This window comes from Geotrypetes seraphini, chromosome 1 (genome assembly GCF_902459505.1).
Source record: "Geotrypetes seraphini chromosome 1, aGeoSer1.1, whole genome shotgun sequence".
Taxonomy (NCBI): domain Eukaryota; kingdom Metazoa; phylum Chordata; class Amphibia; order Gymnophiona; family Dermophiidae; genus Geotrypetes; species Geotrypetes seraphini.
The window spans coordinates 240,731,865-240,876,043 of record NC_047084.1 but is presented as its reverse complement, the minus strand read 5'-3'; the positions used below and the strand labels follow the sequence as shown (position 1 = coordinate 240,876,043).

Here is a 144,179-nt window from a genome sequence, read left to right as displayed (position 1 = left end):
CCATCAGTACAATGGCCTGATATGAATCAACTTTATAAAAAATACAGCCAAGCATCATGCGACCTGAACAACTGTCCTACTTATCTGATAGCAAATGCCTCTCCCAAATTTAGAGCTTACCTCATGCAATGGGTACAAACCACGCTCACGGAAGGTCAATTCCCACTGGATCTAGGTGAGATCATAATCACCCCTATTTTGAAAGACCATAAAGGCCCAATAGATATTCCCTCCAACTACAGATCTATTGCCTCAATACCAATATACGTTAAACTAATAGAAGGGCTAGTTGCACAATACCTCACAAACTATCTGGATGACAACCTACTTCACCCTTCACAATCAGGATTCAGAACCAACCATAGCACGGAGACACTACTAGTAACTCTCCTAGACACAGCCCAACAGCTCCTTAGCAAAGGCAGAAGGATGTTGATAATTCAACTTGATCTCTCTGCTGCATTTGACTTGGTAGACCACTCCATACTACTACAGATATTAGAAGCCAAAGGGATCTCAGGCAGAGTATACACCTGGTTCCAAGGATTACTTAAATCAAGATCATGCAGAGTAAAGACAAACGATATTAAATCAGACCCCTGGTCAAACCCCTGTGGAGTACCACAAGGGTCACCACTGTCGCCAATGCTCTTCAACCTCTTTATAGCCTCCCTTGGATCCACTCTAGATAACCTAGACATAACATCATTCAGCTACGCAGACGACATCACCATTCTCATCCCCTACGAATCACCAACCCCCACTTCAACAGAAAAACTGAAAAAAACACTAGAAGCAGTGGAAAAATGGATGACTGACCACAAATTGAAGCTGAACTCGGACAAAACAAAATTTCTACTGCTTGAAAAGGACAAAACCCCATGCATTACAGAATTAGAAATAAACGCCACCAAATACCCTATACAGTCCACTCTTAAACTCCTAGGAGTGATGATAGATAGATGCTATACTATGCAGATCCAAATCAACAAGACCACACAGAAAGCCTTTTTAATCATGCGCACTCTGCGAAAAATAAGAAAATTCTTTGACAAAGAGCAATATAGGCTCATAGTCCAATCCCTAGTCCTAGGTCTAGTGGACTATTGCAACATCCTCTTCCTACCATGTCTCGCAAACATGATAAAACAATTACAGACTGTACAAAACACAACCCTCAGATTGATCTATTCACTAAGCAAATATGACAACATCACCACTGCATATCTTGGCTCTCACTGGATACCTATACAAGCGAGAATTCAATTCAAACTGTACTGTCTATTATTCAAAGTAATAAATGGCACTGCCCCCACATATCTAAACAATCGCCTAAACTGGAACAATATAACTAGACAAAGGAGGACACAGACCCCATTTACCTACCCCCCCCCATTCAAAGGTACTCAGCGCAAGAAGATATATGACAACCTGCTAGCGACGCAAGCAGCAAAACTTGACCACCACATCTCCAATTTGCTGACTACAACGATTGACTTCAAATCATTTCGAAAAGAAATAAAAACCCTGCTATTCAAAAAAATTTTCTAGATACCAAAACACTTTCCCTTATTCTTCTCCCCCTCGTAAATTCCCCCTCAAAGCCTCCTCCACTCTTGTAATTTTCCCTTCATAAACTCAATTATGTAAACAGCACCCTAAACTATAATTTTCCTGGAAATATCCAGTTACCTTCTTTTGTAATCCGCCTTGAACTGCAAGGTACCGGCGGAATAGAAGTCACTAATGTAATGTAATGTAATGTTCAGTCCATCACTTTACAGACCCCTCCCACATCCAACAGGGCTTGTTCTAGGTGTTTTGGACTTGGACGAAAAGTTGGACAAAAATGTGGTATAAAGATAGACGATTTTCGAAACAAAAAAAATTTTGGATGTATTTTTTGAAAATGTATCCTAGGCTGTTTTTTACTTTGGACGACTTGCGACTTAGACGAAAACGGACTTAGACGTCCCTTTCGATTATGCCCCTCCACGTGTATTATAGGTATATAATAGGCTGCATAGTATTTAGGACCTGATTCTATAGGAGAGATCTTATATTAGGCCCCTAGATCAGTGAGCATAGCCAATCTAGGTACCTAACTTAATTATTCAATTAAAATAGCAATGAAATAGTGACTAAAAACAAATTAGATTGTAGGCAACTAATTTGGTAGGTGCCTACAACTTCCAGGTAGATGATAGAATCAGGTGCCTACCAGAAACTAGGCGTGGTTAGTGGTGGATCTTGCGCATGTTTTATGTCTAGGCACCTAAATTGGACTTTGGTGCCAGTATTTAGGCCAAGAAAATCCTGGCTTAAATACAGGGTGTCTAAGGTTTTGGTGGTACTAGGTTTAATTCTGTAAATGGTGCCTAACTCAAGATTGACAATCACTCTGCGCTGCATTGCTTGGCACTTAATTTTTAGGTGCTGTTTATAGAGGACATGTCCGGGCGTCCGGATGGTTTTTCAAAACCCAGCACTTTGTCTGGGTTTTGAAAAGCTTCCTCTTCAGATCATGTCAGGAGGGGGCATCCGCGCATGCGTGAAATGCACAGCAGCGATGGCTTGACACGCCCATGTTTTGGCTTCTGCAGCCTACCTCGGGAGACTTCCTTGAAAAGGGTTTCTTATGATATGCTACACTCTATATAGTAGTGAATTGATCTTTTTCAAGATATGTGCTGTTCTACTTAGTAGTGGAATGTCAAAGCAAGGCTCCTGAGGCAGGCCATGGAGGCCAAAACACGTGCGTATCGAGCCATCACACTCTTAGGCAGAGTTTCGAAATAAAGATTGCATATCAGGAACTTTTGAACATCTCCACTGTTGTTTTGTTCACCTGCAAGTAAATTTCAGACTTAATATGGTACTAATATTTTTTTCCAAAACATTTTATAAGATCTTAACTGAGTTTTTATGGAAGAATAATCTGCCAACACTGGCTTTGCTTAAGGATGCAAAATCTCAGGGTTGTATCAGATTTCTGGATGTTTATAAATTTTTGTCAGGCTTTCCTGCTTCAGCAGTGGGCAATATAGTTTTATTCTATGGAAACAAATGAGGAAGTCCATAATTGCTTTGCAATCAAGCGTAGTTTATTTAAGCCCTTATTGATCCAGCACTCAGACAAGGATGACACTACCTAGCTATGTTGGAAAGTTTACCACTATACACTCAACACATGCTGCACTGAAAGTTTTGAATTCAAAATTATTCCCATTGGAGATCGATTTCAAATTGTCTTGTAGCACAAACTCCTTTTTAAGATAGACAACCGCCCCAAAAAACAAAAACAAACACAAAAAACATAACTATATACTGGCTGCAGTGGCAAAAAAGATACTGTACATACGAGAGGGTGCTGTAAAGTTCTCAGTCCAACTGAGAAGAGAATGACAAGGAAATGGTTCAATCAACGATCCAAAACAATTTTAAAACATAATTTTGTTTCTGCAACTTGGCACGTAACGAAATAAGATAACACTCTTTTCAGCTACAGTGACAAAATAATGCATTGAATGTAGGAAGTTGGTTGCTAGCTATTTATTCAATCTAATCCCAGGTGCCAGCATAATTTACACTGTCCTGTAAATTACATATATAAACACCCCATCTATATCCTGCTCATGGTCCTCCCCTTGCAAATGCATGTTATATAAGTTAAGCAGGTATTTGCAGAATACAGTACAGTACAGTACTCCCCACAAAATTCACAGGTTCTAGGAGCATCCACAAATTTAAAAAAAAACACATGCAAATGCAGTTTAGGAGCGGATTGGAGGTGGGATAGGGCTGCAGGGGTGGCAGGCAGTTTGGCTGTGCAGAAGGTTGATGGGGGGGGGTGGAAATGAGGAGGAATTGGCTGTGCAGAAGGCTGATTGTCTGATGGGAGGAGAGGAGGAGGAATCAGCTCTGCAGAAAGCTGATTGGCTGATGGGGGAAAGGAGGAGGAATCGGCTATGCAGAAGGCTGATTGGCTGATGGGGGGGGGGGAGAGGCAGAGGAATCGACTATGCAGAAGGCTGATTGGCTGACCGGGGGGGGGGGGAGGGAGGCAGAGGAATCAGCTGTGCAGAAGGCTGATTGGCTGACCAGGGGGGAGAGGAGGAGGAATCGGCTGTGCAGAAAGCTGATTGGCTGATGGGGGGGGGGGGGGAAGGAGGAGGAATTGGCTGCGCAGAAGGCTGATTGGAATTGACAACTGTGCAGAATGCTGATTTGTGAACTCAGTCATTCCCTGTATTTTCTGACCGGAAGATGAAGTCAGAAAATACCACGAATGACAGAGTCCGTGATTCGCGAACCATGAATTTGCAGAGTTCTACTGTATATTTATTTATTTAAAAACTTATACCCTGCTTAAAACCTAAATGGTTCACAAAATACATACACAATTATAAAACAATACTAATAAGCAGAAAACTCTTTCAACAAAAAACCATTTTGTCGCGTTAGGATTAAAACTTATATTGATAATCTGCATTGTAACTATGGCAAATTGTAACCTGTAAACCCTATATTATGTACATTGGTATTAGATCCCTAGTAGGTGTCGAGTTAGGATAAAAACTTGTATTGATAAAACTTGTACCGAAACTATGGTAAATTGTAACCCATTAACTGTATATTATGTATGTTAACTTGTAACCCGTTCTGAGCTTGCTGGGGAGAATGGGATAGAAAACAAATTAACCTCCCCCCAACATCCCCAGGGATCAAAGTTTTGCGCTGCTCCAACAGTCATGGAGTTCTATGAGCGTCGGATCAGCACAGAGCACTAAGCACAAGGGTTGGTGCTAAAACCTCTTGTACCGTTTTGTAAAAAGGGAGGGGGAGGGGGTAAATAAATACCTCCCCTTTTACAAAACTGTAGCATGGTTTTTAGTTCAAAAACAAAACAAAAAAAAAGGGACCAAAAAACAAAATGTAAAATACCTTTAAACCAAGAAGGTGCTCAGATCCAATACATGGAAAGAAAATCTCCAAATCGGGGACAAACCCCTGTAGGGACTTTCAGAGAGTCTATCATTGCATCATCCCCAATCGGTAGAAAGGTGTTTTGATTTTGTTTAAATCAATGTGTCGTTTACAGTGTCTTTTAAAGTGTCCAATTCTTTAATAAAGCTGTTATCTTCTGAAATAATAAACTGTGAACGTTTTGGTTAAAAAACTTAACTTAAGGTGATTAGGAAGAAGACTTGGTACAGCGTGTACTGGCGGGTTCTAATGCATTTCGCCGGTAGGCTTCTTCAGAGAACCCCCTCGCGCTGGTTGTAACCTCAAGTTCGAATCCTGCCTGGTGAAAGAAGATAGAGAAACACCATTTACAATGTGAAACCATGAAGATCTTCTAACAAACTCACAACACTGTCGGCGGAATACCTTTCTCTTCACCCGTGATTACTTCACTTCCTTTGACAGCTGGTCCCCCGGTATTTCTACTCTTCCTGAGTTTCAATCATCAATGCAGAAACGCCCACCATTCCACTTCCCGGTTTAATCTTGTAGGGACCACAGTCTTCGGAAAGACTTGAGTTTTTGGTGTCCATCGCACGTATAGCTCTAGGAAAAAATTACTTTCAGTTTGATACCGAGTTTTTTTTGCAGGTAAAAGGCACGGCCATGGGGGCCACCATGGCCCCTTCAGTAGCATGCTTATATATGAGCGATTTTGAGGAGCAATTCATTTATACCTCCAATTTCCAATCAGACATTTATATATGGAAGTGTTTCATCGATGATATTTTTTTAGTTTGGACCAACACAGAGGATTGTTTTCAGGCGTTCTTGCAATGGCTGAATGACTGTGACCCTAATTTACAGTTCACAGTGACCACATCTTATACACAGATCCCATTTTTTGGACAGTGAGATCCATCTCATTCAGGGTCACTTCGAGTCAATGACATATCGTAAAGACAGAAAAAACCTTCTATGCTTTGACAGTTATCATCCTTGTCACCTTGAAAATCTGACTGTGGGCCAGTTTTTGAGGCTGCGACGTTTGTGTAGCACAGTGGAGGAATATAAATTGCGATCCAAAGAAATGTGGCAATGTTTTGCAGAGAGGGAGTACCCGCCTGGAGTGATCAAAAAAGCTTATAAAAGAGCTTTGTATGCCCAATGAGTTCATCTTTAGGTCAGTACGGTTGCCTCTGTTGAGACTCGAATGGTATGTCCAATTCTTTAATAAAGCTGTTATCTTCTGAAATAATAAACTGTGAACATTTTGGTTAAAACACTTAACTTAAGGTGATTAGGAAGAAGACTCAGTACAGCGTGTATTGGCGGGTTCTAACACGTTTCGCCGGTATAGCAAATTGCATGGACAGGAGATCATGTACACCACAGTTCTTCAACCGCCGGTCGGCGGACTGGTGCCGGTCCGCAGAAAATTCCTGCTGGTCTGCGCAGGACCGGCGAGATGGCCGCCGTTAAATTTCCTGCCCTGGTGATGTTCCTCCCAGCCTCGGGCGATCAAGACAGGCTGCCGACGTCGGCCATTCCCTCTGTGAGTCTCGCCTATGCGGAAACAGGAAGTTGAAACAAAATAGGCGGGACTCAGCGAGGGAATGCCCGACATCGGCAGCCTGTCTTGATCGCTGCCCCTGCCGAGTCGCCGAAGAGGGCCGCGGGGAAAGTGCAGGCAGAGAGGAGATGGTCAGCGTGCGCAGGGAGGTCAGCATGTCGATTGGGGCCATCAGCAGCGTTTGTGCTGAGAGTCTGCCCACGTGCAGGATGCGGCGGGTAGGGGCCTCCGGCTCGTCTTGGGCGGCAGGGCCTGCGGTGCAAAGCTGTTTTTGCCGGCTTGGAGGGGGTCACGAATGTGCAGGGAGCCTTCAACAGTGGCTGTCTCCTCTCCTAGCAGCTCTGTACTTACCAGGGCAGTGATTCACTTTGGCAACTTCCCCTTTCCTCAGAGGTGGCAACGGACCCAAGGCTGCCTAAGTAAATCACTGCTGCAGGCAAATACTGAGAGCTGCTGGAAGGAGAGGAAGCCACTGTTGGAGGCTGGGAAGCTGCTGGATAAAGGGAGAGCTACTACTGGACCTGGAGGGAGGTAGAAGGAGAGATGCTACTGGGAGGGGAGGAGGGAAAGGGATAGGAAGAGAGTTAATGTTGGATAGGGGGAAGGAGGGAAGGGAGAAGGGAAAAAGGAAAGAAACAGCTGGCAGGGAGATTACAGGAGGGGAAGGGGGTCAGGGTGGAAGGGAGATCAGATGAGGGAAAGAGGAGAGACAGAGGAATGAGAAAGTAGAGAGAGATTGATGCTGGAAAGGGGGTCAGCAGAGAAATGAGAGAGGGATAAAGATGCTAGATCTGGTGTAGGAGAGATAAAAATGAAGAAAGCAGTGAAGCTGGAATGAATGATGTAAAAAGGAGAGAGGAGGCACAGGCTGGATGGAAAGGGGAGAGGGGCATAGAAAGAAGTCAGATACATATGGAAGGGGGAGAGGCCAGACAGTGGATGGAAGGGGCAGACACTGGAAGGAAGAGTGGAAAGAAGATGAAAGCAGAGACCACAAAAGGTAGAAAAAAATCATTTTATTTCTATTTTGTCATTACAATATATCAGATTTGAAATATATATCCTGCTAGAGACATAACTGGGGACTGCAAAGCCTAACACTATTCCTATCATGTGTGACTGCAGTATTCTGTTAACATGATATTTCTGTGTAGCATTCTGTAATAATTTGGCTTGTTCAGTTTTCTTGATAGTAGAGGGGATATATGTGAAGGGGAGGGGAGACAGGGGTTTTGTTGGTCCTTGCTCTGAATATTTATATTTATAAAATGACAATTGTACAGAATATTGTTTCTTTTTATACTTTAATAAAATACGTTCAATATAAAATCATAACTGAGGCTTGTGCAGATGGGTTCAGATGGTTTGTGGGGACTGAGCTTGCGGAGATGGGGCGAAAATGTGTTTTTTTAATTTCGGTCTTAGTAGTTTGCCAGTCCACAAAATAATTCTTTTATTTCTGCCGGTCCACGGGTGTAAAAAGGTTGAAGAACACTGATGCACACAACCCCTTGAGTATCACAGTCTGTGTGCTGCTTTAAAATGTGTGTTTTAGATAAATGGGGGGTGGGGGGGTGGTGTAACTTGACATGTCTCCACCGCGTAAGAGCATATGCTACACCGGCCACATTTAAAATGACCACTGGGAGACACTGGGGGACTAGAATCCCTACTCAGAAATTGCGAAGAAGTTATCCATTCTCGCAGGTTCTTCCCCCTGGAGTAAGCGAATATTGGAAATTGCTCAAACCCTTCATGTACCTGCAAAATGTGCCAATGGGACTTGATAATTTTTTTAATTTCTAAGGCCTTGTAAGAATATGGTAACGTGCATATTGGCGGGTTCTAACACGTTTCGCCGGTATAGCAAATTGCATGGACAGGAGATCATGTACACCACAGTTCTTCAGAACCAAAATGTTCACAGTTTATTATTTCAGAAGATAACAGCTTTATTAAAGAATTGGACACTAAAGGACACTGTAAACGACACATTGATTTAAACAAAATCAAAACACCTTTCTACCGATTGCGGATGGTGCAATGATAGACTCTCTGAAAGTCCCAACAGGGGTTTGTCCCCGGTTTGGAGATTTTCTTTCCATGTATTAGATCTGAGCACCTTCTTGGTTTAAAGGTATTTTACATTTTGTTTTTTGGTCCCTTTTTTTTGTTTTGTTTTTGATCTAAGCCTTTTTGGGGCATTTGTGTTTGCATTTTCACCCAGTTGTTTATATTGGGCATAGTTTTTAGTGTCATCTATGGCGGTAACAGCCCCGATGTTCGTATGAGCATTGGAGCTGTTACCACCGCGGCCGGCGCTAAAAACCGCACTATGATTTTGTAAAAGGGGTTGGGGTAAGTGAGTACATACTAGTATGCTATACATTTACCTGTGTAACATGTATGCCAATGTTAGTGCCTAGGTTATAGCATAGCCCTATTAATGCTATAATGTAAGTTTTAGTAGATTTTTTTTCTTTTTAGGGGGGAGGAATAAAAGTCAAATCTGTGCAGGATTTATATTGAACTAGAAAATAAATGAAAAGTTTTGAAAGGTTGAAACATATATTAAAGCTCATCCACTCATCAGCAGTACTAGTGACGTGACATTTGTGAGTATTGCCATAAAGCACAGAGCAGCACTTGGAGCCATAACTCAGTTAGTAATGGAATTTTTCTAGCATTATAAAGCCAAATTTAAGTTTTGGGAAACAGTGGTGGGGTGGATCCAAGGTTCAGAAAGGTTGCTTTTCCAAGTTAAGCTCAAAGATTTGAAACATTGCCATAGGAAAAAAATGACAAGAAACCCCTCACCCATTTTACATTCCACGATGACCTTAACCTTCCAAATAGATTTGAATCACAGAGAGCGGTTAATGTGGCTGGTTTTAAAAAAAAGGTTTGGATAAGTTCTTGGAGGAACCTCCTCACATCAGATCCCTATAGGGCCTTATAAATGTCATGAAAAGTATAAAAACCTACCTCTTTGCCCAACATATCAGTTAGGTTATATGTCCTGGATGCTAAATCTGTCAGTTATATCTGTCATGTTTTCCAAACCCAGTTAACTTCTATGGAACATTGTACTATCATAGATTCCACACACTGTGCATCCTGATTTGTAAAGTCATGACACTATGCACTGCTGTATGCTAACCCTATGTACTATTACTGAAACCCTATAAGTGTTAACTGTATCCCTATATAATGTAATACTGCGAATGCTACTTGTAACCCGTTCTGAGCTCTTTGTGGAGGATGGGATATAAATGTAAATAAATTATAAGGAACACCTAGGTTAAACAGGATCAACATATTTTTAATGCACATACTTCTAGTCATATTGGATTATGAAGCACAAATGGTCAGAGGTATGCATTGAGAAGAAGATATGCATTCTACTTTTGCATTAAATTTAATGTGCACCAGTACCTATTACACTCAGCATGATTCTACTGCAACAACAAAACTGAAAGTATATAGTGCTGGTATATTGCAGCTCCCAGAAATCTACAGAATCCTATCCAAGGTTGCTACAATCCGTAATCAGCACCACTTCAGTCTGTCTGTCTTCTTCGAACAAGGTGCTGATACTGTATCCACTGAGAATACTGTATATATTGAAAGAGTTGCCCACTGTTAACAAACCTGACAATCATTTATGATACTTGAAGGATTGATATTTTCATTTTCTGCATTAATAAAAATAGATAAGTGTTGTACAGTATATTAATATAACAAATATTTGGGCGCTATAAAGTTGCAGCAATAATTACATATTTTGAGTGTTTAGCAGAGCTCATGGAGGAATATGCAATTATAATTAACTTCCTTCAGGTCTCTAATGCAATGTCACAACCTTCCTCTTATGGGAATTATGCCAAGGTATCCAACCAACTAATGCTTACTGCAAGAATTATATCACATGCTCTAGTAACAAAGCAGAGCATTGTACAATTAAAATAAAGAAAATTCTCTTGGGAACTAGATGTGAAAATAGACAAGAAGGAACATGAGGTTAAACACTATCAGTTGACTTAAGCTGTAATATTTTGTCTGAAAATATGTATTTTACAACTTATTAAAGAACAAGAGATAGAGATTTCAAAGATGGAGAAAGGGAACTCACTAATGAGTTTAGATATATTAAGTTTATCTGCAAACATTCTGCAGAGGCTATGTGCTGTCCATAATGATCCACTCTGATGTACCAGCAAGAATCAGGCAGTGTCATTTTTCAAGATGGTGGCACCAGAGGAAGCAAATAGGCATCCATCCTGTTTCTTAAGGTGGATAAGAGACGGGACAAGAATTTTCCTGTTTCTTAAGTGGGATGGGGATGGGGCAGGAATTTTCCAGGATATACTAAATTACCACGGAGATCTTTTGGAGTGGTCAGAAAGGGGGTATCAGAGTCTATTGGGTCATCAAGGAGATGGGGGGGGGGAGCTTACTGTCCTTTTATAATGAAAAGGGGCATTTGAGATTATGTGTTGCACTCCAAATCAAGATGACCCTTTCCTCCCATGCTGGAATATTTAAGGATTCAGCACTAAAAAGGAATTTTAAAAACTGCCAATTTTTTTTAGGCATATCAAAAGCAGAAAATCTGTGAGGGAATCCATGGGACTGTTGGATGATCAAAGAGTAAAAGATTCACCCAGGAAGGATAAGGACATATCTGAGCGACTGAATTAATTATTTGCTTCGGTCTTCACAGAAGAAGATGTAAGAAATTTTCCAGAACTGGAAATGATTTTCAAGGTTGATGGGGTGGAGAAATTGAAAGAAATTTTGGTGAACCTGGAAGATGTACTAAGCCAAACTGACAAGTTAGAGTGATAAATCACCTGGACTAGATGGTATACATTCCAGGGTACTGAAAGAACTCAAATATGAAATTTCTTGTCTGTTGTTAGTGATTTGTAAACTGTCCCTAAAATCATCTATAGTACCTGAAGATTGGAAGTTACGATTTTTTCAAAGGGTTCCAAGGGAGATCCAGGGAATTACAGACTGGTAAGCCTGACTTCAATGCTGGACAAAATGGTAGAAACAATTATAAAAAATTAAATTGTGAAACATGTAGACAAACATGATTTAATGAGACAGAGTTAGCATGGGTTCAGTCGAGGGTGAGGGTTTTGCCTCACCAATTTGTTTGACTTCTTTGAAGGTGTGAATAAATATGTGGATACAGGTGAGCCAGTTGATGTAGGTTATCTAGATTTCCAGAAAGCTTTTGATAAAGTTCCTTGTGAGAGGCTTCTGAGAAAATTAAAGAGTCATGGGATAGGAGGCAATGTTCAATTATGGATTAAGAATTGATTATCAGACAGAAAACAAAGGGTAGGGTTAAATGGCCATTTTCTCAATGGAGGAGGGTAAATAGTGGTATGCCGCAGGGATCTGTACTAGAACCGGTGCTATTTAATTTATTTATAAATGATAGAAAAATTGGAACTACGAATGTGGTGATAAAATTTTCAAATGACACTAAACTGTTCAAAGTTGTTAAAATGCATGAGGACTGTGAAAAACATAAGAACATAGTTCAGACCAATAGTCCATCAAGCCCAGTAACCTGTTATCACGGTTGTCAATCCAGGTCACTAGAACCTGGCCAAAACCCAGGGAGTAGCAATATTCCATGCTACCGATCCAGGGCAAAATAAAGTCACTGCACTCATCAATACACTCAGTAAACTTATTTTTTGTTTAGAACTCTGCTCAGAGACATGAAGGCTGATTACTCGGCCTCACCTACCAATCATTGCAGTGTTCAGAAAAAATTTTTGATTTGAAGTTCTTATTAATAATGCGCTAGCCAGAAGGCTATGCTGAAAATATAAATGTTCTCATGAATTCTATAAATTATACAAAATGACTTAACTTTAAATAGTGACTGGTTCCGACGTGCACGTTTCGTTGCTGCGTCAGGGAACCGACAATACAGCTAGGTTTAAAGCTGGTAGTGAAGTCACTGAAAGCAAGAAATAAATACTGTAAATAACAATTCTTTAAAATAAATGCAAGTTATAAAATACTATAGCTCTATCTTATGGCTATTAACTGGAAGAGCACACTCACCATGAAATTACAAAGCTAGGTCTCTCAAGAAAATGTTTCTTCTTAGATGTCTCAAACAGGGCAAGCAAAGTACAGACGCTATTTAAAGATAATGCAGAGCCGGTGAGACTGCCACGTCAGAACGCTGAACGTAACTGTCCCGGCCTGCTAAGGACTATTGCATCATTAAGCTCACTAAACTATAGAACCAAGTGCTACACTCATTCTCAACAGATAACTGCTATTCGCTAGTGAAATTAAACTGAAAAAATGAATAAAACAAAAAAGAAACTAAAATACAAACTATGCTGTGAATGCCCTACCTTGATAGAAGACATGTACTGAATCATTATTATCACACAAAAGATCACAGAAAAGCTCTCCACTCGACTTCACTATTCAACCCCTGAGGGGACAGGGTGCCCAAGGTGTAGATCCATTTCTGCTCTAAGGCATACAATTTCGCTTTCATGTCACCTCCCCTGGGTAACATGGGGGCATCTAAAATTGAAAATCGCAGGGAGGACACAGGATGTTTATTCTGAAGCCAATGTGGTGTGAGAGGGGCTTCTGCAACTTCTTTAACTATCCTGCTCACATGTTCCCCAATATGTACACAAATTTTTCTGACAGTATGCCCTACATATAACATCTGGCAGGGACATTGGATGATATATACCACATTTTTCGTGTTACAGTCGGTAAGTTTTAAAGATCTACGCTTGATTACCCATTCAGGAAGTTGTAAGTCTTCTAACTTAACACTATACTGACATATAGAACACGCGGAGCATGGTGAATGAATTCCTCTCTCATTCTGTCTAACTGCCTCAGAGCGATAAAGGGCTTTAATAAGGTGTTGTTTCAGATTCCACGTTCGCGAGTAAGCAAATTTTGGAAAGGTGTTGAAACATTCATGATATTGTAGAATGCTCCAATGCTGTTGTATAATATGTTTTATCTGAAATGCATGCTGAGAATATGGCAGAACACATACTGTTTCAGCTTCATTGGGCTTCGTAGCTGGGGACAACGACACTTCTCTATTGGACCAATATGCTCTTTTGTAAGCTTTCTTAATAACGGAGGTGGGATACCCCCTTTCTTTGAACCGCTCCTTCATTTCTTCAGCTTTGTGCTCAAATTCAGTCCTAGATGAGCATAATCTTCTTAATCTTAGAAACTGACCCGTAGGGATATTTCTACGTAGATGCCTCGGATGATGGCCTTGTTGACCCTCACATCAAAGCCTTTGAACAGTTAGTTGAACGAGACCTTGCCATTCTAGAAACTCAACCTATTTTGATTAGAAACAATTTAACATTAGCACAGAGAACAGCATTATGTAATTTGATGTCAGATAAAAATATAGTAATTAGATCTGCAGACAAAGGTGGAGGTATAGTGGTTATGGACGCCAGCGCGTATACACGAGAAGCATGGCGACAGTTGTCAGATGTTGCATATTACCAACCTATTGATCATGACCCTTTAGAAGAGTTACAAGAAATTATCTCCTTTTTATTAGTACAAGCTTTAGAATCAGGGATTCTTACTGAAGGTGAATATAAATTTCTTATATGTCATCATCCAATTACACCTGTCATTTATTTCGTGCCAAAAATTCATAAATCTTTGATAGACCCACCGGGGCGCCCTATAGTAGCGGGCATAGGCTCCATTTTAGAACCACTATCTGAATTTTTGGACCTTCAACTCAAAGATCAAGTTCCTTTAAGTGCTTCCTATGTCAAAGACACGGCCTCCATGATAAATGTTTTGAACACCTATCAAGATATTCCAGATCATGCAATTTTAATTACTCTTGATATTGCTGCCCTGTACACGAATATCTCACAAGAAGCAGCTGTTTTGATCATACAGCAATACTTGAGTCTTCAAGAATTATCTACTAAGCGGATTGACTTTTTAGTTACCATAGCGCGACTAGCACTGAGGAAAAATTATTTTGAATTTGATGGACATTTTTTCTTTCAAATCTGTGACACTGCCATGGGAGCAAAGATGGCACCCACTATAGCATGCCTTTACGTGGCAGCATTTGAAGACCAATACCTATATCCTTCCCAGTATTTTTCAAAGTTCCTATTATGGAAGAGATATATAGATGATGTATTCGCTGTTTGGGTAGGCACAAACATTGAATTAGAGAACTTTCTAGAGTGGCTGAACCAACAAGACTCCACGTTGCAATTCACTGCTCAATCCAATATTCATTCCCTGCCATTTCTTGATATGAGTATCTCTATTGTAAATGGGAAATTCAGCACTTCCGTCTATAGGAAACCAACAGACCGCAATAACCTTCTTAGATATGATAGCCATCATCTGAGGCATCTACATAGAAATATCCCTACGGGTCAGTTTCTAAGATTAAGAAGATTATGCTCATCTAGGACTGAATTTGAGCACAAAGCTGAAGAAATGAAGGAGCGATTCAAAGAAAGGGGGTATCCCACCTCCGTTATTAAGAAAGCTTACAAAAGAGCATATTGGTCCAATAGAGAAGTGTTGTTGTCCCCAGCTGCGAAGCCCAATGAAGCTGAAACAGTATGTGTTCTGCCATATTCTCAGCATGCATTTCAGATAAAACATATTATACAACAGCATTGGAGCATTCTACAATATCATGAATGTTTCAACACCTTTCCAAAATTTGCTTACTCGCGAACGTGGAATCTGAAACAACACCTTACTAAAGCCCTTTATCGCTCTGAGGCAGTTAGACAGAATGAGAGAGGAATTCATTCACCATGCTCCGCGTGTTCTATATGTCAGTATAGTGTTAAGTTAGAAGACTTACAACTTCCTGAATGGGTAATCAAGCGTAGATCTTTAAAACTTACCGACTGTAACACGAAAAATGTGGTATATATCATCCAATGTCCCTGCCAGATGTTATATGTAGGGCATACTGTCAGAAAAATTTGTGTACATATTGGGGAACATGTGAGCAGGATAGTTAAAGAAGTTGCAGAAGCCCCTCTCACACCACATTGGCTTCAGAATAAACATCCTGTGTCCTCCCTGTGATTTTCAATTTTAGATGCCCCCATGTTACCCAGGGGAGGTGACATGAAAGCGAAATTGTATACCTTAGAGCAGAAATGGATCTACACCTTGGGCACCCTGTCCCCTCAGGGGTTGAATAGTGAAGTCGAGTGGAGAGCTTTTCTGTGATCTTTTGTGTGATAATACTGATTCAGTACATGTCTTCTATCAAGGTAGGGCATTCACAGCATAGTTTGTATTTTAGTTTCTTTTTTGTTTTATTCATTTTTTCAGTTTAATTTCACTAGCGAATAGCAGTTATCTGTTGAGAATGAGTGTAGCACTTGGTTCTATAGTTTAGTGAGCTTAATGATGCAATAGTCCTTAGCAGGCCGGGACAGTTACGTTCAGCGTTCTGACGTGGCAGTCTCACCGGCTCTGCATTATCTTTAAATAGCGTCTGTACTTTGCTTGCCCTGTTTGAGACATCTAAGAAGAAACATTTTCTTGAGAGACCTAGCTTTGTAATTTCATGGTGAGTGTGCTCTTCCAGTTAATAGCCATAAGATAGAGCTATAGTATTTTATAACTTGCATTTATTTTAAAGAATTGTTATTTACAGTATTTATTTCTTGCTTTCAGTGACTTCACTACCAGCTTTAAACCTAGCTGTATTGTCGGTTCCCTGACGCAGCAACGAAACGTGCACGTCGGAACCAGTCACTATTTAAAGTTAAGTCATTTTGTATAATTTATAGAATTCATGAGAACATTTATATTTTCAGCATAGCCTTCTGGCTAGCGCATTATTAATAAGAACTTCAAATCAAAATTTTTTTCTGAACACTGCAATGATTGGTAGGTGAGGCCGAGTAATCAGTCTTCATGTCTCTGAGCAGAGTTCTAAACAAAAAATAAGTTTACTGAGTGTATTGATGAGTGCGGTGACTTTATTTTGTTCTATTAATCTCTTTAGTCACTCGACAGTAACCTTGACTTGAAAGAGTTACCCCTGTATATATTTTTTGACCGATCCAGGGCAAGCAGTGGCTTCCCCTGTGTCTTTCTCAATAGCAGACTATTGACTTTTCCTCCCAGGAAATTGTCCAAACCTTTCTTAATTTCTCTGTTCCATCCTCGTGAATTTTGTCTCTGTCCCTGTCCTTCCCCATTCCTGTAAGCTCTGCCTTAATCACACAAGTCTCAAACACATGATTTTAAAGTGTTTGAGGCTTGTGCAGAAGAGGACAGAGCTTGCAGGAATGGGATTTTTGACCATTTTAATGCAGCAGTAAAAATGGCCTGAGCATACAGGAAAGAAACTTGTAAGGGTGCATTGAGGCCACCTTTTATAGTAGTTTTATACCAGTATCTACTGTCTTTCTACTCTAATAGTGGGTATGTTGCATGCTTAGGATTAAGGATCTTCAAAGCAATGCTGACTCATATAAACGAGGGTACTGAAGGAACGTATGGAAGTTCTGGTGGCTCTTGACCTTTTCAATGCTTCTCTAGAGTCAGAAGTACTACCAGAGTACTGCAGAAGGGTGGATGTGTCCTTGGCAAGTAAATGAATGGAAATGCCTTTAAAACAGAAAATAGTGAAGTTTCTGGAATCCAATGGAGTACAGGACCTGAGGCAACATGGTATCACTAGAGGCAGGTCTTGTCAGACAAATCTGATAATTTGTTTTGACTGGGTGTCCAGAGAGTTGGATACAGGGATGGACTGGGTTAGGAATTGGTTGAGTGGAAGGCGACAGAGGGTAATGGTAAATGGGGCTCACTCTGAAGAATGGAATGTTACCAGTGGTGTGCTGCAAGATTCAGTTCTTGGACCTGTTCTTTTCAACAGTTTTGTAAGTGATATTGTTGAAGGGCTGTCTGCAATAGGGTAGTGTGGAGAACATGAGGAAGGATCTAGTGAGCCTTGATAAATGATCTGCAGTTTGGCAGCTAAAATTTAATGCTAAGAAATGCCCAGCTCAATAAGTGCTCTTTGAAAATTTGCGAGCTTAAATTAAAGGAATCGCTGGGAAAACTCACCGAGTCTTCGAAGAAGCAGAGTGCTCACCCCACTGTGGCTCCAGCAGACCCCTCCGCCATATCGCAAGGGGCAGGAGAACCACGCAGCACACTTCAAAAGGTGCCAAAGTTAATTATGGGGCAACCGGAGTCAGTGCAGTTACCACTGGCACTGCCATGCTTGATGCTGACGTCGGCATCGATGACCAGCACTGGATCAGGGAGCCGCAACCAGGGCTCACAAAATAAATAATGTCGTCAGTGGGTCACAGTTCCTAAAGTTCACTGAGCTGGCCATAGGCCGTGGCCAGGGCCAGATTTTCCTATAGGCTAACTAGGCTTCAGCCTAGGGCCTCAAGATCCGTGTCACATTTTTTATAAAGGTTAGTACCAATAACAACATGTTTCATTTAACATATTGATATATATCACAGTAATGATGTATTTTATTATCTCTCATGTAATTTACAAACTTAAAAATGGGAGGTGAAAGGGCCTCATAAGTGGAATAGCCTAGGGCCTCTCTTCATCTAAATCCGGCCCTGGCCGTGGCCAGACTTACTTTGGTAGGCCAAAGGATCACAATCCTGGAGTTGAATCACACTCACTCAGTCATTTACTTAATTACTTGTCAAGGAATCAAGCTGAGACCAGAGTGCAATTGATAATTGGAACTTTCAATCGAGCTTGATTGAAGAATTAATGCAGAACCAGAGGAAGGCTACTAAAATGGTATGTGGTCTTCATCATAAGGTGTACGGGGACAGACTTAAAGATCTCAATCTATATAGTTTGGAGGAAAGGTGGGAGTGGGGAGATATGATAGAGATGTTTAAATACCTACATAATTAGCCGAGTCTCTTTCATTTGAAAGGAAACTCTGCAATGAGAGGGCATAGGATGAAGTTAAGAGATGATAGGCTCTGGACTAATCTAAGGAAATATTTTTTACAGAAAGGATGGTAGATGCACGGAGCAGTCTCCCAGAAGAGATGGTGGAGACAGAGACTGTGTCTGAATCAAAATGGCCTGGGATAGGCACGTGGGATCTCTCAGAGAGAGAAATAGATAATGGTTACTGCGAATGGGCAGACCAGATGGGCCATTTGGGCTTTAGCTGCCATCATGTTTCTATGTTTCTACAACTTCTTCTGGTATAAAAATTTAATCTGGTCCAAAATAGGGAGATGGTACAGTCCTTCCATACATTCACACGCTGTCCTCTCCTGGTAATCATTTCTGAAAAATAAAGTCTTTATCTCTATTTTGTGATGAACCTACTAGGCTCCCTCTTTCTCCTCTCTGGTGTCTGCTCTGTTGCAAACGTTTCTTTAGATTTTCTCCCCACAAGCACTTCAGGAGTTTCCCTCTGTACTAGGCTTTGGCAGGAAAATCAGGATAACCAAAAACCTTGATTTCCTCCTCAATCCTAGAACTCTGGCAGGAGGTCAGGTAAACCAAAAGTCTTGAATTCACTCCTTCCTTCTCTTTTATACCTTCTCTTTTATACCCCTTCCCACTCACAAAAAGGAGCCTCAAACTCTGCCCACTGCTCTTTCACTATCCACACACTCACACAACTCTGTGACTTCCTGAAAAATCCCACACCCTCCACTCTGTAACAGAGGCATTTTTCAGGGGGGGGGGTCACATATACTTTGCAGGAAAGGCGGGAGTAGGAGATATGATTGAGATGTTTAAATACCTAAGTGGCATAAATGCACATAAGGCAAAATTGGGGACAGACTTAGAGACCTTAATGTGTATACTCTGGAGGAAAGATGGGAGAGAGGGGATCTAATAGAGATGTTTAATTATCTCTGTGGCATTAATGCACAGGAGGGGAAACTTTTTCAAATGAAGGAAAACTCTGGAAGAAGCCATAGGATGAAGTTTAGAGGTGATAGGCTCAGGAGTACTCTAAGGAAATAATTATTTACAGAAAGGGTGGTAGATGTGTGGAATAGTCTCCCAATGGAGGTGGTGGAGATGAAGACTGTATCTGAATTCAAGATAGCATAGGATAGGCATGTGGGATCTCTTAAGGAGAGGAGGAGATAGCAGATGCTATAGATGGGCAGACTGGATGGGCCTTTATCTGCTGTCATGTTTCTGTTTCTAAGTCTCTTTCAGTGGAAAGGAAATTCTGGAATGAGGGGGCATAGGATGAAGTTGAAAGGAGATAGACTCAGAAGTAACCTCAGAAAATACTTTTTCACAGAAAGAGTGATAAATGCATGTAACGGCTTCCTGGTGGAGGTAAAGACTATATCTGAATTCACGAAAGCTTGGAAAAAGTACATTGGATTTCTAAGTGAAAGGAAATGATAGTAGATGTCATGGATAGGCAGACTAGATAGGTCATATGTTCTTTATCTGTCTTCATTTTTTCTATGTTGCTATGTTTCTATTATCCCTCTCATGGTGCCTTGGTTACTTCCTGTCAATGTTGGTGCCACTATTCCCCTCTTTTAGCACTTTGGGATTTTCATCCCAATGTTCTTCCCAGTGCCTGGGGGCATTCATGCTTTTTGAGCTATTTTACCATTCTCTTGGCACCTTGGGGGTCTTCCTTCCAAAGCTGGCACAGCTTTTCCCTTCTTATGATGCCTTTGTTTCTTTATTCTACTGTTTTGTAAATTTGTTTTTTTATTTATTCACAATTTGCTATACCGCTTTAGCTAGTAATGCAGAACTAATCTAATCTAGTCTTCGATTTATATACCAGGTCATCTTCCAACAGAGCTTGACTCGGTTTACAAGTAATTAAAGACCAGCCAAAAAACGAACAAGAGCATAAGAGAAAACAAGTGTTATAGAGCAATCAATCTGTTGAATCTATAGGTAAACTGTTCAAGTATTGTATAAATAATAAAGTTTTTAGGACTTTACGAAATTGTTGTAACTGACCTATCAATCTGACATTGTCAGGAAGCCCATTCCGCATTTCTATCAGTTTATAAGTGAAAGATTGACTGAGTTTCTTGGCCGATTTAATTCCTTTGAAGGAAGGGAGCAGTAGTTTATATCTCTGCGTATTCCTTGAATTGCAAGATCTAAGCGTATTCCAGTATAAAGGGACCAAAGGGCCAAATTATTCCATAGAGAAGCTTAATAATAAGGCAGATGCATTTAAACTGGATTCTAAAATGGATTGGGAGCCAAAGAAGCTATCTCAACAAAGGAGAGACATGATTGTACTTTTTCTTCCCTTTGACACGCAGCTCCTGATTAGTAAGGCCCGACTTTAGTACAGGAAGAGGCGGTCAGAGCATACCGCGAGTGATTTCCTTCACTCGTTGGTGCTTCGACTGCCCTCTCCTGCCTCTCCAGCTGCCCTCTCCTGCCTCTCCAGCTGCCCTCTCCTATCTCCCCTTCACGGTCGGAAAATACTGCAAATGACTGGGACCGCAAACCGCAGACCGCAAATTTGCGGGGAACAATGTATGACAATAGTCAATCTATATTAATAAGAAAGTGTGAATTAATAAATATAAAAACTGGAATCGATAAATGGCTTAACTGAACGGAGCTGGCTCTTGGTCTTCTTGCCATTAGTCATGCCCTTTGCTTCTCTTTTAGTGCTGTGGGGTCTTCATGCCAGTCTTAATGTTTTTGTAGTGTTGTTACCACCCTAGTTGATGACAAATAATTTGGGATTCAAAATTAATCTGAATGAGTGATTAATCCAAAAGTGAATGAACTAACCCCCTCTTTTATAAAGGTGCACTAAGCTTTATAGCGCGCACTATACATGCGCTAAATGCTAACGCTTGCATGTTATCCTATGGACACATTAGCAGTTAGCGCACACGTTGATTTAGCGCACACTAAAACGCTTAGCGCGCCTTTGTAAAAGAGGGCCTAAATGTTTTCTGTGCACATCCCTTCAGGAAGTAATTTAAAACGATTTGTCTTGGCCTTTACCATATTTACATAGTCTGGGTTCAAAACCTGTGCTACTTCTTGTGACCCTGGACAAGTCATTTATTTCTCCACTGCCCCAGGTACATTAGATAGATTGAGAGTCCGCCATGACAGATAGGGAAAATGCTTGAAGTACCTGTATGTAAACCACTTTGAATATGATTGTAAAACTACAAAAAGGTGGTATACATGTCCCAATCTCTTTCCCCTTCCCTTATAGGAATTTCATATCTACTTGGACTGATTCAGCAAACTCAACCTTTTGAAAAGTTAGTCTGTTGTTCTCAGTAGAAGCTTCTTTCTCCTCCAGACTGCGGCTGTATCCCCTACTATGGTTTCTCACATATTTGTACTGTGGTCCCTTTAAAAGTTTGACAGATGCTCCTTCAGTCACTAATGGTCTCCTGCTGATGTTCTAGTCAGTTGGAAGAAGCCTTTGAGCACACTGTAGGGTGGAATCCTTCTCAAAGCTAGATTAGCTTTGAAAATAGAAAAACTAAAGGGGCCTCGATTCTTTTATTTGTTTGATAAAGTCTGCAAATGTGGTAAGGAGTTGCAGCAATCCTGAAACCAACAAGAAACAGAATCAAACATCCGTAGGAAGCAAGCCTTATCTGCCTCCTGTAGTGTCATCTTTGCAATAGAGCCATTACCTTGGACACAGTTGGAGACTGAAACTGGAAAAAAATATCTGCCCACACTGAATTGAAGTGGTTATTGCTGTCGTAGAGGCTAATGCAAACTGAGAAAAATAGTATATTACTGTTACAGTACAAGTTTAGTGGCATAAATGGTGCACCACTCTATTATTTCTGTAAAACTTAATACAGTGCCTCTGAGTACCAAACGCTTTGAAGGTTTAAAATGAATTCTGGTATTAAAAAAAGCATGCATTTGATGTCCTTGTGCTATTTTGCAAAATGTGCATCCAGATTAAGATCCATTGTAGCGATCTATAGTGTGCATCTTGCTTGCCTCGATAAAAAGCAGCCAACATTGGGAGGTGGTAGGGAGGATGGGGTGCTTGAGTGTGGCTCCTGAATGGTCATGTAGGATAGATCTGCAGGTACATTAATCTTAATAACATAACATTTTGAAGTCTCAGATAGATATTATTAGGTATAAAAAGACATAAGTAAAAGAAGAATAAAACCAAGGCCACTCTTGCTATGAATTCTGGCACAAAATGTGTAAACCAGATCCTTCGTCACCTTGAAAACTGGTAGTAAGCAAAAATGTCCTAATGACCTGGAGTAGCCTGGGCAGTGTAGTGTCTCAAGCCCTTATCCCACTTTAACTACAGTACTATACTTATGATAAAATATGTGAGTCTTCCAAACCCTACTCCAATCCCACAGTGACTGTCCGTTATTAGCCAGTTAGTATCTATGCAGTTAACCAAATCTTTTTTTTTTTTCATTTTATTTTTATTACGATTTCTTCATATAATACAATAATTAGAAATCAGAAAGAATATCAGAAATTAACTTTGCTTACACATGGGAGTGGTTAGAGCTATAGCCTCAGCACCCTGAGGTTGTGGGTTCAAATCTCTCGCTACTCCTTGTGACCCTGGGCAAGTCACTTAATCCCCACATTGTCCCAGGTACACTAGATAGAGTTTGAGCCCACCGGGACAGATAGGGAGATATAATAAAGTACCCACTCTTTTTTCATTTGTTTTGGAATTGTATTTAATCTAATTTTTTTAGCCCCCCCCTCTCAATTGCATTTTTACGTGATAATTGTTTTTAATGTTCTGTTTGTTGGATTTTTTTATTTTTTCCATTTTTAATTTTTGTAAATCGCATTGGATTTGGATATTGCGATCATATCAAATATTTTAAATAAACTTGAAACTTGAAAACTGAATGTAAACCACTTAGGATATAAGTGGTATATGAATAAAAAATAAATAAGAAAAACTACAAAATTCAAGCCCACATCATGGGGAGGAGGAGATTTTCCTCTGCTGCAGAAAATAACCATATACCCATTTAAATCCAATGGAAGAATTTATAATTAGACTTTCCTTAACTTTAACTCTCACTCCCTCTTTTGCTAAGGTGCGCTAACCGATTAGCATGGGCTCCCTTCTGGCCGGATCGTGTGGTGGGGGGTGGGGTGGAGATCGGCGGGCCAGGAGGGCTTGGGCTCCCTCCTTGCCAGATCATGTGGTGGGGGGAGGGGGGAGATAGGCGTGCCAGGAGGGCTTGGACTCCCTCCTGCCCTGATGTTGTCGGGGGAGGGAGGGGGTTTGGGACGTGGGTCAGGAGGGCTTGGGCTCCCTCCTGCCCCGATGTCGTCAGGGGGGGTTGGGGATCGCGGGGCAAGAGGGCTTGGGCTCCCTCTTGCCCTGATGTCATCAAGAGGGGGAGGGGGTGGTAGATTCTGTAACCAGTGTTGTTTTTGACAGACACTGGTTACAGAATCCAACTTTTAGGCGAAGGACTGGCTCCTTCTTCGCCTAAAAGCTCTTGTTTTGGACGTTTGGGGCTTAGGCTTTTTTTAGGTTGATTATATGGTGTAAGTTTAGACGTAGTGGTGGTCTGGGCATTTAATCAGCTGAACGTAGAGGCAGGCCATTATAAAAAAAAAAGCCCTCCTTTTGGATGTTTTTTTGATAATGGACATTTTCCCTACTTCTACTTTCAACGTTTAAGGCCTTAGGCCAAAATGGGACTTAGACTTTTTTTTGATTATGCCCCTCTCATTATTTGGTCACTTTACATTTGTGCACATAGGTCCGAGGATGTTTCATGCTTGATTACCCTGTTGGGTGACTATGGCTCACAACTCCTATTACAGGTTTTCCTGATTTGAGAGTAGTGAAGGCTGAGGACCTGCACACAAACGTACACAAATTAATTTTGAATTTCAGCCCTCCCAGTGGCAATATATTTTGCAGAAAGTATTCGTCTATTTTTAAACAGATTTTTGTGAAGCATTCATGTCTGGCATTTGGTCACCATATTCAACAGTTTAAGAAAAGTGCTGCCCACATTTATTTACAACCTCCCCCCCCCCCTGTTTTACAAAGCTGCAGTAGTGGCTGCCATATGGCAAGTGCTCCAATGCCCATTATATCCCTATGGGCGTCAAAGCGGCTAACGCGGCTTTTTAAAAGGAGCCCAACTAGTGTCGGATGAAAAATATAATATAGATTTTACTTTAGATTGCACAATTTCAAAATAATGTAAGCAATGAAGAAGCTAGTGGCATATTCTCCACAGGAGTGAGTTTTCCTATGCGCGTGCCACTTCTGAAGGTCCTTTTAAAAATGTTTTAAATATGTTTTGAAAAATGTCTATATTGCTGTATTTTGCTCAAATAAATAAATAGCACAGATGGACATCACAGTAATCATGTATCTTTTTATTGGCTGTTTTTTTGGTGACACTGACTTTCGACTTATAGCCATCTCTATAAGACATGTGCTGTTTATTCATCCTAAATAATCTATCTGGATACTGGCATTGAATATTAGTGTTATTAAATATCAGCAAAGTAGGTCTCCAAACTTGCCTGGATAGTTATACTAGTACTAATGCTGAATACAGGCAGTATGTGGATAGAGCGTGAGCCCTCCAGGACAGATAGGGAAAAATACTTGAGTAACTGAAGGTAAACCACTTAGGCCATAAGTGGTATATCAATACTTAAAATATCTTCCTTTCCTATCTGTTTTCCCCTCCTGTCCCTTCCCCCACAGTCTACCATCTCACCTTATCCTCTCTCTTCTCCCCTCATGGTACAACATTATTCCCACTCCCTTTCTTCATGTTCTTCCCTTGTCCCACCCCATGATCGAGCATCTATTTCTCCCTCCCTCCTTCCCTCTCACCCGCCTGCAGGTCCAACATTTCTTCTTCTCGCCCCCTCTCATCTCCTGCTCCAACATAATTCTCTTTTTTTCAGACTGTCCTTCCATCCACTTTACTTCTGAATATTCAGCTCTGGTATCTGGGTGTGGATCAACGCTGAATATTCAGGTATAAGTTGAAATACCATGCCACGGTTGAAGTTTTAAAGCAATGCTGACCGCAGAGTATAAATATTGAGGCGGGGGTTTTCTTTAAATGCATGTGAGAAATAAAGAGAAATATTGATTGCTTGAGAAATAGGTAGAGCAGTGGTTCTTAAACTTGTCCTGGGAGATCCCCAGCCAGGTGGGTTTTCAAGATATCCCTACTGAATATGCATGAGGCAGATTTGCATATAATAGAAGTGACAGGCATTCAAATCTGCCTCTTGCATATTCATTAGGGATATCTTGAAAACCAAGCTGGCTGGGGTCCCCCAGGCCAAGTTTAAGAACCACTGAGATAGAGCATAGCAAGAATACCATAAATAAAAAATGGTTTGAATGCATTGATATAATATGCTAATCATGAACAGGAAAAAGCATTCAGTTCCTTATAATTATAGAAGTTATATTATCAGGTAAATTATAAGTCAATCAGAATTTAATAATCTAATTTCAATTTCAATTAACAAATAAATTGCCCTTCCCAGTTCTTCACTGACCTGTGGTATTAATTTGGATTTAATAATTTTTTAGTATGCATGGTAATAAGCAATACTACTCATAGGCCCTCATTTATTAACCCATGTTAATATTTTAACACACAGTGATGTGAGTTATATGCATAGGTATTCAATAGCCCAACTGAGAATAATGGGACTTGTATTAAACAACATGTGTTAACTTGCATTAATGCATATAAATGTGCATTAAGATATGTTAACAGGCTAATGCAAGTTAGTAAATTAGACTATTAGTGTGCTCATTAAAAAAGAACATGTTGGTTATATAAGTCACATTAAAAATGTCAAAACATTTGCTTTGATATTTCTAGTGGATAATGTGAATATTGGAAACGCTAATTCATCATAATAATAATATCATGATATGAAATCAATTATTTTCTTCAACCATCTTTGTATTTGTAGCAGGGCATCAAAGTCTCTCCCTATTTGTTATAATGGAGACATTTCTGGAATCTTTACTCGTGGTATGAACTATGCCTAAAATCAGAATATGGAGGATGGATCTGTCCTCTTGAATTTTACAGGGAAATACAAAAGGCCCCGTTTCTGGTTCTAAAGGAGGAGTTTGAAGACGTTTCCAGTATTGAAAGAGTGCTGAGGGAGTGTTGAGGCTGGTGAAGAAGCAGCAAGGAGTGTTGTCTGTTTTCATGACAAGCTAGGTTTAATTTGGCGCTCCTGCTCGGCGCTGAGCGGCTTCCTGACTGGCTCCCGTGAATTAACGCATTAGGCTTTTTTATTGCCAGCTGCGGTGATATTAGCTCCACTGCTCACAGGAATTCTATGAGAATCGGAGCTAATACCTCCACAGCCGGCGATAAAAAAAAGGCCTAACACAGCTCTGTAAAAGGGGGGCGGGGGAGTAGTTACTGTATGACACTGGAAAAGCAACCAGGAGATAAAGGAGCTAGGGCAGGGGTAGGGTACTCCGGTCCTCAAGAGCCCTATTCCAGTCGGGTTTTCAGGATTTCCCTAATGAATATGCATTGAAAACAGTGCATGCAAATAGATCTCAAGCATATTCATTGGGGAAATCCTGAAAACCCGACTGGAATACAGCTTTCGAGGACCAGAGTTCCCTACCCCTGAGCTAGGATCTGTGCTACTGGTCTGTAAAAATCCTGTTATATATGCTGGGGCCCAACAGAGGAAAAGATTTGGTATGATAAAAAAAAAAAGATTTTCAAAATACTGTGATTAAAGATTGTTGAGAAGAAAGTTAGAGCATTTGGAAAATTTTAATACTATTACTATTAGTTATTTCTATAGTGCTACCAGATGCACACAGCGCTGTACAGAGTCACAAAGAGTAAGAAAACAGTCCCTGCTTGAAAGAGCTTACAATCTAAACAGGCAAGACAGACAAACAGGATGTCATGGATATAGTTAAGGGGAAACGGTTAATCAGTGGGCTGGGTTGGAGGGCAGAGGAGTAGGGTTAAGGATTGAACGATATATCAAAAAGGTGGGTTTTCAATCTGCTTTTAAACAAGGGAAGGGAAGGGGCTTGACGTACAAACTCGGGTATTTTATTCCAGGCATAGGGGGAAGCTAGATGAAAGGAACAAAGTCTGGAATTGGCAGCGGAGGAGAAGGGTAACGTTAAGAGTGACTTATCTGAAGTACGGAGTTCTCTGGGAGGTGTATAATGAGAGAATGAATCTGTGCATTCTAAATTTTCCAAAGGATCTGGGGATTTTACCTCTTGATATGTTTAAGATACCTTATGGAAGTTCTACATATTTCTTTTGAAATGATTCCCCCTTTTTAATAAGGTATTTTACTTGAAGGTGTCTAAAAACGAATCCTCAGGATAGAAACATGATGTCAGATAAAGGCCAAATGGCCCATCTAGTCTGCCCATCTGCAGTAACCATTATCTCTTTCTCTTTCCGAGAGATCCCATGTACCTATCCCAGGCCCTTTTGAATTCAGACACAGTCCGTCTCCACCACCTCTTCTAGGAGACTGTTCCATGCATCTACCATCCTTAGATTATTCTGGAACCTATCACCTCTTAACTTCATCTTATGCCCTCTCATTGCAGAGTTTCCTTTCAAATTAGAGACTCGACTCATGCGCATTTACATGGTAGTTTCCTTTATTTTTGAACAATGTTTGAATAATGTAATGAAAATGTATTTCCATAATTGTAAGACTCTTTTTTATGGACAAAAAGTTTGGATTTTCTTGATACTAAAATAACACAAGCGTGAAAAGTTTTTTCTTGCTTATAGACAAGAGACTTTAAATTTGGGAGCTCATTTAGGTTGCTTTATCCTTGTAAATGTTTGGTATGTTTGGGTGGTTTAAGATATATTTCTTTATTCCTGAACAATTGAAACCTTTTATTGATCTTAAGAAGGTAGCTTGAGATTTGTGTATATTTGATTGGATATTAATTTACTGCTGGAGATTATGCTAAAGCCTTATTTGCTGTGCTAAATTTTTCCATTTTGGATTTCTTTATCCTAAATGTTCACTCCCTCTCACTATATTGTGGTCACAAAGAAATGTATATTGATACAAGATCCTTCATATATGTCATGTTAGGATAAAAACTTGTATTGCTAAATATTGTACTGTAACTGTGATAATTTTAACCTGTAAACTGTATATTACTTATGGGTATTAGATCCTTAGTATGTGTTGTATTAGGACAAAGGGCTCCTTTTACTAAGCTGCAATAGCGGTTTTAGCGTGCGCTGAATTGCCGCGCATGCTAGACCTTAACGCCAGCATTGAGCTGGCATTAGTTCTAGCCACGTAGCGTGGGTTTAGCGCGTGCTAAAATCCTGCGTGCGCTAAAAGCGCTATCACAACTTAGTAAAAGGAGCCCAAAATTTGTACCAGAATAAAATCAAATTTGCACTATAACTATGGCAAATTGTAACCTGTTAACTGTATATTATGTATGTTAACGTGTAACCCATCCTGAGCTATTTGGGGACAACAGGATAGAAAACAAATTAAATAAATAATAATGATTATTGGTAGTTTCAATTTCTTATTTGTTTTCTTCCACATTTCTGTAACAAGTGGATACTTGTGAATTGAATTTGAAACTTTGATAAATAAATTCTAAAAAAAGAGGATGTGCACTAGATTGAGTCTACCTGGATTTCAGCAAAACCCTTGACATGGTTCCTCATAGGAGGCTCATCAATAAACTTAGTGGGCTGAAGTTAGGACCCAAAGTGGTGATCTGGATTAGAAATTGGTTGACGAACAGACAAAAGAGAGTGGTGGTGAATGGAATTTACTTGGAGGAAAGAAAGGTGAGTAGTGGTGTGCCTCAGGGATTGGTATTATGGCTCATTCTGTTGTGACCAGTCAGGCTCCGTGCCTGCCTTGGTCCCAGGGAAGTGACATAGAAAAGGTGGAAGTAAAGTCAGAAAGCGAGCTTCACAGACTAAACCTCAGAGCCAGATAGAACAGCTTGGTGATTGATTGGACCCAGAATGGGAGGAGATGGAAACCCTCCCCAGTCATGGCCCTACTGTTAACCTACCTAGAAACAAAGGTTTTAAATCAAGTCCTGTTTCTAGGAAGTCAGGCATTCTCCCTAACAGCCACCGGGGGAGCCCAAGAGAGCCAAAGGCTAGAGAAAGCAGGTTAGGGTGTGGCTCCACTCCTGAAAAGTCTGCAGAGTGGACTAAGTTGTTGGAGAGGATAGGGCAGAGGAATAGCTTCCCAGATTAAGCCAGGGTAATCAGCCAGACCCTATGGAGGTAGAGGAGGCAGGTTCCTCTACTGCAGTTTCTGCTCCAGCTCAGGAGGAGCAAATGGAAATCCAAGAAATGCTGATTTCACCACATCTGTTTCAAGAGCCAGAACTGTTGGATATAGGTTTGGCTATCAGGCATTCCTGAAGGCACTGCTGTGAGTGTTTGTTTTTGAGCTGACTTATTGTGGGACATAATACTTTGTTTTTGAAAAGACTGTGTTTCATTTTTGACTGCAAATGTGCTGTGCTGTTTTGGGAAGTTTATTTTTGGTGCTTGGCTTTTGTTGACTGAACTGAGTTAAGGACATTGTATTTAAACCCCTTGCTTTTTGTGTTTGGACTTTGTGTGGGGGTTGGGCACTAAGTAGTGCCTAGAAGATAAAGTGTGTGTGTGTGTGTGTGTGTGTGTGGGGGGGGGTTCCTTCTGGCTTTTCACTTGAGAGCTCAAGCCAGGGTAGAGCTGAAGTTTGCCAATAACTATTTGGGGAGAAGTTTGCTGACATCCTGGGAGGGATTTTTTGGAAAGCAATTTAGGTAGCTTTAAAGCAAACTTGTGACAAACTAACATCCCGCTGTACTTACCAGCAGCTGGAGGCTTCTACACTATTGGCTGGAATAAAGGTTTGAAGCTGCACTTACCTATAATCTGCATTAGGCAGGCTAGGGAAAGAACTTTGCAAAAGAAACTGTGTATAAGAAAAGTAAAGGTTTGTTTTTTTTAACAGGAAAATCCTGAAAGCCTCACAGTTTTCCCTGGTGTTTATTTTGTTGATCTGGAATTTATTGAAGGGCTCAGGCCTAGTCTGACTATTAAAACCTTTGTAAGAGTTTTCTGGAAAACCAGGGTTTTGTGTTTTGCTTTATTGTATTTGAGTCCCTGCAGGGCTGACTCCATCTTGAGTAGCACTCCTTATCCAGTAGTTTTTCCTGTGACCACTGGGGGGGCTGTTGGCCGTTCTATGAGACCCCAGTGGTTACACTGTTTAACATATTTGTGACTTCTATTTCTGAAGGCTTAGAAGGAAAATTGTGTCTTTTTGCAGATGACATGAAGATTTGCAACAGAGTAGACATGCCAGAGGACACAGAAAACATGAGAAGAGATCTGTGAATGTTGGAAGAATGGTCTAATATCTGGCAGTTAAAACCTAATGCAAAGAAGTGTAGAGTAAAAATTCAAAGGAGCTGTATATGCTTGGGGTAAAGAGCTGATATGTATAGACAGGGAGAAGGATCTTGGCATGATAGAGTTTGAGGATCTCAAAGCAGTAAAACAATGTGACAAGATGGTGGTCATAGCCAGAACATAGCTGGGCTGCATAGAGAGAGGGATTGCCAGCAGAAAAGAGAAGTGTTGATGCCCCTGCAGAAGTTGTTGGTGAGGCCCTGTTTGGAATATTGTGTTCGGTTCTGGAGGCCATATCTTGCTAAGGATGTGAGACTTGAAGTGGTTCACAGGAAGGTAACAAAAATGACATTAGGATTGTGTTGAGAGACGTAAAAGAAGAGGCTTGAATACCTGAATATGTATACCCAAGAGCAGGGGTGGGCAATTCCAGTCCTTGAGGGCCGAAATCCAGTCAGGAGGGGGGCAGTGGAAGACATATTATATGAAAACTTAGCAAGTTAATCAAATAATTACTGGTTTGTTGCCTTGAGAATGAAGGGCAGACTGGATGGACCACGCAGGTCTTTATCTGCTGTCATTTACTTTGTTACTATGTATGCAGAGGTTTCACTGATTGGCATTGAGATGGGCAATTCACCTTGCAGCTCTGTTGCAGATTTCAGTCTCCTGGACTCTGTGTCAACAATAATGAGAAATATGCAAAGTCTCAAGCTAAAATATGCTGTCCTAACAGAAGACTTTACATTTGTTTGCTCCAATAAAAACAATGAAGTAACAGCAGAAGCTCTAAAGTAGCAGACATATGGACAAAAGATAAATGAGCGATTTAGTAAACTCTTTAGACAGAACTGAAAGTAATTCCATAGAGGACTTTTGGAAAAATATTATTGCAGTTAAAACACCATCAAACAAAAGTGAAACGGAAAATTTCTGAAGTTTATAGGAAGATCCTATAGAGCACATCGGAGAAGCAGAATGGCTAGTTAAATTCACAAGCTGTTCACTGCAACTAACGTGGATAGAATATATGGCCACATATACTCAAATAGCATCATGTAATAGAACAGAAGGACAATAAAAGAGGAGAATATGGAACCAAAGATCGGTGGATGCTGAACAAAGCCATCATGACCAGCTGTACAAAAAAAAAATAAAAAAAAAATCAAAGTCTCAGAATATCCTAGAAAGACTGAAAGAAAGCTTTCATTAGTAAAGATGTACACTGAGGAAAATCTTTCAATTTATTTATGGCAAAAATTGTCCCCTGTCCCCTGATTTTAATCGATATTTAGGGCTCCTTTTACTAAACTGCGCTAGCGGTTTTAGCATGCACTACATTGCGATGCACATTACATGCTAATGCCTCCATAGAGCTGGTGTTAGAATTTTCCAAGTAGCGCAGGGGGTTAGCGTGCGCTAATCTTCAGTGTGCGCTATAAACGCTAGCTTAGCTTAGTAAAAGGAGCCCTTAGTTAATTTCATAAACTCATGCTAATAAACATTTTGAACCTACAGTTTTTTAATGCTCTTTAGGAAGAACTCTGAGAGCGAACCTTTTTGTTTACTCTGCTCCGTTATTTTTTATGCATTTTTGGAATTTTCATCTGGGTTTTGTTTAGGATGCTGACTATGCCAATGGCTGTCTCTGGGGAAACCATTATCCCAGGACAAGCAGGCAGCATATTCCCACACATGGGTGACGTCACCGATTTGGCCCCGCAGCGGACAGCCTCGAAAGCAAACTTGCTTGAAGATCTCGATCTTTCGAGCACTGTACCGCGCATGCGTGTGTGCCTTCCCGCCCGAACTAGGGGGCGCATCTCCTGAGAGGATCCTCAGTTCGTTTTATTCCGCGGAGACAAGAAGACACGTTTTTCTTCGGCTCTCAGCAATTTTGCCTTCTCTTCACCGCGGCTGTTTCTTTTTTTTCAGAAAGTTTGATCGCTGTGCTTTTATTCTTATTTCTCCTTTTCAAACAAACAAACAAAAAAAATATATATATATATTTTTTCTTTTCTTTTCTAGTCCGGCCGGTGAGCCTTGGGCTTAGGCCCAATTGCTCCTTCCATTCGACACGGACTTTATTTTTTCTATGTCCCGGCCTCTCACCGGGTTTAAACATTGTTGCCAGTGCAATCGTGTGATTTCGGTCACCGATCCTCTCTGCCGCTGCCTACAGTGCTTGGGTTCAAAACATTCACCCGAAGATTGTCATCGGTGCTTCACTCTTACTCCATGAGCTTTTCGGCGTCGGTGCGCTCAGTTCCATCACCTTTTTGGAGACATGGAACAACCCTCGGAAACGACTTCGACCTCGGCGGCTGCCCCGGTCTCGAAGACTTCGACTCCGATGACCACGACTTCCACGGTCTCGAAGGCCTCGACCTTGTCTCCGGCCGGAGCTTCGGTCTCGAAGGCCTCGACCTTGCCGACTACGGTGCCCTCGAAGACAGTGACATCGGTAAAGTCTTCAGTGGGGGGTAAGTCTCCTGGTTCTTTTTCAGGTGCCGTACCCAAGAAGCCACCAGAGTCCTCTTCACGCCCATCTTCTAAGCGTACCTCCAAGATAAGGGAATACTCACCTTCGAGGTCGCCCTCTTCGGAGCGTACTGCTGCACCTACGAGATCAGAACCTTCTGTCTCGGTGCCGATGCTGGAGGACATGCTCAAATCCATCTTGACCACACAGATTTCCTCATTAGTGGCTCAATTGGTCCCATCCTCGACCTTGCCTTCGGTGGATCAGCCTGTCACCAAGCCAGAGCTTCCAGTGCCTCGAGGCCGATCCCGGACACCGAAGAGGATACCTTCTACTGATTCTTCTCCGGACTCCCCTCCTCCGAAGCATCGGTCGAAGCATTCGAGGCATCTTGCTTCCAAGCTTCGAAGGGAGTCCTCTGTCTTGGATACCGAGACTTCTCTGCCTCGTTCCTCGAAGTCGAAGCACGGATCTCGACACCACCGAGCATCGACACGAAGTCCTCGATCGAAGACTCCTCAGTCGAAGCCAACTCGTCGAGACACTTCAACTCAGACTTCGACTCATTCAGTGCCATGTACACCTGGTACTTCTCCATCCAGAAGCCTTGAGAAAACCTTGAGAAGCCTTACTCCATCACATAGTACAGCATCCTCTGTAACCTTACGTCTTGAATCAGAACCACTCTCCCCATATTCCAGAGAGGCTTCTCCTTCCTACTCAGCGCTTCCTAAATCTTGCAGCTTGTCTCCTGAAGAAGCATCTGATTCCAAATCCATTTCCTTTGCGAAATTTGTCTTTGATATGGGACAAGCTCTCAAACTGGATCTCCATTCTGATTCTAAGTATACTCCTGAATATCTAGCAGATATGGAGCTCCCTCATCCACCTAAAGAGTCCCTACGCTTACCAATGACTCCTGTACTCAAACAAACTTTTATTCGTAACATGGAGACTTCTTATTCCATCACTGCCATTCCATCTAAATTGGAATCCCGTTATCGAACTGTTCCTTGTAAAGGGTTTGAGAAGTCCCAACTTTCTCATCAATCCCTAGTAGTAGAATCATCTTTAAAGAAAGCTCATCCTTCCAAAATCTACGCTTCAGTTCCTCCAGGCAGAGAAGGTCGTACCATGGATAAATTCGGTCGCCGTCTATACCAGAACTACATTTTTACATCTTATTTCAACCATTTTCTAAAAATATTACCATCTTTTTACCCGGATATCTCCACCACTCGTCTTTCAGAATTCAAACTAATCCTCAAGACACTTGCTCAATTGAGACTCTTTATGTTACAAGCCTCCTATGATGCATTTGAATTATCTTCTCGAGTCTCTGCCTTTGCTGTAGCCATGCGTCGTTTGGCATGGCTCCGCATTGTATACATGTATCCCAATCTTCAAGATCGTTTGGCAAATCTACCTTGTCAGGGAAATGAATTGTTTGATGACTCTATTGAAGCAGCTACTAAGCGTCTCTCAGAACATGAACGCTCTTTTGCTTCCCTCATTCGACCAAAACCTAACTCTACACCAACTAGAGGTTTTAAACAGACTCCACGTCATTATCCTCAGAAAACGACTCCTGCTTTTTCCAGGCCTCCTCCTCATCGTCCTCCACAGCAACAGCACCAGCAAAAGTCTCAGCCTCCCGCTGCCACAAAACCAGCTCAGTCTTTTTGACAGTCTCAGCTTGAGCATTCAAATTTCTCTGTTTCCCAAATCTCCCCTTCCCATAGGGGGTCGCCTTTCCACTTTTTATCACCAGTGGGAGCTCATCACATCAGATCTCTGGGTGCTTACCATCCTATGAGAGGGATACTCTCTTCGGTTCCTTCAGGTACCTCCAGATCTCCATCCAAGAGAGTGTCCTTCCAATCAGTCGCATCTTCCCCTTCTCCTTCAAGAAGCTCAGGCTCTTCTTCGTCTGCGAGCTGTAGAGGAAATTCCTCTTGCCCAACGGAACTTGGGATTCTACTCCCGTTATTTCCTAGTTCCCAAGAAGATGGGGGATTTGCAACCTATCCTAGATCTCAGAGCTCTCAACAAATACCTAGTCAAATAGAAATTTCGAATGCTCACTCTGCCGATTTTGTATTCCTTAATGGATCAAGGAGATTGGATGTGTTCCCTCGATCTCAAAGAGGCGTATACTCATATCCCTATCCATCCTGCATTTCGCAAGTACCTCAGATTTCAAGTAGGAAACCTTCATCTGCAGTACCGGGTTCTCCCTTTCAGGTTGGCTTCTTCTCCCAGAGTATTCACAAAATGTCTGGTGGTAGTGGCTGCAGCTCTTCGCAACCAGGGTCTCCAAGTATTTCCATACCTCAACGACTGGCTCATCAAAGCTCCCTCTTTTTCAGGGGTTATTGCAGCGACCCAACAGACTATTCTGTTTCTTCAAGGTCTAGGATTTCACATAAACTTTCCAAAATCTCAGTTGACTCCCTCCCAGTCTTTCCAGTTCATAGGAGCAACTCTGGACACTATCAATCTGAGAGCATACCTTCCACAACCACGTCAGGATGCACTTCTTCAACTTTCTCATCAATTCTTCCACCTTCCATCCGTTCCGGCACGGAAAATGATGGTTCTGCTCGGTCACATGGCTTCTACAGTTCTCGTGACTCCTTTTGCCAGACTTCACTTTCGTATTCCTCAATGGACACTGGCATCACAATGGCAGCAGACTGTGGATCCACCGTCTCAACTGATTTCCATAACTCCTTCATTGCGGAAGTCTCTCCATTGGTGGATGCTTTCTTCGAATCTTTCCAGAGGCTTGCTGTTCCACAATCTTCCTCATCAGAAAGTTCTTACAACCGACTCATCCACGTACGCTTGGGGAGCTCATGTGGACGGTCTCCGTACTCAGGGTCTATGGACTTCAACAGTCCGTCTGTGTCATATCAATCTGTTGGAACTCAGAGCGATATTCTATGCTCTCAAAGCTTTTCAACATCTCCTTCACGACATGGTAATTCTTGTCCGTACAGACAACCAAGTAGCCATGTATTATGTCAACAAACAGGGAGAGACGGGCTCTCACTCCCTCTGTCAAGAAGCTCTGAAATTGTGGTATTGGGCAATCCTTCACAACATCTATCTCAGAGCTGTTTACATTCAGGGTCAACACAATTATTTGGCGGACAAATTGAGTCATCTTCTACAGCCTCACGAATGGACACTCAATTCTCCAACTCTTCGTCAAATATTTGCTCGTTGGGGAACTCCACAGATAGATTGTTTGCGTCACCTCTCAACTTCAAACTGCCTCAATTTTGCTCCTGCATTTACTCTCCTCAACGTCTCGAAGCGGATGCATTTCTACTGGAATGGAGGAATCAGTTCCTTTATGCCTTTCCTCCCTTTCCTCTGATTCTCAGGACTCTAGTCAAACTGAAGTCAGAACATGCCACCATGATTCTGATTGCTCCTCGGTGGCCCAGACAACCTTGGTTCTCCCTTCTACTTCAACTCAGCGTCAGGGAGCCTCTCCTTCTACCAATATTTCCTTCTCTACTCACGCAGAGTCACGGATCCTTGCTTCATCCCAATCTACAGTCTCTACACTTAACAGCTTGGTACCTTTCTGCTTGACAGACTTTCCTCAATTTTCTCAGTCTGTTCAAGATATATTGCTTGCTTCCAGGAAGCCATCAACTCGACATTGTTATGACCAAAAATGGACTAGATTTTCTGCTTGGTGTTCTACACATCAATTGCAACCGATATCGTCCTCCTTAGCATCTGTTCTAGACTACTTGCTTCACTTGTCACATTCTGGACTTCAAACTACATCTATTCGAGTCCACCTTAGTGCTATAGCTGCTTTTCATCAGTCTCTAGATGGAAAGCCTCTTTCTGCACACCCCATGGTCTCTAGCTTCATGAAAGGACTGCTTCATCTCCATCCACCGCTTAAACCACCTCCAGTGGTTTGGGACCTCAATGTTGTTTTGGCTCAACTGATGAAACCTCCTTTTGAACCACTTGACAAAGTTCACCTCAAGTATCTCACTTGGAAAGTTGTGTTCCTGATCACCCTCACATCTGCTCGACGAGTCAGTGAGTTACAAGCTTTGGTTGCGGATCTACCTTTCACAGTTTTGCACCATGACAAGGTGGTCCTCCGTACTCATCCTAAATTCTTACCTAAAGTTGTTTCAGAATTTCACATCAATCAGTCTATTCTACCTGTATTTTTTCCAAAGCCTCATTCTCATCCTGGAGAAGCGGCCCTTCATATCTTGGACTGTAGTTTCAAGTTTATTTAATTCTTGATATATCGCCTATTTAAATATTCTAAGCGATGTACATAATATCGTAAAACATAGAAACATTAATAAACATTTAAAAACAGTGAATTTCAATTTTCAATAATGACTAACAGGAAAGCGAGGGAAAGGGGGCAAAGTTACAATAAGGGTTTAAGAAAAAAGGGAAAAAACGAAAGGTTGGGTAATTTGTTACAAGGCACTCAAAGAGAAAATTAATTTTAACAAAGTAAATCCATTAGGGCTTTAAAGATCGTAGGCATCCCTAAACAAATAGGATTTTAAAAGTTTTTTAAAAGCTGAGGTGTCGTGTTCCATTCTGATGTACTGAGGGAGGGAGTTCCACGCTTGTGGACCTGCTACAGTAAAGATGTCTGCTCTCCGTGTTCCGATGATTTTTAGAGATGGGATAGTTAGTAAGTTTGATTCTGATGAACGTAAATGTGCCTTGGCTTTCTATCTCCAATGCACTCAACTTCACAGAACATCTCCTCTGATCCGAACAGATTGGGACGTCCTATCTCGAAGCGTACCATCTTCAACTGGATGGCTGCTTGCATCTCTTTCTGCTATGCTCAGGCTGATCTTCCTCTGCAAGGTCAAGTGACGGGCCACAAAGTTAGAGCTATGGCGGCATCTGTAGCTTTCCTCAGATCAACTCCTATTGATGAAATCTGCAAGGCTGCCACTTGGTCCTTGGTTCATACTTTCACCTCTCATTACTGTCTGGATACTTTATCCAGGAGGGATGGCCACTTTGGCCAATCTGTTTTGCAAAATCTTTTTTCGTAAATTGCCAACTTCCCTCCATCCCTTTTTACTTAGCTTGGAGGTCACCCATGTGTGGGAATATGCTGCCTGCTTGTCCTGGGATAAAGCACAGTTACTTACCATAACAGTTGTTATCCAGGGACAGCAGGCAGATATTCCCACAACCCTCCCACCTCCCCTGGTTGGCTTCTTGGCTAGGTATCTGAACTGAGGATCCTCTCAGGAGATGTGCCCCCTAGTTCGGGCGGGAAGGCACGCGCGCATGCGCGGTACAGTGCTCGAAAGATCGAGATCTTCAAGCAAGTTTGCTTTCGAGGCTGTCTGCTGCGGGGCTCCGTCGGTGATGTCACCCATGTGTGGGAATATCTGCCTGCTGTCCCTGGATAACAACTGTTACGGTAAGTAACTGTGTTTTCCAGTTTGATAGGAAATTGTGCAAACGCCAGGGCTCCTGTCCTGTTTTTTTCTTTGCTTGGTAGTTTCAATTTCATATTTGTTTTCTTCCACATTTCTGTAACAAGTGGATACTTGTGAATTGAATTTTAAAATTTGATAAATATATATATTTTAAGAGGATGTGCACTAAATGTAGTCTACCCAGATTTCAGCAAAGCCCTTGACATGGTTCCTCATGGGAGTCTCATCAATAATTTAGTGGGTTGAAGTCCTGGTTCCTCTACTATGTTTTATCCAGAGATGTTATACAAATACACCCCCGTTACCTACTTCTGAATTTATTTCTTTTGGTCTCCTTAACTGTAGATCCATTTGTTTGAAATCAGCACAGCTCTATGATCTTCTCAAAGGTAAATCAAATACTACTTTTTGCTTGACTGAAATCTGGCTCAAAGATGGCAAGGAATTTTAACTTTCTAAGGGTGTGCCTTCTGGGTTCCAATTCTTTCACAAAGCCTGTGCCTTTAGGAGGAGTAGGGGCGCTTTTCTGCTTCCTCTCTCAATGACAGCATTAGAACTTAATAATCCATTCCCCTATCCAGAAGTACTGCTAATTCATATGTCTGCTTCGATATAATTCCACATTCTCTTAGTTTATCACCCACCTGCTGGTATTAATCTATCACTTTGGGATTCACTATTACAGACAATATCTGATGCTGTTGTTTTTTTCCATAGCTTAGCCAGATAACAGAGAAAGGGTGTCCCAAAGTCCAACCAGAAACAACACCCACAAAGGTGAAACTGCCCTCAGAACTGGATTAAAACTTGTACTTTTACGTAAAATCCTTTTTTATTAAACGAAGAACACAGCAAAAACGCCACCAGCAGACAATCAGGTTTACAAGCAAACTCTGTGGAGGACTGTGTTCTGATGTCCTCCACGGTCACAAACGAGATTCCTCCCATCCCCTCAGAACGCCCCCCAAACTCCCCAACACCCCCCCCCATCTAACAGAGAGAACTACCATGCACAAACAGTGTAATAATATCAAGCAGGTAAAGCAGAGTACCATTTATTGCGTAAATTTCTGAACAAGACATATGACCTGACACTGACAGTGTTTCAACTATTCCCTGCCTCAAGGTTATTTGTATTCTTTAAAATAATGCATCCAAATGTAGAAAAATCCGATGTGGTGTGTCCACTCCTCATACTTGCATAAATCTCCTCGCTCTTGCATGAAACTCTCAAAATGGCGGATAACTGTTTCAGTGCCATAACTTAGTCATAATTTGAGATTTCAATATCCATGTGAACATGCCGGACATTTCCACTATTATTTCATTCTTAGACTTCATAATGGAATTAGGATTGGTTCAGCATGTTTCTGGGCCAATTCATGTCACAGGACATACGTGCACTTGATTTAGTTCTGTCAAGACTCACCTCTTTCTAATTTTTCTGCCCATCCTTTGGTTTAGATGGATCATTTCTTGCTTACGTTCTGTGTTAAATTTCCTTTGGATCCTATTTGCCCCTGAGCAATTGAAGGCCTTTGAAGATATAAAAAAGAATTGGAAGTTGATAATAACTAGAAGGACTGTAATTAAGAAGTAAGCCACAGCCTAGCTGTGCCTATTATACCTCTAATGATTTAAATTCTCTACTGATCTCGTTATTTTTCTTGAATGCCCTCCTTATAATCTGTTTGTGGTCTAAGAAAGGAAGAAGTTAACACTGTTACTACTATAACAGTTTGATAATGTATTTTTCTTTTTCTGTATCTCTGAAGCAAGTAGTAGCATGGGAATCGTGTCAATCCACCACAGCTATTTTTTGTCAAGTCCTAGGTAAAAGATCACCATCAGGACCCCTGAGGAAGGCAAAACATTGCCGAAACATGGCCCATATAGGGTCCTGTTCACACAGAATAACCCGTGTATAATAAACATATATGGTGTGAATATGGACACAAGTTTTTTATTAAATGATATTTTATAAATAAACATTTGCACTACAAATCTCCTGTATGTCCAGGATCATTTGTTCCACTGTCCTTGTTGTTGGTCTTACCAGAGTTGTTTTGGAAAATTGGGCCTTCTCTTCCTGTTTTGTTTTTGATGAAAAATTGACATACAATTAAGTGGTATTCTCTGAAAGGCATTTCCAAGCTGAGCACCATTTATAGAATGCGCTTAGTGCTGGGATTCCTATGCCTAACTTAAGCATGGATCTTCTCTAAAAGTGTGCATAAATCATTGGAATGCCCATGACCTGCCCATTTTCCTTCCATGGCCATGCTCCCTTTTTGGATCCACACACTAGAATTTACACATGCCTCTAGAATACGCCTAAAATGATGCATGCATAAATTCTAATTATTGTCAATTAAGTGCTGATAATTGATTTTACCACCCAATTATGAGCACTGATTGGCTCATAATTCAATTAAGTTACATGGCCCAAATTTGTGCACACAATTCAGAGCTCTGCATATAGAATCCAGGGGTAAGTGCCCATATTCATTCTTTATACTTTACTTGTAAACAGTTTATATTGAAGCCCTTGCACTGCATAAGCAGCATATCAAAAAGCACAACAGTTGTCAAACAGCTGTACTCCTGTATTAGGCAAGATTGACTGCGGTAAGACAATAAACCACAGCAGTTATCTGTGAGACATAATCCTGATGGGGCTCTCCGTTTCATCAAAGCCTTCTTCAGGAGATATAGTAGTGCTGCTATGTAACTCATTTCATGCTGTAGGCTGCTGCAAAATGCCTTGCTCTGTAAATGAGAAAGTGAAAGAATTATACACCCAATGTGGTAGCAACGACATGAGTGCAATGAGCTATGGAAAAGTAGCCCACTTCTGATGATAGTATGACAAGATGAATGAACAAGTAGATTGTTTTTATTCACTTACCCACAAATTACAACAGATGGTGAAAGTGGGCCCCATTCACGTCTATACACCTTTGGGCACGTTGGATCATGTTGGCTGATACTGCTTGCGCCTCTTCAACAGTGATGCTGCGGATAGTGTTCGTGACGTTTTCCTTGAGTTCATCCAGAGTATGTGGATTGTTGGCGTACACTTTCTGCTTTAAATTTTGCACATAGCCTTCCAAAACAAAAAGACAATCCAACGGATCTGCAGTAAAAAGTCAAACAACCAAAACAAGGAGAACAACTGCAGATACGATGTTCAAGGTATAAAAGTCTTACCTTTATTGAGAAAATACAATGTAGCATTCCAGGGAGAAGACCATCTTTCTGGTGCCGGTATTAGAGACAGGGTACTTTTCCGTGGCCCACTCTGTATAATCTACCAATTCAAGACAAACATACCATGTGCAGCACAAACACGAGTGCTTATTGTTTCTCGTTATTGTAAAAGTTTCAAAATGGAGATGGATTATAAACAAAATGCTGTCACAAATCCTCCAATGGCAAGGAGAATAACATACCTGGTCCAATCACAAGGGGACAACACAAAGTATAGTTTGAATTTGACACGTATTCATTGAAAACCTAACATAATGTCAAAAAAAGACTGATCATTGTTCATTTCATGGGCTCCTCAGACTTTAGCTAGTGTATCTACCACTGCCCATGTTGGAGTAATTTCAGTCTATGATCTCCACCTCATATACTATCAGGGATATGCTCAACAGCACAGCAAACAACTTAGTGCTTCAACTTAGTAAAATGAGAAACTAGAGGAGCTCCTGGATGCTCACGGACAATACAGGATCTATGTTCATCTATCCATATATGGTTTTCCCCACATACAGTTTGTTACATAAGCATTTCATTACATATACTATACATATACTATACAGTACATGCAACATACTATATCTCCCTTGCCCAGTAACCATGATAAAACAACTACAAACAATACAAAACACAGCCCTAAGACTCATCTATTCGCTGAAAAAATATGACCACATCACAGAAGCATACCATGTCTCACACTGGCTCCCAATACAAGCCAAAGTACACTTCAAATTCCACTGCCCACTATTTAAAGCTATAAACGAAGACAGCCCAACCTGCTGGAACAATCGACTAATTCAATCCACCTCAATCATACACAGGAGAACCCACACAATATTCACACACCCGCCAACCAAAAATGCCAAATGAAGAAAACTGTTTGACAACCTACTGGTCACTATAGCAGCGAAACTGGACAGACAGCTCACCAATCTGCTGATTTTGACCACAGACTACAAAACCTTCAAAAAAGAAACAAAAACCCTACTCTTCAAAAAATACATAAAACCAATATAAAACAACCAGACATGTCCCAAACTCCTCCTGCAATACTATCTACTCCTTAGCAAATTAGAAAAGGTTCAAACTATTCCTTAAGTACTTCTTATTATCTTAACAATATGTACTTCTTAATATCATAACAATTCTTGTGTAATTCGCCTTGAACCGCAAGGTAAAAGTGGAATAGAAATCGCTAATGTAATGTAATATACAATGTAATCTGTTTTGCAATATGTAGATGATTTCAACTTGTACTGTTTGCATTTGAAGGGGCTGACAAATTCTTCAGTTTCAACAGTCATAGCACATGTTTTACAATTACCACATTTCCTGTGACCACTTAACGACTGACTAGACTCATCTGGCATACTTGCTGACACAGATAATATTGCAGAACTCAATAGTCCTTTTAAATTTTGTGTCCTTGAAATAGTGATACAGATCCTTTCATCCTGAAAAACGGGATAAGTTCTCATAACATCCCAATTCCTTTTAATATTTTTGACCACTACGTCCAGGGCTGTGCTGGGTCTTCATTTCTACAAGATCTAGGGCTCCTTTTACGAAGGTGCGCTATGGTTTCTAGCGCACGCACAAAATTACCGCACGCTATAGCGCGTGGTAGCTGAAAGTCTACCGCCTCCTAAAAAGGAGGGAGTAGAGACTAGCGCGCTTGGGAATTTAACGTGCGCTATTCCGCGTGTCATGGCCCTAGCGCACCTTTGTAAAAGGAGCCCCTAGTGTTCAAAAGAAGCAATTCAAGTTGTTCTTGGCCCACTTATAGGCTGTCTTAAGAACCTTGTCAGAATAACCTCTTGTAGACAGATCTGCCAATAATATTTTTGACTACAATTTTAAATCAGAATCTTTAGTACAAATTCTTCTATAACTCCAACATAGTGTTCCTATCAATAGGTTTTTTTATACACCTCGGTATTGAATGAATGGTCACAAAAACTAATTTTAATATCCACAAAATTAATAACCTCCTTAGAAAATGTAAATTGAATGTGATATAACTTATCCACATACCCACCCATATCATAGATACATCATCATTGTGTGCCACAAAAATTTTTTTCTTGCAAAAGATTAATAATAATAATAATAATAATAACAACTTTATTCTTCTATACCGCCACAATCTTGCGACTTCTAGGCGGTTTACAATCAAGAGTGCTGGACATTCAGCGAAATACAATAAGTAGATATTCAGAGGAAATACAGAGATCAGAGACCTCAGGAGGCAATAGTATAGAAATACAATTTGCTGAGTGAAAATGTAATATGTACATTTAGTAGGTAATGTCCCTTAGGACCTGTTGGGGATAAATAGCAACGTAAAGTTACGATAAGATGAAGATAACAGATTATATTTATAACAGTGCTGTAAGTTCAGGTGGAATAGGGAGGTGGGAGGGAGAGGGAGAACTACTGAGAACTACTGTAGATCCAATGCATTTTATATTTGGACATGTATGAGTTACTTGGTTGTATATGGATGTTGTTTAAAAATACTATCTTGGAAGTCCAGACCAGATGAATTTCTACATATTAAAAAGGCAAAAAAAAAAATAAAGCAAATAACAGTGACCATGATTAAAAGATGATATGAAAGAGACTACAAGAACCAAAAGAGCATCTTTCAAAAAATAAAAAAGGGATCAAAATGAAAAAAAGAAATGAAGCAACATATGCACTAGCAAATTAGATATAAAGCATTGATAAAGAACGCTAAAGCAAATATATAGAGAAACTTGCCACCAAAGTAAAAACATTATGAGTAATAACTTTTTCAGGTACATCTTAATCAGAAAACCTATGAGGGAATATGTGGCACCATTAGATCATCAAGAAGCAAAAAAGGGCACTCGGGGAGGACACGGCCATAAACGAACAGACTGAATGAATTCTTTGCTTTGGATGGCTCTCCAGGCCCTCATGGACACACTGTGGGGTGAGGGCCAGCTGGTGATTGAATATGTGTCTCCTGTAGCAGAGGCACAGGAGCACCAGAGCCTTAGTCTCCCGGGAAGGGGGGGGGGGATATCTAGGCTCCATCTTAGGGACATTTTGCTGTCCTATCTTGTCCCTTCTTTATTTTGCCACTACCTACCTCTCTCTCTCTCTCTCACACTCTTTCCGCTCTTACACACCCACACTCTCTATCACACACTTTCTCTTTGTATCACACTCTCCTCTCTTGCTTTCTCTACGCTCACTACCTCCACTATGTCTCTTCTACTCTTCACTCCCACAAGGAAGTTTCTCCACGTGTAGCGCTATATATACACATTCAGCACATCATAAGAATGTGACGTGTTGATGTCATCGCTGACGTTCTCTATGCTGAGCAATATTGCAGACATTTTCTGTGGCATACTTTTGACATGCGTCGGTGTTTATCATCTAGATCAGGGGTGTTAAAGTCCCTCCTCGAGGTTCCGCAATCCAGTCGGGTTTTCAGGATTTATCCAATTAATATGCATGAGATCTATTAGCATACAGTGAAATCAGTGCATGCAAATAGATGTCATACATATTGATTGGGAAAATCCTGAAAACCCGACTGGATTGCGGCCCTCGAGGAGGGACTTTGACATCCCTGATCTAGATGCTGCTTTTCCAGACGTATATCTCACCGATTTTTGAAACATGCCATACATTTTTTGTGTTTTTTTGATTATACAGTAGCTGCTGACTTTTGAGTGACTTCCAGGAGATGTCTATTTCCATTCTTGGACATTATATCAAAAAATGCCCCTCCACGTTTCTCTCTCTCACACTCTATAGTGGGATTTTGATCATTCTTAAGTTTACCATCTTTATTACCTGTTCATCCTTTTACTAGCAAGTAAAGATATAAGCTGCATACTGGTAGCTCTAATATTTAATAAGAATTCGGTTAATCTGCTAGTTCTTTAAAAAAATGTTGGAAGATATTTCTTTGTGTAGTACCTGCCACTATGAGAAAAATGATCATTGTTATAAAGACAGATATCAGTGGCCCACAAAATCAAAACTCCCTTCATTATGAGTAAGAGCTTATTTTTTTCATAATGGCATCATATAATTACAGAGCATGTTCTATAATTAAACAGTATATTAAGTCAATCTAAAAAGAATAATTAACTCATAGAGCCTGATTCATCGAGTCCTCTCTTTTGTTATGAATCTATAGGCAAAGATCTTGGACCCTCTTGTACTTAGCCGTGGTAGAAGTTTCTACCATGGCCATAGGTGTTAAATGCTCCATCGCTGCTTTGAAGCTTATAGGAATTCTTTGAGCATCAGAGCATTTAGCGCTCTGGGCTGTGGTAGCAACCTCTATCTACTGTGGCTTATTAAATGAGGTGGGAGGTGATGAATCAGATCCTTAATGGACTTTTTATCCCAGCAAATGAATAATTAAAGGGTCTGTGAGAATGACTTTAAAAGAAATATGGAGAGATTATATGTTTTTAAGGTACAGTATACCAAAACTATCCTCCCCCCCTTTTTTTTTTTTTTTTTTTTACAAAAGCACACTAGTGTTTTTAGAACTGGCCATGGAGGTAACAGTGCCAATGCTCATAGAATTCCTATGAGCAACGGAGCTGTTACCACCGCAGCCAGTGCTAAAAACACTAGCGCACTTTTGTAAAACGGGGGGAGGGGTTATATATTTTTCTTAATAAGCTTGGGACTCGCTAGATAAATGAGATATCAGGAAAAAAGTATGGAAACAAATCTATATGAAAAAAAGGAAAAAAAAACACCTTAAACAATTTAATGAACAACATAATTGTGACAGAATTATATTATAGGAAAAGAGAGAGATCTGTAAAGATAGATTCAATAAATATAGATGTGATTAGGATTACCATAATTTTCTCTGGGAAACCTTGGGCACATGACCTCACCCTGCCCCGCCTAGTTCTGCCTCAGTCCCATTCAATTCTGCCTCCAGCTCTGCCCCATTCCACTCCAGCACTGCCCCCCACAAAGCCTCCTCTCGTCTTCCAGACGAGCTCCAGCTGTTTCTAGAGGGCTTGGAGCATGTATGGATGTGTGTGACATAATCCACATATACTCAGAGGCCCTCCAGATGCGGTTGGAGTTCATCAGGGCTTTCCAAAACCCAGACAGGGCTTTCCAAAACCCAGACAAATGAAAGGTTTTGGAAAGTCCGTCCAGGAGCCCGGCCAGTTATCTAAAAAGAGGACATCTCTGGGTTTTCCCAGATGTCTGGTAACCCTAGATGTGACTCCCCTGAAGAGTGCCTCTGCTTTAGAGCTTGAGGCACAGGATTCTTTGGGGAGTCACTAAGTATGTACATGTGTGGATAGAAGAACTATGTAGGAGGAGTTGGAGGCCCTAAACCAGAGTAGAAGAGGAGATAAGGATAAAAGGGAGAAGAGTAGGATCAGGGCTTTTGGTCATCCTGAGGGAGACTCCTGAATGTGCTGACAACTTGCAGAGGGAAAGTCTGTGTAGGGTTGTTAAAAGAGCAAACAACAATGTGTTTCAATTTGGTGGGAAGATACCATGGTCCCGGGCTGAAGAGCGATGGTGGGCCCTGGAATAGCTCACTGAGAGAATAAACTGAGACTTTGCCCTCCAGAGGGTATCAGGAGAGGACAGAGCAAGGATTGTGTGGAGAGCCATCTCAAGGGATAACTGTGAGAGTGAGAGACCCTGCTTAAAGCAGAGCCTGTGTGGAGTGTTTTAGCTTGGTGGGAAAGAAGAGAGGTCTTGAACTGAAGGAAGAGGGTGAGACCTGGAGTGGCTCATCACGTGTACAAAAGGAGTTGTATGAAGATTGGGGAACATAATGAAAGAGTTCTTTATTTTGACTTTGTCACACACAGCTTTGAAAACAGTTTCAGTATTCTGAGAAAGTGAACTGTAAATAGTTGTGAATTAAATCTGCAATGAAGTTTCAGTTATCAATTGCACCTTGGTCTTGGTTAGACAATGAAAAGAAAGGGGAATGTGTGGCGCAGTGGTTAAAGCTACAGCCTCAGCACCCACGCTGCTCCTTGTGACCCTGGGCAAGTCACCTAATCTCCCCTTTGCCCCTGGTACATTAGATAGATTGTGAGCCCACTGGGACAGATAGGTAAAATGCTTGTGTACCTGAATAAATTCATGTAAACCATTCTGAGCTCCCTGGGAGAGCAGTATAGAAAATTAAATAAATAAAATAAAGTGTGGACTGAGTGTGATAACTGAAAGCCCCTGGAAAAGTATCCTCTGGCCTACCAGATCATATCTGGCCCTGGTCTATACCAGCTTCAAACAGAACTTTCTCTTTTTATGAATCCTGGTCACTGGTCCCTGACCCAAAGAGCTAGCTGATGCCCATGTCTGAGTGTGAGTGAGACCAGGGTTGCACAGATATGGATATAGATACAGTATATAGAAGCAGAGATAGAGCCAGATAAATGTGCAGTAGAGAGCTCCTAAATTTTGTTTAGCAAAAACCTCCAGTGAGGTATGTAACCTTTTGACACAGAATGATACCGTAGATGAACAAACCTATTGGAGGGAAACTGAATAAATTGAGGGAAATTGAATAAATTGAGGGAAATTGAATAAATACCAAACCATTGGGATTAGTATTGTTTTTGGCTCCTGCTCCCCGGCCACTGTGCCACTATGGCAAAGGGACCAAGCTTGGGCTCTGTTCTTTCCAATTAAAAAATAACTAAGAAGTAGAAGGCCTCTGGCTATTCAAACCATTGCATATGGAAGGGGCAGAAGAGAAGCACATCTAATAAAACTGATGTATTTGCACACAGGGAAGCTGGAAAGGGAAACCAGATAAGTACCCTTCCTCCTAGGAAGGCAGGGGAGAAAGAGTAACAAGAGCAACCCTGAAAAGAAGTAGGTACCTAAAAACACTCCTAGGAGAAACTCAAAGACAGAGAGAACCCCAGTATATATACAATATCATATATTTAATACATTGCACCCCTTATGTATCATGTTACAGTTCTTTGTTGTTCATATCTGTCTTTGAATACCTTTTTTTTTTTTTTTAACTTTATATTTATTTCAACATTGTTTGTAAACCGCTTAGACTTAGGCCCTCTTTTACAAAGGTGCACTAAGCGTTTTAGCGCGGATTTAGTACCTGCTAAATCACTAACTGCTGACGCATCTATAGAATAACATGCACGCGTTAGCGTTTAGTTGCGTGTTAAGCACACACTAATATTTAGCGTGTGATAAAAAACTTAGTGCACCTTTGTAAAAGAGGGGGGCTAATGATAGGCAGCATATCAAATTAAAATAAACTTGAACTGTGCATCCGAAGGCTCATAAAACACTGCAACCTAGAAGAGAAATTCAGATCAGCTGGTTTCTAGAAGTGGGGTCCTGAGAAGGAAAAGCTATATAGGAATTTTAACCTCTACCCAGGCAGGGGGTTCAAAAGGAAATCTACTAAAGATTCACAGGTTTATGAACCTACATTCTTGCCACTATCTGTATAGAGGGATCCTTTAATTAAGGCGCACATACCAATTTAGCTTGCACTAACTGATTTAGCGAGCGCTACCCGATTTAGTGCACGCTAAAGATTAGCACGCGCTAAATGCTAAGGTGCCCATAGAATAATAATAATTAGTTTATTTTTGTATACCGCAATACCACGAGCAGTTCAGAGCGGTTTACAGAGGAAGAGACTGTACACAGACAGCGATGTTACAGAGCAAAAGTTTCTAGTTATATTGGTAAGCCGGGAGTAGCTAGGTCTATCCAGAAGTGTTTCAGAGTAGAGAGTTGCGCAGGGACAGAAATCGTCCCCATCAGGATCCTCTCCGTCCCCACCCATCCCCGCAAGGAATTACCTCCATTCCCGCCCGTCCCCATAAAGAGCAGCAATTACATCTGACAGGATCATCAATTCCACAGTTTCTTTTGCTGTTTCCCTTGTGGAATCTCTTTGGTGGAACCCTTTTTTTGTTTTCTGTTCAGGTAATTAACTTATAAACCCCCTCTTTTACTAAGGCTGATGTGTCCATTATATTATATGGACGAATCCTTCTTCCAAAGCCTTCCATCCCCGTGGGAGTCCCGTTGGCTAGAGGGGGATCCCCGTGGGAGTCCCGTAGGCCAGAAGGGGGTCCCTGTGGGAGTCCCGTGGGTTATGGGGGGGATTCCCGCGATCCCCATTCCCGTGCAGACCTCTATTTCAGAGAAGTTACAAGGCAGGAAGGAGTCAGAGGAATTTGTCAAAGAGATAGGTTTTAATTGATTTCCTGAAGGCTTGGTAGGAGGATGAGTTGGAAATGAGGGTGGTTAGACATTTATTCCATTTGCCTGCTTGAAATGACAGTGATCTATCAAGGAATCTCTTGTAGATACAGCCTTTCAGGGAGGGGAAGGCATTACGTGTGCAAGTGGTGCCTGGAAATTCAAAGTGATGCGAGAGGTAGATTGGGGATAAACCGGTTATGATTTTGAAGCAGATGCAGGTAAACTTGAAGATGACCCTTGCCTCCCTCGGCAGCCAGTGTAGTTTTCTGCCATACGGGCTTATATGATCGGATTTTTTGAGACCATAGATGAGACGGATGGCTGTATTCTGAATGATTCTGGGCACCTTAGCATTTAGCATGTGCTAATCTTTAGCACGTGTGCTAAATTGATTAGTGCGCCTTAGTAAAAGGACCCAAATGTGTACAGTGCTGCGTATGTCTGGTAGCGCTATAGAAATGATTAATAGTAAACCATTTAGTTCAGAACTGTATTTTTTGGCCTGGCCTAACTTATTGGATGAAAGGAGAGTGTTGAGTGGGTGAATTTAGTGTTCCTTCAGCTTCCGTTTTTACTGGTTTTAGCTCTCACTTCCCTATAAAATCTTAACTTTACTAAAAAAAAACAAAAAAAAACAACCCCAAACAAACTGCCCTGATGCTAACCAGGCTAACAAGAGTTACATAGATATAAGATATAGATACATAATTAGATTGATATGCACCTGTTAAACTAGGAAGGAATAGAAAAGCAAGTTCCATGCTAAGTCTTAACTTCAAGCAATGGTGAACAGTCTAGTCCATAAAGCTGATTTTCTGCTCTCTGCATTATGACAGCTTGATTATCACATGCAAAATCTAACTCCAGCAACTACTTTTCATCAAACAGCAAATATAAAGAAGAAATATGTAATTCTGCACTTAATTTCAGAAAGTTTGCTACCACTAGAAATTGTCAAGTTGAAGTTGAAATAAAATCATATTAATGTCTGCTGCAAGAAACTTAATCTCTACAACAGATAAATCATAATACCAGAAGGCGGAACAGTGATATTACTCTTCAAGCTTAAGTTCATTAGGATGCCTGGAAGTGCATATTAAAAAAAAAAAAAAAAAAAAAAAAAGCAGTGGCTGTTTTGATACATCTACAATTTCTATGAAACTGTACAGAAACTTTAAGTCAATCACTAGTTTTGAGTAGGTGTGCATAAGTATTTGTTCATTATCTACATAGTCTTATTACCAGATTTCATATACTGTATCTGTGGGCTGGCAAATCATTTTGGAACCTCCCTAGAGTGGAGACATAAGCAGACTGAAAATATGTGAAGCAATTTTGTGACGGGGTTGAAGTTATGTAGTACAAATTGCATTTACTAGAAATCATTCTGCCTTGCATTAGCAAAGGCTTTCTTTCAATTTGTCTTAACATACAGGCTATTTTGAATGGCCAGCTTAGTTGTATGATATGCCTGCTTACCCTGTTTCGATGAAAATAAGACCTATCCCGAAAATAAGCCCTAGCATGATTTTTAAAGATGCTCCTAATATAAGCCCTACCCCAAAAATAAGCCCTAGTTAAGATCAACCCCCAAAGCCCCCCCCTTGAATGTCCCCAACACTCCCTGACTCCATTCCTGCCTGATTTGCCAAAAAAAATCTGACTCGTTGATTCAGCAACCCCCACCTCGGTGAGACCTGACATACCTCCGCTCCAAGGCCTCCTAAAGCAGCAGTGATGGAAATGCTCTGAACGGGCTGCTTCACGGCCTTCCCCGCTGGAGCCTGCCCTCTGCCATATCACTGACCACTGCTGTTTTTGGAGGCCACAGAGCAGAGGTATGCCAGTTTCACAGTGAGAAGGTCTGTAGGTTTCTGCTATACTGGGGGATAGCAGGGAGAGATAGAAAGATGCTACACAAGGAGATGGGTGAGAAGGAAGGAAAGATTCTACACATGGGGGGAAGGAATGAGGAAAAATTGGGGGGTGGGTAGAGGAGAAGAAGGGAGAGATGATTGTTGTACATGAAAAAAATAAGACATCCCCCGAAAATAAGCCCTAATGCATTTTTGGACCCAAAATTAATATGACACTGTCTTATTTTGGGGAATTTGTCCACATGGATCATATAGTTAATTTCATGTTACAGAAGGCAAACTCTATATTTGTAATAGCTGTAGGCAGCTAATACAAAAGGAGTTAAATGTATGAGCTGTCTACTTATCTAAATACATGCCCCAAGAATGCCTCTTTTTAATTAACCATGTTCTCCACAAACAGTACTTCATAACATATTCACTTATAATTTTTACTTATTCATTGGTCTTCAGAAGTGCCAGATCTTTGTCACAAAATTTCCATTGATCGGGATGGTGTGGAGCTAAAGCAGAAGGGGGGGGGAGCTTTTTCTTGATACAGCCTTCGGGCGAAACATGTCGGAATGACAGGTCCTTTCCCGATAACTATTAACAAAGGGAAAACTCGGAAAATGCAGAAAAAAAGATAAGTTGAAAGATTATTTATTTACTCAAGTATAGAAGCACTAATGCACTTTATATAAAACATAACAGTCTGATGAGGAGGCTAGTGCCACATAGTATTTGGCCACTCAGACCAATTGGTTAATACTGACACTTCTGAAGATCAATGGATAAGTAAAAATTATAAGTGAATATGTTATGAAGTACTGTTTGTGGAGAACACGAGTGATAGCATAACAGTACAAAGGACTGTTGTACACTTTTCTTTTTAATTAACAGCATGTAAATTGTGCTGGATGATGTGGAACAAGTAGTTAGCATAGCTGAATTTAAAACAGGTTTGGACAGGTGTGTCCAAGATGGCAGCATGACACTGGTGTGTGATGTGAAGCTCTCCTTGAGGCTGTTACTTGCTGTTTTTATTACTGAATTTCCTGCCTGGCCTTGGTGCCTCACACTAAGAGCACAGGATGATTAAGGTTGTCCCCTTGCCGGCCAGGTCATCCTCCCCAAGTACAGTAATGGATTAGTGCTACACTACTGGGTCTGTAGCATTTGAATCTGTGGTGTTGATCCTGTGTTGCAGCATGGCGAAGGAGCGCCTGCTGCTTAGGGGGCATGATGTCAGTCTTTTCAAGTTTCAAGTTTATTATGGCTTGATATACCGCTTTAATTACCAATGCGGTTTACATCATACAGAATTTATTTAAAAAATGATTAAAAATCAGGGAAAGGAACATACATACTAAAAGATTCTATTGACAAAACATTTAACAAAAGGGAAATGGGTATGGTTACAGTATTTAAAATAAAAAGGAGAAGGTAAAGGAAAAAATGTCAGGGAAAAGGGGTTGTCCGGAATGAACCTTAGATCTAAATCTCAAAAGAGTCTTTAAAGAGAAAAGTTTTAAGATTGGACTTGAAATTATTTAAATTAGTTTCCTGTCTTAGGGTTGTGGGGAGGGTGTTCCATAATGTTGTTGCAACTACTGAACACATGGTTTTACGTGTTGTGTCATAGAATAACTGTCGAAGGGAGAGGATAGTAAGAAAATGCTGTTGCGATGATCGAAGTGATTTTGAGGATTTGTACGAAATCAAAAGTCTCTCAATGAACAAAGGGGAGTGATTGGTTTGAACTTTGAAACGCTAGAAAAAGAGTTTTAATGTAAATCATATTTATTAAATTTCAAATGCAAAAAGAGTTTTAAATGTAATTCTGAGTCTAGCAGCTGTAGCAGCAATGAAGGCCAAGACTTGTGTCCCAGTAGTGGATTATCCTTTACATACGTTTCGTGAAAAAACAAAAAGTGAACAACTAAACTTAAATACAAAAAGTGAGTGAAAAGCTCACGAGGTGGGGTGTCAGATATGACCAATCCAAGCAATAGTGCTTTCAGAGGTCTAGCAGTTCTTCATTCATCCCCCTCTGTCCTCATATATATAGAGTAATTTTTTGAGTTTTTATATTCATATGTGTCTTCTTTTGTATGACAATTTTATATATATATATTCATGTGTGTATTCAAAAAGGTCTATCTTATAAGAACTTATCTTCAATTCATGATAGGCATTGATAGAGCATGTCTTATGTTCCGACATTCACTTAGTGCTCCCCTCTGCCCCTCTGCTCACCTCGTGAGCTTTTCACTCACTTTTTGTATTTAAGTCCAGTAGTGGATTCACAGGCCTTGTGCTGCCTGAGGTTTATACATCTATGGAGTGTGTGAGAGCTCGTGGCTTCTCTCTGAGGTTACCTTATTTCCTTTTTTTAAGACATTACAAGATCTAACTGCCACGGTGAAGAAATCAACAGAGGAGGTAGCATCTTTGGTATCTAAGGTAGATAATCTTTCAAAGACAATAGATATAAAATGAATTCTACTACCCAGTTTTGACAGCTGCATGGAAAGGTTAAAAATCTTTAAGACTTTAAGAATTCAGAAGTTAATGATAGACTGATATTGCAAAGGAAAATAGAACAGATTGAAAACTTTGATAGGCGTCTTAACCTGCGATGTTTTTACTCCATCAAAATTACAAAAACTAGGCGACACTCAATGAAGGAAATATATTTTGTTTGTTCTATAACTTGTCATGGGCATGGTAGTGCAGGGCAGTCTAGCATGCTCGTATCCCCTGGCAAGACCCAGAAGTGGACCTGTATTCCTTGCCTAGATAATGCCAGGACATCCTAAAGCCACACGGGGGTAAATGAGATGGTCAAAATTAGAGGTTCACAAAGTAACAGGAGAGAGCAACACCTGAGCCAATAGAATTGAACAACAGAGCCAGACCCACAGTTGAGACTTATGAGAGAAAAGGGAAGCCTTTGCTGGCAGTGCCCCATTACACCCTTGAGAGGGAACTTAAAGGCAAACCTAATGTTTTCAAGGGGGATGACTTAGGGGAGAGCACCAACCTTCCTGAGAATACGGATATGAAGATGATTGAAGCTCCTGAAGGTGCTGTGCAGTCTTCACCAGGGAAAACCCTTCCCATGGAAATTGCTAAGGACTGTGAAGATAGCATTCAAAAAGGAGAAGGAGGAGAAATCCCATGGAAGGTTGTTGGGTTTGTTTGTTTTTTGCCAAGTGAAAGGTTAGAACTGTGAATCTGCCCTTTTTTTGTTTAAAGTTTTAAAGAAAAGGGTTTTGTTTGCTGCCCTGTGGAAAATGTGCTGCAGTACTTCAATCTATGCCCCAAGGAGGGGGAGGGGGTTAGGATTACTGAAAGGATACAGTGCGGGTGGGTGGGAATTGAAAACCTTGGGTTTCAATTCTATTCCCCTTCTGCCCTGAGCTGGAGGTGTTGTTACAGTCTCTAACACTAATTTGAGAGAAGGCTGAAGGAGGGAAAAGTTAAACTGATGCAGTAAAAAAACAAACAATCCACTTGTATCCATTCTACATCACTCAGGATTTTGTAGACTTCAATCATATCTCCCCCTCAGTCGTATTTTTTCCATGTTGACTCACTTGATCCATATTTATCTCCTCTACAACTTTGGGCTCCTTTTACGAAGGTGGGCTAGGGTTTTACCGCGCAGAATAGTGTGCACTACAGTGCCGCGCGCGCTAGACCTTAGCGCCAGCATTAGTTCTAGAAGCGTAGCGCAAGGTAATTTCCTGTGTGCGCTAAAAACCCTAGCGTACAGTACCTTAGTAAAAGGAGCCCTTTGTCTTGATGTGGTTTGTTCCCAGTTATTTGAAATTGATTTGGCTCTTAATCTTTCCAAATCCATTGGCTGCTGAATCACTAGTAACAAACAATTTTCTCCCTTTTTTTTTTTTTTTAATTCTTTTTCTTACCCCTATTTTCTTTTGTACTTTATTCTCCGTTGTTGTAGTTTCTTTCTTCCTATTTTTTTATTTTATTTTACATTTATAAACTTCCCTGAGGCCAAAGAGTATAAAGGTGGTATATAAAGGTCTAATAAAGGTCCCAACCCAATATCCAACACTCTATTTACCTTTAGATCTCTCTAATACTCTTTTATCTACCAAACGTTATCTAAAACCCATAATTTCACCCTATTATTATCTCCTAAAGACCTCCACTTCCCTTTGGTAACTCTTTACCCAATATATATTACCTTAAAAATTATATGTCATCGCTTATTCTATTCCTTAAAATTTTGAATGTAATTTTGTTTTAGTTTGGATGTAATCTGCCTTGAACCGCAAGGTAATGGCGGAATATAAATCACTAATGTAATGTAATGTAATAAACATAAACTAGAAAAAAAATCTTTGTAAATGTGTGGTAATGTTCTTAGCATTTTGGAGAGGGCCACTGTGCCAATAACATAAAGAATACATGGTCAGTAATGTGTGATGTGATTAGCTTTTCTTCCTGAGTGGCACTTATCATTCTGTTATCTGCCACTAATAACCTTCACACTACCTGTAAGGCACAGCCCCCATCTCAACACAGTATTTTCCTCATTAATTGTTTAATGTGACAATTAGCACATAGTAACGTACAGTAGGTGAGCACTAAAGACATTAACACAGCTGTATGAGGCCTTTGAGGTAAAATGTTATTTATTAACATATGATCTTATGTGTGAATTTTTAGAGGGGCCAACATGGTGGCTTGACTGTCGACGGCATTTGTTTTAAGGCTGCTTTTACTAAGCTGCGATAGCGGTTTTAGCGCGCGCTTAGCACGTGCAGAATTGCTGTGCGCGCTAGACGCCAACACCAGCATTGAGCTGGTGTTAGTTCTAGCTACGTATTGCGGTTTTAGCACGTGCGGCAATTCGCACGCTAAAAATGTTATCGCAGCTTAGTAAAAGGAGCCCTCAGTTTAGTTTAGTTCGTTCCTGTTAGCATATCCATGTAAATGTGTGGTACGTTACCTTGGAAATAAGTATGTACTCTTTGTTCCAGATCAATTGAGATCTTTTTTGGACCTTAAGAATCTCTCTGGGGAAAGGAAAGATAGTTGAATGTTTAATTGGAATGGATTGTCAAGCGAGTAAGTAGCCTTTGCTTCTTATGATTCTTTCTGTTTGTTTTTCTCCTAGTTACTAGACCTCTCCTCTAAATCTTGTAGTCTAAGGAAGATTTAAGAAAATTTTTATGAATTAATTTTTCTTCTTGCTGAACAATATTCTTATCTGCTGTTCTGTAACAAGTGTTATTACTTGTAATAATTTGCAATATATAAATAAATAATTTAAAAAGTATGAATTTTTATATACTGGATTAATATATTCACAGAAACCACAACAGTGTTTATAGTTGATTGTTGACAGACCAAATATAATAACCAAAGTCTTTAAGACTTTGGGCCTGTTTTACAAAGCCGCGCTGGCGGCTGCCACGCGGCAACAGTCCCGAAGCCCTTTAAATCTCTATGGGCTTCGGGGCCGTTACCGCGCTGCAGCCGCTAGCGTGTCTTTGTGAAACAGGCCCCATGAAAGTAGTAAAAACAAACTACAGTTTGCACTATAAAGGTCCAAAATATATGTACTAATATATATATTTAATAGTTAGCTGCACAAATGCTGTTTATCTGAAATGCACTAGGACTAAAGAGAGACACTCTCTTGAGGTAGCTCATTTGCAAAATCTATCAGGCAGTGCTTATGAAGCCTGGCATCTGAAATATGATTTTTTTTAGGGGGGGGGGTGAACTTATTAGTGGACTATGTAAATAAACCTGACAGTAGAAAAAGTAACACTAGATAAGCAATGCATCAAACTGATAATGCAACACCTCTCTTGGAGATCAGAGACTGCTTCCTGCTCTGCGCATCACCTGAAATCAGAGTTCTCTTGACACTACCTGCTGTGCCTTCTCTTATTTTTTGTACTTTGATAACTGAACTGTCACTTAATTGAATTTATGTAGCTAACAAGATAAGGGCAGTATGTGCTGTGATGGTCAGTTCTGAAGACTTCATGCTGACTTGACGTATATCCTCGGGAACCTTCCACTGAATGGTACTCGAAGTTCACTGAGAGATTCTATGTCTCTGATCTGATCTCTGATCAGATGAAGAAGGATTACCTTTGAAAGCTAAGCTAACCGTGCTCTAGTTAGTCCAATAAAAAAGGTATTACCTGAATTATTTTTGTTTTATTTATTTTTATTTCTACATATTATCTTTAAAACTGATTAATAACTAGAAAGAGTTTGCTTGTAAATATTAAAAATGTACACATATAGAAGTGTTATTTCATAGAGTACGATGTATGCTAGACTTGGAAATACATACACACATAGATATACTAATGAGCAATGCATTCTTTACCACATGATAAAGGATTTAACTGGTAGGTACTACCGGTAATTATTTATTACACCTTCAAAATGAAGTTATCATGGCCGTGACAAGTCTAGGATAGTTGCCTATACAAATATGATAAGAAAAGCTCATGGGCACATTAATTTGGCCAAGCACGCATAAAATCATAATATGCACTAATAAATAAAAGCATAATATAGATTAAATCATCTAAAACATGACATACAATAATACAGTGAATGGCTACATTCTAAAAAAAATTAAAGGTTCAAAAATACATAAAACAGTTGCATAAAAGATGATATTAATAAACCATGCATTACAAAAATGAAGTATATGAGGTGCTACCCAAAAGTTCAGGAAATTCACCGTCTTCTTTGAAGTAGTCCCTTTGAGAATGTATACAGTACAGCGATCCTAGCATTTTACCCATGGGTCCATGCATCTATGGAAGTCATCTTGGGTGAGTGCGTGGAGGTCCTCCTGCGATTCTGCCTGGATCTCTTCAATTATGTTAAAACGGCACCCTTTCAGTCGTAATTTCATTTTGGGGAATAGGAAAAAAATCACAGGTTGTAAGATCAGGCAAATAGGGAGGGTGCGTAATCACTGTAATGTTTTTGGAAGTCAGGAATTGTCGAACAACGAGTGATGTCTGAGTGGGCGCGTTGTCATGGTGGAGCAACCAATTTTTGTTTTTCCACTTGTCTGGGCATTTGTGCAGAATGCTCTCACTCAACCGCTTCAAAACCTCACAATATGACTGTCCTACTATCTAACAAACATCATGGATAGTTTGCCCACGATCTGCAAGGATAATCTCACAAACGTTTGCTATGGTTTTGGTGTTGTGCTTGTTGACGGTCGTCCAGAACGGTCATCGTCGTGGACAGATGTTCGTCTGTCCTTGAAACATTTGTACCAAAGAAAGGCTTTGCTTTGGCACATGGCATTATCTCCAAAGGCTTCCTGGAGCATACGATGGGTTTCTGCAGCAGTTTTTTTTTTTAAGTTTGAAACAAAATTTGATGCAGATTCTTCGCTCAGTAAAATCCGTCATATCAAAATCCGCCGAGTCACTAAAACACAACCTTAGAAAATTGCACAGAACAAAACAATGTGACCACTCAGCTGCACGCCTTTTGGCACACTGATTCACAAAGCATACTGCTAGACACCTCTAGTGGCATTCTATATCCAGTTTGCATGCGCTGTTCACATTCCCCAAACTTTTGCCCTCGTACACTTCATCTAAGGGCATTGTAGTGAGCAAATGTCTAATAGTTCATTCAAATTAATTGGACAAAGTATGGTGAGTGAGGTGATACCAAAAGAAACACCTGCTAAAAGGTAATATAAAGAACCATACACAAAGGAGCAGAAAAGATATTCATAAAAGCAAAAATTTTTTAAAAAAATCTTACTTACAAATAAGCACTCTCTTCAGTGTGCAGCAGCAGCAGCAACAATTCCAGCCAAATCAAGATTCAGTAAATGGCATCACTGGAACACAAAAAGTACAGAAAGACAAAATGAACTTTATTCTAAAAAGTACGTAAAATACACACACAGCATGACTTCAGCAACTCATGCTTTAGCAGACTGTGGGAAACAGCCTTTTAATGTGTCCTCGATGTAATGTATCATAAAAACTAATTGATTTTACACTTTGGTTTTGGTAATATTATCATTATATTTTTGAGTAACTGAATATTTTATTTATTTATTTAATACCACATAAAACTATGTGATTAACATATTGGTTACATACCTATTATCTTGATCGCCCTTTGATCACCCACATATAATACAAACAGTAGATAGACACAAAATTCCCATCACTTCAAGGTAAATGACGAAAAATCAATACATTCAACAATAAAACTGCAGAGAACATTGAATATTAAGTTTAATCATACATTGTTGTTTAATATACTGTACATATATGCTTGATTTTTTTTTTTTAATTTGAAGTCTTTTAACCTGTATGGGTACTCTTGGGGCTCCTTTTACTAAGATGCGCTAGCTGTTTTAGTGCACGCTTAGTGCGTGTAGCAATGCCACGTGTGCTAGACGCTAATGCCTCCATTGAGCTGGCGTTAGTTTAGGGCGTGTTGCGCAAGCTAAAAACACTAGCGCACTTTAATAAAAGGAGCTCTTAATGTTTTTTTGAAAGTTGTATCTATTTGACCTCTTACCTTTTCTGTGCACATGAACAAGCTGTTCCCCCCTCCGCCCCTCCCCCCCAAATATGGCTGAATCTTGCTTTTGGCTGGAACTGTTGTTGCTTCTGCTGTGAGGAGAGTGCTTTTTTGTAAGTAAGATTTTTTTAAACATTTATGAATATTTTTTCTGTTTCAGCGCTAAAAACATCTTTGGTGCTTTTGCAAAAAAAAAAAAAAAAGTGTGTGTTTGGGGGGGGGTTGGTTAATTTGTTATTCCATACTGAGTGAGGGTGGTTCTGTGTCCTGTGATAGACATGGGGCTCCTTTTACTAAGGTGCGTTAGGGCATTAACAAGCGGAATAGCGTGCACTGAATTGCCAAGCGTGCTAGACCCTAACGCCAGCATTGAGCTGGCATTAGTTCTAGCCGCGTAGTGCGTAGTAAAAGGAATCCATAGTTTTCTGTTAGCATTGACCAGCCTTGTTTGGTGAAATGCAACAGGCATGGTTCCTGGGAGCACCTTGAATAAACCTGATTGACTGTCGATCTTTATTTGTTCCACATTGGATTCTTTGGTGGACTGCTTGCCTTGTTGTTTTGTTACAAATTAACATACATGAAGTGGAACGTACCAGAGGAGTTACAAGATTTGGTTGTTTATACATACATATGGGTTAAAGTTGGACGACAAACCCCCTCTTCTACGAAACTGCGATAGCAGTTTTTAGCGCTGTGAGCCATGCTGAATGGCCTACACTGCTCCCGACGCTCATAGAGTTCCTAAGAGCATCGGGATCAGCGCAGGCCATTCAGCGCGGCTCTCTGCGCTACAAACTGCTAGCGCAGTTTAATAGAAGAGGGAGATAAAGTGAGGCAGTTAAGAGGAGTTGCAAACTTTGTTATTAATATAGACATATTTTGAATAGTATTACTGCTTTACAATGCATTTGAACACTTTTATAAATATATACAGTATATGCATGGAAAGGGTTTGAAGTTAAAGTCCTGGGCAAGTATGTGGGAAGGGAAGGAAGGGAGAATTTGTTCAGAGATGTTTGGGGCTTGCATAGAACTAAAACTGTACACTGGCACTGGTATGGTAATCTTTGTTTTGAATTTTATAATAAAAGAAATACAAGTAGAAATAAAGAAGTAATGAAGAAAACAGGTAAATAAATGGGGGTGAGGCAGGGGGCAAGGCTAAGGGACCCAGTGTACTTGTGTGCCTAGGGGCCCTCAAATAATTAATCCTGCCCTGGTAGTGGTGGTGGTGGGGAGGAGGTATTTGTTGCAGTGCCTTAATAAACAGGCAAGATAATTCATCTGGGATAGGACTGGGGAGAAGTAAATAGTTCATATAAGAATCTTTCAGTTCTCTTCCCAGTTTCTATTCTGCCCACCTATCTTCACAGTCACTGACTAGATTAGATCTGTTCTTCAACACTAGCTTTTACTTACAATAGTATAAAACAGTTCAGACATAAATCTTGTGGATGAAGCTCATATTTATAGCACGAACACAAGAAAGGTTAAGTAACTGAAAGTAAAAGAGAGCGTGGTTGTAAAGGTTAGGAAAGAAAAACTGAAATCCCAAATGGCACATAACCGGGCCCAGGTCGCTCAATGAAAAATGATTGATTTTGTTTGTTGGTGCATGCACTCCACCTCTCTTGCTCTGGATTAGGAAGCGACAAGCTCCCCTTCTTTTATTTCTGCCAAGTGTTTTTCCTGCTAATTCAATAAGGTTTTCTGGGTAAAGCCCCACTCCTGACCTCTCTCTCATTTGTTAACTCTTAAAACAGCCTCAGCAGATGGAACAGCAGTCTGTGCCCTCCTCATCAGGCTTTAGGCCAACTCGTCTGCGACAAATCAATACACAGCGTACCTTTAAACATGAAATGCTGGCAGTACTTCACATTGGCTCCTGGTTCTCTTTAATACTTTTAACCACTGAAATGATAACATAGCAGATGATGGCAGATAAAGAGCTCTGTGGTCCATCCAGTCTGCCCAACAAGATAAACCCCTAGTATATTATTGTAACATAGTAAAAGACAACAGATAAAGACCATCCAGTCTGCCCAATAGGTACATGCATTCTAAAGCCATGATTAAATTAAATTGTATTTTTTTCTTTGATATTTCTGGGCCATGGGCCATAGAAATCTGCCCAGTAGTGTCCTTAGGTTCCAGCTACTGGAGTTGCTGTAGAAGCTCACTCCAGCCTTTCTTTTTTTTTTTTAAAAAAAATTATTTATTTTTTCATTATAAATCAAGCATTAACTTGTACAGAAAGGAAATTGAAGCAAAGAAAAAAATAAAAAATAAAGATTACATACTAAAAGAAATCAAGTATAAACTTAAATTTCAGCTCAAGTCCTCAAAAAGGATCCAAGATGGGTAATGAGTGAGTATTAAAGAAAATTACATATAGTAACAAAAATAGCAAGCTAGTTGGTTGAAACTAGGGCATCCTTTCCTTTTAACACTCAGATCTCATCTTTCTCCAAGCGTGACGTTGACAGTTGGAAAGGATCAAAGAAAACAAATTTATGTTGTCGATAATGTGTTACACATTTGCATGGGTGACGTAAGTAATAAGTCGCCCCCCAGAGCTGTAACACTAGGTTTCATCAGCAAAAATTCACATCTCCTTCTCTTTGTGTCTTTAGCCACATCTGGGAACATCTGTATTTTACAACCTAAGAATTATTTTTGCTTATTCTTAAAGAAAAGTCTCAGCAACCAGTTTTTATCTGGTGCGAGAGCTACTGTTAGGAGTAAGGTTGCAGGAATCACCAATTCTTTATCAGATAGTTCCAACAGATTTGATATATTAATTGGATTATGTTCCAGTTCCTGTTGTTGTCGGTCTTGTAACTTATTTGGAAGATAGTAGACCTGTGTACCCTCAGGAACCTCCAATACTTCCAACATATAACGTTTCAACATTTCCCTAGGCGCTACCATAGAAGCCCTAGGGAAATTAATCAGTGTGAGATTATTATTTCGGGAAAAGTTCTCCAATGCCTCCAATTTCCTTCTCAAATTAATATTGTCCTTAATTAATGTTTCACTAATTTGCTTGGAGGTCTTTAAATCTTGGTGGACAGTCTGTAAAGAAGTTTTAGAGTTCTCTACTTCAATCTTCAAATTGTTTATCTCAGTTTCTTGGCCCTTAAGTTTCCCTTCCAGCTGCTGTAGCTGGGGTTTTATAGATCTTGCCAAATTGGCTACAAGATCCCATAAGGAATCAAGTGTTACCTTCTGGGGTTTTTCAATTTGAAACAAGTGTGAATTTAATTCAGTTTGCTCACCCTCTGGCAGCGTAGCTCGTCGAACGACCTGCTGGACTCTTCAATCTCCATATTCAAACTCCTATGCACAGGCAAAGAGTCCATTGCCATACTCCCCTTCTCGTTCTCTTTGGTCTCCGAGAGGAGGTGAACTCTGGCCTCCGAAAGTACCTCCACCCGAGGGGAGCTGGTGGATTGAGGGCCTGGGGGAGGTGCTCTAACGTCGGGACTCAGCGATTTTTCCAATCCCATAGAGATCGCTTCGGTCTTGCCTCCACGAAGCATCTCCTGAGGGAAAATCACCGACGGCAATGGTATGCCCTGCATTCTCCTCATCAGCCATCACGGGGTGCTGCGAGGCACCAGCAGCACTTCGTCCTCTCCTCTTCAGCATTGCCAATATTTCAGGTAATACAGTAGCAGAAAATTTAATTTGGGGCAGCTTTCAAAGACGTGTAGCTCAGCCAACATAGCATGCGACCATCTTGGAACTCTCTCTGGCCCACTCCAGCCTTTCTAAACCATCTCCAAATTACTGGAGTTTTCATCGAAGCCCTCCCCAGCCCATCCTAAACCGTATAACTATATACAAGTCACGGACCTTGCAGGTCTGCCCAGTACTGGCCTTAGTTCTTCAATTTATACCCTTCATTTTCTGATTAGAGATTTGTGCTCATCCTACCTTTTTTGAATTCTGTCACTGTTTTCCTTTCCACCACCTCTCTCGGGAGGACATTCCAGGCATCAACCACCCTCTCTGAGAAAAAGAATTTCCTAACATCTATCACCCCACAACCTCAATGTATGCCCTCTAGTTATACTATTTTCCCTTCTCTGAAAAATATTTAGCTTTGTATTAATACAGTACCTTTTAAGTATTTAAACATCTATATCCTGTCACCCCTGTCCCTCCTATCCTCTAGAGCAGTGTATCGCAAACTGTGTGCCGCGAGATGCTGGGGAGGAGAGGCACCGGCTGACTGACTACAGGACGTGCCTCTCACGGCGAGAGGCACTTCTTGTAGACAATCAGACGGCACTAGAGCCTCTCCTTCTTTCCTTGTGTCTTCCCTGCCAGCACCCTCCACTGGCGGCTCAGGACCTGTCTGAAGGGCCTTTGTGCATGTGTGACCATTGAAGCAATGATGTCACACATGCGCATGATTTCATTGCGTTCACGTCTGCGCAATTCCAGATGCCTCGAGCCGCAGCCACTACGTTTAGTGTGACGTGGTTCGACAAAGTTTGCAGGACACTGCGTTAGAGTATACATATTCAGGCCTTCCAGTTTCTTTCTCACGTCTTGTGGCACAAACCCCCTACCATTTTTGTCACCTTTCTCTAGAACGCTTCAAGTCTTCTTATCTTCTTCACCAGATACGGTCTCCAAAATTGAACATAATACTCCATGTGGGGCCTCACCAATGACCTGTACATGGAGGAGCAAGAAATTATGATGACACAGAAGGAAGACTGGAAAAAATATTTAAAAGGAGGAACTTGAGGGCAGAGAGAATGCCACGATTAATCAGAAACAGAGGTTTGAATTTAAACTATAGACAGAAAGGTTGGAAAATTGTTAGTTTTTCAGTAAAGATTTCTATGCCAGCTGGGCTGGATCAAGGCAATAACTATATTTTGCCCTTCTCCTCCAGCCCTGCAGTGATCAGAATTAATACAGTATGTTATTTACTGGAAGGTCATGGGGAAGCAGGAGAGAATTGTGCCAGTATTTGATCCCTTAGTCCCTTTGGCAGCTCTGAAATACAGAGACCTATGAGGCTCAAATTGAAAGGGGAATAGAGAATTAACATCATCTCCCTTTATTCACAGAAATTAGTTCCTTTATTATATCTTATGGGAGACATTGATGTTTTGACTAACCCCCCTCTTTTACTAAGGTGTGCTAACCGATTAGTGTGCGCTAATCGAATTAGCGAACGATAAACGTATCCATAGACTAACATGCACACGTTAGCATTTGGCGTGCGCTAAATAGATTAGCACGTGCTAATCGGTTAGCGCACCTTAGTAAAAGAGGGCCTAAGTGGGCTCATTTCAATGTACTCTTCCAAAGAAATAGCATGGCAGTAGCAGGAAGAGGTTATGGGCAGTGGCGTAGTAAGATGGTTGCGGGGGTGCCGTCCGCTCTGGGCATGGTCTTCCTAAAGGTACGCAACAAGACTCCCAACAAAAATATGCCAGAGGAACTTCAAAAGACTCGGCAATGAGGCAAAAAAGGTCTACGGGTTCCCACAATGGTAGCGGTGAAGAAAACAACTCAAAACTAACAACGTTGTTAGTTTTGAGTTGTTTTCTTCACCGCTACCATTGTGGGAACCCCTAGACCTTTTTTGCCTCATTTCTGAGTCTTCCTAAAGGTACAGCACCCCTCCTCCTCTTCATCTCCATCCCCCATTCTTTTCCTTGTCACGTACGCACTCCTTGCCTTCTCCCGAACCTTTTTTACTTCCCCGGCACGAGGTTGCTTCCCGCATCAGCACTCTCTGTGACATCACTTCCGGGATCCACACCCAGGAAGTGACATCACAGGGTGAGCTGCCAACAACATGGTCATGTTGCTCATGCAGCAGAAGTTAAAAAGGTATGAGGAAAGGGAATGGGGGGGCTTGTGCGTGGTGAGGAGGGGGGCGGGGTGCCACTGCCCTGAGCACCGCTCATCCTTACTATGCTACTATACAGGAGAGATGGGTGGAGTTTGTAATGAGGAAAGGAGTTCATTGCCCCCCAACTATATGTGTTTCTTGGTTTTGTTTCCCTCTTGACTGAGCTACTGAACCCTGGCTTTCCATTCCCTCTCCCAGAACAGCTCTACTGCAGGCTGGCTTTTGGGTTATGTGACCTATGTGGCTGTGCAGGGCACCATGAAGGAAGGGGTACTGCTGTAGCAGTGTGCTACCCTATATTCTTTCATATCATGTGGGCCAGGGAAAGAGGAGAGTGGGAGAATAATGGTGTTGGGCAGAGAAAGGAGGAGAAAGAAATGGATGTTTAGTACAAGGAGTAAGTAAGAGGTATGTTGCGCTGGAGTCACCACTAATAAAGGAAGGGGCTTTGTGCTGAAATTGTTACCACCAACTGAGGTGCCGGTTTCCATTTTTGCAGAAGGCATGTTAGTCAGTGTTAACTCAGCTCCCCAAGTAACCATTAGAGCTTTAGCAGGTGGGCTGGCAAACAGTGGGTTGATATGAAGGCATACCTTTGGGTAGGATTACCAGATTTTACGTAAAACTCGGACCTGTGGCCCCGCCCCCACGCCCACCCAGCCCTGCCCTGTTCTACCTACTACTACTACTATTTATAATTTATATAGCGCTGAAAGGCGTACACAATGCTGTACATTTAACATACAATAGACAGTCCCTGCTCAGAAGAGCTAACAATCTAATTTGACATACAGGACATCTCAGGGTTGGGGAGATTATGGTAGAGGAAATGATACAGTAGTTATAGGTATCTGACAGCAGTGAGTGGGAGTTAAGACTTGAAAGCAGTTTCAAAAAAGCGGGCTTGTAGCTTGGATTTGAATACTGCAAGGGATGGAGCACCCCCACCCAAGTCATGTCCCATTCCACCCCAGTCCCATCCCCCTCTTCTCATACTCAGAGCCAAGTCAAGAAGGCATCTGCGAATACGCAGATGTGATGCAATGACATATGCATGTATGCATGCGTATGACATCACCGGGTTGCAATCCATGCATGCGCTGATGCCCTCCCGAGCTGGAAGCTTTTCAAAACCCGGACAAAGTGTGGGGTTTTGAAAGCCACACGGACTGTCTGCTAAAAGAGGTCATGTCTGGGTAAATCTGGATGTCTGGTAACCCTATCTTTAGGTTTATTGATTTTTGGTCCAGCAAGTAATCTTTGGGATTTTCAGTTTGAGGGCAGGAAGAACATGAAAATGTGACCCTTTGGGCTGTGGAGCAACTGATTGCTGAGCTTTCAAGATTTATACATGCAGATGTTGTAGCAGCTCTTAGGGCCTTTGTGGATGTGAAACTGCTATTGTATTTCAGTCTGTGAGTTCTAGATATGAATGGTATCTGGGGCTCTGGGAAGGGGTAAGTAGGAATATGATCCTTGCCAAGAAGGGTGAGGATAAAAATTTGAAATGTGCAATGAATCTGTTTAGGAAGTATGAGTAAGGTGACCATACGTCCTATTTTGAACGGGACCTCCCAGTTTTTAGATCCTCTGTCCCGTTGACCCCATGTACAGCTTCGGGATGCCGAAATGTCCCATTTTCAGAGACAGCGTCCTGAAGTTGTGTGTGGGGACAACGGGACAGGTGATCGCTTCCCCTCCCTCCCTCCCTGTTGAGCCAAAGCCAGCCTGCCTCCCGTCCTCCCTCCAGCGTCCCCCCACTGCTGCTTCCTGCCCACCAAAACCTGTCCTACCACTGCTTCAATACTCCCCCCCCGGGTCCATTGCTACTGCCGCCCGCTGCAACTAAAGAAAAAGAAGGTCCAGGTGCCAGCCCACAAACCTTCTCGACGCCAATTCTGACATCGGAGAGGAAATTCTGGGCCAGCCAATTGTTGCCTGGCTGGCCCAGAACTTCCTCTCCGACATCAGAATTGACAGCTCCCTTTCTCCCTCCCTTCCCCTTACCTTTGTGGCCGCGAGTCTAAATTATCTTCTTACAGCAGCTGGAGCGTTGAAGATGCGTGTGGCTGCTGTAAAGGTCATCTCTAACGCAACCGGAAGTTGCATCAGAGATGACCTTTACAGCAGCCATATGCAACTACAACGCTCCGGCTGCTGTAAGAAGACAGTTTAGACATCGCCGGCCACAGGGCAGGGAGGTTTGTCCGGAGAAAGGGGAGAGAGAAGGGGCAGATGATGGAAGTGGGGAGAAGGGGGAGGGAGAAGGGGCAGATGATGGAAGTTGGGGGAAAGAGAGAGAAGGGGCAGATGATGAAAGTGGGGGGAAAGAGAGAGAAGGGGCAGACGATGGAAGTGGAGAGAAGGGGGAGAGAGAAGAGGGCAGATGATGGAAGTGGGGAGAAGGGGAAGATGATGGAATTGGGGAGAGAGAAGAGGGCAGATGATGGAAGTGGGGAGAAGGGAGAGCAAATGCTGAATGGAAGTGGAGAAAGAGAAAACATACTGGATGGAAGGAGGGATAAAGAAAAAGGACATATGTTGTATGGGGGAAGAAGATAGAGTTAGTGAGATAGTAGAGGGGTGAAGGAAAGGGGTGGCATGCTGTGGGTAGACATAGTGAAAAGAGGGAAACTGAGGACTGCATAGTAAGAAATAATTTAATTTAGACAGAGGCAGAAAATAAAGAAGGAAGACTAGAGAAGGAAAGGGAAGAGAGAGAGATGCCAGAGAATGGGGAAGGAGACAGAGATATCAGATCTGAGTGGAGGAAATGCTAAAAACATAAGGGGGGAGGGAAAAAGATGAAAGGAGAAATATGCCAGACCATGAGGGAACAGAGGGAAGATGATGGATGCCAGATCAAAAGGGGGGGGGGGAGTCTAGAGGAGAGGTGGCAGGGGGAGACAGATAGTTTCTGGAATGGGCAGATGCTGGATTGAAGAGACAGGGCAGATGCAGGAAGGAAAAGAGTGAAAAAAAGATAAAAGCAGAAACCAGAGACAACAAAAGATAGAAAAAAATCATTTTATTTCTATTTTGTCTTTAGAATATATCAGATTTGAAATATATATCCTGCTAGAGACATAACTGGGGACTGCAAAGCCCAGGCAGTGCTTCTTTAGCTTCCAGCTGGCTTAGGGCTCTCTCGGACCAGGGGGCAGTTGCCCTAGTTGCACTCCCCTAACACTATTTCTGCTATGTGTGGCTGCAATATTCTGTTAGCATGATATTTCTGTGTAGCATTCTATAATAATTTGTCTTGTTCAGTTTTCTTGATAGTAGAGGGGATATATGTGAAGGGGAGGGGAGACAGGGGTTTTGTTGGTCCTTGCTCTGTATATTTATACTTATAAAATGACAATTGTACAGAATATTGTTTCTTTTTATACTTTAATAAAATATGTTCAATATACAATCATAACTGACACTTGTGTGGATGGGATCAGATGGTTTGCGGGGACTGAGCTTGCGGAGACGGGGCAGAAATGTGTTTTTTAAATTTCAGTCTTAATAGTTTTCTGGTCCACAAATTAATTCTTTTATTTCTGCCGGTCCACGGGTGTAAAAAGGTTGAAAAACACTGCTCTAGAGCAGAGTCGGCAGCTGCGCTGAGGTGCAGGAAGATCCCCGATGACTCGTCTGCCGGCTTTGCTCCGGAAGAAGTAAGTTATGTCGGAAGTGGTTGACTTGGCAGACGCAGTCATCGCGGGTCCTTGCCACAACTCCCTGTGTCTGCCGGGTCAACCCCCCCTCCCCCAACGTAACTTACTTCTTCCGGAGTAAAGCCTGGAGTCATCACGGGACCTTCCAGCACGTGGCTGCCGACTCTGCTCCAGAGCTAGTATGTCGGAGTGGGGTGGACCGGCAGCTGGCAGCTACAGTCATCATGAGAAAGGAGCAGGACTTCTGGAATGAAAGAGTTGTGCAAGGAGAGAAAGGGGGCAGGGTGGTATGGAAGTGTGGTGCTGATAGAATTGATGTACAGGGAAAGGGGAGAGAGACATAAGGGGGAAGGATACTGGATGGAATTGGATCGGAGGGAAAGAAAGGGGGCAGATGCTGATTGAAGAGGGGTGGATGAAGAGAGAAAGGGCAGACATTGGATGGTAGTTTGGCGGGTAGAGGGGGAGCCTATGCTGGATGGAAGTGCAGATGGGAGAGATAAGGGAGCAAATGCAGGAAGGAAATGGGAGGAGAGAAAGAGGGGAGCAGACGATGGAAGTGGACAGAGAGAGGAGAAGGTACTAGATGGAAGGGGTAGAGAAAGAGGGCACATGATGGAAGGAGGGGATAAATAAAAGGAGGAAAAGGATTGAGTTAGGGAAATACTGGAGGGGTGAGGGAAAGAGGTGGCGAGCTGTAGGTAGACAGTAAAAAAGGAAATTGATGAGAGGGTACTAAGAACGTAATCCAGATGGATGCAGAAAATAAATTGAAAGGAAAATGAGGGAAGAAAGGGATTGCAGAAGAGAGGTGTGGGAGAGGGAAGGAGAGGAGAGAGATGCCAGACCAATGGGGGTGAAAGGAGAGATGGAAGGGGGAGGCATACAGTTTCTGGAAGGGGCATAGAAGGAGAGAAGATGCCATATAGGGGCAGAGAGATGGCAGACAGTGGATGGAAGGAAGAGAGTAACAAGAAGATGAGGAAAGCAGAAACCAGAGAAGACAAAGGTAGAACAAAAATTTTCTATTTATTTATTGCTTTAAGAGACATGTGTCACTGTTTCTGTGATGTTGCATTTTATGCAGAGTTCAGCTTCTTGCTGGTTCAATTTAACCTTTGTCTATGTATTTCTATTTTATCCCCCCTTTTACAAAACTGTGGAGTGTTTATTAGCGCCAGCCGTGGTGGTAGCAGCTCTGATGCTCAGAATTCTATGCACGTCAGAGCTATTACCACCGTGGCTAAAATCCACACTACAGTTTTGTAATAGGGGGAGGGGTTAGTTTGTGATGACATATTCCATACTAGGCTAAGGTGTTCTGTGTGTTCGAAAGACATGGTTTTCTGTTAGGATTGACGGTGTAGGATTGATCTGTATTAGTCTGGCTTATTTAGTTTTACAAAGGGTGTATTGATGTTGTATTTCTCACTGCAGTATGTAAGATGCTGCCTTTTCCTAGGTACTCATGTGTGACATGTGGCTTGTTACTAAAAATCAAGTTTTTCATACAGATGGGGGGGGGGGGGTGCCAAAAAATGATGGGCCCCAGGTGTCATATATGCTAGGTATGTAAATCAACACTTTCAATTGGTGACTACTATGATTGTAGGACAAGTTAGTAATAAAGTTTTGCAGAGAAATATATATGTGAGACTAGTATCAACTCTACATATGCTCAAAAAGAAGGAAAAAAGCCTCAGAAAGAGGTCCTCCCACCGCCACAAAGGTGGATAACAAGGTGGTTAGACGGTAACCTCACAGGCAAAACCTTCATTGATGTGAGTAATTTTGAACAAATTACTCTAACCACCTTGTTATCCACCTTTGTGGCGGTGGGAGGACCTCTTTCTGAGGCTTTTTTCCTTCTTTTTGAGCATATGTAGAGTTGATACTAGTCTCACATATATATTTCTCTGCAAAACTTTATTACTAACTTGTCCTACAATCATAGTAGTCACCAATTGAAAGTGTTGATTTACATACATTGGTTTTCAATATATCTGTGTTTTCATAGATATATGCTAGGTATGCCACTGCCGAGTTAAGCACCCCTAATCATTTAAAAATGTTGACTCCTATGATGTGTAGGCACCTGCATTGAATATCTGGAAGTTATGCAGGTACGGCTGATATTTATGCAGACCTACTTGCCAGTTCCCACATAACTTCCGGGACTGCCTTGACTCAGCTCCTGGACTTCCCCAGTTTTGCTCAGACAGTCCATAGCAGTCAAAAAGGATATTCAGTGGCACTGTCTGCTTAAGTGCCTCTGAATACCTATTCCTGAGTATCTCAGTGATATTTAAATGAGCAGGAACCTCTCCCGCTTGGTTAAATCCTTTGCTTGTTTGGGTTTTTTTTTTATAAATCTTTATTGATTTTTCAAAACTTAGACAATGCAATACAATTATCTGAACATAAATATTTCATAAAACGCATTATTAAACATACAATTTATACTTATAACAAATATTTTCTCCCCCTCTTCCCAGATTTAATACAAGAAGTCAAATTATGTAATTATAATATTATAATCAAGTAATTTTAATAATCAAAATACCTTTCCAACCCTCCACCCTCCCTTGGATGTGTAAGGTTAAATCCTTTGAATATTTTACTGATCCTACCCACTGCTCATCCTCTTCCCATATAAATATCAATATTTCTTTATTCTTGTTAGGTCTTTAGATACTCTGATTTACTTAAAAAGTACTCCTGGCACGCTCACAACCAAGGAACACTAACTACAGCAGAGATCATTTTCCTTAGATTTATAAAAAGAACATCTTTCTAGTAGCTAGGAAACTCTGGGAAATCAAAAGCTTTTATTTTACTGTTTCTATTAAGAGATACATTATTGTAAGGTTATAGTTAGCACAGATTGGCTCCTTTTAGCCTTTCTTTTGCTCCATCCCTAAATTAGATTTCATCGATTTGGGGGCTTTAATCTAGCACATCTCATTCCTCTGATATTTCGTCTGACCATTTGTTTTTGTCCACTGCATAATTAATTGCAATATTAGGCAATGTTTCTGTTTACAGAGCGATGTGTTTTGAACTCTGCAGCTTCACCTCCTGCTTTTCATTTGGAGTGTTTTTGTACGTGTTAAATTGAGCTGGGTAGTGGCATTAAAGTAGGCCGGTTGCTGATGCTGCTGCTGGCTGAGTTGAAATGTCATCTCTTCATTACTTTCCAGCTTTTCAGGTTTCACTATTGCCATTTCAGGGTGACTCATGCCAGATTGAGGTGGGACCGAGCACATTACAGGTGTTGCAGTAAAGTTGTTGGTTTCCCTTTTCAGATCTCATTTTTTCAGCTGCAACCATTTAGACAGCACTGTTGATATAGGAAAAGTGGCCCTCCTTAACAAAGCCACACTAGCATTTTTGGCAGTGGCCGTGGCGGAAAGAGTTCTAACGCTCATAGGAGCATTGGAGTTCATACTGTCGCGGCCGGTGTTAAAACCGCTAGCGTGATTTTGTAAAGGAGGGGGTTAAGTATCATGTTTCCCTGAAAATAAGACAGTGCCTTATATTAATTTTGGGTCTGAAAAACACATTGGGGCTTAATTTTGGGGTTGTGTTATTTTTTTCATGTACAACAATCATCTCTCCCTTCCTCTCCTATACCCCATTTCTTCCTCTTTCTTTCTCCCCCATCCATGTGCAGCATCTTTCCTCCCCTCTCACCCATCCCCTTGTGTAGCATCTTTCTATCCCTCCCTCCCAACCCCCTGTGCAGAAGAACCCCACTGACCCTCCCACCGTGAGACTGACATACCTCTGCTCCGAGGCCTCCTAAAGCAGCAGGGGAGGAGGGGGGGTATTGCTGAATTAATGAATCCAATTTTTGGAGCAAATCAGGCAGCACTAGTGTCAGGGAGTGTCAGGGACATTCGCTGGTCAATATTAACTAGGGTTTATTTTTGGGGTAAAGCTTATATTAGGAGAATCTTTAAAAATCATGCTAAGGCTTATTTTTAGGATAGGTCTTATTTTCGGGGAAACGGTAGTAATGTAGCTGTGGCCATAACCCATAGGACAGCGATAGCATCGATTGCTACCTCTGCCTGGAAGGGACGTTCAGTAAATCTTCATCTCAAACTTCATCTCAAATGCACTTTCGTACCAAACGTTTAGAAAGTCAATAAAAACTTATCTCTTTGACAAATTTCTCTGACCCCACTTCAACCTGATGTACTTCCAAAACACTTCCAGATAAACCTGACTAAACTTAGCATGCAAATGTAATTTTGAAAGTTCTCTGTAAAGTCGCTGTCTATATACAGTATCTTCCCTTGTAAACCGCTTAGAACTGTTTGTGGTATGGCGGTATATAAAAATAAAGTTAGGAGTGTGTGGTGCAGTGGTTGAAGCTACAGCCTCAGCACCCTGGGGGTTGTGGGTTTAAACCCCGCGCTGCTCCTTGTGACCCTGGGCAAGTCACTTAATCCTCCATAGCCCCAGGTACGTTAGATAGATTGTGAGCCCACTGGGACAGATAGGGAAAATACTTGAGTACCTGACTGTAAAAACCGCTTAGATAACCTTGATAGGCGGTATATAAAATCCTAATAAAACTAGAAACTTAATAAATTATTTTATGGCAACTTCAGAAGCAGAGAGTTAAATCAGAACAGAATGGATAACATTTTAAAAATAAAAGTGGAATCATTTGAATCAAGCACAATATAACCCATTCTGATCTCCCCCTGGGAGAACGGTATAGAAAATTGAATAAATAAATAAATAACCCCCCCTTTTACAAAACCGTAATGTAGTTTTTAGCATCAGACTTGTCTTAGGTTTCTCATAGTTGCGAATGATGTTTTTATTATTTTGTTGATTTGTGGTTGCATGGTACAGCCTCTGTCTATCAGCACTCCAAGGAGTTTTAGCGTGGGTTGAATGGGGTATGAGATCGAGTTAATTACTAGGTTAGTCAAGGTTGGGGTTTTGCTGTTTTCTAGGAGGATGAAGTTTGTTTTGTCAGGGTTAAGTTTTAGTTTGTGTTCTTTCATCCATGTTGCTATTGTTTCGAGTGTTCTGTGTATTGTGCCTACCATGGAGGGCGCTGGTTGGTCGAAGGGGAGCAGTATGGTGATGTCATCTGCGTAACTATAGGAGGCAATGCTTAGTTTGTCTAGGTAGGAGCTTAGGGAGGCTATATATAGGTTGAAAAGTGTGGGAGAAAGAGGTGATCCTTGGGGTACTCCACATGGGTTGGACCATGGTTCTGATTTTTCTTTGTTTGTTTTGACTCTATAAGTTCTGGATTGTAGGAATCCTTTAAACCATGTTAGTACCTTGCCTGTAATTCCTATTGAGTCTTGTGTTTGTAAAAGGATGTCATAGTCTACTAGATCAAAGACTGCAGAGAGGTCTAGTTGTATGATCAGCATTTTCTTTCCTGTGCTGAGGTGTTGTCTCGCAATGTCCATGAGTGTTTCTAGTAGAGTCTCAGTGCTGTAGTTGGTTCTGAAGCCAGACTGTGTGGGGTGGAGTAAGTTGTGGTTTTCTAGGTATAAGTTTAGTGCTTTAGCTATGAGGCCTTCCATTAGCTTGACGTAAAGTGGGATTGAGGCTATGTGTCTGTAGTTGGATGGTTGGTCCGCTGCTCCTTTGAGGTCTTTTAGGATCGGAGTTATGATGATTTCTCTGAGGCCATCTGTGAGTAAAGTTTGTATCCATTGTAGGAGCAGAGTGCGAAATAGCATACTGGAGGTTTTCAATAGGTATGGGGGGCAGTGGTTAAGGTCACAGGCTGCGTGACTGTATTTGTTATATAGTTTGTTGAGGTATAGGTAAGAAGTGGGACCAGGTTCTGTCTGCTGCTACTGATTCTTTCTCTGTGGGGGGAGTTGAGATCTCTTGTAGGTGTTCCATTAAACATGGCTCTGATATTTGTGATCTTGATTTTGAAGAATGTGGCTAAGAGGGTGGCTGGGGGGGGGAGTTGTTATTGGTCAAATATGGTGTAGTGTCTGTTAGTTCTTTTAGTAATTGGAATAGTTTTTTTGTCTTCTATGGCTCTTATGGGAGATCTGAATCTCCAAATGCCTGTTACTTGGCACTGTTGCTCTCGTTCGACATCAAGTTACATAAAGCAGCCATTTTACCATCTGCCATTTAAAGGGTTAAAGCAGAGACAAAGCTGAAGCTGGTAGCAAGTCTTGATGAATAGACTTTGTAGCTGTGGTACTTTTACTTTTTACTCAAAAAGTACCATTTTAGGCACTTTTTTATGTTTATGTGAATACATTTTTTATTTGTTTTCATTATACTTTTTACTTTTACATTTTTATGAGCGTCAGAGCTCTTACCGCTTCGGCTGGAGCTAAAAACAGCACTACGGTTTTATAAAGGGGGGGGGGGGGGGTTTAAGTATGCATGTACCTTTACTTTTACTTAAGTACTTTGATCTAATACTTTAAACAACACTGTATAATATTACCCTTTCAACTGAGTATACAATAAAGGCAGAAACAGAGCATTACAAGCCTAGTTAAGACAAAATATTCCCTGCCCCCCACCGCCAATATTTCATCTCTCCAGAAGTAGTAGAGAAAAGTATAGAGCCTGCTGTAACTTTAGGTATGTCAGTGCTAATAGTTTGTTAATGAGCATTGGGAGTAGACAAGTTTTGAATGGAGTGACCTACCTCCCCTATGAGCATTGGAACAGCGTCGGTGCACTTAGCGCCCCAGGCCACAGTAGAAACCTCTACCGCAGCCTAATAAAAGAGGGCCTTAACGATTAGAGCAGGATTGCTCCTAAATTATCAACTCCTAGGAGGGAGATTGTAGACCAGTTCTGCATTTCTGACAACCTTATCATGGTGCATTATGGAACATGCAGCACTGATATCAATTAGTAAAATCAGGATCTACAAACATCATACTAAATTAGCATCTAATTTCAAAAGTTCTATACTACCCATCTATATATTTGCACTTGGCCTCCCTCAGCTACATGGCATGCTGTATTGTAGAAAAGTATTAGCATCATACTGTGTTTTTTGAATGTTTCATAAGTATGTTTCATAAGTATTACACTGACATCACAAATTTCACGCTCTTTTTCTAAGGTGCACTAACTAATTAGCACGCGCTAAACGCTAACGTGTCGATAGACTAACATGTACACGTTAGCGTTTAGTGCACGATAATCGGTTAGCGCACCTTAGTAAAAGAGGGCCCACATTATTATATCTCTGTTATTTGAATTTCAGTGCTGTTAAATGTATATATTTTTCATACTGTTTCATGTATTTCTGTTATCAGGTTTCAATTTGCTGTTTTCAAATTTACCTCATTTACTCATATTTTTGTTTATATTTGGTCATTTTACTATTGTTATGTTAAACTGTACCTGATGTACACTGCCTTGGGTGAATCTCTTCATAAAGGCAGTTAATAAATCCCAATAAAAAAAATAAAAAATAAAAACATGACTGGCCAAAAAGTCTCCCTCCTGAAGCTGGGTAACTTGGCAGTTATAGAGCAGTGGGCTGAGAACCAGGGAAGTTGGGCAAGCTATTTTCATTTCACCCTCCATTGCTTCCATTCTCAAGGGTAAATTGCTCCAAGAGTGAGATTTACAGGCAATATGTCTGAGATATACATGTACAATATTTTATGTGTGAAAAAAAACTTCATAAATGAAGGAGCACAAGAAAATGTTAGCTTTCTTTGATACTTATAAAAGGATATAGACAGAGCGGAGACAGTATATTTTGAAGGAGTAACCTGATAACTTGGCAAGTGCCCTAATCTGAACATTTCCCTTCATTTAGCATATGCATTTGTACAGTAGACTTCTCTGTAGCTTAGAATTCCAAAGGGAAGCTCTATTTGTGTGATGTAGTCTCCACCAGGGGCTCTCACTCTTCACATATATTAATTTTCTTGCTGCTCACACACACATGCACATGCATGCACTCTGTCACTTTCTAGACATCTTCTCCCTCCCTCTCTCCCTAACCCTCTAGTAGAGAGCTGCTTCTGCTGCTCAGTCACCGCCCCCTCCTTTTGTAACCATTTCTTCCTATCATCAACTAAAGTTCTTACATTTTCTGCCAGTTTCTCAGCCTGCAGTGGACCCCTCACTTTTCACCCACCTTCTCTTATATTTCTACTGTTTCTCAGCACTCCCCCCCCCCTCCCCAATATACACACTCCTCCAAGAAACTCACTGTCTTCAAATCCCATGCACTTCCTGTCACCTCCACTCTCAAGCACTTGCAGCTCATCTTCTCCTTCTTGTGATTAGAGCGGCTTTCCCATTGGCAGGATCTCTGCACTGGAAGGGGAGCAGTGAACAGCTACAGAAGGCTAAACAGAATAATATCTAAACCAGTGTCTCTCAAAACTGTGTGCCACGAAGAGATTCTGGGTGTGCCATGAGAGATTCTAGAATTTTACTTTATTTTTAAAAAAATTCCCTTCATAAGTATATATAGGAATAGATGACATGTATGTCATGTGCCCAAACAAGCATCATTTTATGATGTGGTCAGTCCTTGAAAACTAATGGCAAGTATTTTTAGTTTTATTTGTTATGCAGTAGTTATTCTAACTTGAGCAATAAAGCAATCAAGACTTTGGGCTCCTTTTACTAAGGTGTGCTAGCGTTTTTAGCGCATGCACAAGATTAGTGTGTGCTAGCTGAAAAATTACCACCTGCTTAAAAGGAGGCGGTAGCGGCTAGCACGCCTTTGTAAAAGGAGCCCTTTGCTACCATTTGAATCTTTTTATCTTTGCAAACTTGGATTTTTCAGCTCTGACAGAAATTAGATTGAAAGAAAAGAGCATGACCGCAGATGGTGGATGATAAAATGTATGTTTGCTTGCCAACTACCGAGTCACATTTTGAGTTAATTTGCACTCAAAAACAAGCACATCCATCTCATTGATTAGCAATTATATTCTATCTACTTTAGTTTCACCAATGTTACAATTACCCATACATAGCTTAAAGAAATTTAAATAAATAACTCTCAAATTTAATTTTTTGTTGGTTTTGCAATTTTATAATTTCAATTATAAGGTGCCACAACAAATATTAGCTCCATTTTAGTGTGCTACAAAAAAAATTTGCGCCATTTAGTGTGCCAGAGCCCCAAAAAGTTTGAGCGACACTGATCTACTGATCTAAACCATTTAGCCATCCTTCTGGCTCAGATACTAACATTAAGAATCTGTGGAAGCTAAAAAAAAATTCAAAGCGTAGGCAATTCTTGACTCATGACTCCTGAATAAATCTGAAAGGGCACTCATTTGAGCCTCAAGCATGTGCCTTGTTTGCTTTTTCTTTAATGTGGCTTTGGTGACAGTTCCTACATTTAGCAAGGAACTGTATGCTGTACTGTACAATGTAGAATTATCTAATCTAGTTTCAAGTTTGTTTTTTATTTGATATACTGTCTTCCAGATGAACTGTCAAGGTAGTTTATTTTATAAATAAAAATATAAGGCCCTCTTTTATCTAATCTAATCTAGTCTTTGATTTATATACTGGGTTATCTCCCAGCAAAGCTTGACTCGGTTTACAAGTAATTAAAGACTAGCAAAAAAACGAAGAGCATAAGAGAAAATAAGCATTGTAGAGCAATCAATTCGCTGACTCTTTAGGTAAACTGTTCAAGTATTGTGTAAATAATAAAGTTTTAGGACTTTACGAAATTGTTGCAACTGACCTATCAATCTGACAGAGTCAGGAAGCCCGTTCCACATTTCTACCAGTTTATAAGCGAAAGATTGAGTTTCCCGGCTGATTTATTTCATTTGAAGGAAGGGAACAGTAGTTTACATTTTTGTATATTCCTCAAATGGCAATATCTAAGGGTATTCCAGTATAAAGGGACCAAAGGGCCAAATATTCCATAGAGAAGCTTAAAAATGAAGCAGGCACATTTAAACTGGATCCTAAAATGGATTGGGAGCCAATGAAGCTTTCTCAACAGAGGAGAGACATGATCATACTTTCTCTTCCCAAAGATGAGTTTAGCTGCCGTATTCTGTATTAACTAAAGTCTTCTTAAATTACCCTGTTTGCTACCTAAATATACAGAATTGCAATAATCCAACTGGGCAATAGACTGTACCAGCACTGAAAAATGACTAAAAAAAACACTTTTTTTACCAAAGAATTTATCTAACGTAAGAACATAAGCAATGCCTCCGCTGGGTCAGACTTGAGGTCCATCGTGCCCAGCAGTCCGCTCACGCGGCGGCCCAACAGGTCCAGGATCTGCGCAGTGATCCTCTATCTATACCCCTCTATCCCCTTTTCCAGCAGGAAATTGAACCCCAGTACTGTACTCTGCCCTATTACGCCCTCTGGAAGGGCATTCCAGGTGTCCACCACACGTTGGGTAAAGAAGAACTTCCTAGCATTCTTTTGAATCTGTCCCCTTTCAACTTTTCCGAATGACCTCTTGTTCTTTTATTTTTCGAAAATTTGAAGAATCTGTCCCTCTCCACTCTCTCTATGCCTTTCATGATCTTGTAAGTCTCTATCATATCCCATCTAAGTCTCCTCTTCTCCAGGGAAAAGAGTCCCAGTTTCTCCAATCTTTCTGCGTATGAAAGATTCTCCATACCTTTTATCAGACGTGTCACTCTCCTCTGAACCCTCTTGAGTAACGCCATATCCTTCTTAAGGTACGGCGACCAATATTGGACGCAATACTCCAGATGCGGACACACCATCACCCGATACAACGGCAGGATAACTTCTTTCGTTTTGGTAGTAATACCCTTTTTGATTATACCTAGCATTCTATTCGCTCTCTTAGTGGCCGCTGTGCACTGTGCTGTCGGTTTCATTGTCATGTCCACCATTACCCCCAAGTCCCTTCAATAACATCCCTCCCATCGTATAGCTGTACCTCGGGTTTCTGCTTCCCACATGTAGTAATTTACATTTCTCAACGTTGAACTTCATCTGCCATCTCATCGCCCATTCCCCTAGTTTGTTCAAGTCTCTTTGCAATTCTTCGCAGTCCTCTTTAGTCCGAGCTCCACTAAATAGTTTGGTGTCGTCCACAAATTTTATTATCTCACACTTCGTCCCTGTTTCTAAATCATTTATAAATATATTAAATAGCAGCGGCCCGAGCACCGAGCCCTGCAGGTTACCACTCGTGACCCTCCTCCAGTCCGAGTAGTGGCCCTTCATTCCTACCCTCTGTTTCCTACCCACCAACCAGTTTCTGATCCATCTGTGAACGTCTCCTTCCACCCCATGGTTCTTCAGTTTCTGAAGTAGGCGTTCATGGGGTACCTTGTCAAAGGCTCTTTGGAAATCTAGATATATGATGTCTATTGGGTCTAGATATATGATGTCCATCCGTTTGCTAATTCCTTCGAAGAAGTGCAATAGGTTCATTAGGCACGATCTCCCCTTGCAGAAACCATGTTGGCTGGTTATCAGAAGTTTGTTTCTTTCAAAATGTTTATCAATATTGTCTTTTATCAGTGCTTCCACCATTTTCCTGGTAACCAAGGTCAGACTCACCGGCTTGTAGTTTCCTGGGTCACCTCTTGATTCCTTTTTAAAGATAGGTGTAATGATGGCTATCTTCCAGTCCTCTGGGATCACGCCTGTTTTCAGGGATAGATTGCAAATTTGCTGCAGAAGTTCCGCTATCTCCTCCTTTAGTTCCTTCAGAACCCTTGGATGGATTCTGTCCAGACCCGGGGATTTGTCAGTTTTTAGTTTTTCTAGCTGCCTGCGTATGTCTTCAAGGCTCACTTCCATGGCTGTTAATTTTTCTGCCTGATCTCCATTGAAGATTTGCTCGGGTTCCGGTATGTTTGATGTGTCTTCATTTGTAAATACAGACGAAAAGAACATGTTAAGTCTTTCTGTTACTTCTTTCTCCTCCTTCACCATTCCCTTCCTGTCTCCATCGTCCAGTGGTCCCACCTCCTCCCTAGCCGGCTGCTTCCCTTTAACATATCTAAAGAACGATTTGAAATTTCGAGCTTCCCTGGCTAGCCTCTCTTCATACTCCCTTTTGGCTTTTCAAACCACACGGTGACATTCTTTTTGATACTTCTTGTGCTCTTTCCAGTTTCCCTCAGTTTTGTCCTTTTTCCATTTCCTGAATGAAATTTTCTTATTGCCTATCGCTTCCTTCACTATTTTAGTTATCCACATCGGGTCTTGTGTTCGACTCTTTTTGTACCCCTTTCTGAATCTGGGGATATACAAATTTTGCGCCTCGCTCACTGTGTCCTTGAAAAAAGACCAGGCATGTTCTACTGTTTGCCATTTTTTGGAAGTGTTCCTAAGTTTCTTCCTTACCATTTCCCTCATTGCTTCGTAGTTTCCTTTTCTGAAGTTGAAAGTTATCGCTATGGTTCTCTTTCCTTTTGGTATTCCTACTTCAACCTTGAACTTGATCATCTTATGATTGCTGTTTCCCAACGGTCCCACTACTTCCACTTCCTTTGCAGGTCCCCTTAACCCATTTAGGATTAGATCCAGAGTGGCATTTCCTCTCGTCAGTTCTCTAACAAGCTGTTCCATGAAGCAATCTTGTGTAGCCTCCAGGAATTCTGTCTCCCTAGCGCATTTTGAGCTTCCAAGACTCCAGTCTATCCCGGATACTTGAAGTCTCCCATAATAACCGTGTTACCGCTTTTGCATTCTTGCTTCATCTCGGCTTCCATATCTTCATCGATATCTCTGGTTTGCCCAGGTGGACGATAGTATAGGCCCATCTTTATTTCAGGCCCTTTCTTTCCTGGTATTTTAACCTATAGCGATTCCAGCTTGTTGGTCGTCTCTGTTGTGTCCATTCTTGTCGACTGTATGCTTTCTTTTATGAATAGGGCTATTCCACCTCCTTTCTGTCCTGATCTATCCCATTTGTTTTCTTCATTCCACCATGTTTCAGAGATTCCAATGATGTCTATGTCTTCTGCATTGGCCATGGCTTCTAATTCCCCCATTTTGTTTCTTAGGCTCCTTGCATTAGTATATATGCAATTTAGATCCTTGTATTTTCTTGTCTTCGTTTCCTTTCCCTGTGCTTCGGTCTTTAGTTTATTCTCTTGTACTACAATCCTTCTAACCTCCTCTTCTGTGTTAGTCAGCTCCTGTAATTTGTCCATTGTTTCTTCCCAGCCTTTTTTCCCCTTAGTATCTTCACAGGATACCTTCTTCCAAATCATCGACGCTTGGTCGACTGTCGGCTTTCCCCTTCTTATTAGTTTAAAGCCTGCTCTATTCCTCTCCTGACGTTGTTTGCTAGAAGTCTAGTTCCCGCTGAGCTCAGGTGCAGTCCATCTCTCCTGTTTATGAAATGTGAGTGATGAGTCTAGGACAATATCAAACACTCTGGAAGAAAAATCTATCTGTAATGAAATACCTGTTTTTAGTGTGACAGAGACAGGGAGATTTTCCAATTTTGGCCCAACCCAAAGTAATTTAGTTTTGGCAGCGTTCAGTTCCATTTGAATGGAAAGTGCCCACATTTGAGACTAAGGGCTCCTTTTACGAAGCCGTATTAGCAGTTTAATATGCGCTAATTTGCCAGCTGCGCTAGTCGCTACTGCCTCCTCTTGAGCAAGCGGTAGTTTTTCAGCTAGCACGGAGGTTAGCGCACGCTAAAAATGTGCATGCGATAAAGCCGCTAATGCAGCTTCGTAAAAGGAGCCCTAAGTTGTTGAGATTGGGATCAATTTCCAGTAAAATGAGGATATTGTCTGCATAGGTAAATATAATCTCTACAGATGTGAGACAAAAGTTTTTCAATGAGGTCATATAAATATTAAATAGTATCGGTGACAAGGGGGAACCTTGTGATACTCCACAGCTCGGTTTCCATGAAGAGGATGTCACACCCTCCAAATATACCTCATAAGATCATAATGATAAGAATTTACCAGTTCAGAACTGCTTGATTTAAACTAATATCAGATAACATACGGATCAAAATATCATGATGGACAACATCGAACGCGGCAGACAAATCAAATTGCAGGAGTACTGCATATTTATTTTGCATCTGTAAGTTTTGAATCTTTGAAATTAGTGACACTAAAAGGGTTTCCTTGCTAAAATTTGGTCTGAACCCATGTTGGAATGGTAACAGAATAGAAAATTTCTCTAAATAGTTGGAAAGTTGGCTAGAGATAATACAGTAGATTACATCATTTTTGTCAGTAAGGGTATATTTGCAATTGGAAGGTAATGGGAGGGAACTGAAGGATCCAAATAGGTACTTTTCAGTAGAGGTGTTAGGATTATGTTCCCCAAACCCATCGAAAAATGACCATTTTCAAGGAAGTGATTTAATAGTAAGGTCAGCTATGTAACAGCCTGTGAGGGGATACCCCAAAAAAGATAAGAAAGAAAAGGATCCAATTTACAACTATACTTTTTCAATTTTCACACAATTCTAAAACTTGAGTTTCTGAAACTGGATCAAAACTATTCCAAAAACAATCCACTGGAATTATCATTTGCCCACTAGGGCTTGAAAGTCGTGCTAGAGTTTTTAACGCTACCCGCGGTGGTAAGAATCTTTAATGCTCATAGGAATTCTATGAACTTCAGAATTCTTACCACCATGGCCAGTGCTAAAAGTGCCAGCATGGTTTTGTGAAGGAGGGAGTAAATGAGAACCAAAAAGTCAGAGAATAGAATAAAAGTTACATTTCACATGAGAGGAAAAAGAGGAGAAGTGCTCTGCTTTGCCACTGACAAACCCAATGCAATAGCAACTGCTCCCCTGATGCTCACGACTCTAAGCAGGGTGTCATTATTCCTCAAATGTTTTCTCAAAAATAGGTTTTAAATATTTTGAAGTCTTGACTGGAAGATGTCATATACTGGAAGGAAGGGAGGAAAGCCCACAATGTATGGCCAGTGACACTAAACACTGAATTCCTGAAGGTGCCAAGAAAAACTGACTGGGGACTACTAGAAGGTTCTGTGTAAGGAGCAAAATGCACTCAAATTAGAATATGGAAACAGTTAATAGCCTAGAATGATTATTGGTAAAAACCACTGAACACAAACAGGCCAGGCCGACAATCGTTTCGTGGCTATGATTGACAAGCCACTACAAAGTGAGTTTTAAAAATATATCCTTGAAGCATTGTAGAATCAAGATTAGCATTAATTTTTCATGTTTAATACCCAATCTCAACAAGCAGGTCAAGGAGGGTCCAGGAGCCAAGTTTCCAAAGGCCACCCAAGGATGACTCCCTCCACTGAATCCATGGATGCCTTCACTAGGCGATTGGACATGAGTTTATTGCATTTTTTTAATTCCTAGTGTTGTTTGCAATCCATGTTCAGTGTTTCCCAACCAGCTCTCTCTGCCAGCAGAAATATTTACAACTTACTGCTTACTGCTAGCAATGGCTAATCTGTTCAATTAATGCAAAAATAATCAGGCGGACACAACAGAGGCAAATTAGCTCTTTAGTATATAGTGCACTGTGTTGATTCTTTGGCCTCCTGTTAATTTCTTTGTATTGACAGCAATTTGTTGTTTTAAGAACAGCTGGACTGAACAGCTCTTTAATTCCCTATGTGTGTTTTTTTTTGTATTGTAAAAACCCTAAACATGGATATCTTGGTTTGGTGCTTTGAGTTTATTATAAACCATTCAGTTTTATCATTGCTTTGGGGGAACATTGATAGTGATCAAAATCCCATTGGTCACTGAATTGTCAGAATTCCTCTGAGTTGTACTGTGATGCATTATCTGAATAGATCATGGCTGGATTGTGACATCTCACAAAAAAAAAGACTTCAGGTTTTGATTTGCTGTTTGAAATCTTTTATCTGCAAAATAATCAACTTGTCAGGGTTTGGAGCAGTAACACATGGTTACATTATAAATCCTATCGGGTTATGGTGAACAAGATTTTACCAGTGTGTCATCATGTCCTAACTAATCTAATCTAATCTAATCTAAACCTTAAGTTTATATACCGCATCATCTCCATGAGAATGGAGCTCGACACGGTTTACAAGAACTTAAAATAGTGGGTAGAGAAGAAGAAAAAGGGTTACATGAACTTATGTGTAGAAGGGGGGAGAGAAAGGGGGGGAAGGATAGAGCTACAATTTGCTGAAAAGCCAGGTTTTCAGTTGTTTGCGGAATAACTGAAGGGAGCTCAGGTTCCGCAGCGGGGTGGTGAGGTCGTTCCAAAGACCTGTGATTTTGAAGAGAAGAGATTTTCCCAGTTTGCCTGAATAGTGGATGCCGCGTGGAGAGGGGAAGGCTAGTTTAAGCCTTTGGGCAGTTCTGGAGGAGTCGGGACTGGAGGAGTTGAAAGACAGTGGGATAAGAGGAGGCAGGATTCCGTGAATGATCTTGAAAGCCAGGCAGGAACTAGAATGTCACCTGGCTGCTACATTTTATTTTATGGAATTTCAGGTCTCCCAAAGTCTTATCCTCTTAAAATTTTATTTTCTGCTCCTTGTACTATACAAAGAATTGACATACCACAGTTGTCTATCTTTTTATAGAAAATTACCTTTATCATATTTACTACTTGTTAAGGCTAGGAACATGATTCCATTGAATATCTGTACTCATACTTCATGTCTAATAAGGTATCCCATCAAACAAATATCAAAAGTCCCCATTAGATCGACCGATGGCATAAATCCCCACTGGGGGGTAACAAAAGCTTCAGAACAGGGGCATTACAACTCTTGGTTGACATCAAAGTAAGCTCCCCACTCTAATAGGCATAAAAACCTACCCCAACGTTCCTTTCCAAATTTATCAAAAAATCTTTATATGAGGGGCCGCTGAAAAGTTCTCAGCCCAGCCAACAAAGCTGGGGGTTTTCCATCAAGAAAATTACGGAACAAAAAAAGTGGAAAATTGCTGGACTAAGAACCTGATTCTGTATAGGACACCTGGTCTCAGCAGCCACCTAAGCAGCTTTTGAGAATTGCACAGACGCCTAACGGACAGACGCCTAACCCCACCTAACCATCCCGATTCTCCAATCGGCATCAAGTTTCAAGTTTATTAAGTTTATTTAAAATATTTGATATGATCGCAATATCCAAATCCACTGCGATTTACAAAGATTAAAAAATAGAAACAACAAAAAATCCAACAAACAGGACATAAAAAACAGTTATGACAAAAAATGCAATTGAGAGGAAAGGGGCTAAAAAAAAAAATTGGATTAAATACAATTCCAAAATAAATGAAAGAGGGTGGGAAAGGAGACAAAAAATTAGGGAACGTTACCCACTTAATTTCTACTTAACAGTGTTCCTTGTCCAGATAAATTCCAGAATGAGGTCATATGATTTTAAAAGGGCATCCATGTCATAGATGCCGTTTAGAGAATCATTGCCGCTAAGCTGATCTCAGCAAGGGAATCTCCCTGCCACGATCAGCTGAGCAGCAGCAGCAGGGAACCCCCAAACCCACAGACACACTGTGGGATGCCCACTCCCTCCTGCCGCAAACCAAGGAACAATTCTCGGCAGGAGGGATGTCCACTATCTCCTGCTGGCACCCCCCCCCCCCCACCAACATCCCCACCCCACTCCCTCCTGCTGAATCCCACTACAACATGGGTTTGGGGGGTGCCAGCTAGGGATTGTGTGTGTATGTATGGGGGTGCTGACAGGAAGAAGTGGGCATCCCTCCTGCTGGGGATTGTTTTGCAGTTTGCGGCAGGAGGGAGTGGGCATCCCTCCTGCCATGGGCAGTGTGTGTGTGTGGGGGGAATGGGGTTGGGGGTAGTGGTGGTAGGGAGTGGGCATCCCTCCTGCTGTGGCCGCTCAGCTGATCAAGGCAGGGAGATTTTCTTGCCATGATCAGTTTAGCGGCAGCATCTAATTGAAATGTAGGCCAGTATTTAAATGGCCTACCTATCACAGCCTTAGGGAGATGCCTAGGGTCGTTTAAGCTCTCCTAAGGCCACTTCCGGGCAAAACCACACTCTTGTCCAGCCTTGGGAGAGCTTAAGTGTCGATACGCATCTCCCTCAACCGTGACAGATGCCTACAGTATAGGTGGCCTGCCTCAGGTTGTTTATTTTAGAAAATGTGTGCCCTGATTTGCTAGATGCCTACCACCACCTATAATTGGATGCCATTTATAGAATATGACCCTGAGTGTATAGCCTTTGATGGAGACTGCCCAACTTTGTTAGTTGGGTGAGCTGCGAATGTTTCAGCAACCCTTTGTATTACTGTTTGAATATACAAATATTTGGTGCATTGGCATGTCGTATACAACAAAGAAAAATGGGGAAACCTGATGATCCACAGTGAAAACAATCCACCGATGAAAACAAAAACTGTGGATACAGATGTTATGGAGATAATTTAACCGAACATCTGAATCCACAGTTTTTGTTTTTGTTTTCATGTCGTATACAAACCTGCATGGACTAATCCCACATTTTAGGGTCCTGTGAATAGCAAAGAATGAGCACTGAGAAATTTTTCATTTTGTTTTGCATTCTTGGTCGTTTCTAGGACTGATTGCTTTGTTCATATTTATAGGAATTATGAGAAGCCCCTGAAACGTTCTCAGCACAACCAAGAAGAGAATGATATGAATTTATGAAATTTGCAAGTTATTCCACACTTTTCTTGACACTTTTCATTTCATTTCATATCATTGAAACAAAAAGTGTCATAAAAAGTGTGGAATAACTTGTAAATTTCATGGCTCCACATCATTCTCTCCTTGGCTGGGCTGCCAACTTTTCAGCAGCCTTGAATATAGTCAAGTATGCAGACTTTGTACAACTCTTCACACTCTTCCTAGACTTAGTAGATAAAGACAGGTTATTAACCCTCTCCAAGGTAGGGAGAACGAGAGGGCACTCTCTAAAGTTAAAAGGGGACAGATTCCGTACAAACGTAAGAAAATTCTTCTTCACCCAGAGAGTGGTGGAAAACTGGAACACTCTTCCAGAGGCTGTTATAGGGGAAAACACCCTCCAGGGATTCAAGACAAAGTTAGACAAGTTCCTTTTGAACTGGAGTGTATGCAGGTAGGGCTGGTCTCAGGGCACTGGTCTTTGACCTGGGGGCCGCCATGGGAGTGGACTGCTGGGCACGATGGACCACTGGTCTGACCCAGCAGCAGCAACTTCTTATGTTTTTAGAGACTATGGACAAGTAAGCCATAAAATAAACTAACAATAACTAAATAAATACTGTTCTCACATAAATCAAAGTATATTAAGGATCAGCACAAAAATGTCTGAATACTCAAAAATGGTTCATCTTAAAACCAGTTAGAAGGAAATATTTTTTCACTCGGAGAATAGTTAAGCTCTGGAACGCATTGCCAGAGGTTGTGGTAAAAGCGGATAGCATAGCTGATTTTAAGAAAGGTTTGGATAAATTCCTGGAGGTAAAGTCCATAGTCTGTTATTAAGACTTGGGGGAAGCCTCTGCCAAGGATGATTCATCATGGCCGCTTAAGAGCTACCAGTTCATCACCACCCTTTCTTCACCACTGTTTAAAAGCCACCAGTTCAGCGAGGTCCATTCATCGCGGGAAATTTCCATGCTGGCCTTTCAGCCCTGTCCATTCCATTGCATGAGAGTTCACTATATCTCTATTACTCATTTTATAACTTTTGAACTTTAAAACAGTGCATCACTGAAATGACCAGGTCCCAATTTGTATTAGCGTCCTCACTACATATGCATCCGGGGACACCTCTTTAGAAAGAAATCACACATGCAGTTTTATGGCCAAAGAAATGTGTCCTTTATTCAGAGCACTGACATATTTATAGCATTTCACATGAGTCAGTTTTCTCAGCATATGACTGTAGGAAAGACCATATTTGGTAACAGGATACATAAAAGCAAATAGAAAGAGGTAGCAAACATAAGGGGGGGGGGAATAGTGGGAAGTTTCCATTATAGCATATAATACTGTCTTGTCTAAGGTCTTGCAATGGTTCTTTTTTAACAAATGTTTCTTATCAAAACAAGTCAACTACAGAATAAAATGGAGCACAGAGCTCAGAACACAAAAAGAAAAGACCTTGTGGTTTCTTGGCAAAATGATAACTGTTTAAGCAGTTCCTTTTACAGAAGCAGGAATAGAAAAACTTACAAAGAATATATGTGCCCCTTCACATCACTACTTGATAAGAGTTTCTGGATGCCTTCTGGATGCCACAGTACTTTAAAACAATGCATTCCTACTGTTAAACAGTTTCAGTTCACAGCTCTACCTTTTTTTCCCCCCCGCATCTGTTCACATCGCAGCCCTTTCATCCAGGCATGATGCGCGAGAAGTTGTCGTCTTCATGTTAGAGGGGGTGGGGGCTTGGGGGCTGGTTGATGTCTTGATGTCAGCGGGGGTACATCAGCAGAAGGGAAATAAGCTGCCTCTGTAGCATAGAAAGACAGATATTGTCTTCTTTCAACAAAAAAGTGAAATAAAAGAAAAATCAAAATCAAATACAACAAAGTACTGACCAATTGCTCTTCTCCAAAATAGAAAACAAGTAAAAAAAACAAAACAAAAACTAAGGAAGTTTAAGGTAGTTAAGATGGTACAAGTTGTTTTAGAATTAGTTTACTTAGGGGGAGAGCAATTGACCAGTACTCTCTGCTTTCAGTACATTTCTAAATAAAAATTGAGCTGTGAAGTGAAAAGGTTTTAAGGTTGAAAAGTTGTAAAACGAGCTGTAAAGGTTGTGTGCTGGAATAGACGGGGCTGAAAGTCTGATGCTGAAATGTCCCACGATGAAAGATCAGTCATGGTTTGGGTGCAAGGGAATTAAATACTAAGCGGAGAATAACTAATGGGCAGCCTGGATGCAGTGGCGTACCTAGGGTATGTGGCACCCGGGGCCCATAATTTTTTGACACCCCCCCATGTAAAAAAATATTTTTTGTAATAACCATGAAACTGAATAAATGGTCATAATAGAAACAGGCAGTGAAAATTTTATTTTATTGAACCTCATATATGTAACCATTATTCCAAACATACCATAACATAACATAAATTATGTCTGAATTGTCATGACATCAGAAGTACATATGGAGTAGTTGCAGGTGATGCTTGGGACAGTTCTGATTGTGTTAGTTCGGTTTAATGTGTTTTTTGAATAGAAGGGTTTTTATTTCTTTTTTGAAGGTTTTGTAGTCTGTGGTCGAGGTCAATAGGTTGTAGAGTTGGGGGTTGAGTGTTAGGAGGTTGTCGAACTGTTTTTTCTTTTGACGTTTTTGGTTGGAGGGTGTGTGAATGGTGCGTGAGTTCTCCTATGTCTGGTTGAGGTGGATTGAATTATTTAGCTGAAGAAATTAGTTAACCCCCCATTCCACACACATTAATTCTCTTCCATTTTTGTTCCCATTGTAAAAAACACTGATAAGTTCTCAGAAAAAAAATAAATTAAAATAAGAAGTGAAAACAAAGGCTCCTACAGATGAGAACATAACATAAGAATAGCCTAACTGGGTCAGACCAATGGTCCATCATGCCTAGTAACCTATTCTCATGGAAGCCAATCCAGATCACTAGTACCTGGTCAAAACCCATAGAGTAGCAACATTCCATGCTACCGATCCAGGGCAAGCAGATGTTTCCCCCATATCTTAATAACAGACTATGGACTTTTCCTCCAGAAATTTGTCCAAACCTTTCTTAAAACCAGCTACGCTATCTGCTTTTACCATAACTTCTGGCCACTTCATTTTTAAGCTGAGATCTTTCCTTCCAAACAGAGACTTTGCTAGATGTCAAATACAGCACAAGGTAACTTCACACGGACTTAGCTGTGCAGGAAATGTGAATCTCCTCATACACCCACCATATCGTGCAAAAATGTGCAAAGGTCTGGTTTTTTCTTTCGATCACTACATAGACTAATGCCACACAAGCAGCGCTGTTACAAACATATTCTGTAGGTCAGTGCTAAGGTTAACAAAGTTTCCTTCCTTGGACCAGAAGGAGATACTGATAAACCACTGGAAGAGATCCCAAAACAACTACCCAGGAACAACACCCAAAGACCCACTCAGTATGTAAACCAGTTGAGTGGAGTGGACTAACTGGGGGGTGGAAATGGGCCCAGAGTTTGCTCAGCAGAATTTCCCAGATCACCTCACCGGGTAGGCCAGCAATGCTATAAACTTTATAACACACATTATTATATTTTCTTATAAAGCACATATTTTAACTGAACTCTCTGACATCCTCAGCCTTTCCATTCACAAAAATAGAAGGAAGAAAAGTTCCCATTTCCTGCTGTCTCATGTCCCCGGCCTATACAATATTTTTCTTCTGCAGAGTGCAGACCCTTCAAAAATCTGACCAAATCCTCATTTCACTTGCATTATAAAGTACTGAGGATGCCATCTCTCCCCAATCCCAGGTCCTAAAGTCTAAGACAGTAGCGCAAACTAGTGCTGCCAGATTCAGGAAAAAAATTTTTGATTCGATTCAGCTTATTGAATTGGTTTATCAATTTGATTTTCCTGCCCAATTGGATGTTTTTTTCAAACACCCTGGTGGGTTTATTTTATAGCTTTTTTACCCCCCTTTGGCTTCTCCTAACCACACTGGCGCTGTGGTGTAAATAAAATAAAGAAACAAAAAGGACTTTTCCTCTCTCTGTTAAATCCTAGCTCACATTTGCGGTCTAACACCAGCTCTGGCAGGATACAAATTTCAAATCTGACATATTGTAATCACAAAATAGAAAATAAAATTAGTTTTTCTACCTTTTTGTTGTCTGGTTATTTTTCAAATCTTGTTGGTCCAAGGCTCTGGTTGTCTTCTGATAACTTGCTTGCCAGGGTCTCCTTCTTTCTTCTTTCTCCGTGCTAACCATCCATCTGCCATCTCTGTCCTCCCCTTCCATTTCCCTTCCCTACCCCGGATGTCTGGCATCTTTCCTTTTTTTTGTCTCCCTCCACAGATCCACCTTTTCTTAACTACCCTTTCATCCAGCAGCTCTCCCTCCTTCCCCACCACCCCAGGGCCCACCATCTCTCTCTTTATTTTCCCAACTACCCTCCTAACCAGTATCTCTATCCCCCCCCCCCCACACACATCCCTTGTGTCCAACTTCTCTCCCTTTCTGTTCCTTCCCTCCCTAAAACCCATGTCCATCATCTCTCTCTCTCCTCTATTTTCAGACCCATTATTTCTTCCCACCGAAAGTCCAGCATATGCACGTCTCTTTGAACCCCTCCCCCTTCCCTCTGTGTACTTCTACACCAGGGCCTGTCTCCCCTGAAGGCCTGTCCCCCCCTTAAAGGTCTGCATCCGACCACTAAAGGCCTGTCCCCCCCTTGAAGGCCTGCCTGCCTGCTCCCCTTGAAGGCCTGTACCCCCCCGAAGGCCTGCACCCTCCCAAAGGCCTGCCCCCCTGAAGGCCTGCCCCCCCTGAAGGCCTGTCCCCCCCCTTGAAGGCCTGCCCCCCCCGAAGGCCTGCACCCTCCCCGAAGGCCTACACCTCCCTCGAAGGCCTGTCCCCCCCTCGAAGGCCTGCCTGCCTGTCCCCCCTTGAAGGCCTGTCCCCCCCCGAAGGCCTGCACCCTCCCGAAGGCGTGCCTGTCCCCCTTGAAGGTCTGTCCCCCCCCGAAGGCCTGCACCCCCCCCGAAGGCTTGCCTGCCTGTTCTCCAAGAAGGCCTGTCCCCCTGAAGGCCTGTCTCCCCCCCCCTCCACAAGGTCTGCCTGCCCGCCCCACCCTGAAGGCCTGCTGCCCCCCACTACCTCGAAGGACCGCTCGGCCCCACCACCACCACGAAGCACTGCTTCGGCCTCCCCGCTTCATTTCCCTGGGGAAACAGCCTGCATCAAGATCGCGCGATGCCAGCGATCTTTGCTTGCTTCGGCTGTTTCCTGCACCGTGGCCCGCCCTCCTCTGACGTCAGAGGAGGGGCGGGACCGTGGCGGAGGAAACCGCCGAAGCAGGCAAAGATCGCTGGCATCGCGATCTTGCTGCAGGCTGTTTCCAGACGTGACACCCAGTGCAGGGAGGGGCGAAACTGGACCGGACCGGGAGCACCCCCTCAGGGTTTGGCACCCGGGGCGGACCGCCCCCCACACCCCCCCCCTTGGTACGCCACTGCCTGGATGGACCTTTCAGGTCTTTATCTGCTCTCATTTCATTTACATTCCCAGACTCAACTGCTATCTTATGCTCTGAAATGCAACCTAAAATACTAATCTAAACTAAGCCACTTGTTATATAAAAACCTAATAGGGACTCTAAAGGCTAAACCATTGTTTAAACTGACTTTGATGAAAAAGCAGAGTAATGACCTCCAAAAGTAAAAGAAAAGGACAATGATATAACATACTGAATGCCAGCAGGTAAGATATTCCAATGAAGGGTCCCCCCCCCCTCCCCGCAGGACCTCACTCAGCTATGCAGATGCTGCCACTGAATGTTGTCATCTCCTGCATAACCAGCTTCTTCCCAGTACCACCCCCAGTAGTGTCCCTGACTGGCCCACATTTTTGTTGTGCAGTCTGTATGGGGATGTTCAATACCACTATCAAGTGCCACTGAATATCACCATTTATTTTGATTTCTATCCTGTTCTCCCAGAAGCTCAGAACGGGTTACAAGTAGACATTCACAATCGTTTGAAAACAGACTAGTCATGACAACAAATAGGTTACAGTAGACAATAACAGAGCTTATTCTAGAGACCAGACTGGTCACAGCGAAGAGTACTAGGAGAAGTATATTGAGGAGGCAGTTTTTAATGGCCCGTTTGGCGGAAGAGGAGGATCTCTACTGCTCTGCGGATGGTCATTAGTGAGTCTAGCGACCTGATCTGTGTGGGTAGTCGGTTCCATAGCCGAGGTAGGAAATGGTTATAGGATCTTTTGTACGCCGTACTCATTCGGAGGGATCTCCCTGCGGGAATGCTGAGTCTTTGTTCTGCTTTGGAGAATTTAGGTGGCAGTGCATGATTTAACTGGGCAGGAGAGGCTCCTGTCTGTTTAAATCACTTTGAATATCAACCTGTTTGTGTTTGTCATTCCTGAACTCCTAGATTCCTTTTTAAAAATGTATTCTTATTTGTTTATCCCTTCTTTTTCGTGTTTCTTCCCTTTACCAATTTTCTCTCCTCATTTCTCTTTTCTTCCTCCCTTTTCCCTTCCAGTCACCCCAGACTCTCAGCTGGACAGGGTAAGACTAGGGATACTTGGGTTTCCCAACATTTCTGGAGCAACAAAGCATGCACCAGAAGTGGTAGAGGAGGAAAGGGCCAGTGGGACCCAGATATAATTCCACTACACTGCAGTGCTCAGCTTTAAATACAACAATGAAGTTTTCCAGCTTTGCAAGGCCATGGACTTACATGCAAATACTAATGGTAGTAGCTGTTCACTGTAAACCACAAAATGCTATTGTTCAAGTTCTGACTGGATTATTGTGGTTTTGAGCACAATACTCCCATATTATTCATCTACGCTGGCTTCCAGTAGATTATAGGATACAGTACAAGATTTTGCTATTAGTTTTTCAAGTTTTGACAAATAAAATTTCTCCTGTGATTGCTGCTAGCTTACACTTACATCATCCGTCAAGGCTACTAAAATCTGCCTCTCTCAATTTGCTAGATGTTCCTTCATTTAAAATGGACTATCTTGAAGAAAATAGAAATTCAATTTTCTTTGTTGCAGGGCCTAAGTTGTGCAATTGAGAATGAGGAATTTGAACGACTTCAAAAAGGTCTTAAAGACCCTATTGTTTCAATATGCATTTAATATTTCTCAAGATGAGACTCACTGATTTCAGGGATCGCTCTTTGAATATACAATTTGTATTTTCAGTCAAGATAAGAATTATTGATATGAGTTGCTTATTTTTTAATGAAATTTATATTTTGTTTCTGCATTGCTGTTATTGCATGTTATGAGTTTATTTTTCTAATTTACAGTTTGTGGATTTTTGTTGTATTCTGTCTGGAATTATATAGAAGGTACTGATTAGAAATTGTTTAAATATTAGTTGCTATTCACTGTAGAAAAAGTATACTTACACAGGGCTGCCCTCAGGGGTTGCAAACAGAGCAACTATCTGGGCTCCCATGCCATAGGGAGCTTCAAGCTGAAAGAGGCATACCCTTCAGGTGAACTTTGGGACTCCCTCCTTAGTTTCTGTGAGCCCCTGAATATCTAACACCAACTCTGATTAAACATGTCTGAGAATTATGTTGTTCTTTCCTGCCATTGCCTACATGTATACATGGGGGGTGCTAGAGTTGAAATGTTGGACAATCATCATTATCTGCTGCCTTTGGTTGAAGCCCCTTAGGGAGAGGCTGCCTGCTTGCCAGGGCCAGACTGTTCAAGCAAGCTAGGAATATGTCACATGCCTTGGAGAAAGAGTTACCATATGGCTCCAGAAAAAGGAGGACAGATCGAGACATCTGGGTTTTATTTCCATTGTTTTCAATGGATGTAAAGCCCAGATGTCTCTATCTGTCCTTAATTCCATTGCTTTCAGTAGAAGTAAAACCCGGACATCTCAATCCATTCTCCTTTTTCTGGAGCCAAATGTTAACCCTACTTGGAGAGGTGGTAGAGGAGCTCTTCCCCAGATCTCTCCATTCATTTGAAGAATGCATTTAAAATCCCAACAGTCCTTTTGATTACTTCTTCTGTCTGCCTGTGGGTCATGACCTAGCACTCTTCTGAAATATTCTGTAGGAGGGGGGATGAAGATGGGAATCATTAGCCAAGCTTCCCAGAAATAGTCTGTATCAGGTGGAGGAAAGAAAGCAGAGAAAATTATAATGAATGCAGCAATGGTAATTTGTTAAGATTGGTAGGCATTTTTGGGACTTCAGTGGTGCTTCCTCATCTGAGCTTTTAAAGGTCAACAAGAGTTCCATGGAAAGAAAAATGGAGTATAAAGGTCTATAATATGTGTGAAAGATGGTTGCTGATCTAGAAGTCAACTCCTTATGATTTGGCTACTCTTAAAATCACAAATACTGTATGCCAAATTGTGCAAGAATGTAGTTTTCATGACAGGAGCCTAGAAAACATGAGCACACATTATTTATGAGATCTGTGGCATTACAGATCACCTGCATGTTAAGGGGTGGAAACTGCTGCAGATTCTTTGGCTCTCCTTATTCCCTGAATGTAGCCTCGCTGAAATGTGCACAATCAGTTGCCCCCAAACTAATGGAAACTGTGATCTCAAAAAAATTCAGCCTTGGTTTGCTGTGCCTGCTGTACATCTTTGGGAAAGCAATACACTAATTGGCTTTCCTGGGAAAAATGGTATGGAAAATTTTTCATATGCTGACAGGTTAAAAATGCTGGGGCTGTTCTCCCTGGAGAAGAGGAGACTTAGAGGGGACATGATAGAAACCTTCAAAATCCTTAAGGGCATAGAGAGAGTAAATAAGGACAGATTCTTCAAACTGTGGGGGGCCACAAACACTAGGGGTCACTCGGAGAAATTGAAAGGGGACAGGTTTAGAACAAATGCTAGGAAGTTCTTTTTTACCCAGAGGGTGGTGGACACATGGAACGCGCTTCCGGAGAATGTGATAGGCCAGAACTCTGTACAGGGGTTCAAGGAGGGTTTGGATAGGTTCCTGGAGGATAAGGGGATAGAGGGGTACAGATAGAACTTGAGGTAGGTTATAGAAGTAGGCAGAAACCACTTCACAGGTCGCGGACCTGATGGGCCGCCGTGGGAGCGGACCGCTGGGCGAGATGGACCTCGGTCTGACCCAGTGGAGGCAACTTCTTATGTTCTTATGTTCTTAACTCAAAAACTGAACAGTACGCAGTGAGGTAGCCAACTGGTTTATGCCTTCTATGGCCCCATGATTGGTTTGGAATAGAGAATGACAAGGGAATGGGGACTTATGGATAACTGGGGAGATGGAACTACGCATGGCCAAAAAAGGAACAGTAGCAATAGGGGAAAACACCCTCCAGGGATTCAAGACAAAGTTAGACGAGTTTCTTCTGAACTGGAACGTACGCAGGTAGGGCTAGTCTCAGGGCGCTGGTCTTTGACCAGAGGGCCTCCGCGTGAGTGGACTGCTGGGCACGATAGACCACTGGCCTGACCTAGCAGCGGCAATTCTTATGTTCTTAATAATCTAGCAACTTCCTAGCCAGACACTAAACCCATCTCTGTTGCACTCTTCATGAAGTAATTTGTCCATACTGTTGAAGAAATGTAGCTAGCTTTGCAAGAGGAGCGCTGATGCACAAATCTGTGCATATTCCTTTCTCTCTCTCTTTCTGTGTTTAATGGAGAGAAAGAAGCTTGCCAGTGTGGACTATGCATGTATACTGACACTTGAATGTGCACCCTGCACTATGGAAACAGACACATACCACTTCTGGTATTAGGTATATTATGTACCATATATAGAAGATAATTAGTCTATGATATGTGTTGGCTTTATAAAGCTTTTTTGTTCCCAAAAGTTTCAGCAGTCAAAAGAAAGTAACTCTATTATGTGGCAAACAACTATAGCACAGCAGGGAAAGATATTAAAGAAAAGAAATTCTAGTTTTCAATCATGTATGAAGTCATCCAGCAGAAAAGTATCTCCTAAATAGAAGAGATTGAAAGCGTTCATAGCTTTGAAACCTATTTTATCAAGGATCTTATTTACTAAACTCTGTTAAAACCTATTTTGACATCTAACACACATTTAAAAATGACATTAATGTGCATTAAAGGTAATTCATGCATTGGTATTACCAGCATTTATTTACTGAATTTATTCAATTCAATTTGTAATTCGCCTCTACAAACTGCTTCAGGTGATTTACAACAAATTAAAATGCAGGAAAAAAGCATGTGAAAAATATATTAACTAGCTGCATCTCATGCAAATGCATACAAAGCAGCTCATTAATATTAAAATAGATTACTGCAAATCATGATAAAGTCAGATCATTTGTGATAACTTAAAGCAAGTTTACAAGATTTCAAGGTATTACTTTGTACTCTAGAATTAGACAAAACTCTTTATCAATTTTTAGTATTTTCTAAAAATAGTGACTGCCATTTGGCCTAGATTTTCACAGACTTAATCTGTGCACCAGACTTGAATATTAGGGAAGGGCAACCAGAAAAATTTTGTTTCATTTTGATTTTCTTTCATTCTGAATGAATGTTGTTAAGATTGTGCCCTCTAGGGGACGATGATGAGCTTCAACTAATTAACATAGAAGCTTAAGTGCTGAGCTCCTGAGTTTTCTTTCCAAATCCTGGTGGATAATGATATTTTCCTCAATAAAGATAAGATTCTTTACTTTCTACTCTTGTTCTTCTACTTCTTCCTTCATGTCTACCAAGACATATAAATCTGAACATTATACCAGCTCTGTGCCAGTTTCAAAGCAACATAAACAAGAAGCACAATCTCCTTCCAAAATGGCTCCACTCAAGGAGGGAGATATTTCTCTATAACTTATTATGGATAAAATACTTTCCATTAAAGGTATCTTGCAGCAAGGGAATCTTCCTGTCACAATCAGTTTAGCGGCCATAGCAGGGAGCTCATCCCCCCATGAAATCGGCCGGTAGGAGGGATGCCCACTCCCTCCTGCTGAAATCCCCAAAGCACCCCCCCCCCAAATGTCCATGGCAGGAGGAGTGCCCAAGTCCTCATGCCAAAATGGTGAACCCTCCCTACAGAGTCCGTGGCAGGAGCGATTGCCACCACCTTCTGCTGCTACCCCTCAAGGCAGCCCCCAGCAGGAGAGATGCCCTCTCCCTCCTGCCACTGGTCTCATCATCCCTGAACCCTACAAACACTCCCCAACTCCACTCCTGACACTCCAGGACACCCCAACATCCCCCTGACACTCCCTGACTCCACCTGAACAACCCCCCCACGACACCCAGAAGATCCCCCCCGCCACTCCCTAACTCCACCCTGCCACCTCCAAGATACCCCTGACACTCTTCAACTCCACATGGACAACTCCCTGGCAACCCTCCTGCTGGCTGACTTCACAGGTGGATGGTTCCCTGTTGCAGCCACTAAACTGATCACAGCAGGAAGATTCTCTTGCCTTGATCGGTTCAGTGGCCGCATCTATTTGAAATGTAAACCAGCATTTTGCTGGCCTACATTTCAGGCACTTATCACATCCCTAGGAAGACGCCTAGGGCTGCCTAAGCTCACCTAAGGCCACTTCTTGGCAAAACCATGCCCACGCCTAGCCTTGGGCAACTTTAAGCGGTCCTATGCATATTCCTAGGCTCACAAAAATGCCTGCAGTAACTGAGGGTGTTTTTTAAAAAAACCATGTGTCCCAATTGGCTGGTTAGACAGCAGTAGGATGCCTACTGTCGCCTACAATTGGTACGCCGTTTATAGAATTTGTCCCTATATGTTACTCACTTCGATGAAAGTCATATCTATCAATGTTAAGTGTTTAAATAACCCATTTAAGAGGTCTAAATTGAATAGCTATTTCAATCAACTTCATAAGGATATCATTTTCCTCCAAGAAACCCTTAGGAATAAATATACTGTTTCTGGTTTCTCCCCTGCAATTAATAAATACAATGGTGTCGCTATTCTAACTCATAAATCCTTACAAGCCACTATTGATACCCAATTACATGATGCTCAGGGAAGATGGATTTTATTAGAATTGAAAATTAACCTGATTATATATATCTTCTTAAACATATATGCTCCTAATCTACAGTAGACTCTCCTGATTTCTTTCAAGACTGCCTCTGAATTAGCTAAATTTAGCCATCAATGTATTATTATTGGTGGCAATTTTAATCAAATACAGGATGTGATATTAGACAGAAAATCCAATAGTTCCTATAGAATTCCCAAATCAATTGAAAAACTCAATGATTTAAAAGCAAATTTTGGACTAATTGATCTTTGGTGTATTTTGCATCCCAAGGATCACAATTACACCTTTTTCTCTCCTCCTCACCAAAGTTTTTCACGTATCGACTTTTTTCTCATCTCTTCCACCCTACTCCCTAATATTACCGCTGCTGGTATATTAAGTAGAACAATTTCTGATCACTCCACAATTTCATTAATAATTGATGATGTTCTTCCTAAAACAGCTTAACATTCATGGAGATTTAACACAACTCTATTACAAGATGAAAATGTCATTACTTATCTCAAAGATAAAATATTAGAATACAGTAAAACCTTGGTTTTCAAGCATAATTCATTCCAGAAGCATGCTTGTAATCCAAAGTATTTGTATATCAAAGCGAATTTCCCCATACGAAATAATGGAAACTCAGACAATTCGTTCCACAACCCAAAAACTTTAATACAAAATACTATACATGTCAGAGAGAGAGAGAACCATCGGCTCAGTTGTGATGATGTAATATGTGTATACTTTATGTACTTGTATTGCAAGACATTGCTTGTATATCAAGTTAAAATTTAATAAAATGTTTTGCTTGTCTTGCAAAACACTTGCAAACCAAGTTACTTGTAATCCAAGTTTTTACTGTACTTCTCTTTTAATAACATCAGTGATTATAAAGCTCATGTTTGGTGGGATGCCTTTAAAACCATCATAAAAAGGAGTATAATTAATTATGCAGCCAGCAAGTCAAAAGAAAAAATTAATAATATGGAACATACCATTAAATCCTTAGAAGATAAATACCTTCTAGACTTTGCATTCCAAACATACCAAACTCTTCAATCCTTAAAATACAAATATAATTCTTTATTAAACAAGTGGAGGGGCATAATCGAAAAGAACAACTAAGTCTATTTTCGTCTAAGTCACAAGTTGTCTAAAGTAAAAACAGCTTAGGACACATTTTTGAAAAATACGTCCAAATTTTTTTTCATTTCGAAAATCGTCTTAAGTATACGTCCTGCTGATCTTATCGTCCAAGTCACTAAATCGTCCATCTTTATACCACATTTTTGTCCAACTTTTCGTCCAAGTCAAAAATGCCTAGAACAAGCCCTGTTGGACGTGGGAGGGGTCTGCAAAGTGATGGACTGAACACTCAAACATGGCACCTAAATAGTGGGGTACCTTACAGGGCACTGCTGTGAACTTCAAAAAAAGGGTGCCATGTCTTCATCTCACTACAGCTTCCTTATACTTCTAGAATCCCCTAGACCCACTTATCTACCACTCCAATAGCCCTTATGACTGCAGGAGCCACTTATATGCCAGTACAAAAGAGTCTTGGGGGTGTGTAGGGGTGTTGACATGTTTCAGTATCAATGCAGTGATTACAGGGGCTTATGGGCATGGGTCCACCTATCTATGGGTCCCTAACCCACCCCCAAGATGGTTTAAGACGCCTCTATGCAGCACGACTAGACTTTCCTAAGCCAGGCTGCCAGGTGTTGATGTTCTGGAGGCACAATTCTCAAGTTGCGATCAATATTTTTATGCAGGGGGCTGGTGATCACTGGGGTAGTATGTGGGTGTCTGTATTATGGTCACTTTAGGTGGGTTTTTGTGACTTAGACCATGTTTTAAAAGGTCTAAGTCACAACATCCATGTTCCGTCGATCCTGTGCTATATAACTTTCAGTTATACATGCAGTACGACTAAGTCTAAGCCTGCCCACATCCCACCCAAATCCCGCCCTCGACACTCCTCCTGACATGCTCCTTTTAGCTATGGTTGTACGGCGGCACTATGAAGGCCTAGGTCATTTAGAAATACATCCAAAACCCGGTTGATTATCGTCTAAGTGCCGACGTAGGCCGTTTTTTGGACGTTTTTCTCTTTCGATTATGAGCCCCATAAGCTTTACATTCACAACATTCACAACTCAAGATACTATGCAGAAAACAATAAAATGAGTTATACCTTAGCTCAATATCTGAAAAATAAGGCTACTCGATCTAGAGTAACACATATTATTGACTCAAATGATGTCCCCCACATCACAGATGAAGATATTGCACAACAATTTAAGAGCTTTTATCAGGAATTATCTGAAATTAATTTTTCACCAATAAAATTTTAAAGATTTCGTAAAGTCACTTCAACACCCTACCATTTCCTCATCTCAAAATAATATATTGGAATAAGACATTTCCATTGCAGAAATCACAGATGCAATTAAATCTCTTCTTATGGGAAAAGCCCCTGGAAATGATGGTTTTGGCATCCAGTTTTACCAGGCTTTCTCAGATATATTGAGCCCTCAACTGTGCTCCCTTTACCTCAAACCTCAAACTGAAGACAATTGCAAAGGCTCCTTTCTAGAATCAATCATTATTGTTATCCCTAAACCAGAGACAGATCATACAAAAGTCAGCAGCTGCAGACCCATCTCATTAATAAACTTGGATAACTGGAGATCCCTCAGGGAGGTGGGTTCATGTGGACATGAGCTTGGGGAATAATTCATTGGCGTTCTTCAATATCTATGCCCCTAATTCTAATCAAATTGAATTTTTCAAAACTCTTCAGAAGATGATACTACTACCGGCTACATCTAACTTAATAATGGCGAGGGACTTTAATGCTGTTATGGATCCATTAATAGATAAAAATCCCAGTAGGATAATCAAGTCACTGGGTTTAGATGGTACAGTCTTGTGGTTTAAAAGATATGGCAGATCCTTCATTTTAATGCTCGGGAATTTTTATTTTGCTCCCATGTTCATAAATCATTCTCCAGAATAGATTATATTTTCATTTCAGATCAATTAGTTCAGCAAGTAACAAAAGCCACCATAGATCCAATCATTTTGTCAGATCATGATGGAATTTGGATTGAATTGAAAATGGATGAACAAGATTCTAGTAGACCTGTGTGGAGATTTCATAATACATTGTTTGCGTATTCAAAATTTCTTGAAAAACTTCAATTAAAGATGAAGGAATATTTTCAAATCAATGTCTCAGAAGAAATCTCATTAGAAACAATATGGGATGCTTTTAAAGCTACCATGAGGGGGCAGATCATTTCATATGTGGCACATGTTAAGAAATAACTTAAAAAGGAATTTTCTAATTTGGAACAAGATATTAAGGTATTGGAGGCACAATTGGCTGCAAAATAAGAACAAATTACTTTACAGGCCCTCTTAAAAGCTAAATATAAATATAATGAGATTTCTTCACAGTTGGCCAGGAAAGATTTGTTTTCTCAACAAGCTCTGTATTATGGAAACTCGAATAAAGTGGGAAGATTATTGGCCAATTACCTTAAAGCGAAAAAAGAAAAGTGAAAATAGTTGTGATTAAAGATGAAAAAGGAGTAACACACTCTCAAATTAGAAATATTTTAAAACAATTTTTAAATTTTTATACAGCCTTATATTCTTCTGAGCTTTATTAAAATAAGAAAATTGAAGGTTTAGAGTTCTTAAAGTTAATTAAGGGACCTAAAATTCCCAAGCATATAAGAGGAAGTCTTAATGCGCATGTATCACTGAAAGAATTACAGACTGCGTTGAAGTCCCTTAGAGTTGGATCCACTCCAGGTGGTGATGGTTTCACTGTAGAGTTTTACAAATCATTTCAAATTACCCTATTACCTCATCTTTTAAAATTATATCAGGCTCAACTAACTAAAGGTTGCATATTAGGTACTAAGGCGGAATCTTTAACTATTGTTTTGCCGAAACCAAATAAAGATCCTATGTTGATTTCAAATTACAGGCCTATTTCCTTGATTAACGTAGATGGTAAATTATTGGCTAAGTTATTGGCTTTGCGCTTGGCCAAGGCTCTCCCTTAAATTATAGGTATGCACCAAATGGAGTTTGTTGCTCACAGACATTCTTCAAATAATACTAGGCTGGCTTTTCATATGTTAAACTTAACAAAAGCCATAGAAGATCCGGCCTTCTCTGTATCCTTGGATGCAGAGAAGGCCTTTGATCGTATGGAATGGACCTTCATGTATCAAGCAATGGATTGGTTTGGTATTGGTTCCAGATTTATACAAATGATTCAAACCTTGTATAGCTCCCCATATGCCAGATTATATATTAATAATACTTTTTCAGAGCATCTTCGTTTGGAGAGAGAGTTTAAACAAGGATGTCCATTATCTCCTTTGCTGTTTGATATTGTTCTGGACCCCTTGTTATTAGCTATTCAACAGGAAGAGGAGATTCAGGGTATTCTTTAAGCAGGTCGGGAATATAAAGTCTCTTCTCACGCAGATGATATTTTGCTTCATTTGAGGAATCCTGAAACTACCATTCCACATTTACTTGGTTTGATTGATAGATTTGGGAAATTTTCAGGATACAAGATAAATTGGAGTAAATCAGAGGTTCTTCCGTACACTGTTCCAATGGATTATTTGACACGGTCCCTTTCCTTTGGAAGGAAGGAGGTATAAAATATTTAGGCGTTTGGATTCAGAAGACATTGGAAGAGACAATGCAAGTAAATGAAAAATCCTTATTACTGAAGGTCTCAGAAATGTGTGAGCATTGGAACCCATTACATCTGTCTTGGTGGGGAAGAGTTCAGATGGTAAAAATGATGATTTTGCCTGTGGTTTGTTACCAAATGGGTATGTTACTAGTTTATTTCCAGGGATCTTTTTATAAGAAATTAAATAGTATTCTTACCAAATATATTTGACTGGGTAAAAAGGCAAGAATTGCTTTAGTATCTACAAAAACCGATTGCGGAGGGTGGGGTAAATTTTTCCCAACTTTTATAGGTACCATCAAGCCTATATAATACATCAGGGAACATCTCTCGGATTGGTTACATCTAGAATGGCATCTTATGTCCCCAATGCAACTATCTCATGCGTTGAGTATCAAATTACCTAGATATGCTAAGGACAATATTATTCTTTTAGACACATGGAAAACATTGAAATTTATTGATAAATTAACAGATATTCCATTAATGAAATCTACTTTTCAGTCCCTATGGCCAAAATCCAAGATTCAAATAGGCGGTGCTGGGATCTCCTGGAAGAATTGGATGCAGGCAGGTATTCATACATTAGATGATGTTATATCTAATGGAAAACTGCTTGATTTTTCACGACTGCAACAATCATTTGATATTTTAAAGTCTCAAGATTATAGGTGATTATAGTTGAAGCAGGCCATTCAGAGTGGGTTCCCTGATTGGCAGAATCTCAAAAATTATTATAGCTTGCAAGTCATATGCTTCCAGACAGATCTTCTAGGACATCAGGCCACCTGATGATATAAATTAATTTCTGAATTTTTGAATAAAAAACAAAAAATAGTCTTAGAGACATTTGGAGCATCGAGATAAAACAGTATATTTCTACATCTCGATGGCCACAAATTTGGACTTGGAGGTTAAAATGTACAGCGTCAGCATCTATGAGACAAACTTGGTTTTTCTTGTTACATAGGATTTTTTGGACCACAGTTCGTTTACAAAAGATAGACAGTTCTAAGTCTAATAGATGCTGGCATTGTCATATTAACATAGGGACCTTAGATCATCTGTTGTTCTATTGTCCATTGATACTTATTTTTTGGAAGTCAATTTGGGAACAAATTAATCTTGTACTTGAGGCATCAATTCCGTTAACTTATGAAGCCATAATTTGTGGTACTATATTACATCTTTGGATCGGTATAAAAGCCAGCTTTTCATAATAATGACAGGAGTAGCTATTCAGATGGTTACACGTAACTGGATGAATTGCGATAGACTTAATTACACATTTTGGTGGGCAAACTTATGTTTAACTTATAAGTATGAGAGAATGAATGCTGAATGTTTAGGACATAGTAATGCATTCAATAAGGTGTTGGAGTTCATTGACTACATATATAGGGTCACATTAGCTGACATGTACTTTTTCTTATTAGATTACTTCCTTTCACATCCAGGGTGGGAGGGAGGGATGATAGTAATATTATGTATGGTATATAGTTTATGGAAACTATAGTTATAAGTATATATTTCTAATTATTGCTAGTTAAAGGAGGGGGAGAAAATTATTTGTTTTAAAATGTTTGTATATGTAAAGTGCTTTTTCTGATTTGCTCTTGATAATTCATTGTAGTGCACTGTTATTATTTAAAAATCAATAAAGAATTTAAAAAAATAAATACACTTGGATAACAATGCTAAAATCATCACCACTAGATTGTCAAAAATATTACCAAATCTCATTCATAGAGATCAGAATGGTTTTGTCCTCAACAGACTCTCTAATGATAATTCAAGAATGCTTTGGAACATTTTATCATATGCTGCTCCCTTAAAAGAACAATTAGTTATGATGTAACTAGACACAAAAAAAAATTCAATAGAATAGAATGGGACTATCATTTTCACACTTTCTCTTGATTTGGTTTCAGCCAGAAATTTATTAACATGATTAAAGTATTATATAAAAAAAACCCTTAGTTTCAACATCTGTTAATGGAATTCTTTCCAATTCTTTCTCATTAAAAAGAGGTACAAAACAAGGTTGCCCATTATCCCTTTTATTATTTGATTTGCCTTTAGAACCACTGGTGTTTCAATGGGAACTCACCAAAATTAAATATCTTGATATATGGTACAGTAATGCAATTGACTGGACTATGAAACTTAATTATAACTCACATATCATTAACATCTTCCTTACTGAACTCCTGGTCCCCACTTTATCTCACTTGGTGGGGTAGAGTAGGAGCCATTAAAATGATTCTAGCACCTAAAATAAATTATATTCTCAGCATGATTCTCTTCTCTTTTTCATCAAGACTATATATATATAATTGGATTCTTTAAGGAACAAATTCTTATGGAAAGGGAAAACTCCTAGAATAGCTTTAAAGAAATTGAAACTTCCCAAAGACAGAGGTAGCTTAAACTTTCCTAGTTTTTTGGACTACCATTTTGCATTTCACCTTTCACAAGCCCTACTGTAGTTTCAACAGGATTATACTGTGGACTTACCCAGATGGTTAAATTTAGAAGCTTCATTAATACATCCCTATCCTATTAAACTGCTACCATTCATGGATAATTTTAGTTATTCTAGTGAAAAAAAAGTTACTGAAAGCTGCTTCAATCCCGCTATACGACTTTTACAAAAAGCTAAATAAAAATATATATAATTTGGAGGAGATACCCCTTTGGTCTAACAGTTCCTTAATACTTGATCATAACAATTTGTTTATGGCACAATTAAAAGCTAATAATATCTGGTCTCTCTCCCAATTCTCACCACTGATACTTTTTTCACTAATATACAATATACCTTTCATTGATCACTCTATTTGGTCACAAATTAGAGATCTTTTTCTAAAACTTTCATCTATTATTGGCTCTCAAAATGCAAATAAAACCTTCCTAATTGTCACTCAATTAATCCTTTTGGGTAACAAAAAACTTCAAAGATCTATAAACGATTGCAGGTGGATTCCACCCACCTTAATTCCTTTATTGAACAATTTTGGGAATCTGAATTAGATCTAACAATACAAGATATAGGGCTAGATTCACTAAGCAAACAGATCATGTACCGATCGGTTTGCAAGCCCTTTGCGACCCGATTTCCCTCCGACCCGATTCAATTAACCTGTGTACCGATCCAATCCCAATCCATGCATGCAAATGAGGGGAATTGGCATGTAAAGCAGGAAGGACGCGATTCCCTAAACTTTCTTCTGGCAGATCGAATGGCTGGCCGATCAAAAAACTAGCGACTGGTAAGGACCAGTGCTAAAACCCTGCTCTCTGCCCCGATTCTCCTGTTCTGGCCACCCTGCTCTCTACTCTCTGCTCCAACTCTCCAGCCCTGCTCAGCCCCGACTCGCCTGCCCTTCCCCGCAGTGTGAGCCCGTGGTTTTAACCCAAGGGTTTAAAGTGGGTTAAAACCACGGGTTCGCGAAGTAAAAAAAACCCCATTAAAGTAAAGTAAACAGTAAAAGAAGAAAAAAACTCTGGGCACGGAGGACCAGTGCATGTGCAGACCATTTACAGACAAGAAAGATGGTCTGCGCATGCTCAAGGATCGCTCTCCAGCAATCCATGCGGTCAGGGGGGGGGGGAGGGGGGCGGGGTGCCAATGATCGCCCCCATTTGCATGCAGGTCTTTAGTGAATTTATTGGCCTGCCTGCAATTGGACACAGATCGGACACAGATCTCAGGTTAGTGAATCTAGCCTATAGATTGGAATATCTTTTGGAAAAAAAAGTAGCCTATCTTATTTAATTAGCATCTATCTTCCAATCTACATTTTACATTCTACACAAAGCCTATTGGACTCCAAACAAAATTGCTTGTTTCATAAAGAAAGACTCCTCAAATCTATGCTGGTCTTGTGCACATTCTCCTGGAACTCTCTCCCGTATGCTATACTACTGCTCAAATGTACAAATATATTGCCATTCTAGCTGGAATAAAATTCAATCATTAATTCCTATAAACTCATCAGTCCAACTATCTTATCACTCCATCATACTACGCTCTCTTGATCATGATATTAAACTCTCTGCTGATCATGCCAAACTGTTTAATATAATGATTGCTTTGGCCACTCATCTGATAGTTTCTCACTGTAAGGATAATTCTCAACTTAATCCTTCAGGGTGGTAGAACCATTTATGTTTAATTAGCCAATATTTATTCATATTTTCTATCAAAAACAATTCTTATTCATATTTTTGCAAAACCTGGGTGCCTTTAGACACTCCTTGTGCTAACACTTGAGAACTTCCAATATGATGTGTTATTAGCAATATTTTATCATTATTATAACATGTCTGGTTACTTAATTCAACCTTTTGCATTAGAATGCTTATTATGGCTATTGTTCATTGTTTATATCTATTAAATCAATAAAGATATTTGCAAAAAAAAAAAAAAGTGTGCCCTCTTCTGTATGGAACAGGGTTCAATTTACAGTACAGCTCCTTGTAACCCTGGTAAGCCCACTTAACCCTCCATTATCCCAGGTGCAAAATTTACCACCACCACCCCTTTTATAAAGCCGCATTAGCATGTTTTATTGTCAGCCATGGCAGTAAAAGTTCCAACGCTCATAAGAATTCTATGAGCATCAGAGCTTTTACCGCCGCAGCTGGTGATAAAAAATGTTTATACGGCTTCATAAAAGGGGGGTTAGATTGTGAGCCTACTGTGGACAGAGGAAATATTGGTCCTTTGTGAAATATCCTGGTTAGATATAGCCCATAGCAGTCAGAACTTTAAAACCATTGACCCCTGTTCTGAATATCAGGCAGATAATCATTTAAGTTGTGTGCAAATGAATGAGCCGGGGTAGTAACTTTTCTATACAAAATGTACATTACATCTGTACTTGTTTATTATATAGATAATGCTTTAATTAAGGCTGAAAAAGCATAGTGAAACAGGTAATATTTGCCATCTATGATGGAGCTCAGCTCCCTAAAGTGAAATAATTTTGGAACATGGTAGGACACTTGATTAATGTAGGCTGTGGTTCCATTTAGATCTCCTACCACAGGTGTTTCTTGTGAAGTCTGTTGCCAGATGTTCCTCTAATCCCTTAGTAGAAAAAAAAAAAAACAGCCAGCATATGACATCTGGTGCTAAAGCAAAAAAAAAAAAAAAAAAGACACTAAAACAGCCTAATTCTGCAGGAGCTGAGAAATATTGATCATGAAATATTTTGTTTAATTTTGGAATCCTGTAAATTTCTGCATGATTTTGGTCTTCCAGATTAATCGAAACTGGCATCTATTGTAGTATGGTCACATGAGCTTTCAATTTTAACTGCCTAGGTGTTTTTTTCTGTCTCATACATCCTAGTCTATTAGTGGCAGTAAGAGTTCTAGGCCTTTAGCCATCAGCTGCAGATTAATCTGAAAAATAACTTCATCTGGCCACTAGGAAGGCAACTCTATAAAGCATGTGCAAACATTTAAGTGCTAAATACATTTGTAAATGACCAGAATACTGACATATGCGCTATCCCCCCTAATTCTGCAAACTTGCACAACCAAATTTAGATGTGGAGGGGCATTTTCGATAGGACATCTAAGTCTGAGTTTGGACGTTTTGGGAAAGATGTCCAAAAATCCAGAAGAGAAAATATCCATTTTCAAAACAGCAAGATGTCTATCTTTTTTTTTTTTTTTAATGACCTATCACAGTGTCTCTCAAACTTTCTCGAGCCGGGGCACACTAAAGGTAGTGGCCACGGCTTAAGGCACCCAAAAGTGCATGGATGTTGCCGTGATGACATCACGCATATGCGTGATATCATCACGTCGATGTTCGCGCATGTGCAGAGGCCCTTCAGATGTGCCCTGAGACACCACTAGGGGGTGCCAGCAGGGAAGAGAGCTGGAAAGAAGGAGAGGCATTGGCGTCAGCTGATTGCCTACAGCAGTGTTTCTCAACTACTTCAAGCTAAGTACCCCTAGGTCTAACAAATATTAACTGAGTACCTCAACCATAGACCTCCCTAGGCCCACCCAAGCTCTGCCACAGATCCTATTCCCTTTACTAACTGTAATGCAATTTTTTCCATTCATTTTTCATATACAGTTACAAAATGGGGGGATCAGCGCTAGGGGTGAGCGACCTTGAAAGAGACCTGGGAGTGATGGTAGACACAACATTGAAGGCGTCGGCGCAGTGTGCAACAGCCTCAAGGAAAGCAAACAAAATGTTGGGTATCATTAAGAAAGGTATCACGACCAGAAAGAAGGAAATCATCCTGCCACTGTATCGTGCTATGGTACGCCCGCACCTGGAGTACTGTGTTCAATTCTGGTCGCCGTACCTCAAGAAGGACATGGAGGTACTTGAGAGAGTTCAAAGAAGAGCAACTAAGCTAATAAAGGGTATGGAGGACCTCTCATATACTGACAGACTGAAAAGGCTAGGGCTTTTCTCCCTGGAAAAGCGGAGACTTAGAGGAGACATGATAGAAACCTTCAAGATCATGAAGGGCATAGAAAAAATAGACAGGGACAGATTTTTCAAATTAAGGGGATCAACAAGTACAAGGGGGCACTCAGAGAAATTGAAAGAGGAGAAGTTTAGAACAAACACTAGGAAGTTCTTTTTCATACAGAGGGTGGTGGATACATGGAACGCGCTACCGGAGGATGTGATAAACAGGAGCACGCTACAGGGGTTCAAAGAAGCTTTGGATAGGTACTTGGAAGACAAAGGGATTGAGGGGTACAGATAAGAGTAGAGGTAGATTATAGGGATGGGATTAGAGGTAAGTTATAAAATTAATCAGGGATCACTGTTCAGGCACTAGGCCTGATGGGCCGCCGCGGGAGCAGACCACTGAGCAAGATGGACCTCTGGTCTGACTCAGCGGGGGCAATTTCTTATGTTCTTATACACAGCAGATATAAATTCTCAAAACTGAAACATTTCAATCACTATGTTGAAAATAAAATCATTTTATCTACCAGCAATCCTCTGCAGGCCTAACTGCCAATAGTTAAACACACGTAATTTCACCAGCCTTTGTTTGCCATGGCAAAAGTGCCCTTGCTTAAAGTTAAATGAGAACTTTTTGAAATCTTGGGAGTGGTCGCGTTGTGGGAAACCAACTCTAACTGAGGGATTACAACCCTGATGAAACCCGAGCAGGGTGAAACATGTCGGTGACAGGATCCCTTAGAATGGACCACCTAAGCTAAGCTAAGTATTAGCTTTATATTTATAAAAAGTTTTATCTATGCATTGATGCACTTTTTGAAAATCATCAATATAAAAAAAATTTAAAAATAGTTGGATTGACCCGGTGAGGAATTAATGTATAAATCCAACCACTATGATATGCATTTGAGTGGCTGGTGGCATTTCTGAGGGTCTGTTAAAAGATACTATATATAAATAAGAATAGTTGGGAAAATTACAAGGAGGTCTCAACATTGGCCAACCTTTCATAATTTCTGTTAAATTAGGGCTTGGCATGGGCCTCCAAAGTTAATAGTCTTTGCAGTGGGCCTGATTTTGATCGAAGTCTTCACAACATAGCCAACTGGGAGCCAAAAGTTTAAATCAACACGCAGCAGAAGTGTCACGATTAACAGTTCCAATGTCAATCCTTCATTGGAAAAAGAGGCAAAATCAGCCGCGATTCTCTCATATATCATTATCACAGGTAGTAGGGTCTCGGCTGAATAAACATTAATGGTCTCTATCAGTATAGATTTGAATGGCCAAAAAATTAATAATATTTATCTCAAACATTTAGAGAAGTTAAAAATTATATCAGCAGAGCAAAAAAAGACTTAAAAATAAAATAAATGAGAAAAAGACTTAGGGCTCCTTTTACAAAGCTGCGTTAGCGGTTTAACACGCGTGATAGCATGCGCTAAACTTCAGGCTGCACTAGCCACTACCGCCTCCTCTTGAGCAGGTGCTAGTTTTTCGGCTAGAGCGGGGGTTAGTGCGTGATAAAAAGTCACGTGCGTTAAACCGCTAACGCGGCTTCGTAAAAGGAGCCCTTAAGTAAAAATCATAACAAAACTAAAAAACAGATAAACAAATAATAGAGGTAATGTAGATGACGTCCTAATCAATCGCCATCTTGAAAAAAAAAATACACCAGAAGTTTCAATTCAACTTGGGCTTATCAAGCAATTAAACTGTGGAATCAATCAACAAATTAACTTTAAGAGTTTCAAAAAAAGCTCTAAAGACCTATCTGTTTGAAGAATTTGTACTTAAAAAGATATAACTTTAAGATAACTTGTTCATAATGTTGTATTAGATCATTTTATTTTTTTGTAAACTACTATGAACTTCTATGAGGTATTGGCAGTTTATAAATAAAGATTGTATTGTATTGTATAATTTTATTCTTTTTCCCCCACAGACAGCCCAAACTTCAGTATTCTGTATTGATTGAGGATGATTATATAGAGATTACTTCCCTCAATCTTTTATTTTTCATTCTTTTTTTATTGAAAAATTCAATAAATATTGAAGTAAACCATACAGTTTCATTATCTTTTCTTTTTTGAACCTTCTAAACAGTTCCAGCTCCTAATACGTACCCTTCCCGACCCTATCACAATTCCCCCTTAGTATATTACTTAGAATCATTTTTTATTGAACTACACAATTATAACAATAAATCCAGATACAGCACATTGTTTAAAGGAAATGGAATACCATCTCACCAAACTCTCCCTAACCTCTCCCCTCCCCCCAACAAAACCATCCAATATCAACATCAAAACTGAGGGGCTTGAACTCTTATAACCACTCAGGACCACTGTCATTCAACCCCCTTCTCAAAACAACAGCAAGGCCCCTAAAACCCCAACCATCTATTTATCAAACCCATTGTAATTCCAAACTATACCTATTGTGGTATAGTAAGGAGAGTGGGCAGTGGACCACACTGGGCGCCATCTTTGTGACCAACACCAGTGCCTCTCCGCCCCCACATACCTCTTTAAATGTCTGAAAAATAGAATACCCAATGGTGCTCATGATGCTGAAAAGAGCCCAAAACAAGATCATACCATCATGCCCTGACCCCATAGCACAAGTACATAGCACCTGCAAGATCTCCGCCGTATCCATTGAGGGAAAAACATCTAGCACCATCTGTTGTAGCAGTACCCCGGGGTATAAAATGTTTATTAATTTATTTTGATTTTGGTCACAGCTTTTTTCAATGGAAGCTCAAGCTCTGTCAGTCTTACAATCTAATTTTGTACCTGAGACAACAGAATGTTATGTGATTTGCCCATGATCACAAAAAGCAATTCTAGCGCTAAGTGTCTAGTGGTTCTGAATACTAGGGTTATGCATATGAACCCACAAGTTGCTTGCAGAATGCTGTGAATCATCTTTTAAACTCCACCTTTTTCCAAGGGAGTTGCTCTTGTCCCCTCATTTTTTTTTTCTGCAAGCAAGTTGCTCAGAAGTGTTTCTGCTCTGCAGTTTTATTTTTTTTTCTTAATGTTTGGTTGGAAGCTCGGCTGCAGAAGTCTGCTGCTAGCAGGATCAGCCTTCATGGACACTGTGCTTGCCAGCCTACTTTTGTATTTTTTGAGCTCAGGGTCCTTCGTCTGCATAGCTGCTCGCATCCCTGATATATCAGGATCTTGAGCACAGACTGTTTGGCTTTTTCCAAGCTTGGCCGGGATTAATTGTGGGCCAGCTGTGTGGTCTTTTCCCCTTTCACAGCATGAGATTTTCCAAGGTTTGAGGCTCATTTTGACCTTGGTCCAATTGGCAACCCGAAGACCAAGTTCATCTGGCGAACCTGTGAAGAAGAATTCTTCTCCATTTTTCTCAGCTCGAGTTGCCCAAATCAATCTGCTGCCTGAAGCGAAGGATGAGAATGCATCCCCCCCATATACCTTCATTTGCTGAAGAAGGTAAAAAAAATCAGCCAACTGATCTTGTTAGGTTACCACTGCCCTCCCTCCAATATGCTCTCCTATTTCCTGCCAAGAACTGGACCCTTCAATTAACTTTTAAATGTCAGCGACAGCAGAGGTAGTTCAATTAGGCCACCCTGTCACTGGCCTTCTCTGTACTGCAGTACACCCCCTCTAATGTAACTTCCTGTTTCCTCAAGTCAGGTTGCACTACAGAGAAGACACCAAGGCTTCTCGTGATCTTTAAAAGGTAAATGAAGGTATACTAGGGTGAAGGGAGGGGCGAGAGGGAGGGAGGATGGAAGATGAGATGCCATATCAGAGGTGGTCAGGGAGCTGGAAAGAGAGGTAGTGATTGGGAGGGGAGCCAGACCATGCTCTGATGCAGCTGGAATGGATAGTAGGTTGGCGGATGGCAAGGAGACAGCAGAGAGCAACAAAGTGCTAAATATACAGCGCATGTTGCTTTTATCTTCTTCTTTCTGCTTGCCACTCTTTTAGGTCTGTTCTTATAGTAACATAGTTAATTACAGCAGAGAAAGACTGCCCAAAAGTCACACACATTTTTAATTCATTATTAAGTTGTATTTTTATATTTGTTATTTCTGGGACATAGGCCAGAGAAGTCCATCCAGTACTATCTTTAGTTTCCAACTACTGGAGTTGCTGTCGAAGCTCACTCCAACCTACCCAAACCATCTAGTCATTTGTTGGACACAGGATTGTTAATCTAAACTAAAACTTAAAACCAAAAAGGTTCTCGACTCAGTTTACAATAAAAGTACATAAATATAGAAGAAGAATGTAATCTAGAATGGCTTAGTTTCCAATGTGTTTAGTAAATAAGAAAGTTTTCAGAGCTTTCCAAAATAAAATGAAGGGGCCTAGACTTCTAAGTGAAAGTGGTAACTCATTCCAGAGCTCAGTTAGTTTGAAAATGAAAGAGTGGCTGAATCTTTTGAAAGTTCTATTTGTGGCTGAATCTTTTGAAAGTTCTATTTTTACCCCTAAGGGAAGGAAATTTAAGTTTTAATTTATTTGAATTCCTAGTAAGATGAGATCTGTGTACATTCCAATCTAAAGGAACCAAAGTAATAAAAATTCCAAAGAGAATTTTAAATGCAATACAAACACACTTAAATTGAACTCTAAGATACACTGGAAGCCAATGTAATTCCTTAAGCAATGGGGTTATGTAATCAAATTTACTCTTACCAAAAATGAGCTTGGCAGCGGTATTAAACATAGAAACATAGAAATAGATGGCAGATAAGGGCCACGGCCCATCCAGTCTGCCCACCCTAATGACCCTCCCCTACCTTTGCCTTGTGAATAGATCCCATATGTCGATCCCATTTGGCCTTAAAATCAGGCACGCTGCTGGCCTCAATCACCTCCAGTGGAAGACTATTCCAGCGATCAACCACCCTTTCAGTGAAAAAGAATTTCCTGGTGTCACCTCGTAGTTTCCCGCCCCTGATTTTCCACAGATGCCCTCTTGTTGCCACGGGTCCCTTGAAAAAGAAGATATCTTCCTCCGCCTCGATGCGGCCCGTGAGATACTTGAATGTCTCGATCATGTCCCCCCTCTCTCTGCGCAACACGAGCGAGTATAGCTGTAATTTGTCTAACCATTCTTCGTACGGGAGATCCTTGAGTCCCGAGACCATCCGTGTGGCCATTCTCTGAACCGACTCCAGTCTCAGCACATCCTTGCGATAATGTGGCCTCCAGAATTGCACACAGTATTCCAGGTGGGGCCTCACCATGGATCTATACAATGGCATAATGACTTCCGGCTTACGGCTGATGAAACCCCTGCGTATGCAACCTATGATCTGTCTTGCCTTGGATGAAGCCTGCTCCACTTGACTGGCAGCCTTCATGTCCTCACTGATGATCACCCCCAAGTCTCGTCTGCTACCGTTCTAGTTAGGATCTCACCATTAAGGGTATAAGTCTTGCATGGAGTTTGGCTGCCTAGGTGCATAACTTTGCATTTTTTGGCATTGAAGCTGAGTTGCCAGGTCCTAGACCAGCGCTCTAGTAGGAGTAGGTCGTGCATCATGTTGTCGGGCATTGAATCTTTGTCCGTTGTGCATTTGCCCACTACATTACTTAGTTTGGCGTCATCGGCGAATAATGTTATTTTACCGCGAAGCCCTTCTGCCAAGTCTCTTATAAAGATGTTGAATAGAATCGGGCCCAAGACCGAGCCCTGTGGCACTCCACTGATCACTTCCGTCATTTCGGAGGGGGTGCCATTCACCACTACCCTTTGAAGCCTACCTCCAAGCCAGTTCCCAACCCATTTTGTCAATGTGTCACCTAATCCTATAGAACTCATCTTGCTCAGCAACCTGCGGTGTGGTACGCTATCGAATGCTTTGCTAACGTCCAGGTACACGATGTCCAGGGACTCCCCAACATCCAGCTTCCCTGTTACCCAGTCAAAGAAGCTGATCAGGTTGGATTGGCATGATCTCCCCTTAGTAAATCCATGTTGACGGGGATCCCGTAGATTCTCCTCATCCAGGATCTTATCCAATTGGTGTTTGATTAGAGTTTCCATTAGTTTGCTCACTATCGATGTTAGACTCACTGGTCTGTAGTTTGCTGTCTCCATCTTTGAGCCTTTTTTGTAGAGTGGAATGACGTTAGCCATCCTCCAGTCCAACGGGACGCTGCCTGTACTAAGGGAGAGGTTGAAGAGTGTTGACAGTGGCTCTGCCAAGACCTCACTCAACTTCTTAAGCACCCTGGGGTGTGGGTTGTCAGGCCCCATTGCCTTGTTAACCTTGAGCTTCAACAGCTCACCGTAGACACTGCTGGGCGTAAACTCGAAGTTACTAAACGGGTCAACTGAGTCAGCCCTTGTCTGTAGCTGAGGGCCAAGCCTCGGCACTTCTCGGGTGAAGACTGAGCAGAAGTATTCATTTAAAAGTTGGGCTTTTTCGGAATCCTTTTCCACATAGTCTCCGTCTGATTTCCTAAGTCGTACAATCCCGCCTAAGTTTTTACTTCTGTCACTGATATACCTGAAGAAGGATTTATCTCTCTTCTGGATGTTTTTTGCCAGAGACTCCTCCATGTGGAATTTAGCCTCCCTGACCGGTGTTTTGACGGATTTTGACATGGTCAGGTAGTCTGCTCTGGAGTCCTGTTTCCCCGATTGTTTGTAAGAGATGAATGCTTTTTTCTTCTCCTTGATCAGGTCTGAGATCTCCGCAGTGAACCACTGCGGCTTATTGTTCCTTCGCCGTTTACTTACTAATTTAACATAGCGGTTTGTCGCTTCCTGTATGGTGGCTTTCAAAGACGACCACATTTCTTCCATGCTATCGGTTTCTGCTTGGCTTTGTAGTGCTTGGTGAACAAAGGAATCCATGTCTTGGAAGTTTGTGTCCCTGAATTTGAGGACCTTGGTCAGCGTGGAAGATTTAGTGAAACCTTTCCTAAGATTAAACCATACCATGTTGTGGTCACTGAAGGTCAATGTGTCTCCCACTGAGACCTCTGTGACACTTTCTCCATTGGTAAGTAATAGGTCAAATATTGTCTGATCCCTTGTTGGCTCCAACACCAGTTGCCTGAGACCAACTCCCTTCATAGAGTTTAATAGCCTCCTGCTGCTGCCGGAAGCAGAGGTAAGTGTATCCCAATCCACATCAGGCATGTTGAAGTCACCTAACAATACTGTGTCCCCATGCAAGGTGATATTTTCTATATCTCCGATTATTTCCATATCCAGGTCATCCTGTTGTCTTGGGGGTCTGTAAATTACGCCAAGATACAAGCATTTGTCCTTCCCTCTGGCCAAATTAACCCATAGGGATTCCCCAGTGTACTGGACATCTGAGATTCTTGTGACCTTAATGTCATCTTTAGTATATAATGCTACACCTCCTCCCATTCTGCCCTCCCTGTCCCGGCAAAGCAAGTTGTAACCTGGTATGACCATGTCCCACCCGTGGGAGTCTGTGAGCCAGGTCTCAGATATCGCCACCACATCCAGGTCGGCATTCCTTATTGTTTCCAATTCCAGGATCTTGTTTCCCAAACTGTGTGCATTGACGTACATAGCCCTCCATGTTGTATTTTTGTTACGTCTCAGTGGGGATATTTCTGCTTGAGCTGCTTGAACACCTTTAGCATTATTTGCGTTATTTGTGCTCCCCCTAGACCCAGAACTACAATGTGGACTCCCCATAGACCCAGAATTATAATGTGTACTCCTCCTAGACCCAGAATTACAATGTGGCCCATACTTATGATGTGAACCTACCCCCGACTCGAAAGTGTGTGTACTCGCCCCTGACCCAGAATTGTGTGTACAGACCCCTGACTACTTACCTCATCCTCAAAAATGTATTGGCAGTTTAGTTCGCCAGGTATGTTGTTTGTGCCTGTACCCTCCCCCGACTTACCTAGTTTAAAGCCCTGTGAAGTAGGCGGGCTAGACGGTGTCCAAGGACATTCTTCCCTCTTCTGGTCAGGTGTAGCCCGTCGTGTCCCTGTAGTCCTTGCAAAGCTTCTCCATGGTGCAGGAACCCGAAGTTCATCTCCTTGCACCATCCTCGCAGCCAGTAGTTCGCCCTCTGTATTCGATTCTCTCTGGCTCTGCCCTTACCCCTCTGTATCAATTGAAGTCTCTGCAGATTGACCTTTAAAAGACCCAGATACATTGAGTTGCAATAATCCAACCTTGACAAGATAATTGACTGAACCAATATCTGCCTAGCGCTGTCCTCGTGTTCCAAATTACTGGAGTTTCTGTTGAAGCCCTCCTCAGCCCATCTTAAATCAACTTGCTATATATAGGACACAAAGGATTGGCTGAGGTTGGAATGTCAGCTCTTGTTTCCTCTGAGGCTGTGTCATGTTCATAGTATCAAAATGCCCAGGTTGTATAAAGAAAACAAAATATTAACAGATACATGGAAAACTATAAGATATATTAATAATTTAACACCTATTCCAATACAAAATTCTACAAATCAAACTATATGGCTTAACTCCAAGATCCAAATTGGCGGATTTAAGATCATCTGGAAGTATTGGATTATATTAGGAATTCGTATTTTAGAAGATGTTATATCTAATGGTAAACTGCTTGATTTTTCACAGTTGCAACACAAATTTGGTCTAGATAAATCACAAAGTTATAAATGGTTGCAATTGAAGAAGGCCATTCAGGTCAGGTTCCATGAATGGAAAAATCTTAATAATCAATATAGTTTAGAGTTCTTATGCTTTCAGACGGACTTTCTGGGACACCAGGCCGCAAAGTGGTACAAATTAATATCTGGATTAATTATCAAAAAAACAAAGAATGGTCTTAGAGACATTTGGAGCTTTCAGATTAAGTATCCAATTACTGCATCTCAATGGCCACGCATTTGGTCTTGGAGGATGAGATGTACAATGTCTGCATCTATGAGACAAACATGGTTTTTCCTGTTGCATAGAGCCTTCTGAACCTCTGTTTAAAAAAATTAGATAGCTCTAAGTCTGATAAATGCTGGCATTGTCATCTTGAAGCAGGGACTTTAGACCATTTATTGTTCTATTGTCCATTTATTACGGAATTTTGGAAATCAATTTGGAGTCAGATAAATTGCTTATTAGAAAATCATGAGACATTAACATATGACACAGTATTATTTGGCATAGCGATGAGGGCCAAGAGCCAAATATCCTCTAATAATAATAAATTATTGCTCATTTTGACAGGGGTTGCTATACAACAAATAACACATAATTGGAAAAGTTGGGATAGACTAAACTTCAGTTTTTGGTGGAATTCAGTATGCCATATTTATAAAATGGAAAGAACATTAGCCATTCAAAAAGGAAATTTTAATAAATTTCAAGATGTGTGGAGGCCATTATCAGAATATTGTAAAGAATAAGGGGCTCATAATCGAAAGAGAAAAACGTCCAAAAACCGGTCTAAGTCGGCGCTTGGACGAACAATTCTCAAAAACGTCCAAGCGCCGATAATAAAACTGGGTTTTGGACGTATTTCTAAATGACCTAGGCCTTCATAGTGCCGCTCAATGTCCAAAGCTAAACGGGGTATTTTGGGAGGCATGTCGAGGGTGGGAGATGGGCGGGACATGGGCCGGCTTAGACTTAGTCGTACAACATGTATAACCGAAAGTTTAACAACAGAGCCTAGACAGAACTTGGATGTTGTGACTTAGACCATGTTTTACATGGTCTAAGTCACAAAAGCCCACCTAAACTCACCAGATATGCACTGAAAACACATAACACAGACCCCCCCACACACCACCCCAGTGATCAACAACCCCCCCTCATAAAAATATTATTCACAACTATAAATTTCAGCCTCCAGACCATCATCACCTGGCTGCCAGGCATAGGAAAGCCTAGTTGTCCAGCCCAGAGGAAGCTTAAGTCGTTTTGGGGGTGGGTTAGGGACCCATAGAGAGGAGGACCCATGCCCATAAGCCCCTGTAATCACTGCATTGATACCGAAACATGTGCACTTGACTATATACCCTCAAAACCCTTTTTTACTGGCATATAAGTGGCTCCTGCAGCCATAAGGGCTATTGGGGTGGTAGATAAGTGGGTCTAAGGGATCCTGGAGGTGGTTTGGGGGGCTCACCGTGACCTATAAGGGAGCTGTAGGGAGGAGAAGACATGGCACCCTTTTTCTGAAGTTCACTATTTAGGTGGCATGTCTGGGTGTGCAGTCCATCACTTTGCAGACCCCTCCCACGTCCAACAGGGCTTGTTCTAGGCATTTTTGACTTGGACAGAAATGTGGTATAAAGATAGACAATTTAGTGAGCAGCAGGACGTCTAATTAGACGATTTTTGAAAATGTATCTTTTTAAATTTAATATACACTACTGGGAAGAGTTTCAGAAGAAAAAGGGTTGTTCCCAAAAACTCTAGATAGGCAAAAAACTAGTAAAGGAACAAGCTACTTTAAATACCTTTTTAAACGAGTAAAGGTGCTCAGAATCCAAGATGGAGTGAAAAAAACTTCAATTAGGGGTGCAAACCCCTAAAAGGCGTTTTTTATAGAATCAATCATTGCACCATTTTGAGTAAAAAGGTAATAGAGAGTGCTTGTTGAAAAACACTCTAGAATTAAATGTCCTTTAAATGTCCAATAAAGTGAATATACTCCAACTGCTATATAAATTCTAAAAGTTTAAGTTCAAAAATAAGAACTTATCTAAGTGGGTTCAGATAGCGTTGACCCGGCGAGGTTCTGACGCGTTTCGCCAATCCTGGCTGCTTCAGAGAACCTGCTACGTTGCTAGTGAACTGCTGCTTAAATAGTCCAAAGTTAAAGGTGCTTCTTATATCTGGTTCAGAGGAACTTCTTTTACGTTTCCAGCAAAATGCTGGCCTACATTTCAAGCAGACATGGCCACTGAGCTTATCGCAACAAGGGATCTCCCTGCTGCAATACTGTAAGTTTAGCGTTCGTGGCAACCCGTCCCCCTCCCACAAAGATCACCACGGCTGCTTGAGTTGAATCTTCTCCTCTGATGCAACTGGAAACAGGAAGTTGAATCAGAGGAGAAGAGTCAACTCAAGCAGCCGCACACAACTTGTTGAAAGCATGCCACTGGAAGAAGAAAAATTAAATTTGTCACATAAGGTGAGGGGAAGGAAGGGAGGGAGATGGCGGGATGTGGCGATCGGGCGATTGTGCTTCTTCCCTCACAGTAGGAAGACGGGAGTGAAAGGGAAAGAGATGCTGGGTCAAGGGGATGAAGAGGGAAACAAATATTGAGCCCACAGCAGGAAAGAGGGGAGAAGGACAGGCAGGTGAGCCAGATGCTGGAAGCGGGTGGAGAAAGAGGGATAGAAGCTAGATGGGGTTGGAGAGGAGAGAAATACATTGGTGTGGAAGAGGAAGAGAAGGAAAATCTGTATACAGGAAGGTAACAGAAACAGAGGGGAAATTATATGAATGGGGGGCATAGGGACAGAGACATAAAGGGGAGATACATGGGAATGGTATATGGACACGGGGGTAGGGGGGGGCAATGCCAGACACAGAAGGGAGTATACAGATACAGAGGGGAGATATTCGAAATGGGGAAAATAGGAACACAGAAGGGAGATGGTTTGTGCAGATGGGATTAGATGATTTGCGGGGATGGGCGGGGACTGAGACAAATTTTTTCCCTGTGTCATTCTCTACTTTCATCATCTGTTGTAACTTATGGGTAAGTGAATAAAAACAATCCACTTGCTCGTTCATGTTGTCATACTATCGCCGGAGGCGGGCTACTTTTCCATGGCCTACCCTGTATAATTGGCACTCAGCAGTAGAGAATGACACGGGGAAAAAATTTATCACCTTTCCCACCCCGTCCCCATGAGCTTGTCCCCATCACTGGCCCGTCCCCATGAGCTCATTCCCCGCCCCTGCCCGGTCCCTGCGAGCTTGGTCCCTGCTCGGTTCCTGTCCACGCCTTGCAAACTGTCAGATCCCATCCGCACAAGCCTCGAATAGTTAATACTGAACTTATTTTATTAAAGTATAAAAAGAGACAATATTCTGTATAATTGTCATTTTATAAACACAAATAATACAAGATCAAAGATCAACAAAACCCCTGTCTCCCCTCCTTTTCACAAATATCCCCTCCACTATTGTAAAAACTGAAAAAACCAAATTATTACAGAATGCTACACAGAAAAATCAAGCTAACAGAATACTTCAGTTACACATGGCAGGAATAGTGTTACGGGAGTGCAACTAGGGCAACTGCCCTCTGATCAGAGAGAGCCCTAAGCCAGCTGGAAGCTAAAGCAGCACAGCCTGGGCTTTGCGATCCCCAGTTATGTCTAATACCAGCTCTAGCAGGATACATATTTTAAATCTGAAATATTCTAATCACAAAATATAAAATAATTTTTTTTTTCTACTTTTTGCTGTCTGGTAATTTTATTCTTCAAATTACATTGGTCTCAGGCTTTGGTTTTAGATTCCTTCTGTCTTCATCGTGGCATGGCTGGCTCCTGAAGGTAAAATAGACACAAGAGGAGCTGGGGAGGAAATGCTGAGTCTGACAAGGGTGCAATTTTTTTTTACCACAGACACAAGACTTTTCACTGTTCCCATGGGGCGGTGAAAGGTCTTGTCCCCATTCCTGCAGTTAACCAGTTGCAAATGTCTCCATTCCTGCGGATTTACTGCAGTGACCACGGTTTACCGTGGTAAACGGTCCCCATGTCATTCTCTACTCAGCAGGCAGCATTGGCGAACCTAACTGGAGACATCCCATAAAAGGTAATATTCACACTGTGGTTTACTTTTTACTGCATCAGTTTCAGAATGTGTGTGTACTTTCACTTTAAAAATTGCCTAAGAAAAAAATATCCACAAGCACTTGCATCTCCTGTTTGTGCATACATGTACATCTTCCAGTTAAAACGGTGGTCTCAAACTCGCGGCCCGCCAGGTATTATTTTGAGGCCCTCGGTATGTTTATCATAATCACAAAAGTAAAATAAAACAGTTTCTTGATCATGTGTCTCTAGCTATAAATGGCAATATTATTATTAAGACTTAGACAAAATGAAAGATTTATAAACTATAAAGAGTTTAACCTCATGCAAAATTGTCATTTCTTTAATAAGACGTTAACTATTTTTTCTGCGGCCCTTCAAGTATCTACAAATCCAACATGTGGCCCTGCAAAGGGTTTGAGTTTGAGACCACTGTGTTAAAACAATGTATGTAGTTTTGAAAATACAAAACAACAAATGTTGTTAAAATGTCTGCTCTCATTTCACCCAGGAATTCCTCTGCTCATTGAGGTTTAAAATATGTGCATTGCAGAATGATATGCATCTTTTTACATACAAAGAGGGTATGCAATTTTCAAAAAGGACATTCCCAATAGTGAAACATTTTTTTCCCCAGGGAAATAACGTATTTGAAAATTGAGCTCATAATGTGAAAAAAAAGTGCTGGAAATGCAATAACATCAGTTCTTCCAATATTCATAGTGAGATTGACATTCAAAACTGCTGAGTGCTAAAGTTACAGCTGAACTGAACAAATTTTGCAAAGGCAGTTTTAAAATATGATGGATAGATGAATAAATATACTTGAATGGATACAGCCTTAAACAGTGTATGTCTGTTCATCCCAAATGTGGCCATGCACACGATAACATCTCATGGCGATGTTGTTTGTGGCTCTGAATGCAGCCATGGAGAGGTGGTTGACATAATGACTGTCCATGATAACATAGTTTGGATATGAATGCAGCAGAAAGGGTAGGGTTACCAGTCGTCCTGATTTCCCCAGACATGTCCGGGGGTCCGGACGGCTTTTCAAAACCCAGTTCTTTGTCCGGGTTTTGAAAAGCTTCTGACGTCGGGACGGCATCCGCGAATGCATGTGTGCGAATGCGTTGCATGTGTGCAACATCATCACATCGCACGAACAGCTTAAGGGGGTGGGTCTAGTGATTGGGCTGGGGATGGGGCAGGACATGGGCAGAACTGGGCGGGCTTGGGGGGCGTGGCCATGGGTCCAGATTTTCCTTTGGGAACATCTGGTAACCCTAGGCAAGGGCAGGTAGTATAGTAGAGCTGATGTAAGCAGTGCAGGTGTGTGTTTTGAGGATAAATTTCATAAAATGTTAATTTCTTATCCTTTTTTTCTTTCCTTTACTATTTTTAATGGAGTTCTTTTCATAAATATGATTGAGTTGTGATATAAACTGCTTTTTGGCTATATATATATATATATATATATATATATAGGCAGTATAGAAAGATTTTAATAAACATAAACATAAATTCCTCTCTACAGTTTGAGCTGATGTCTGATGCACACCAGCATGAAAGGATTAGCCCTCTGGATGACCCTGTACCAGCAGCTCTTGACAACCTCTACATCCTTGGTGATGCCAAAAATTCTGTAAGAAAGGAGGGGAGATGGCACATCCTTTGTAACGACCCCTTCAGGACTGCTCTGGGTCCGGGATCCAACCTGGCTGGAGTCCCCCCAAGGTAGTCTCTGTCAGTCCCTTACTCGTTTAGTGCTCAAGGCCGGATTCTCTAATCTGCGCTGATGTCTGCAGCCGCCTTAAAAGTGGATGCCGATTGGGTGTCAATCGTGTAATAGCCAAAACAAAGAAATTGACCCTGAGCTATCCACAGAGAAGAAAATCCAGGAGAAACCAAGAAACACTGTGGAGTGACGATGTTCCTAAAATGGACTTTTTATTGAAAATGTAAAAGTTCCACAAATCAATGTAATCAATCCACATAGAAATAAAATGATCCACATAAAAATCTTTGGTTTATGCAGCGGAGTCCCACGCATTTGTGTTTTTGGACTGTTTTTTCCACGTATCTACTACCTTAGGACTATCAGGGACCATCTTGTCGAAACATGCACCTTGTTGGGTCCCATGCTCTTGGCAGATTAGACTCTTAAGGCTGCCATCTGCTCTCAAATCACTAATTTATTGGGTTTGAGGGGATGATGGGATGATGGCCTGTGAGCAGGCGAGCCAGCATGGTGCAGGCAGATGCCTTCTTCAGTGTGGGTGCCATTGTTGTGGCCATCTGAGCAGCAGCTGTACTGTGTTGTATGTGTGCAGTGTTAAGTATTTATTGACCACTCTGAGGTCTGCATCTGGGTACAGATAGACACTCATGGCGAATTAAAGTCACAGAATACAAAAAAATGATTAAAGAAAAACGACACAAGCACTACTCCCAACTTATCAACACCCCATCCCTAAACACTAATAAACTCTTCAGAATAGTTAACTCCTTATTTGACACCGTCCCACATAAAAGCTCCCCCACTGATCTACCACCCTCCCCAACAAACCTAGCTGACTACTTCGCCAACAAAATTCTCAACTTGAAAACAACGCTCACAACAACTAGCACTTACCCATATATCCAACCACCCTCTCCAGAAAAGGATGGCTCACCAGCAGACATGACCTGGTCTCACTTCAATAACCCAGACTGGAACCTATTTCTCAAGCTATACTCAAAATATTCCAAATCCAACTGCCTACTAGATAACTGCCCTCCAACCATCATGAAAACTGCCCCCCTCCCCTTCAAAGCGGAACTCTTCAACTGGATAACCTTGTGCATGACAACCGGCCACTTCCCACTGGAACTTGGACACATCCTCGTATCTCCAATAATTAAAAACCCCAAAGAATCTCCCTCCGTAACCTCCAACTACAGACCCATCGCCAATATTCCTCTCTTCCAAAAAATCATGGAAGGACTGGTCAATCACTACCTCACATCATACCTAGAGAAATTTAACATCCTCCACGAATCCCAGTCTGGATTCCGCACCAATTACAGTACAGAAACCGTTCTAGCCTCACTAACCAATCACCTCCTCCAACTATTCTCACTGGGAAACAGCGCACTGCTACTACAGTTCGACCTCAGCAGTGCCTTCGACCTAGTAGACCATGACATTCTAATTAGCTGCCTCGACTCCATAGGCATCGCCGGACAAGTACTAACCTGGCTCACAGGCTTCCTAAAAAACCGAACCTACCAAGTTCATAATGACGGAACCTTCTCCCATACATGGAGCAACCCCTGCGGAGTCCCCCAGGGCTCCCCCCTATCCCCGTCACTATTCAATATCTACATGGCATCACTGGGACACATGTTATCGAACCGTAACCTGAAATCCTATATCTACGCGGATGACATTACAATCATCATACCCATCACCTCACTGTCACATGAGACAGAACAATTCATCTCAACTGTCCTCACCATGGTAGAAAACTGGACCACTCGCTTCAAACTGAAACTAAACCCAGAAAAAACCAAGTTCTTCCTTGCAAGTCCCAACCACAAACTAACATCCACCACCCTGCAACTTAATGGCTTAACATATCCAATCAACTCTACTATAAAAATCCTCGGAGTCATCTTGGACCGATGCCTCACTTTAGAAGAACACACTAACACCCAGGTCAAAAAATGTTTTTCCACCCTGTGGAAACTCCGCTCCATCAAACATTACTTTGATTTTCCCACCTTCAGATTGCTGGTCCAATCCCTAATTCTAAACTCCCTGGATTACTGCAATATCATATATCTGGGCTCCTACAAGAAAACCATTAAACGACTACGACTTATTCAGAATACCGCCGTCCGCCTCATCTACGGGCTCAAAAAATCAGACCACATCAGCCCTTTCTACAGGAAACTTCACTGGCTACCGTTCGAAGCAAGGATCATCTTCAAATTCGCCTGCCTCTGCTTCAAAACCCTAACTGGCTCAGCCCCGATATATCTTTCACGCCACTTCACCTTCCCAGGCTCTAACCGTACACGCAATGCACACCTGTTTGCCTACCCCTCACCAAAAGGATGCATCCACAAAAGATTCTTCGACAAAACCCTCTCTTTCCAAGCTGGCAAATGGAATGACTGCCTGTCCACTCTCATCTCTCTTGCCCCAACTTATCAATCCTTCAGGAAATCTCTAAAAACATACCTCTTTGATAAATTCCTCTAACCCCCGCCCCCCCCGACCAAACTAATAATCCCTTGCCTCCCTCCCTACCCTTCCCCTCCCCCCATGCAACAATTATTGGATCATTTTGTAATTGTCACTGGTTTATACCATATAATTGTTAACTAATTCTCTGCACCTACATTGTATAAATCGCTCTGAACTGTTTTTCGATATGCTGTAACCTCGATGTAACTTCGCTATAACTAAGCTGTAACTTCGCTGTAAATGTACAGTCTCTTATCCTGTAAACCGCTCTGAACTGTTTTGTGGTATTGCGGTATAAAAAAATAAAGTTATTATTATTATTATTATTACATGTGCTGTCAACATCTTGCTAGCTGTGCGATTTTGCAGGATATCATATAGGTGTGGTTGATATGGAGGCTTGTTGTCACTGTAGGTCCTTACTTTGCCAGGATCTTCCAGATCTCCTCCCAGATCCTAGTTGTTACTGTTTGAGATACCATGTACCTGTCCTCACTGAAGAGGCATTCCTCATTTTGTAGCAGCTGCTGTCAAGAGGCCACTTTCCTTCCCTGAGAAATTGCACTTCCTCCTGGCCTCCATCTTGCACATGCATGTGTCAGATCCAGATAGTAGGCACTGCATATATTGTGACACCTGGCCCAAATCCACATAGCTCTGGCTGCTGCATTATGCTTGCCCTGAACATTGTCAGAAAAATTGTTTACATGCCACTTGGCATAACCCTTTGACTATGGCGACTAATGTACATGTAAGGCTGCCACCAGATCCTGGGTATATTTTTTTCCCTGCAGGCACTTCATGACCATTTTCCAGGCTAGGGAGCCATATAGCTACTAAATCCTGCACATATATGGGCCAACAGTGGTGTAGTAAAGCTAGGAGGCACCTGAGGCAGTGGCGCCCCCCCCCCCGCCCCTGCTATGTGCCTTCCCACCCGCACTCCGCTCCTTTCTGCCCCATACTTGCGCTCTCCCTTCCCTCATACCGTATCTCTACATCTTCGCCAGCATGAGTGGCTTTAACATGCTCCTCGCACCAGTATTGGATTTGATGTCACTTCCTGGCCCCATGACCTGGAAGTGATTCAGAGGGGAACCAGACTGGCGCAAGAAACAGGCAGGAGACGTAGCACACACTAGCAAAGATCTACAGAGGTACAGGATGGGGGAGGGATAGCATGAGCATGACGTGGTATGGCAGGGCAGGGCAGAGAGGTGCCAGTGCCCGCACTGAAACAGCGCCCGTGGCCAGGTATACATGAGTTTGGACCTACTTTCTACATGTACACCCTGCCCCTCCTTTATGACCTATCTAGATCACATCTGTACCATAACAGTATTTTGTAAGATTAACATATGTCTACTTTATATTTATTTTACTTCGCCTAAGAGTGAAGATATGTTGATTTTGCTTGACACATATGCATAAAGCCCTATTCATGTAAGATATGTCCATGTATTGGTCCTCCCCATGTATAAGTAAAATTGAGACCAATGATAATATAAGCAAGCCATGAAGTGTTTATCCCCACTAGCCACTTCTGAGATCTTTGAATAATTTATGTTGCAAAGAAATTATTTGGTGCAAATGTTTTAGTTTTGGGCTATTTTTGACATGTACAAGAGCAGGCAATCAGTTCCACTCATCACATTAGGTATGCCAGTGATGTTATAAAAATCTTCACAGGAGGCCCTTCCTTTCTTACCTATGAATAGGATATAAAATAAATATTCAATCCATCTATTCAGGGCTAACAGTGCCATGTGGAAAGCTCTGACAAAAAAAAGTTGGATCCGTTGTACTTTGTGGTTTGAAAAGACTGAGACTGGAAAATTTCAAGCATTCAACATTTTGACAAATATAGGACATGGTCTTTAAGAAACATCCTAGAGCCCATTTTGTTTTTCTGGAGCAGGAAATCAACTCCATGGAATTAAGAAGAATGACTCCATTAATCCCTTATGTAAAGCTCTAGCTTTATGTGCCATGGAGCAGGTGTAAAAGCTGATGTAGAAAACCTTTCCTTATACATTTGTATTCCCTTTGTGAAATGGAGACCACACAGGCAGATTTTAGTCCTACCCAAGCCCCACCCAAACCCTTTGAAATCACTATACAGTGTGGATCGCCTCTTGTAAATAGGGTCTTTCGAAACCTGTTTTTATATGTACAGCATATGTAATATACATGTGTAAGTGTTGGTAATTACATTACATTACATTACATTAGTGATTTCTATTCTGCCATTACCTTGCGGTTCAAGCGGATTACATCCAAACTAAAACAAGAATTACATTCGCAATTTGAAGGAGTAGAATAAGCGATGACATAAAATTTTTAAGGTAATAAAACGTTGGGTAAAGAGTTACCAACGGGAAGTAGAGGTCTTTAGGAGTTAAGAATAGTGTGAATTATGGGGTAATCCACATGGAAATCTCAAATAAGGCTTCTAAAAGAACCCCCCCCAATATCTGACTTTTTTAAAAAAATAAATAAAGGGATACAGCACTGTTTTCCTTAAATATTTAGACACAGCCTTCCTAACAAATAAGAAATGATCTGTGCAGCTAAACCCAACTTAGTTTTCCTAACCAGCCAAGATTAGCATAGAATAAGGCAACACATGGTTACACTCGGCTTTGCCAAAAGCTTACCTATACTTTTGATCTCTAGTAACTTAAAACACTTTAGAACAGGTTGGGCCATTAACTCGCTATCATTAACAGTTTGAAAAACTACACCACTATCAAATGAACAACACATAGAAGTAATTTTCTGAACAAAATGCAGCACAAAGCTATTACATTGATTAACTGAACACATAGTATCAATTGGTCCCTAATAACCATCAAGAAGTGAATTTACCACCTTAAATAACAGCCTGGAGGAGTTACCAGCATTTGCAATGAAGGCAACAAAATACTTCATTTTTGCAGCTAAGATCATCAAACTTTGTAGTCACTGATGTATATCAAAGAGACATTTCTTTTTCTTTTCTTTTTTTTTAATCCTCAGATCTGCTCTTCCCTAAGTAGCTCTACAATTTCTTTGCCTTCTATTTTTTAAATTCATAACTCATCTGACAATTGGATATAGAGTTATTTTCTTATCCTTTTTGTTAACTGCGCTCAATTCTAAAGTGGATGATAATAAGATTTCTAGAATCAAATAGACTGCAGGACCTGAAGCAGTATGGTTTTAGGTTTTATGAGGTAGGTCTTGCCAGACAAATCTGATTGATTTCTTTGACTGGGTGATAGATATGGTGTACATAGATTTTAGCATACCCTTTGACACGGTTTTTGAATAGGTAGTTGATAAATTATGGGCCTGTTTTACAAAGCCGCGCTAGCGGCTGTCCCACGGCAACAGCCCCGAAGCCCTTTAAATCTCTATGGGCTTGGGGGCCGTTAACGTGCAGGCCCAATGTGTCCTCGATATGGGACCTAAAGTGAAGGACTAGAGTGAAAACTTGATAGGTAGAAGGGGACAGAGGATAGTGGTAAACGGAATTTGCTTGGAAGAAAAGGATGCTGTTAGTGGAAATTCACAGGGATCTGTCATTGGGCCAGCTCTTTTTAACATATTTGTGAGTAATATTGAGGAAGGTCTGTCTGGTAAAGTTTGTCTTTTTGTGGATAATTCCATATTCTGTAATAGGGGAGACACTCCAGAGAGTGTGGATGACATAAGGCGGAATCTAGCAAAACTGGCAGAATGGCCAAGTAATTGGACTAAGATTTAATGCTAAAAAATGCAGGATCATGCACTTGGATTACAAAAATCCAAGAGAACAGAATAGTATAGGAGGCAAAGTGCTTCTGTAATACAAAAGAAGAGCAGGGCTTATGGGTGATTGTGTCTTATGATCTTGAGGTGGCAAAACAGGTAGAAAAAGCAAAAGTGAAAGCCAGAAGGATGCTTGGGTGCATAAGGAGAGGAATGGCTATTTGATAAAGGAGGTGATACTGCCATTGTATAAGACTCTGGTGAGGCTCCATTTGGAATACTTTGTGCAATCCTAGAGACCGCACCTTCAACAAATATAAATAGGATGGAGTCAGGCTGCTACACAATTGTTCAGTGGTCTTTGTCATAATGCGTATGTGGACAGACTCAGAGAACTCAATATACAATATATACTCAGGAAGAAAGGTGGGAGATAGGGAATATATTTGTGTGGCATTAATGTACAGGGGGGTGAGACTTTTTCAAATGAAGGAAAACTCCAGAATGACAGGGCATAGGATGAAGTTAAGAGGTGAGATGCTCAGGACCAAACTAAGGAGATACTTTTTTTTTTTTTATAGAAAGGGTGGTAGATGTGTGAAATAGTCTCCCGGCAGATGTGGTGGAGACAAAGACCATGTCTGAATTCATGAAAGTGTGGGACAGGCAAGTGGGATCTCTTAGGGAGAGGAGGAGATAGGGGTTGCTGCAGATGGACAGACTACAGGGTCATTTTGCCTTTATCTGCCATCATGCTTCTATGTTTCTAAGTAATTGCATTGCTGCCAGTTAAAAAATTGCTTAGGACAGGGAACCTTGAATCCTGCACAGCTTGCCTGTCTTCATTATTGAAAATGTAATTGTGAAGCAGCACCTCCCACTGGCAGAACTGAATGTGGAGGACTGTTGCTTAGCTTAGAAGGAACTATGGACTGCAACCCATTCAGCAATCAGAAACACTTCAGACATGCAAGCTGTACAATTCTGGAGACCACATTATCAAAAAGATGTGCGGAGAATTGAGTCGGTTCAGCGAATGGCCACCAGGATGGTCTCAGGACTCAAGGATCTCCCGTATGAGGAACGGCTGGGTAAGTTGCAGCTATACTCACTCGAGGAACGTAGAGAGAGGGGAGACATGATCGAGACGTTCAAATATGTCAAGGGCCGTATTGAGGTAGAAGAGGATATCTTTTTTCTTAAAGGACCTACGGCGACAAGAGGACATCTGTTGAAACTCAGAGGTGGGAGATATCATAGTGATACCAGGAAGTATTTCTTCACCAAAAGGGTGGTTGATCATTGGAATAGTCTTCCACTGCAAGTAATTGAGGCCAGCAGCGTGCTGGATTTTAAGAGAAAATGGGATAAGCATGTGGGATCACTTCAAGGAAGAAATTAGGGGGAGGGGGGTCATTAGAATGGGAAGATTAGTTGGGCCGTGGCCCTTTTCTGCCGTCATCTTCTATGTTTCTATGTTACTTAGATTTTTTCTGCCTCAGTACAGGCCTACAATGGCTCCGCAGAAATCCAAGCTCCCTATACATGCTTTCACCACTATTCCTGTGCAGTTCCATTAAGTTTTTCCATACAATCACTGCAGCCGAGAACCAGCAGTATTTATCAAGCAACTCTATAGTCCCACTCTTGCCATCAGAAAACGGTTACTAAAGGGTGGACAGGGCAGATCTGGCATACTTTCTTACCAGTTGTAGAATTTTCATAAATGTACATTAATGAACCCTTTTACTGAGATGCATTAGGTGTTAATGCACCCCTATCCCAGCAAAAAATGGAGTACTGTGGGATGCAGTCAGGTGTCCTGTGGTAACTTTGAAATCTGTGTATACTAAGAAGGCATTGACAAGTTTCTGAAGGAAAAGTTCATAAACTGTTATTGAGACAAACATGGGAGAAGCCACTGCTTGCCCTGGATTTGTGGCATGAAATGCTGCTACTATTTGGGTTTTTGCCAGGTACTTGTGACTTGGATTGTCCTTCGTGAAGACGGGATATTGGGCTAGATGGACCATTGGTCTGATCCTGTTCTTATGTTCTTATATTTAAGGTGTGTGTCAGGGTCAGAGAAAGGGTTTTCCTGCATTAACCATTTCCATGCATTAACTGGTTAATGCACAGAAACCATGTGAATCCTTACCCCCTACAAAATGAGTAGCAGTAAAAGCTCAGGTGATAATTTAAAAAAATGGTCACTTGCTAATGGCTGAACAATCAATATTAGCAAAACCCAAATCAATTAGGACATGTGCTATCAATTATAGAAAAAAAGTCCCAATAGTGTCACTGAGAGACAGAGTGTGGGGAGCAGCGTCGGAGCTAACACCTAACCAAATATAGAAAACTAAGAATTAATAATTAATGTGAATATGAGGATCTCAGTGTGGATTGTGAAATCAAATAAATGATGATTCATGCAATATTACAATCTCTGTGAGGCGCCCACCCAACACACCACACTATACCATCATAGAAACCTCATTGTGTGATCATCAATAATAAAGTGTAAAAGTATAATGACATAGTGTTACTCAAAATAATAATAGCTCCAAAGCTGCCCCAACACAATCAGTTAAACAGAGAAACTGCACAAACATGAAAAAATCACTTATCTCAATCGGGGCTCAGTGCAAGATGTCAAAACTCCCAGAGTAAAACGGGATAAACAAGTCCGACAGGAACTGCATGTGGCAAGAAAATAGAAACTGAGCTTCAGTTCAAATGAGCTTCAATTTCGGAGAATTAACCTTCATCAGGAACCGTTAAACTTGCAAACACAAAATCACAGCATTAGCACTCAGGGAGAAGCACCCGGCAAAAAGCATTTGAGAGGCTAAACTGAGTGCATACTTAAAGAACAAGTAGCCGGAAAGACGTCACTAAATAAAGGTCAAAGGTCAAAGTTCAAATAATGGTATTCCACTCGATGTTTTCATTAAGACCTCCAGGGTGAACAGAATTCAATTCATAAATACAGTATTGTTCACGATATTGGATATATCTTTTTTTTGTTACCAAAAAAATTAATTGGCAGAGTTTCAATAATGAACCATCTGAGTTATTCAAACGTATGGTTCAATTGAAGACAGTGAGGAATCATGGGAGCTGTAGTTGTGGCAGTATGAAGTCTGCTCTTATGTTCTTTGAGATGGGTCTTGATACATCTGAAAGTATGCCCCACATACAGCTTCTGACAAGGGCAAATAATGACATAAACAGCCCAAGATGTGGTACAGGAGGTTTGTTGCTTTAAAATGTGCATTTTGTTAGTCTGGGGATGAGTCCAAGTAGCGCACTGCAAAGAGGTGTTACATATAATGCAGGAACCACAGGGATGATGGCCGAGATTAAAAACGCCCTGAGCGTGATCAATAGACTTCTTGTGATTTAGCAAGTTACCCAAATTTTTAGTTCTTTTATAGGCAATGCAGGGGCCGTTGTTGAAAATTAGATGTACCGATAATATATGCCAATGTTGGCGGATACTCGCTGCCAGCCTTGCTGATTTGTCAGAATGGGTTAATACACAGACTTGTTTTTCCAAGGGGGACTCTAGGTTGGTTTGGGAGAAGTAAAACAGGATTTGCATACAGGGCTCGATGGTAGGTTCGTTTTATGGTCCAGGCCGGATAGTGCCTTGAACCTAGCTGTCAATATTTTGGCTTGTATTTTGTACTCCTGTACTGTAGAGCAAATTCTGTGTATTCTCAAAAATTGACTTATAGGCAAAGCCTGTTTCAAGCATGTCGGATGACTGTTGTCATATGTGAAGTAAGTATTTTTTTCAATAGATTTGTGGTATATCATGGAGCAGAGGCTATTGCCTTGCTTAATGATCTTGGTGTCCAAAAAGGTAATACATTAGGTACTATGTTCCATAGTAAATTTCAGGTTGGAATCCAAGGTGTTGATCCATGTCTTAAAATGGTTTAAAGATTCCATGGTATCTGTAATGGCAACATTTAGCACATGGCCGTTATTGCAAAAAAACAAAACAAAACCCCAAAAACAAACAAACCCAACCCCTCCCCAATAAAACCAGGGGTTTTACAGCCCTGGTAAAAATGGTCTTAGTGTGAGGGGAGAGACCAGAGTAAGGACATGATAAGGCCTATTTTTACTGCAGCTTAGTAAAAGGATCCTTAAGAGTGTGAAAGCATTTCCTGTTCTAGTATGCCACTTCTCTATCAGCAGAGGGGGGTGGGATGAGTGCAGCATACATACAATTAAAAGCAGCCATTACATTCGATGTGCTAGCAGTATCAAACACTTCATGCTTCAGTTCTTTCAATTGTGTCCTTTGATGAGGGTACTGAATGTACTTCCTCCCATGTTTCTTCATGGCCCACGGTACCTGACTGAAATGTCATGAAAAGGGTGACTGTTCCATTTTGCGAATAACAGTCACATTCTTGCGAAATGCAAGAGAAATATAATAAGCTGAACAATTCATTATCATAAACAATGTTGAATGAGTTGCATTAAATGTTGTAGTATATAACACTTTTAAATCTAAAAGCTTCACCAGCTCAGATATGACATGCTCTCAAGCAGTCAGAGAAATTATGTTGTTATGAACATCCTCGTGAGAGCAAAATCTGCCCTGGAAATTAGCCAGTATCTCTAGGCAGCCACACCAATATTGCCCTGGGCTAAAATACATGTAGCTTGATCTCCTCTCTTACCTTCATCAGTCTGTTCTGTCTCTCCCCTTATCTCTGCCAGTTATTAAATCTCTAATATTTCAAGCATCATCACTAAGAACTGCAGGTAAAGCATAAAACAATAACACTGACCCAACAGTGGGACCCTCATGCCCTGGTACTGTAACCTATTGGCCCACAAGCTAAAACTTGCCACAGATCTTGAGTTCACTTCATCTCTAATGCTGAAGTAATATTTTCTGAAGTGAGATGATAGCATTAAGTTTGTTTTAAACACACATGCCTGCAATGGAATTGTTCATGTGCATGTAAGTGTACTTTTTTAGAGCACTTTTTTGATTGGGTTAAGTCATTGTTTTTTGGGGGGAGGGGGGTTGTATGATAAATTTGGTATTTTATTGAAGAAGATTAGCACATATGTAAAATGTACACTACAGGGGTAGTTTTAAAAAGTTTATGTGGGATATAGGTATATAAAAGTGTAACATGCACAAATATAAGCAATTTGAAAAGGATGAGAGTGTGTGTACAACACATATAGCATGGATCTGTGTGCATGTAGAAGAAGGGGTGGGCTTATTTTAGGGGTTTTTTAATGTTGGGGCTGATATATATTCAAAGCAATTTAACCAGAAGAGGCTCCTACCCAGTTAAATCACTTTTGTGAGCTATCTGCTGATATTCTTGGTACTTAACTGGTTAATACTGTTGAACATTAAAGCCAAAGCTGTCAATTTGTGGGTGGTCCAGGGTCATAAAACGCAGGCCTACCTTTGTGCGGTTAAGTGCTGTATATTGTGCTTAACTGGATAAGGGATAGCTGGCTGCACAAATCTAGATATTCAGTGGCCTAAGGGTGGGGGCATGTCTTTAGGGGGAGTTCCAGCAGGAAGGAGTGGGCATCCCTCCTGCTGGGGATGCCTCAGGGGGTGGCAGCAGGAGGAATTGGGCACTCCTCTTGCTGCGGACTGTGTTCAGAGGGTTCGCCATTGTAGCAAGAGGAATTGGGCACTCCTCCTGCCATGAACATTAAGGGGAGGGGACATTCGGGGGATGGGGAGGGGGCATGGGGGAGGGGGCTTTGAGGTTTCCAGCTGGAAGGAGTGGGCATCCCTCTTGCTGGGTTCCCTGTCACAGCTGCTAAACTGATCACAGTTGGAAGTTCAATTCATCATCCGATGGTGTGGTCTAGATTATTTGGAGGAGCAGGAGATGGTGTGGAGGTGCTTGCGATGGCCTGCCAGCCTAGCGTTTGTCCTGGCTCATGGCCCTGCTACAAACAAATATTTTGTGTGACCCCTTCCCAGCAGCCGGGTAAGAAAAGAGGCTTTTACAGGGGAGAGAACAGAAAGTATTTCTTGGTAGAGCATATCAACTCAAAGATAGTTAGCATTCTATATATTTATTAGAGAACTTACAGAAGGGCATGCATAAAACTGCCAATATTGAAATGACAAAGTAAATCTGAACAAGCAGATGGACTGAGAAGGGTGTAAAAAAAAAATGAAAGGGACCATAAAACTGGAAGAATAAAAAAGGGTGTGGAAACTACTTCAATGAAAAAAAAAGGAAAATCGTGCATTTGTAGTGCAAAACCTTATTAGCTGCTATCAACTACAAGGACAAGAACTAGCAATTAGAAAGCATGAAAGGACTGTAGGAGTAATTATCTCATATGGCCTGAAGGTTCCCAGTGAGTATGATGAAGCAGTGAGAAAAACTAACAATATGCTTGAGTGCATAAGTAGAGCTATAACCAGTAGAAAAAAGGATTGCCCTTGCATAGGTCATGGATAAAATCCAACCAGAAGTGCTGTATTCAGTTATTAAGCTAACACCTTTGTAAGGTCATTGAAGAGATGGAAGCAGTTCTGAGAGAGGCTACCAAAACATAAATGATTTGTAAAATGCACCCTACACAGACATTTATGAGACTTAAAATATGCTTTGTATAAGAATGAAGGTAAAGCTGTGATATAATAAGCACAATCAAATAAATAGTAAGCTTCTGCAAGGTACAAGGTAGTGGAATTGTTATGCAAAAACAACACATGGATCATGGACACTGGTGAATGACCTTGCCAATATCTCAGCACACAACTTGATCCTGGGCAATCTAAACCTGCACCTCAAAGACCACTCTTCCAAACAAGTACAGAACCTTCTTTCTTTTCTTGAAGCTCTATCCTACCAGACACTAAACCCCCAGGCCACTCATGATAAATGTCACCAACTTGAAATAGCAGCCTTCATGACCCAACAATCCATCTCACTGGAGATTCACATCGCAAACAGGACCTGGATCCACTCCCTCTGGTCAGACCACTACATGTATACCTTCAACATCAACTGGGCATAAGGCAAAAACAAACAAGAAACCTAAAAATCAACCTACGAAACATGGCATGAAATTGACCCACCCATATTCTGGAGCTAAGCAGACTCTATGATCAAAACCTGTGAACACAAATAATTTATATCCCAATGGTACACGATAAGTGAGGCAATCGTGGACAAGTTGGCACCAATCCAAATAAAAAAACAGAATCACCAGGTGAGCTGACAAATGGTACGGCAGCCCCCAACTTGACTCAATCCCAGCTGACATGTATTGGGACTGCTTCAAAACCCCTGACTGGTTCCAGTTCCTCCAACTTTACAACAACTATGCCAACTCCTATTGCCGCATTGATAGCTGCCCACCTAGCATCAGGAAATCAGCTCCCGCACCCTTCAAAGTACTGCTCTATGACTGGACATCACAACAAATGATCAATGGTAAATTCCAAACTGATCTGTCATATACTCATCACTCCCATTATCAAAAATTATAAAGATCCAATATCCCTACCCTCCAACTACAGACCAGTAGCCAGCATCCCCTTCTTCACCAAACTGATGGAAGGTCTGATCAACACAGCCCTCACAAACTACCTGGACAAATTCTCAACACTTCATGAATTCCAATCAGGCTTCCGCACTCACCTTAGCCTCCATCGTTGATCACATCTCCTATTTACATAGCACTGGGAAGCAAGCACTAGTACTCCAAATTGATTTGAGCAGTGCTTTCGACCTGGTGGACCACAATATCTTACTCAGCTGCCTGGATGCGATCGGCATTATGGACCAAGTACTAAACTGGTTCAAAAACTTCCTGAAATCCCGATCCTACCAAGTTGTCAATGAACAAGCCTACTCACAAACATGGATCAACCCCTGCGGTGTCCCACAAGGTTCTCCTCTCTCTCCCCCCCTCTTCAACCTCTACATGGCCTCTCTGGGACACACCCTATCAAAACTGAACCTCAAATCATACATCTATGTGGATGACATCACAATCATCATCCCCTGTGGATGACATCACAATCATCATCCCCATCTCGAACCTTTCGTCCAAAACTAGAGACTTCATTGCATCAGTCATCAATCAGGTAGCGCAATGGACAAACTATTTTAAACTTAAACCCAGAAAAAACCAAATTCTTCATGGCCTCCCCGACCACCAAAAACACTGAATCCTCACTTGAAATAAATGGAAGAAACTTCCCAATCAGCTCCACGATAAAAATCTTAGCCGTTACCATCGACCAACAGCTCACATTTGAGGCCCATACCAACATCCTTATAAAAAAATGCTTTAACCTTCTATGGAAATTACGCACACTAAAACTGTTCTTCAATTTTGCCACATTCAGACTTCTAGTCCAATCTCTGATTCTAAATTCACTGGACTACTGCAACATGGTATACCTAGGATCTCATTTAAAAAAAAAAACATTAAAAGACTAACATGCCAGTGCGTCTAATCTTCGGCCTAAAAAAATCTGATCACATTACCCCATACTACAGAAAATTATATTGGCTGCCAATTGAGGCCAGAATCATCTTTAAATTTGCCTGCTTTTCCTACAAGACATTATTCGGTATCTCACCCACCTACCTCCTGAATTACTTCATCCTACAGGACAAACCCCGCCCTTCCTGCAAAATGTTGATATTCTCATTCCCAACCTCTCAAAGGATGCCACTACAAAAGATTCCTAGATAGAACACTTTCCTTCCGAGCAGGCATATGGAACAACATCCTAAACAACCTCCTCTTGAATTCCCCCAATGTACCAAGCTCTTAGGAGAGCTCTCAAAATCCATCTATTCAACAAATTTGTCTGATTCTCCAAACCCCTGACTCTTTCTGAAAGCCTCCGCCCCTCTCTTCCCCTCCCTTTCCCTTCCCCCCCTCTACTTTCACCTCTCTCTCTTTCCCTTTTCCACCTAGCTCCTTACTTATACTTATATTGTTAATTACCTCCACAATCCCACTTTGTAACCATCCACTACTGTATCTACTATTGTATACTGTCTAGAACCAAAAAGGTTCATCATCTACTGTGTACTTTTCTGCTATTGTATACCGTCTTGAACTAAAAAGGTATGAAGGGACATAAATAATGCTTTATTATTATTATTATTACTCAAAAGGCGATGCAGTCAACTTGAAAGAGATTGGAGAAAGAGAAACCAGGAGCACACTAAAACAGAATGGAGAAACATGACCAAACAATACAAGTCACAACTAAAGGAAAAATGGAAAGAGTTCTACTCCAAGCAAGTATGCATAGAAATTCAAGACTCAAAAAACTATTCAAACTAGTAAAACAGGTCACCAACACCAAACCCTACCTTGCCACCAATGAAAACCACCACCCCATCAGCCACCCAACTTAAAGAATACTACAAAAAAAAAAAGATCACAACCGCCAGAACCACCTTTAAAAACACCCCAAGCCTCCTAGATGAAGTATTACAACAACCCACAGAAGAAAAGTCCATAGCAGCAGACAGAACCTGGACCGACTTTCCAACAATACAATGGCTTGAACTGAACTGACTCTTTAAAAAATCCAGCCATACAGCATGTGACCTTAACAACTGCCCACCCTACCTGTTAAAAACTGCCACTCCAAAATTCCTAACATACCTCATGCAATGTATACATCACTGTTCACAGAGGGCCAATTCCCACAGGAACTCAGCAAGATCATCATCACCCTGATTACAAAAGACCCAAAAGGCGCAATAGAGTTACCCTCCAACTATAGACCCATTGCCTCAATACCAATATACGTCAAACTACTGGAAGGCCTAGCAGCAAAATACCTCACAAACTACTTAGAAGACTAAAGCCTATATCACCCCTCACAATCTGGATACAGAACCAACTACAGCACAGCACAGAAATACTACTAGGGTCTCTCCTGGACACAGCCCAGCAACACCTAAGCAAAAACAAAAAGATGTTGATCATACAACTCGATCTCTTGGCAGCATTTGACCTAGTACAGGGGTGTCAAACTCAAATCATATAAGGGGCCGAAATCTAAAACACAGGCTAAGTCGTGTGCCAAATTATTTGTTAAGATACTAAGGCCTCCTTTTACAAAACTGCGATAGCAGTTTCTAGCGCGGGGAGCCGTGCTGAATGGCCTGCGCTGCTCCCGACACTCAGCAGCGCAGCGATCCAGCATGGCTCCCAATGCTAGAAACTGTTATCGCAGTTTTGTAAAAGAGGGGTTTAGTTTTAGTAGAAGTATAGGGATTCGACCTCTCCAACCCTGCGCTGGCTCTGTGGTATAAACAAAATAAATCAAAAATACTTTTCCTCTCTCTTTTAGATCCTAGTTCACACTTGCCGTCTAACACCAGCTTTGACAGGATACACATTTCAAATCTGACATATTGTAATCACAAAATAGAAAATAAAATTATTTTTTCTACCTTTTGTTGTCTGGTCATTTTGGTTTTCCACCGAGACAGATAGGGAAAAATGCTTGAGTACCTGACTGGAAAAACTGCTTAGATAACCTTGATAGGCGGTATATAAAATCCTAATAAACTTGAAACTTGATCTTGGTCCCAGTTTATCTTTCTTCTTTTTGTCTATCTTCTACTAATTTTTTTCCAGTATCTGCTGTCCATTTTTTCTCCTCTTCTCTCTTGTTCCATTCCCTCCATATGCCTGTCTCCAACATATTGATTTTTCCCATTCTGCTTTCTTAACTTTTTCTTTTCTTTTGTGCCTCTGTCCACTAAAATCTTACCCTCTTTCTCACCCTTCTTTTAAAATTTTTGTCTCCCTCTCAATTCTCCATGTCCTCTCAGTCCCTAGCTCTCCCATTTCCCATTTCACTCCTTTCCTAGCTTCCTATTTCCTTCTATCTACTCCCTATTACCACATCTCCCCCCTTGTCCAACATTTTGCTCCCTCTCTTTTCTGTTCTTCTTCCCTCCCCCTTTTATGCTGAATAATGAGATGGAAGGAAATAGATGCTGCATCTCTTTCTCCCTTCCATCCCCATGCCTATTTCTCCCTCCCTTCCATCCCCATATCCAACTTCTCTCCCTTTCTCTTCCCAACTGCCCTCCATCCCATCGCTCCCCCTGTTTGCCTGCCTCCCTCCAGGTCCACCATGTCTCCCTTTCTCTTCCCAACAGTTCTCCCTTCAAGTATCTCTTTTCCTCTTCTCCACACCACCCCAGATCCAATCT

At 41.1% G+C, this 144,179-nt stretch overlaps 1 long non-coding RNA gene across 4 annotated transcripts; it reads left to right on the top strand.

Annotated features, from left to right (window-relative positions):
- Nucleotides 1-29,796: 29,796 nt before the first annotated feature.
- LOC117353493 lies at nucleotides 29,797-126,992 on the top strand. Of its 4 annotated transcripts, XR_004537962.1 has the most exons (4): nucleotides 29,797-30,004; nucleotides 39,274-39,317; nucleotides 57,314-57,401; nucleotides 126,520-126,992. It is a non-coding gene; the product is annotated as an uncharacterized LOC117353493 (long non-coding RNA). The 4 variants fall into 4 exon arrangements; XR_004537970.1 differs by lacking the exon at nucleotides 39,274-39,317; XR_004537974.1 differs by lacking the exons at nucleotides 29,797-30,004; nucleotides 39,274-39,317 and adding an exon at nucleotides 54,710-54,761.
- The last annotated feature ends 17,187 nt before the right edge of the window (nucleotides 126,993-144,179 follow it).